Below are 136767 nucleotides of genomic sequence, written 5' to 3' on the forward strand. Positions count from 1 at the left end.
TTTTCTAAAATGTCTTCAGGGCACCTGGGTGGCTCAGTTGGTTAAGCATCTAATTCTTGATTTCAGCTCAGGTGGTGATCTTGGGGTTGTGGGATTGAACCCAAGCTCAGTGTAGAGTCTGCTTGTCTCTCTCTCTCTGCTCCTTCCTCTGCTTCCTCTCTCTCTTAAATTAAAATAAATAAATAAATAAATAAATAAATAAATAAATAAATAAATATCTTTAAAAAAATGTTCTTTTTTGGGGTATCTGGATGGCTCAGTGGTTAAGCATCTCCTTTTGGCTCAGGTAGTGATCCTGGGGTCCTGGGGTTGAGTCCAGCATGAGGCTCCCCATAGGGAGCCTGCTTCTCCCTCTGCCTATGTCTCTGCCTCTCTCAAGAATAAATAAATTAAATCTTTAAAAAAATGTCCTTTTCATGTTTATACACATATGTTAGTTACATTTAATACTAAATTCTAATTTCAGTTTGTATATTAGCATTATCACATCAGCTGGGGTTCAGATGACCCTGAAGGTGAAAATAAGCAATATAATTTTTATGACGCTCCATGATTCTGAGCAGATTATGTAATAGTTTCATTTTCTTTTTTCTTTTTATTTACTTGAGAGAGAGAGATAGGAAGAGAGAGAAAGAGAGCACAGAGGGAGAGGGAGAAGCAGACTCTCCACTGAGCAGAGAATCTGATGTAGGGCTCGATCCCAGGACCCTGGGATCCGAACCTCAGCTGAAGGCAGACACCTAACTGACTGAGCTACCCAGGCACCCCTGTGTAACAGGTCTTGACTTGAGTTCTTGCTGAACTGAGGAAGGTGGCAGGGTCACCTGTGATTTGTTGTCTTCCTGAGATTTAGAGAGAAAAATAAAACATTCTAGTTGGATGACAAAATTGAAGAAGTGAAGTTAAGACACACATAAGGGTAGGAGAGAGTCACTAACTTTTTCAGTGAGTGTTGAATTCAGAAGGCAATGAAGAAGCAAACCTGGACAATTTGGTAAGATGCTTTTTTTTTTTTTTGGCCCTGTGTACTGACATATACTGTGAAGCTCTTGAGGAGAGTGATGCTGCTATTGCTGGTGCTGGTGTTTGGAGATGACATTATTGTTGTTTGTTGAGTAAGGGCTTATTTAGCACCAGATATATGCTGAATGCATAGCATACATTATCTCATCTAACAAGGCTACTGTAGGTCTTGGTGTTGCAGGATTTCAGGGTTCCTGTCTCACAGAGTTGAAGAATGAGTTTCGTGGACACAAAAGGGTGAAGTGAAGTGAAAGTTTATTAAATGAAGGTGAGAGTAGAAAGGAAAAGAGAAAGCTCTCTAGAGCAAGAGGGGTGCCGAATGGGTTGCCACTGAGAGCTTTTAGTGGAAGTCTTATTGCAAACTGACTGGGAAGTTTGTGGCCTTGAGATTCTTGTGCCATCTTGGTTTGAGCAAGGACTATTTATAGCACCCTTAATGGCTCACTTCTCTGAGGACTGATCATTTTCTGTGATTACAATGTAGTTGGCTCCCCGCCCCCGGCCCAAAAAAAAAAAAAAAAAAAGAAATTCCGTAACATCCAGGGCCAGGTGATCTGGTTTGTTCCTTTACCTCTGGTTTTGTCTGCCTCAGCATTCTCCACATTTGGGATTTCTGTGAGCCTGGTCATGTAGCCCCCTGGAAGAGCCTACTCTGAGGAGTCAGGGGACTCCTGTCCTTCTCTGCCTAGACCTTAACACTCTCCATATTCACTGACAATGAGCTGTGTCTGAGGGAGGTGTTATTGTCCTCATTTTACACATGACAAAGCTGGGACTCAGAGAGATTAAGTAACTTTAAGGTCACACTCCTAAAAGCAGCTAGTAAATGGCCTGAATTCATTAGGTCAATCATTTCTCAGGTACTCAGTGAGCATGTTGTATTAGCCATTGTTCTAAGTTGCAAGCATCAGAAACCAACTCTGGCAGATTAGTGCAGAAGAGGAATTTATTAAAGGGATCCTGGATTGACTGCTCACAAAAGTGCAGGGAGAGCTGGAGTACCAAGTGTGGAAGCTTCACAGCAGGAACAATGGTCAGAATATGGCTGCCTCTGCTGACACTGTCTTTGCTAGGCCTTAGACACTTCAGCTTGTGGTGCTCATCCACTGGGGCTTGACACTGGAAGCTACTTGCAAGCCCTGCTTCCCCCCTTATCCTTTTTTTTTTTTTTTTTTTTAGATTTATTTATTTACTTGAGAGAGAGAGAAGAGAGAGAGAGAGAATGTCAGTGGGGCAGAGGGAGAGAGAATCCTGAAGCACTCTCTGCTGAGAGAGAGCCAGTCAAGGGGCTTAATCCCAGGACCCTGAGATCATGACCTCAGCTGAAACCAAGAGATGGCTGCCCAACTGGCCAAACCACCCAGGCACCCCCGCCTGCTCTTTCATCTTACTGCAGCCACCACTGTCCCCAGAGGTGCTCCATGGTCTCTGCTTCTTGGTATGAGAACCTCTGGAAGATGCCTCTGATGAGTGGAGTGTGAGTACATGGGTCTGGTCCAGAGCTGCTGGAGAGGGGAGCAACATACTTCCTGTACTTGCATCTTCTCTCTTAGGAGGTGGGCTCTATTCCCAAGACTCATATGATGAGGAACTCCCCAGATGTGGTAAAGACATTCAAACACTGGAGAGCCAAAGGAACAAAAAATAGTCATATGAAAATCTACTATATGAAATGGCAGTGCTAGACATGGTAGAGAATTAAAAAGATAAATTGGCCCAGAATCTACCTTCAGAGACCTTATGGACTCATAATTCTCTTCTTTTTTTAATGTTCATATTTATTTGGCATCATAGTTTGCAAAGCTCTTTCACTTTCATTGTTTCATTAGATCCTTCTGACAGCCATGGAAGGCAGGCAGAACTGATGTTATCTCTCTTTTATACTTAAAGAAGCTAAGAAGTTAGGTAATGAGCCAGTCCTCTGACTCCAGACTCAGTGCTGAATGAGTCAACCAACAATTGATTCCAAGGCATGTGGTTTCCCTGACATTTTAAAAAAAGCTTCTATTTACTTATTTGAGAAACAGAGAGAGCACAAGTGGGGGGGGGTGTCAGAGGGAGAGGGAGAAACAGACTCCCTGCTGAGCAGGGAGCTTGACTTGGAGGGCTGGATCCAGGACCCCAGAATCATGACCTGAGCAGAAGGCTGACTCCTACCCCATTGAGCCACCTAGATGCCCTTCCTCCGACATTTTAACACTCCTGAAATCAGGAGGCATCTTATGATCAACGGTATATCATAGTTTAATTGATAGCTTTTTATTCCTAGTGGTATGTAAAATAAGGGAACATCTTCAATTGATAAAGTGTAGATTCATTAGAACATAGTCACTAGATAGGGGTAAGAAGTAATAAGAGACATAAAGGTGAGCTGAGAGATCAGGGAAGACTTTGTGGAGGAATAGATTATATAGCCCACCATCCCTTGGTCCCTTATCTACAACTCTGAATTCCAAAAGGCTTTTTTTTTTTGCCTACAAGTTTGGCACCAAAAGTCATTTGTCAGCAAAATCTGAACTGAACAGATGTGAAGTAATTTATAGCTATAAGGAATACATAAATATAATATGTAATTATAGCCAAATTATACTTTTAGTTATTCTACTTACCATGAAGATCAATATGTGTAGCTGCATAAATATTAATGTTTGATAATGGAGTATTATTCCAGGCCCTCAAAGGGAAGGGGAGGAGGTGGTATTACCTAATATTGGGTCCATGTACTGCACTGTCTTTTTAAAATCTATAAAATTCTGAATTTTGGAAACCATTTAGACCAAAGGGTTATGGATAAAGGACTCTGGATTGTATCTGAACTGGGGTTTGATTAGGTGGATACAATTTAGATATTTGGAGATGCAGAGGGGATTTTTAGGAAGAGTAAGAGCATCATCCCACACCAGCTTGGGTCTCGGTCTAAGTCATTATCCAACCATTAAATTTGCTTTAAGAGCAGAGAGTGACCTGCATTTTTGATCAGTACTTTCCTTTAAGTTGCGATTCATACACAGTTGGAGGGTTGGACTTTCTGGGTTTGGTTTTCTCCCTCAGAGTATTAATTCCCTCCTTTTCCCAAAAATCACCTGACTTCTGAGAAAACTCTAACACACCCTTTGGCTGGAAAAGAACATTAGGCAATCAATGGAATTCCCCACTCCTTTCTCCCCTCCGGAACCCCGGATGGAGGGACCTTGAGCATGAAAGAAGTATGCAGTTCTTGTTTCAAAAGCAGAGGGAGCTCCAAGATCAAGGCTGAGTTATCCTTTCCCTTTTCATGGTCTCCCAGCCCCCTCTTTGTTTAGATCAGGGAATTTCAGACATGCACACTGGGATAGAAAATCATAAGAACAGAACCAGGACAGGGAGGCCGGCGGAGGTTCCTGCAGAGGGAGCGTCCTGGCCCCGTGCTGCTCTCCCTGGGAGCCGGCAGGGTTGCCCAGCATGCCCACTGGCACGAGAGAGGGGACTGACCCACTTGTTTCCATCAGCTTCTGAAGGTAAAAACCTTAAACATTGAGGAGCAGAGCTTTGATGGAAGAAAAAAGAAAGGCAGAAAACTTCACATGGGAAGGTTTTGGGCAAAGATGGAGGGCTGGAAGGAGCAAAATAATAGAAGGCAGAATGTAGGCAACCTCTTTCTCTTACATTGCCTCCCCCTTCCCTCACTGTCATCATTTTCAGGGTTAGAAACATTTTTGGCAAGACTCTTTGAAGAACTGTGGAAAGATATCTCATCTTTTTAGTAAAGAAAAAAACCTCAAACCCTAGAAAATTAACCTAGGAAATTGAGGGAATACCTTTCCTTTCCTTTTGTGTCTCTTGTCATTCAGCTGCCCTTTGTCTCATTCCCCACTCCACCCTGTCTCAGACCACTTCTCCCAAGGTCACTGCCTTCTAGTAAAAGAAGCTCATCCCTCCATCGGTGGTCATTGGGAGCATCAACAGAAATACATGCAGTAAGAAGCATAGTAAGAGAGCGGGTGTGAAGTGATAAAGGGGATCTTCAGGGATCCCTGGGTGGCGCAGTGGTTTGGCGCCTGCCTTTGGCCCAGGGTGCGATCCTGGAGACCGGGGATCGAATCCCACATCGGGCTCCTGGTGCATGGAGCCTGCTTCTCCCTCTGCCTGAGTCTCTGCCTCTCTCTCTCTCTGTGTGACTATCATAAATTAAAAAAAAAAAAAAAAAGATAAAGGGGATCTTTGTCTAAAAAGGAGGGAGAAATGTCCTAGATGGAGAGTCATGATGGGGAAAGACTCCTGAAAACCTGAGTGGAAATGGGGATATTGTTTTGTGAGGGCAGGAGAGAGACTGATAGATACAAAAGGTGCACAGGTCACGGGTGGGGGTGAGGAAGGAGGAGGAAGAAATTGGGAGAAAGCACTCATTTTTTTTTGGAGAAAAACTGGGAGAAGACCCAGAGAAGCAATGGGAGAAGGAGAAGATCTAGTTTTAGTCTAGAAAATGAATTGAAGTAGAACCAGGGAGGGTGTGAGAGGACAGGCATCATGTGGTGATCAGTGTATGGTTTTGTTTAACCTGTGTGTTATTGTTATGAATGTGACATTGAACCCCAGGTGACCCCCACCACCAAAGCAGGTACCTGTGTTTGTTTGACAAATACAGCCATCCCTGCCACCCCTTTGCTCCAAAGTCCAAAGGTGCAGAGGGCCAGGAACTAGAGGCCTGCTGTTGACCAGGGATGAACAAATTGCCAGAGATGTGGTAAGTGATCATGAGTCTACAGAAATATACATGGACTCTATTCCCTTTATCTTCTCAAGAGAACAGCTCAGATCTGAAGCCCAGGGTTCGGTTTGACCTGGGCCTTTTTGCTTTTTATTTCAACTTAAGATTCTTCTGCATGAGCTGTTGCCCTCCTCCCTTCTACTTGTTTCCCTCCCTTTCCCCTCCCTTCTACCCATGACAAATGTTAGGGCACTGCACTAGTCTGCCAGTACCTGGGTCATCCACCTCTCCATGTCTTTTTTTTCAGGTGCATTGTCCTGTTTTCCCTTTTGGCATCAGTTTATGCTGAGCCTACTATGTATGGAGAGATCCTGTCCCCTAACTACCCTCAGGCATACCCCAACGAGATAGAGAAATCTTGGAATATAGAAGTTCCTGAAGGGTATGGGATCCATCTCTACTTCACTCACCTGGACATAGAGCTGTCAGAGAACTGTGCATATGACTCAGTGCAGGTATATTTTAAAAGATAGGGCTGGGAGGGGTGGTGTCTTATTCTCTCTCTCCCCTTCTCTGACCTCCATTCCAAAATACCACTCTTTCTTAGCTTTCTTTTGACTCTTCTCTTAGATAATGTCAGGAGACTTTGAAGAAGGGAAACTCTGTGGACAGAAGACCAGCAAGAATCCCAACTCCCCAATTGTGGAAGAGTTCCAAATCCCACACAATAGACTCCAGGTGATCTTTAAGTCAGACTTCTCCAATGAAGAACGTTTCACTGGGTTTGCTGCATACTATGTCGCTGTAGGTAAGGCTCACCCTTCTCCATGTACGTTATTGATCCAGCTAAAAGATTAGAAGCAGGACAAACACTGAGAGATTCCATGAATAAGGATTCTGTTTATAATTATAACTCTTATGAAGTGTTGACCAGACTTGGATCTGTCCATGGATTGCCTTTGTGAAATTCAAACATATGATTATATCTCAGTGGAGATGATGATAATGGTAAAAATAAGCAATAAATAGTAATTTATTGAGAACCACTATAAATTTGGCACTGTATTAGTAACTTTACCTATATTTACTTAATCTTCATTACAATTCTTCAAAGTAGGTATAGTGATCTCCACTTAAAGATTACTTAAGGAAAGTGAGCACTAGGGAAATTAAGCAACTTGCCAAGAATCACATCGGGAATGCATGATATTCAAACCCACCTAATGGCAAACAAACCTTCAAATTCTGTGTGCTTCTATACCTAACTCTAGATTAAAGTGAAATTAGAGCATCTCATAAAGCCAAAACTATTGTTTAGATTTGGCAGAAATGCCCAAATCCTCTAAAGTGGCAAGTGTACTTATTACTCTTCCCCTCAGAAGATATTTCATCCTGTATATCTTATAGAGTGTTGTCTCTGGAGCTGAAATGCTCTGTTAGAAAGGCCAAGGGTCTCTCTGTAAGGGAGCATTGAGAGCTCCTTTTAGCTGTGCAATAGCGGGCACAAGTCTAGAATCATATTGTAGGAGAGTGATATATAGAATAATACCATCCTGAAATGTGATTCATTCATGTTAGCAACAGGCCTTTCCTACTTTTTCTTACCCTCGTAGTTTTGGGTTTAAACTCATTCTTCCTTCTGGATCTTTGTTCCTGACCCCAATCTTTCTCTACTTTTTCTAGATATAAATGAGTGCACAGACTTTGCAGATGTCCCCTGTAGTCACTTCTGTAACAACTTCATTGGTGGTTACTTCTGCTCCTGCCCCCCCGAATACTTCCTCCATGAAGATATGAAGAATTGTGGAGGTGAGCTTGCCATCAAGTGGGGTGCATGTTCCTTGGGATTTTGAATGGCTTGAAGCTTCAATTAGAACTTTGTTGACCCTTCCACTTTTGACTAGCCTCAGCCTTGCTTTGGCATGTATCCTTAGTTATTACCTATAAGCCCTCTGAAGCTCCACAAGAGTGGAGGAAGACAAGCCTACAGGGTCAAGTAAATAATTGGAGAGGTGAGATAGATGCTTGTGAAGAGTCTGTCTGGGACTGTTCATAACCATAAGGGGCTCTGTCATAAGCAATGTGATGGAAACCCAATAAGCATTGGGTATCTCTACCGATTTGTATTGGGTGTGTAATTGTGGCATGGGGACTCTAGCCAGGGATGGTCAATTCATGAGAAGAGTCATAGAATGAGGCAGGAACTCCTTTACTTGACCCTGTATTTGATTTCTTTTCTCTTTTTCTCTCTTAGTCAATTGCAGTGGGGATGTATTCACTACGCTGACTGGGGAGATTACAAGTCCCAATTATCCCAATCCATACCCAGAGAACTCAAGGTGCGACTATCAGATCCAGTTGGAAGATGGATACCAAGTGGTGGTGACTGTGCGGAGAGAAGATTTTGATGTGGAATCAGCTGATTCAAATGGCCACTGCCCTGACAGTTTAGTTGTGCGTGATGAATGATTAGTTTTCCTTCCAACTGACACAGAGAGCTTTCTCCTCAAAGACAAATTATCTTTCTTTCTGTCCTCTCTTTTCTTCCCTTCTTATTTTATGTATCTTTTATTACCTGCTTTACTTTTATTCCCTCCATTTTACCCCTTTATTTTAGTTCTTTCTCTCTTCTGATTTTATCATTTCATTTCTTTTTAGTTTGTTGCAGGAGACAAGCAATTTGGTCCTTACTGTGGTAAGGGATTCCCTGGGCCACTAAATATTGAAACCAAGAGTAGCGCTCTTAATATCATCTTCCAAACTGACCAAACAGGGCAAAAAAAGGGCTGGAAACTTCGTTACCGTGGAGATCGTGAGTAACCTAGAAGTTGCTATTTATTGCTACCGAAGTCCCGGGACAATGTAAAATCCAAACAGGTAGATTGTTATATGTATAGTTATCCTGAGATACTTCACTTCTTCAGCAATATCTAAACCTGTCAGTGGTTGACAGTATGACTGAACTTCTAGGAATCCTCCAACTGGGCTTGCAGGCACAGACAATTTGGGGTGGTTAGTTAGCATGTACAACTTCGGGGTGGTTAGTTAGTATATACTAACATGACTGGGAGGCTGGAACTAGCTCAATGACTCTTTCTGGAGTATGTAATGTCATATTATTTTAACATCTCCATTGGAATGTTAGGCGTCAGGATTAAGGACTACTGAATGATTTCAGAAAGTGTGAAGATGATGTAAATTGAACAGAGATTCTCCAACTATTTGGTAATTTTGTTTTCTGTCCTTTCTAAGCAATCCCTTGTTCCAAAGAAGTCACTGCCAATTCTGTTTGGGAGCCTGAGAAAGCAATATATGTATTCAAAGATGTAGTAAAGATAACCTGTCTGGAAGGGTTTGAAGTTGTGCAGGTAAGGTACTGTTACGATCTCCTCCCTAATCCCTACATCAGGGTGAGCATACTGGAATTGTCGAATGGTGTACTGAATGTCCTTGTTTGAGCAAGATATAACACCTTTTCCATAGATAGAACACCTCAGGATCTTTTGTCCTTCTTTGTGAGTCATGGAATTTCTTGGCCAGATTGACATTCTTATCCTGCCTTTAGTCTTCTTGGGGAAGAGGACCTGATATGCTAGGGCAAAGTTGTCTTTAGCCTCAACTCCTGGGTGCTTTGGGTCATTCTACTAACATACCCCCAAGCTTCTTGTGGTCAGGACTCCTTGTTGAACCAAGGCCAGAGATAAATTTCATTTTTGATTTTCATTTCCCATATCTCTCCTTACAAATTAATGGTGATGTGTATTATTCTCCAGGGAAGTGTTGGCTCATCATCTTTCTATTCTACTTGTCAAAGTAATGGAAAGTGGAGTAATTCCAAACTGAAATGTCAACGTATGTATTTCTTTAAAATGAGACTCTTTTTTTATTTCAATGGGAGTTAAAAGATCAGTTCATCAAAATTCAAATTCATGCTTTCTTCTTAGGCTTGTGAGAGAGTGGGTTGGATATTTTGAAGGGAAGCCATACATGAGGTGCTAGCCCAGATCTGGTCCCAGACAGGCCAGACAAACAGGTTTCTTTCAAAGAAAGGGGCTGTGTGATTGGTAGAGTTAGTAGGACCATAGAGTCCATTCCTGACTTCTGCAGGGGCCTCCACCAACCACTGAGAAGCAAGTTCCTCCATGTAGCTTTTGGGGGGCTATCTGCATTGGGAGGACTCAGTGGTCTGGGAAGATTCATCTCAGGTTTGGGATGTGCTTATGGATGTGGGGTGGGAAAGAGTGAGGAATATGGCTGGAAGGATGAAACTGGCCCAATGACTCTAGAAGAAGTGGATATCCTGACCATCACTCTCTTGCCTTCTTCTTGTAGCTGTGGACTGTGGCTCTCCTGAACCCATTCAGAATGGTAAAGCTGAAGATCCAGAACATACTTTATTTGGTTCTGTCATTCATTACACTTGTGAGGAGCCATATTACTACTTGGAAGATGAAGAAAGCGGTAGGTTTCTTTGACTAGAGAAAAAAGGAGAAAGAGTAAGAGTGCTAGAGAGTGAATCGAACCATCTTTCTGGGTTGGAAGAGAGTTTGGAGGCAAATGAAGGAGATGGGATGGACTTTGTTTATCCTCTTGGCTTAATCTAAAGATAAAAATTTCCTATAGGGATATAGGATCATCCTTGGGAATTATAGAGGTCGCTGAGTTTAGCTTCACAGCTATGGCAAGAATTCCCCCTACAATATCCATTTTCATGTGATTATCCAGCTTTTGACCAGTTATTTAGTGTAGAACCTCAGGAGTAATGCTTCCATTGTTAAGTTACCATACTATATGACTGGCTTTCTCGATGGAAAGGCCTTGGTAGTACTAGGCAAAGGACTGTATAAGGCATGATATGTACCACTTCATTGCTTTTAATTTATTATTTTTTAAAAGATTAATTAAATTGTATTTTAAAAAAGATTTTATTAATTTATTTTATTTTAAAAAAGATTTCATTCATTCATTCATTCATTCATTCGAGAAACAGAGGGAGAGGCAGAGACATAAGCAGAGGGATAGGCAGGCTCTCTGCAGGAGCCCCATGAGGGATTCGATTCTGCACCTTGGGATCACACCGTGAGTCGAAGGCAGATGCTCAACCTCAAACCTCTGTGCTGAGCACAGATCCCAATGTAGGGCTTGATCCTATGACCCAAGCTGAAATCAAAAGTCAGATGCTCAATCGACTGAGCCATCCAGGCACTCCTAATTTATTTATTTTAGACAGAGAGAGAGAGAGAGAGCGTGAGTAGGAGGGGCAAAGGGGGAGGGAGAGAGAATGTCAAACTGAGTCCAAAGCCCATTGCAGGGCTCAATTTCATGACCCTGAGGTGACCTGTGCTGAAACCAAGAGTTGGACACTTAACTGATTGTGACACCCAGGGGTGCCCCACTTTTAATTTAACTTAATTTAATTAATTTTCCCACTTGAAGTCTTTTTCTAATCTTTGCCATAACCCTCTTCGTCTTTGGAGAATATTCCTTCCCCTTGGGAGGATAGAGGCTAGAGGGATTGTGGATAGGGGGATCTCAAGATTCTTTTCTAGTTGATTTGATTTGACCCACTTCCTCAAATCCCAGAGGAGCTGAGGCTCTGAATGAAAGGGGAAATGGAAGAGCGGAGGTGTGGTGGTGAGTGTGTCCTATGTCCCTTGTGCTATTCCAGGAGAGTATCACTGCGCTGGCAACGGGAGCTGGGTGAACAAATTGCTGGGCACGGAGCTGCCAAAATGTGTTCCAGGTAATCAGGGCTCAGTCTTGGGGAGACACCATATATACAGGAGCTGGCATGTGGGGCCACTCTCTGAAAGTAGGTGCAGTCCTTTTGGGAAAGGACTTAACTATCTGGGCGTAGCAGAGTCTATCTCAGTGAGATGGAAACACTGGGCTGTGAGCCTGCAAGGGTTTGGGGGGGAATTCCTTCACTGCAGTGAGTTAGGCCAACTGACAGGAAATATAAGATCAGCCAGTGACAGTTGGTATCAGATTCAGGGCCAGTTAGATTGGTAATGTAGCTGTAGTAAGGGGATGTAGAAGTGATAAAAAACAGGACCTGAAAATTGAGAGTGAGGAATCCACACACTGACACAAGACCAGTTGAATAGCTCAGTTATTATGTAAAAGTCTATATGGCAATAAGATATACAGCAATACAAGAAAGGAGGAGTTGCAGACAGATCAGAATTTGATAGAGGCAGGCTTTCAACATAATAATAATAATGATCCTGGTAGTAACAACAGTGTTATTGAGAGCTAAGGACTGAGCTAATTGCATTTATTATCTCATTCCAGTCACTGCAGCAACCCTTTGAGGTATTATCAGTCCCATTTCACAGATAAGTGACCTGAGTACAAGGTCACAGAATTAGTAAGAGGCAGGAGTAGACTTTGAACTCAGGTCTTTCTGAGTCCAAGCCTTTTATGCTCACCTCAGAGTCTATTCAGGCTGACTACTGAGAGATTTAGGTAAGCCAGCTTCATCTGGAATAAAATTTAATATTAGTTGTATTCAGTAATGGCAAAGTGATCAAACCTGGAATCAGTGGGGAATGAGATGAAAGATTAAAGAAGAGAACCCTCCCTTTGTTCTACTTCCATGGATTGCTAGGAGGGACTCAGCTGCAATTAGGACTTCAGTAAAGAAGGTGATAAACACTCAATCTGGGCATCAGGAGAGGTGAAATGCTTTCCTCCTCCACCATCTGTATGAGGAAAGAGTTTCCCAGCACTGGTTCCAGTTGGACTCCTGTCCCCATGGGCTGAACCTAGGATGAAGTGCACCTCTACAGGGGCTGTTCATATTGTGAGGCACTAGCTCATTTGGACTCAGCAAGTCATACACTGCTTCAGTTTAACCAGTTTCTCCCATAAGCCTGCCTGTGGCTTTGGAAAAGTGAGATGTTTGGTGATTGCATTCAGGATGAGTCAGGTACTGAGATGGTTGACCAAATATAGGGTTGGCTATACTATCCTAGAGAATTCTGAAGCCTGGCAAGTTTTTGAGTGGTTGGAGGATTTGCAGGAGGCTAACAATTTCTTTCTCTCCACCTTGTTCTTGTTCCTTCCCAGTCTGTGGTGTTCCCAGTAAGCCCTTTATGGGAAAGCAGAGGATATTTGGAGGATCCCTTGCAGAGATTCAAAATTTCCCCTGGCAAGTCTTCTTTTCGAACCCACGGGCTGGTGGGGCTCTCATCGATGAGTACTGGGTGCTGACAGCTGCCCATGTTGTGGAGAGAAACCGCGAACCAGTAATGTATGTTGGGTCCACCTCAGTGGTTACTTCAGAACTGACAAAAGCCCAGATGCTCACTGCTGAGCGTGTGATTATTCATCCGGATTGGGAATTCCTGGATGACCCAGAAACACGGAAGAATTTCAACAATGACATTGCACTTGTGCAGCTGAAAGAGCCAGTGAAAATGGGACCCAATGTCTCCCCTATCTGCCTGCCAGGTACCTCCTCAGAATATGACCCCCCAATGGGAGCCCTGGGACTGATCTCAGGCTGGGGCCGAACAAAGGCAAGAGATCATGTGATCATGCTCAGAGGGGCAAGCTTACCCATTGTTCCCTTAGAAAAGTGCCGGGAGGTGAAAGGAAAAAATGTCAAAGTGGATATAAATACCTATGTTTTCACTAATAATATGATCTGTGCTGGAGGAGAGAAGGGTGTTGATAGCTGTGAAGGGGACAGTGGTGGAGCCTTTGCTCTACGGGTTCCCAATGAAGAGACCCTCAAATTCTATGTAGCTGGTCTGGTGTCCTGGGGCCCCCAGTGTGGAACCTATGGAATCTATACACGAGTGAAGAATTACATTGACTGGATAAGACAGACAATGCAGGAACATAGTACCCCCAGTATGGACTAATCCATACACCAGACCACCAGTCTCTCTCCAAGGGCTATGACCAATCCGTTGCTTTCCTCTCAATATTCACATTATTTCACCATGACTGAGAGAATACTTGGGAGTGTGATTTAAATAGAACTTGATCATTGGGATACTTAGCTGGAAGTAGCATTTGATCATGACATCGTATTGGTCATTTGGTGTGATCTGAATCTGTGGGGTCCTCTCTCCTAAATACCAACTATGGATCACAACATGAGAAGGGTTGTCCTAGGGAGTTCTCTTTCCTGATGATTGCCTGGTGTTTCAGTTCTGACTCTGAAATTTATTGTTGGGCATACCTTTGATTTTTTGTTTCCCCTTTATCTGTTCGAAGTTTCATTTGCTTTATCATACTCAGTGTCTACTATCCACTGTAATAAATCATGTTTATAACCCAATTCTGGCTGACTTGTCTTATTCCACATTAAGACCTGAGTCCCAGAGAAAGGTGATGAAAGGCTGTTGTGTCATGGAGATTCAGGCATTTATTTATTTATTTATTAAAAATTTTTTTTTTATTGGAGTTCAATTTGCCAACATATAGCATAACACCCAGTGCTCATCCCAACAAGTGCCCCCCTCAGTGCCCATCACCCAGTCACCCCAACCCCCCGCCCACCTCCCCTTCCACTACCCCTTGTTCATTTCCCAGAGTTAGGTGACTCTCATGTTTAGTCACCCTCACTGATTCAGGCATTTAGCAGCTCGTATTGAATAGTCGTGAAAACAGGGAATTCAGATTTACTCCTCTTTTCTAATTGAGATTTACTGAATATTGTTCATCAGCATGAATATTATCAACACAAGGTATCATATTCTGCTTTTGAAACTTATGAAACAAACCTGAACCTCATTCAGATGTCCACATACACTAGTTAGAATTGGCTGTTAAAGATCTTTAAGTATAAAAAAAAAAAAAAAGATCTTTAAGTATAAAATTTTGAGGTATAAATTGTTTCAATGTCTCCTAAAAATTAATTTTCTTTTAATACTTATCTGTATAATATATGGGTTTTTTTGTATAATACAATATTACAACTTCATAAAAAGAAGAAAAAAGAAATTGATCATTCTCTCATGTGCTTTCCTGGTAGTTTTGATCAGTTGGTTAGCCAGGCAACAATGTCTTCTCTGCAGGATGTTACAGCTGAAGATTCTGGTGAAGGTGGACCCAAAGTCTCTCCTTTCTAATTTTTTTTCTGAGGGAATGGAAATTAAAAAAAAAAAAAAACCAACTTCTTCCTTACCACAAAATTATTAGTAATGAAGAGTGATCACACAACTGAGACTAAGTATTTTTAAAAATGTGGACAAGAGGCCTATTTAGGGGGCAGTTGCCCTAACAGGGTGTCTTATGAAAGCCATGGAGTAAGAGGAAGTTAGGAGTTCAGGAAGACTCTGGTCTGTTGGATGGGACATGAGGCTTTCATGAGAGCAGTTTTTTTTTTTGCCAGAAGCTAAAAGGTCTGTATTTGGGGCCCATCAGGAAAGGACTTTGATTTTTTTGTTGGTCTACCAACAGGGCTAAATTCAACAGCTGGCCTTAGACTAGAGGTTAGCCCTGTTGGTGAAGGAGAAGTAAACAGAACAGAACTTTAATGCAAAAATCTGAAGAATCCAAGGAGAATTTTAATAAGGAAACTTGGAAGGATTGTGTCAAGTAAACCAAGCAGCATAAAGCCATTTGCATTATTCTTTACCTGTGTACCTCATAACTACCTTTGTTTACCTGCCTGTTATGCAATGGGATTAACACTATAACCTGGACTACAATGTTTTGGATGGGAGAAGGGTGATTCCTCTAGAGAAATTGGAATTGGAAAAAAAGAATTGTAAAAATATTAAGAAACTTCCTGTGATGTAGAAATTGTCCTTTAAAAAAAAAAGTAATTGAGATAATACTAAAAAATAACCTGGAATCTGACAAGTAACAGTTAAAGGAAATCCATCTATGCCAGGATCTTTAGTCTTTGGGTTGTTCCTTTGCAGATGACCTGGGGTATTAGGACAAAATTCCCTCACTGTTACTGCCTTATGCAGTAGGATGGTTATGGTTAACTTGACTACGGGATCATTTCCCTGTGTAAATGGCAAAGAGGGGTTCCAAATGAATCATCATCAGAGACTTCGGAGCCAGTAAGGACTCATCAGCAAGGCCTAGAAGAGCTAGAGAATCATTCATTGTGACTTAGAGGGTATCAATCATATTGCCTCATGTGTGACTTAGGAACGATGTGTGTCTGCTTCACCTAAAATTCAGGAAAAGACAACTGTTAAAAGTGGGTGAATTATCACGTTTCTTTGGTCAGAAGAAAATGGACTGGTGGATCAGTTTCTCATGTCAGGGGGAAAAGATGGCTCCCAGAGGCCAAGAGGACTTAATGGAAGGAACTTAGTCGAAATTGGACTGGCACAGAAGGTGTTGGCAGGATTTCAGTACTCTTTATTTTATTTATTTATTTATTTATTATTTATTTATTTATTTATTTATTTATGATAGTCACAGAGAGAGAGAGAGAGAGGCAGAGACATAGGCAGAGGGAGAAGCAGGCTCCATGCACTGGGAGCCCGATGTGGGATTCGATCCCGGGTCTCCAGGATCGCGCCCTGGGCCAAAGGCAGGCGCTAAACCGCTGCGCCACCCAGGGATCCCTCAGTACTCTTTAAAGTTGCTTTTAGTTGATCCCTATAATCAGCAACATGTTCTGTAGAAATGTGACTATACTTTTCACATTCCTGTTCTTTTTTTTAACTAAAAGTACAAGAAATCTCTTTTTTCAGCTTTATTGAGGTATGACTGACAAAATTGTAAAATATTTAAGTGTGCAATGTGATGATTTCATATACATATATATTGTGAGAAGATCCCTCCATCCCATTAAATTAATTAATCACTTCACATATTTATCCTTAAAATATTTTTTTTTGGGTGAGAACACTTTAAGTTATATTCCCTTAGCAGGTTTTAATTATACAATGTAGTGTTATTAACTATAGTCACCATGTTATACATTAAATCCTCACACTTTATTCATCTTATTACTATAAAAGCTTTTATCTTTTTACCAACCTCTCTCCATTTCCCCTACACCTCAACCCCTGACAACCACTTTTCCACTCTCTGTTTCTATGAGTTTGACTTAAATTTTTTTTTAAAAGATTCCACATATAAGCAATACCATGCAGCATTTGCCTTTCTCTGTCTGGCTTATTTCACTTAGCATAATGCCCTCCAAATTTGTCCATGTTGTCACAAATGACAAGATTTCCTTTTTTAACAACTAAATGCTATTCCATTGTATGTAATATACACTATGTTTTCTTGATCCATTCATCTCTTGACAGACACTTAGGTTGTTTCCATACCTTGGCTATTGTGAATAATCTTGCAAAGAACATTGGGGTACAGATACCTCTTTGAGATGATGATTTAGTTTCTTTTGAATACATACTCCGAGGGGGTACTGCTGGATCATATGTATTTTTATTTTTTATTACTTAAAAAACCTCCATACTGTTTTCCATAGCAGCTGTACCAGTTTACATTCCCCAAAACAGTGTAGAAGTGTTCCCTCTTCTCCATATCTTTGTCAGCATTTGCTATCTTTTGTCTTTTTTTTTTCATAAACATCCTAACAGATGTGAGATGATATTTAATTGTGGTTTTGGTTTGCATCTCTCTGATGATTAGTGATGTTGGTCATTTGTATGTCTTCTTTGGAAAAATGTCTAGACAAGTCCTTTGCCCATTTTAAAATTAGGTTATTTCCCTTTTTGCTTTCAAGTTATATGAATTCCCTGTATATTTTGGATACTAATCCTTTATTGGATATATGGTTTGCAAATATTTTCTTCCATTCTGTAGTTTGCCTTTTCATTTTTTTGACGCTTTCTTTTGCTGAGCAGAAGATTTTTTTTTTTTTTGAGCAGAAGATTTTTAGTTTAAGGTAATTCCACTTACTTATATTTCCTTTTGTTGCCTTTGCCTTTGGTGTCAAATAAAAAAAGTCATTGTCAATACCAAGTGTCAAGGAGCTTAACCTCCTATATTTCTTCTAGGTGGTGGTTTATAGTTTTAGGTCTTATGTTCAAGTCTTTAGGAATAAAGTCCTTTTTTTTCAGTTGATTTTTGTGTGTGATGTAAGATAATGGTCTAGTTTTATTGTTTTGCATATGGCAATCCAGTTGTCCCAACATCATCTATTGAAGAAACTATCCTTCCCCCATTGTTGACTCTTTTTAAAGAGCTTAATTGGCTATATGTGTGGGTTTATTTCTGGGTTCTCTATTTTGTGCTATTTATCTATGTGTCTGTGTTTATGCCAATACCATACTGTTTTAATTACTATAGCTTTGTTATATAGTTTGAAACCAGAAAGTGTGGTGTGATGAATAATCACACGTTCAGTTGATCAACTTGGTTTTCCTTTCCAAGATTGCTTTGGATATTCAGGATTTTTTGTGGTTTCATACAACTTTAAGATTTTTTTATTCTGTGAAAAATGTCATTGGAATTTGACAGAGATTGCATTGAATCTATAGATGGCTTTGGGGGTAGGGACATTTTAACAATATTAATTCTTCTAGTCTATGAGCATGCAATACCTTTCTATTTATTTGTATCTTTTTCATTTTCTTCCATCAGTGTTTTATAGTTTTCAGTGTATAGATCTTTCACCTTCTTGGTTAGACTTATTCCTAAGTATTTTATTCTTTTTGGTGCTATTGTAAATAACGTTGTTTTCCTAATGTCTAATAGTTTGTTGTTAGTGCATAGAAACACAACTGATTTTTGTATATTGATTTTATATCCTGCAACTTTACTGAATTTATTTACTGAATTTGTTTATTCTAACAGTTTTATTTCGGTGAGATTTTTAAGGTTTTTAATATAATTTCATGTCATCTGCCAATAGAGACAGTTTTACTTCTTTCTTTCCAATATGAATTCCTTTTATTTCTTTTTCTTGCCTGATTGCTCTGGCTAGGACTTCTAGTACTATGTTGAATAAAAGTTGTGAGAGTGGGCATCTTTGTTTTGTTCCTGATTTCAGAGGAAAAGCATTCAGATTTTCACTGTTTAGTATGTTAGCTGTGAACTTGTCATATATGGCCTTTGTATTTTGAGGTACATTCTCTCTATACCCAGTTTGAGAGTTTTTATCATGAAATGATGTTGAATTTTGTCAATGCTTTTCTGCATCTAATGAGATGATTATATGGTTTTTATCCTTCATTTTGTTAACACAGTGTATTACACTGATTTTGGATGTTGATCTATCCTTGCATCCCTAGAATAAATGCCCCTTGATCGTGGTATAATCTTTTTAATGTACTGTTGAATTTGGTTTGTTGATATTTGTTGAAGATTTTTGGATCTCTATTCATCAGGGATGTTGGTCTGAACTTTTCTTTCTTTTTTTTGATTATTTATTTATTTATTTATTTATTTATTGAACTTTTCTTATACTGTCTTGTCTGGCTTTGGTATCAGGGTAATGCTGATTTCATAAAATGCATTTGGAACTGTTCCTTCCCATTCTATTTTGGGAAAAGTTTGAGAAGGATTGGTGTTAATTTTCTTTAAATGTTTGGTAGAATTTATCAGTGAAAACTTCTGGTCCTGGGACTTTTGTTTGTTGGAAGGTTTTTGATTACCAATTCAATCTCTTTACTAGTAATTGATATATTCACATTTTCTATTTCTTCATGATTCAGTCTTGGTAGGTTGTTTGTGTGTGGGAATTTATCCATTTTTTCTTAGGTTGTCCAGTTTGTTGCCATATATTGTTCACAGTAGTCTGTTATGATCCTTTGTATTTGTATGATATTAGTTGTAATGTCTCCTCTTTCATTAAAAATTGTATTCATTTGAGTCTTCTCTCTTTTTTCTTGGTAAATTTAGCTAAAAGTTTGTTTTGCTTATCTTTTCAAAAAACCAGCTTAGTTTCTTGGAAATCTAGCCAAAGGTTTGTCTGTTTTGTTTATCTTTTCAAAAAACCAGCTCCTAATTTCATTTTCTTTCTTTCTTTCTTTCTTTCTTTCTTTCTTTCTTTCTTTCTTTCTTTCTTTCTTTCTTTCTTTCTTTCTTTCTTCTTTCTTTCTTTCTTTCTTTCTTTCTTTCTTTCTTTCTTTCTTTCTTTCTTTCTTTCAAGATTCTATTCATTTGAGAGAGAGAGAGAGAGAGAGAGAGAATGCACAAGCCGAGAGGAAAGACAGAGAGAGGTATAAGCAGGTTCCCTGCTGAGCAGGGAGCGTGATGCAGGGCTGATCTTAGGATTCTGAGATCATGACCTGAGCTGAAAGCAGATGCTTAACCAACTGAGTCACCCAGGCATCCCCTAGTTTCATTTTCTATTGTCTTTTTAAAAAGTCTGTATTTCATTTATTTCTGCTATGATTTTTTTTTGTTTTCTCCCTTCAACTAACTTCAGGATTAGTTTGCTTTTTTCCTGGTTCCTTGAGGTATGAAGTTAGGTTGTTTATTAGGGACTTTCTTGTTTCTTAATGTAGGCATTTATCACTATGAACTCTGCTTCTTAGAACTGCTTTTGTTGCATCCCATAATTTCGCATGGCATATTTCCATTTTCATTTGTCTCAAAATATTTTTTGCTTTCTCTTTTTTGATTTTTTCTTTAACTCATTGGTTATTCAGAAGCATGTTGTTTAATCTCCACATATTTGTGAATTTTCCAGTTTTATTCTTGTTACTGATTAGTAGTTTCATATCATTGTGGTCAGGAAAGATGCTTGATATGATTTCAATCTTCTTAAATTTATTAAGACTTCCTTTGTGACTTAACATGTAATCTATGTTCCACATGTGCTTGAGAAGAGTGTGTATTCTGCTTCTGTTGTATGAATTGTTCTGTAAATGTCTTTTGAATCCATCTGATCTAATGTTTCCTTATTGATTTTCTGTAGGGATGATCTGTTCCTGAAAATGGGTAGAGAAACTTTATGTTGGTCAAACTCATAGACTCTGCCATTATGTTTTAATGATGGTTTTAAAAATCATTTTCTTTTGACATATAGATTCATAGGAAGTTGCAAATATAGTACAGAGAGGTCCTATGTACCCTCCATCAGTTACATAGGATGTAACCATTAGAGGAAATATCAAAACTGGGAAACTTATATTGGCATAGTGTGTGCGTAGTTTTGTGTGAGATTGTAAAATTATAAAATTATCACTTGTGGAGATTCATAATCACCACTGCAATCCAGATATAGAACTGTTTCATCACCATAAAGAATTCCTTTAGGCTACCCCTTTCTTTTTAATTTTCTTTTTAAATTAAAAAAAGGCAATTTTAAATATCCGACCTTTCTCAGTTGTGCTAAGGAACTGAGGGAATAGGATTTCAGATGTGCCCACCCTTCCCCCAGAGAAAGAGGCAAGTAGATAAATGATGGGGGACAATGAAATTGTGGTTACAAGATCCCCAGCAGGGGAATTTCTTTTGGAATTAGTGAGAGCCCCCTAACGGGTCTCTGTTTCCTGGGGTGCAGGTTCTGTTTTTAAAATCTCTTGTTTTACTACAAGGGAATAGAAAGGACATAGAATTTCAACAATTGCTGATAAGGCACTAGTTCTAATTTTAGTCACTTTATGCTGTCCTCTAAATACACTGTTTGTGATCTGTCTCTCTTTATGTTTAGTGTGGAAGCAAATTATTTTTTTTCTCACTGCTTGGGACTGTGAAATATTTTTTGGCTTAATATGCTCAGATTTTCCCTGGGTATCCATTTATTCATAGGTAAAATGAAATGTTTCTTGATCTCTCTTAGATGAAAAGCAAGAAGAATCTAAGGTTTCCAACAGAAAAGACAGAGAGAGGGAAAGAGAGAGAGAGAGAAAGAGAGAGAGAGAGAGAGAGAGAGAGAGAAGATGTTTAGAATAAAAATTTATAGAAGCCAGGAAAAAAAGGAAGAAGTCCATGAGTACATGGTTGAGAGAAAACCCAGGACAAAAGACACAGAATCCTTTGATCATTAGAGGCCTATGTCCCAAAGTACTTCCAAAGGAGAGACTCTGGTCTTCTCATGGAACCAAGCAGAGGTGATGAGTGTGGAGGAAAAGCTGAACCCTAGAGGCTGGCCAGAGATATCCTGAGAGAGATTTCAGAAAACAATAATCATTTAGGTTGGGCCTAGGCAAACTCTACTTCTACTATTAAAGTGTGAGATTGGGGGTCTCTCCCTGTGACACAATTTGAAAAGTTGTGAACTTAAAAAATGAAAAACATTTTTTCTCCAGTAATTTATGAAGCTGTGTTAGTTTGTCTTTGGCTATCCCTAACCTCCTTTCCTGGTCCTTGGCTGTTGGATCCTCTTTGGTCATCCTGTACTTTCCTCATGACCATCTTTTATCCTTTAAGCACAAATAGTATAAGTCACCTCATCAGGTTGACCTATTTCTAAAGGTTTAAAGGACTTTTGCTTCTTGTTAATGACATTTCAATCATCAGCCAGAAATGGGAGAGAGTTCTTGAGGTGAGGGGCTTAAAATTTTCCTGCAACTCTGGAAATCATACCACTTCCTTGTAATAGTAGTAGTTTTTATTGCATTACATCAGACTGAGTGAAAGGTGTGTTGAGAGAGTAGAGGGGTTAAAAGTATGGTTCTAAGACCACAACCACAAATAAAGACCTTGCCCTCTGGTTATGGAAGTTAAAGCAGTGAGTAGTGCTGTTAACTTAGGACCGTTAACTTAAGGACTTTAACGTAAGGACCAGAAGGACATTTCCCCAGTATAGCTTACTATAATAATGCATGGCACTACATTAAGCCTGCTTTATGTATTTGCTCATTTAACTCTTCAATATTTGTATGAGATACTATTGAATGAAATTGATGTGAGATACTGTTACAAACAAACTGAGGCTCGGACAGGTCAAGCAGCTTGCTGGGTTACCGTGGTAGAAAGAGACAGGCCCCTTGACACAAGTGAATATCCTGAACTTACCATACCCTCTTGCAGCTTACTCAGTTGGTGACTGTCTTTTTCTCCCCCAACCTCTGTTCTATAGGGCCTGGCAGTGTGTGATTCTTTGAGCCTCATTACCGTATACAGACCATTCTGGTCTTTTCCCAGACAATTAATGTTGAAGCTCATGGCATCAAACTATATCATCTACATCTATTCATTGTTGTAGTCCTTTCCTGGAATCTGGGTCATTCCTGTCATTTTTCAATGATCTTGGTTCCTGACTCACTGTCTTTCTAACACATTCCTGCCGTTTTTGGCAATTTCAAAATATAGGTAAATGATCCTTCTAAAGCTTTGGCTTTATGGTTCCACAAATCTTCTCCAATACTTTTATCTTCCAATTTATCACAGCCACACACTCCCATGGTCATGCCTAGATAGGACTTTTCATTACCAGTAACTGCAACCTCTCCTAATTATCCCAACTTTGCACCTCCCATTCTTTTGCCACCACTTCCTATTTTTCCAGTTCAGTTCCTAGAGGTCTATATTTCCTATGTCCTCCAATACCGGAAACCTCAGTATATCAATCCTACTGCATATTTACTGTCCATTATTCTCTCTGTGCTTGGTCTCCTCTTTATCCAGCTTAAATTCAATGCAATAGCTCTCTTGTGTACAACTTGGACTCTTATGCCCTCCCATGGTTTAAATATATTCACTTGGCAAAATGAAAGCCACCTTCTCTAGACCTGTATTGGTGCAGCTGATAGTGGCTGGGGGAAAATATATGACCTAATTCACACAACTGTCTCACAAAGGTGAGAACAACCATTTCTTTTTTTTTTAATTAATTAATTAATTAATTATTTTTTAAATTAATTTATTTATTCATGAGAGACACAGACTGAGAGAGAGAGGCAGAGACACAGGCCGAGGGAGAAGCAGGCTCCTCGCAGGGAGCACAATGCGGGACTCCATCCAGGATCCCGGATTCATGACCTGAGCCAAAGGCAGGTGCCCAACCGCTGAGCCACCCAGGCATCCCGAGAACAACCATTTCATTTTAATTTGTGACCATGCATCTCAAGTGGACCCTTAATACTCCCAGGCAATCAAAATTCCCTAATCCATTCTCTCTCCCATTCTCCTTGATGATTATTTCATTCTTTCTTCTCTCTCCTCGAACCCCCATATCCTTCATCCACACTCTGAGCCAATAACCTTATTTTCTACTCCACCAGAACAAACGAAGAATTAGAGAATACCTAATCCAGCATCTTATACTCTGCTTGCTATCTGTTAGCATAGATAACACATCCATGCTTCCAATTGGATTCTATCTCTCCCCCACTTCCGCTGACCATCATCATTTCCCCTATTATATAATTCCCATCAGCATATAGACATGTTGTTACTTCTCTAATTAAAGACAAACAAACAAACCTTTCTCTTGACTCCAGTTTTCCCAATAGCTTGTCCTGTTTCTTTGTTCCCTTTTGCAGCAAATTCCTTAAAATAACAGATTATACTTTTTGTCTCCAGTTCTTCTTCCACTCTCCAACTCCAGTCTGGCTTTTGCTCCCATCATTCCACTAAACTGCTTTTCTGGCAGTTTAGTTCTCTCCCGGGACTTTGACATTGGTCTATCCCAGGATCAATCCTCAGTCTTCATCTTGACCTATATGTGACATTTGCTAAGTCAATCAACTGGTCACTCCTTTGCCTTGATACATTTGCTTTCCTTGGGTTCAGTGGTCACTGTCTTAGTCAGCTCAGGCTACTATCATGAAATATTAGAGACCAATGGCTTAAACAATATCTCACAGTTCTGGAAGCTGCTAAGTCCAGGATCAAGATGCTGACAGAGTCCATTTTGGGGAGGTCCCTCCTCCTGGCTTGAAGATAGCTGCCACACTGTGTGCCCATATGGCCTTTTCTTGGTGCTTATGTGTGGAGAGAGATCTTCTTTTTCTTATGCCACCCTCATGTCCTCATCTAAACCTAATTACTTCCTATTGACCCCAGCTCTGAATACCATCATGGTGGGAGTTGGAGTAAGGGCTTCAACATATGAATTTTGAGATTCACATTTATTCCTTAACAGGAATAATTTCTGAGTCTCTTTGGCTGATTTTTTCCTGTTCCCACAGACTTTTATAATGGCATGCCTCAGGGTATAGGCATTGCTTCTTCTCTCTATTGGTCTTCACTCCCTTGTTGGCTTCATTCAACTTTGTTGCTTTAAACACCCATCTGTATACCTATCAATGACTGCAAATTTTGCATCTTTAGCTTAGACCTGTTTCCTTAACTCCAAATTTATACATCAAACAGTGTATTCAGTATCTCTTGTTGGATGTCTAGAAGACATTTATTTAATTTTCTGAACATAAGGATGAAGTTATAGCAATTGTTTTAATGTCCCAGCCTGGTAATTACTACATCTGTCAGTTTTTATTTGGTTTTGATGGACTTTTCTTCTCATTATGGATCATATTTTCCTGTTTCTTTGATTGGTTGCCAGACTTTGTGAATTTTATCTTGTTGGGTGCTGGATATTTTTTTAACTCTATAAATATTCTGGAGCTTTGTTCTGGGACTTAGTTAAGTTACTTGGAAATAATTTGATCCTTTTTTTTTAAAAAAAGATTTTATTTGTTTATTCGTGAGAGAGAGAGAGAGAGAGAGAGAGAGAGAGAGAGAGAGGCAGAGACACAGGCAGAGGGAGAAGCAGGCTCCATGCAGGGAACCTGATGTGGGATGCAATCCCGGGACTCCAAGATCATGCCCTAGGCCAAAGGCAGGTGCCAAACCGCTGAGCCACCCAGGGATCCCCCATTTGATCCTTTTGGATCTTGCTTTTAACATTTGTTAGATAGGACCGGAACAGCATTTAATCTAGGGTTAGTTGTTCCCTATCACTAAGGCAAGACCCTTCTGAATACCCTACCTAATGCCCCATGAATTCAGTCTGGATGGCAAGATCAGGTGCTATTCCCAGCACCTGATTGCCTGGTACTGTTTCATCTAATCATGTCATACAGCTTTTTTTCTCTATCATTGAATAATTTTCTCACATATGGGTGAGAAAATTGTAGAGATATTCTACAGATCTCTGGAGTTGTCTCTTTATGGCTTTCTCCTCTCTGATCTTTAGTTCTGTGAACATTAGTAAGACATTAGTCTTACTCTCCCCACGCATTCGGCTCAACTCAGGGAGTCAACTAAACACTACCTGGGGTTCTTCTTCCAGTATCTCAGCTTGGAAACTTGAGGCAGTAAGCTGGGGCAATCATAGAGCCATCATTGTCCTTTGTTACTTGAAATTTAATGTCTTGAGAACTATTGCTTCATATATTTGATGTTTTTGTTGTTGTTGCTGTTGTTTGTTTCAGGAGGGTGGCTAAATCTAGTCCCTGTTACTCCATCTTGGCCCTAATCTAATAGGCATCTGAGATTCAACATGTGCAAAAGGCATGTCCTCATGTTTTTCATCAGACCTGCTCCTCTTATAATCTTCTGCATCTAGTTGACTTCTCTTTTTTTCTCACTCAGCTCTAATATTTACTCCATCAGAAAATCTACTGGCTACTCTTGCAAATTTTATCCGTAATATGACTACTTTATATCACTTCTATTGTTACCGCTTGGTCTGAGCTACCATCACGTCTGCCTGGATTACCATAATTGCTTCCTAATTGGTCCTCTTTATGCCCTTTCCCACCTGCAATCTGACCTCAATACAGCAGCCAGAGGGAGACCAGCTAGTTGAAAATGTAAGTTTACATTTCTTTGCATTGGCTGCTCTGCAACACTCTAGTAGATCAAGCATGTTCTTGTCTCAGGACCTTTTCACTGGCTGTTTCCTTTTCCTGGAATGCCTTTTCCTAGATTTCTGAATATCTAACTTCCTTCAATCTTTGCCAAACATCCACCTTCTCAATGATGTTACTCTTTTGAAAGTTTTTTAAATTTAAAGAATGTTTTAATAGAGCCCCGTCTCCATTTTTGGGCTCAAAATTTGAAAGATCAAAACCATACACAGTGATAACTTTTCTTCTTACTATTGCCCTCCCCTAGAAACTACCATTGTTTCTTATATATCTTTCCAGCAATATTTTGTACGTATAGAAGCAACTCACTCCTCTTTTTTATACAAATAGTGATATTTTATACACACTGTCCTGCTTTTTACATTTTTCATTTAGAAATTGAATGACTACATTATATTTCATTATTTGGATATTCCATAATATACTGAAACTTTGGTACCAGACCTTTCAGAATTCAGGATTCTAATACTTTGCTGTCATAAACAATGCTTCGATTACTAACCTTGTACATATGTAATTATCTCATATGTGAGAGTATCTGTGAGAAAAATTCCTAGAAATGGAATCTCTAGGTCAAAGGCATGTGCATTTGTGGTTTTGATTGCACGTTGCCACATTGCTCCTTATAGAGTGTGTACCAGTTCACATTCCAACAAGTAATGCATGCGTGATGCTTTCTTTACATCTTCACCAACATAATATATTATCATTGCCAATCTTACAGCTAAAAAGATGGTGTCTTAATTTAAGTATTTTCCTTTCATTGAGTTAGCTTACGCCCCAAAGCTTAACCTTAATTTGTATTTTCTTTTTTGATCTCTATTCATAGGACATTGGTTTCAACCTTATGTATTTTACTCCTGAGTATTTAAAGGATAAGCCACATAAGACTTTGGAGGAGGGACATGGGAACCGGGAGGATCAGAGCAGTCACTGGGCTCTGTTGGGATCACATTTGATGATTACAATAAGGACAAAGGACTGAGATTCTTAAATTTACAGGAACCTTAGAAATAATATAGTTCGATATTTTCATTTTGGTTTCAGTTTTTGTTCTCACCACTTCTGGCTCCTCTACCCACTCCTCTTCCATCTCCATTGGAATCCTGGAATTCTGAAAAATACTAATTACTGCATCAGCACGTGCTCCACATTACCTATAACTTGTGGATGCTTTTGTGTAGACTATAAAAGAAAACATTTTCCTGTTATTTCTGTCTATGCAAGTCCTGAAGTCTGTAACACAGACATCTAAAGTGCTCCTAAAACCTAAAAGTGTTTTAATAGTTTGGCACCAAAAGTTATTTAGTGGCAAAACTTGACCTGATGGGTAGCTGTTTAGAGTCTTTATCTATCTCATATACTGTGAATATTCAAATGCTTTTTGGAGGGATTATTCCTCTGTTTTATTGCCCTAGAGTGCTGCCCTAGACCTGCTGGGGACATTACATAATAGACAGTATGTTATGTTTCTTAAATCTGTAAGATCTTGAATATTGAAAAGCACTTGGCCCTGAGGATGTCAGATAAGGGATTGTGGACTCGGATTTGGGCTTAAGAATTCTCATTACTGGGGCACCTGGTTAAGCGTCTGCCTTTGGCTCAGGTCATGATCCTGGGGTCCTGGGATCGAGTCCCACATCCAGCTCCCTGCGGGGAGTCTGCTTCTTCCTCTGTCTATATCTCTGCCTTTCTCTGTCTCTCATGAATAAATAAATAAAATCTTTAAAAAAGAAAAATAAATTCTCATTACTTACTTAGGAAGGCTTTAACTCTGCACTGGTCTTTTTATTTATTTATTTATTTATTTATTTATTTATTTATTTATTATTTTAAAAATATTTTATTTGTTTAGAGAGAGAGTGTGAACAAAGGGAGGGGCAGAAGGAGAGGGAGGGAGAGAATCTCAAGTGGACTCCATGCTGAGTGCAGAGCCCTATGTGGGGCTTGATCACAAGGCCCTGAGATCACAATGACCTGAGCCTAAATCAAGAGTCAGACAGTCAACCAACCAACTGAGCCACCCAGGTGCCTCTGCATTGACCTTTTAAAGTTCAGACCTGTGTATGTCAGTTCATGTAAAGTTGTTCAAACAAGTCCAGATGAGTCAGTTATGCAATAACATTATGATAATATTCTATTATAAATACTTACTATGCTATTATAAATACTTACAATGCTTTGAGGTCCTTCTCTAACCCTTAAATGTGTCTTAGGTAATACAAGTTGTTTGAAAATATTGTTAATCTTTCAACTTGGAAACAAAAGTTTCATACCACTCCTCTTTTATGAAATATTTAGAGGGGCACCTGACTGGCTCAGTCAGGGGAGCTTGTGACTCTTGATCTCAGAGTTGTGAGTTCGAACCCCACATTGGGTATAGAAATTATTTAAATATGAAATCTTTGGGCAGCCTGGGTGGCTCAGCGGTTTAGCGCTGCCTTCAGCCCGGGGTGTGATCCTGGAGACCTGGGCTCTAGTCCCACGTCGGGCTCCCTGCATAGAGCCTGCTTCTCCCTCTGCCTGCATCTCCGCCTCTCTCTGTTTCTCTCTCTCTCTCATGAATAAATAAATAAAATCTTTTAAAAAATTAAATCTTTAAAAAAAGAGAGAAAAATATTTAGAGATTGGAAAATAAGCTTTAAAAAAACCCTTATATTTGCAACTACATATGTGGGAAAATCAGGATTTTCTTCATCATACAATCAAAACAAAATTAGAAATAAAATGTTATATAAAACCCTAACTGTAAATGTGTGCATAAACTTTTTTGTTCTTATTGCTTTCCTAAGAATTTTTTTTTTTTTAAGTAGGCTCCATACCCAACATGGAGCCCAACACAGGGCTTGAACTCACAGCCCTGAAGTGAAGACCTGAGCTGAGATCAAGAAGCAGGTGCTTAACTGACTGAGCCACCCAGGTGCCCCTGCTTTCCTATGTATTTTAAATATGATGTTACTAAATATTTTTATTTTTATATTGATAACTACTTTTAACTCATTTTGCACACTGGAATTTCTCATAAAATTTTATTTGGAAAGAGTTTCAATTATCCAATGGTATAAAAATGGAAGAGGACAATGATAAGTAGAGAATGTGGAGTATATCTTCTATAATCCTTGAAGGGAAGAAAGGTGACCTTTGTGTTGTTTTAGGCAAAGAATGGGAATGAGGTTATAGAAAAGAGCATTTATTTCACACGGTGTCTTTCTGCATCAGTGATTTTAATAAGGATTCTTAGTGGTTATCAGATAATTTTTTTTAATGCACTGCTCTCTGGATTCTGATCTAGCGAATTCTGGGTTCAGCCCTCCCCCTCCATCTCCTTCTTGATCCAGTCCACATAGTTGAGTAATTTGGTGTAGAAGCCATAGCCCCTGCTGCACCCGATGCCCCAGGATACGATGCCTGTGGCCACCCAGCGATCACTGTTCTCATCCTTCACTGCAAAGACCCCTCCGCTATCCCCCTGACAGGCATCCTGCTTTAGAGATGGGTCCCCAGCACAGAACATGTTTTGAGAAAACACATCCTTCCTTTTATTTTTCCTGAGCCAGCTCTCACATGCCTCTCGTTTAGCTACGGGCAGACGGATAAATTTGAGGTCATAAGAAAGCCTCTCCTCCATTATCCCAAAGCCACTGACATAGCCCATGAGGCCCCTATCATAGAAGGTCTCGTTGTCAGGGAGGCAGATGGGGAGGAGGTTGGGTCCCAGGGTGACACTATTTTCTAGCTCCAAGAGGGCAATGTCCCCCTCAAAATTGTGGGACTCATCCTGGCGGTAGTCCGGGTGAATGCTGACCCTGCGGACAGGATGGTTTGCTAGTTTTGTGATCTCTTCCACGCTTACGTGGCCCAGGAACACATCCACAGTGGCATTGCTTTGTGCATCATGATCCTTGGGGTAGAGGGTGTGGGCAGCTGTGAGGATCCAGCGGTCTCCCAGCAGGGCTCCACCCCCTCGCCCATAGATGTTGGTGAAGGCTTGCCAGGGGAAGTTGCCCAGCTTGGCCTTTTGCCCTCCAATGATACGCTGCTTCTGTTCCACAGGGTTGACGGGTTTCCCACACACTGGAAAGGAGAGACAGAAGGCGAGGACAAGTCAGGCCTGGCCTGCCCTCTTCCTTTCTGTGGTCAGTCAGTTCCCCCTACAGCCCTTCTTTTGGCTCTGGGCTCTTTCCTTTTTCTCCTCCCATTCCCACACCACTGTCTTTGGCCTTTTGTCAGCCTCTTCTCCTGGTTCTTATTTATTTCTTCCTGGGAATTTTCTTGCTTTTTAAAAATCCCTGATTCCCTGTCTCCTCAGTGAAAAAGCAGGACTGTCAAGACTGAATTTGATTCTCTGGGTTCCTCTCTGCTTTTTTCCTGGGATATCACCTTTCCTCTTTCCCATATTCCTTTTATCTATTTTTGACCTGAATCTGGATTGTCTCTCCATTTACTTTGTCTCCATCCTCTGTGCATGCTTTTTCTGAGGCCCTGGAGGGCTGCAAAAGGCATTGGGGTGGTCCTCAAGGCCACTTACCTGGCAAGCACCGAGGAATCTTCTCTCCTTCCCATTCATTCTTCCAAATGCCCTGGGCGGTGCAGGTATAGGCCCCTGTGGGAAGAGGGGGCTATGATCAGGCTAGGAGGTGGTGGACAGGGAAACTAGGTCTAAGAGGCTAATGAACATTGAATGTGCAGGACAGGCACAGGAGAGATTCGGAACTAACACCAACAAGGATCAAAGGGAAAGGTTCAAATACATAATGATGGAATATTAAAAGCGTTGAGGGGCTCCCAACATATGTTTTTGTTTTAATATTCAGTGAAAAAATCAGAACACTTAACTCCATGTTTGATGTGATCCCTATTTGTGAAAATAGACATAAAAACTGGAAGAAACATATGAAAATCTTATCAGTGATTGCATCTTGGTAGTGGGATAGTAGATTATAATGGTAGCTACATTTTCTGATTGTTGACAGTATGCCACGCTTGTTGCTAAGCATTTTATCTACATTATCTAATTTAAGCACCACAGTGACACTTTCAGGGATTCATTATTATTCTCATTTTTTGGATGAGGAAACTGAGCTTAAATAATTTGCACAAGGTCACATAACTTCTAAGTTCCAAAACCAAGATGCAAACTGAAGATTGTCTGACTTCAAAGCCAAGCTCTTAAATAATACCATATAATCTATATGTAAGATTTTTTCTTTTTTCTTTTGGATGTTTTAGCCCTACAAAGCATGTGATTTCTTTCATTTTAAAGAAAAGTTTTGAAGATGATTTTCAGAGTCATTTAGTAAAACCTAAATGTAAAAAATCACAACATAGTAGCAAGGGAGTGGGTATGTGGGAAGAATTTTGGGGGAAGTCCCACGGGTACAGCTGTAGTGTGATTGTGGTGGTGGTGGTGGTGATGATGGTGGTGATGGTAGAGGTGTTTGGAGGTGGTGGTGATGATGGTGATGATGGTGGTGGTGGTGGTAGAGGTGGGGGTGATGGGAAGGGTGGTGGTAATGATGGTAGTGATGGTGGTAGTGGAGTTTGGGGTCGTAATGATAGTGGTGGTAGAGGTAGAGGCGAGGATGGTGGTGGAGTGGGGTTGTCATGTTGGTGGTGGTGAAGGTGGGGGGTAGTAATGATGATGGTGGTGTTGGTGGTTGTAGAGATGGGGATGATGAAAATTCTTGTGGGGGTGGCAGTAGTAATGGTCATGGTGATGGTAAGAGAGAGTAGACTGTTTATAGGATTTAAGACTTTCTTTGTATCAGTTCAGGTGCCTCCTTCAACACTCCTAGATGTCTCTTGGCACTATACTTTAGGCCCCTAAAGCCAGTGCCCTGGGAAGATACCTCAATCTACATCTCCTAAGGATTATGTTGGAAAACTCTCAGAAGATGTCCTGAAAAGATGGAAGGAAGGAGGCTGCCATTTGCATGGGTTCCTACCTCGCTGGATCTCACTGATGCCACCTCTGGTATGCATCTTGTAATAAGGCTCCTGGCAGTAGTACTGGATACGGGCCTGGTAGGTGTTCACCCCCTTTGTGGTAGTGTAATTGAAGGCCCCATTTGTCAGGCTTCGTGGTGGCCCGCAGTCCTTGACTTGGAGAGAACACAGGGCCATATGAGAACTGAGAGGGATGGTACTGGAACTTCAGTGGGAAGAACCTGAGTTTTCTGCCCACAAAACAGGCTGAGAACCTTGAAAATTCGGTCAGTGGGGGGCACTTGTGATGGATGGGCTTCAAAGGAGAAGTAAGGGGGAGGTTTTTTGCTTAGTCTAGGCCCCCTCTTCCTTTCACAGCCTAGGTCCCCATGGCTAGGGGCTGGGAGCTCCCCAGGGGCAGACACCTGCTGAGTTGTGACTTACTCCTGCACCTGGGCATGGCACGATGCCAAGTGCCATCATCTTGACATACAGCTGTGAAGGAGAGCAGCACCTGGTTTCCCTGTATGAGAAGAGGTAGACAGAGGTAGAGGTGCCATTAGCATGAGGAGGCACTGAGGTTGCCTTCCTGCCTTTCCCACACTGGAGCAGCAGGGAATGCAAGGATATCTCTCAGGCTCTCGGACCTCAGCATCCCCTTGGATGTGACTCCTTTGTTTTTCTCAGACCAGAGGTGCAGATGGGAGCACTGAGTCACACAGCAGAAAGTCAGGCAAGGGCTAATTGTCAGACCTGATAATCCTCTCTCTAGACTCTTGCCTATTTCCACTGCAGTCCCTTTGAACCCCACTATTTTATTTTATTTTATTATTTTATTTATTTTATTTATTTTATTTTATTTTATTTTATTTTATTTTATTTTATTTTATAAGTAAGCTCCACACCCAACGGGGGGCTTGAATTCACGACCCTGAGATCTGGAGTCACATGCTCTACTGAATGAGCCAGCCAGGTGCCCTTGAACCTCACAATTTTAAATTTAAAAAAAAAAAAAAAAAAAAAAAAAGCAACCCTGGTTGTATGTTTCCTGCATTGGAACAGAAGACTGTGCTCTGAAGGAGAACCATAGTTTTCTCCCTCTAGAGTGCCTATTGATCTAGGCCTGCATCACCTCATCTCTCCCAGACCACACTGTTCTGAAGGGCAAGGGCCCAACCACTTTCCAGGGTGTTTGAGGTGCCAATGTGTGCTAAGTGCTATTGTAGTTGAGTAGTTAGTGGGGACAAAGCAAGAAAATGGCATCCTCTGTGGCAAAAAGTAACTGGACAATATGAATGAGCCTCATTAAGGCCAAAAACCATCCCAGAGAGTCAGCCCTGGAAACAATTGCATAAGCACCTGTATGAGAACTAGGATGTTTGGTGATGCAAATAATGAGAGAAGCTGTATGACTTACTTTAAATTCTATGATGTAAGTGACAAATGCCAAGGTAAGGGTTGTGGTAGCGTATGAAAGCAAGGGTTATAACATAAGCAAAGAGTATGTGAGTGTCCAATGTTCTGGGCCCAGGACATCCAGTCCTCATGGTATAGCTAGAAACATCCAGGAGTAAAGAGCAACTCATCTTGGCTAGCTCAGCTTGATGCAACATGTCAGTGCTGTGCATGAAGGCTGTGGTGAATATGTGTGTTTCTTTTTATTGACCTCCTGCTCCTAGGACACTGCCTCACACTCAGTTAATGCTTAAAACATTTGTTGAATGAATGAACTACTACTTAAGGACATGCCAAAGGTCTTCTCTCAGATTCTAATTAGGTCTTCCAAGTGGATCTATTGAACAAAGATAGGATGTCCATTCCTGTGTCCCTCCCCAGGGGTCACTCCAATTGTATGTTTTTTAGAATAGCATTTTAGTTTACCAGCTTTTGTGAGATTAACCAATAATACCATGTTCATTCCTGAGCCTGCAAAGCTGAGGGCAGTGTGGTGGGTCCAGGGTGAGCACCACTGTGAATGAAAAAACCCTGGGGCAAGCGGTAGGAAATTTGGTTCTAGTCCCTGCTGCACAAAATCACTGTGATGTTGAGTGAGTCACTCCTTGTACTCCACCCTACTTTTTCAGTTCCTAAATCCTACAGTTGTTATGCTAGGCCAGTAGTTCATGAGCTTGGCTGCACATTGGAATCACTTGGGTAGCTTTAATTCATCCTAGCTACACTCTGGACCAATGGGATCAATCTCTTGCAGGAGACCCAGACATCAGTGCTTTTAAAACTTGAAGTGTTTTCAACGCCTGGTCAAGTTTGAGAGCAGGTAAATCAAGTAATCTTCCAAATCAAAGGTGTGAATCCAGCCAGCCCTGGGCCTAAATCTGATATGGACCTATGCACCTGGATGGCTGGGCCACCTTTCTTCTTTGGGTTCTTACCTCCACAAGCTGGTAGCCTTGTTGGCAGGTGGCAATGAAGTAGTCACGGAACTGGTATTGGGGCTGTACATCCTGGATGATGGTGAACTTGTCTAAGGTCTTGGGCTGGGGGCACTTGATGACTGTTGGGGAGACCAGAGGACATGTTTATTTCAGAGCCACTGTCCTTTCTACACATCTGATTGTGCCCTGATGCTGACCAGTGAGAGAGGCCCCCCAGGCAACCTTACCTTCAGTGACATAATGCAGCTTCCAGCCTCGGCTGTCACCCGACTCATCTGTGAAGAACAGCAGATCCACGGCATTGCTGCTAGTGTCAAAGTCAGTGGGTCTTTTCTTCCCACAGAACTCGCCGATGTTCCTCCCATTGGCATAGATCTGGTGGGCAAGAGGAAAGGGCCATGTCTCCAATTCAGACATTTTCCCACTGGACCAGGATGGTGGTGGTGGTGGGAACTCTGCTTTTTGCATATGTTTTCAGCCGGAGGAGAAAAGGGATCCCCAGGACCTACTTGTAGTTGTGTGGGAACTTGCCTAGCTCCTGTGTGATGCTGGTTATTCCTGTCCCAGCTGGCCAGAGGATCTAGTGGGAAGTGGGGAAGAGGGGAGGGGAGGGAGAGGAAGGAGGTCTCTAAGGGAGGAGCTTGGCTATACCTGTAGCTGGTCATAGGGGCAGTGTACTTGCTGGTGGTCATCGATTTCGAAAGGCTCCAGGAACTTGAGGTGGAGGGTGAGGCCACGCTCCACCCGGATGCTGTAGTTGCAGCGCAGGTCAGGAGGGTAGGGTTGGGGGTACTCCAGGCTGGAGACGTAGCCCGATGGCTCTGTGAACAGCTCATTGCTGCACTCAGCTATGAGAGCAGAGCCAGCCGGGGGTCACCAGGGACTCTCTGGCTGGCCCCACAAGCCATCGCTCAGTGCCTCCCACCCACAGTGCCCCGACCTCACCCTGGCAGGAATGCCCATCCTTCTGAAGTTCATAGCCTGGACGGCAGGTACAGAAGTAGCTGCCCACGTAGTTATGACACAGGTGCTGGCATTGGGGCTGGAGATTCTCCTCAAGTGAGTTGAGCTGGGAAGCACATTCATCGAGGTCTGGAAGACATTCCGGAAGGAAGAGTTAAATCCTTGTCTGCCAGGGACTTCTGTAATGGCTCTTCTGTCAGAGAGGTCAGTCACCAGAGGTCTAGAGATAAAATCATCTCCTGGCCACCTGAAACTCCAGGCCTCCCCCTGCCCTCTTTTTTTTTTTTTTGAGTGGGGGGTTGGGGACAGCAGAGGGGGAGGGAGAGAGTGAATCTTATGTAGGCTTCCCGTCCAGTGCAGAGCCTGACACAGGGCTCGATGTCACAACCCTGAGATCATGACCTGAGCTGAAACCAAGAGTCAGACACTTAACTGACTGGGCCCCCCGGGCACCCCAACTTCAGGCCTCTCTCATGCTTTCTGGGAACTGCTCAATGGTGACAGAATCCAGGTTGGCAGGCTTCTCCTGGTAAAAGCTCTCTTCAGAGGGAAAAGAAGGAAGGATAGGCTTCCTGTTTCAATGGATTCGAGATTCCCCTTCTCTGGTCCCCATTGAACACCCTCAGGCCAGGCAACAAGGCACCTGGGGGCCACTCACCCACAGCCTGGTAGTAGGCCAGGAAGCCCTTGTGGAACATAATGGTGCCATTCTCCTCGTTGGAGAAGTCTGTGTGGAAGGTCAGCTGCATCTTGTTCCCTTGAGACACGAATTCCCTTGCTTCTGGGGGGTTGCCCAGTGGAGAACCCAGCTGCCCACAGAACCTCCCCAGAGTTTTTTTGTCAGCAGAGATCTGGTGGAGAAAGGACAAGGGGTGGGAAGAAGAGCTGTTGAGGAGACACGTCCCATGCGGAAGGTCAGCAAAGGCCTCCTCTTGTCCCAGAAAGCGAGCGGTGCCCCACTGCTGGACCAGCTTCCGCCTGCTTTCTCCCCGTGGGGCTCTGGCTATTGTAAACTACCCCCAGTGATTGTTTTGTTGTTGTTGTTCCCCTGGTGACTTTCATCTTTTCAGCGGAGTCTTCAGTGGCTAACTCCTTGCACGTTACCCTGTGCCCGGTACATCGCCCTTTCCCTTGTTCTGTGTCGCCCAGCATGTGTCAGACCGTTCTTCATTTCCGCCACCTCCCATGCTCATCTTCCCCTGGAATCCTGGTTGTCTCTACCCAGCCATTAGCATCCCTTCATTCCTGGAGCCCGGAGTGGTCTGCTTTATTTTCTATCCAGCTACTTCACCTCACCTTATGCAAACCATTCACGTCCAGCCATGCCTTCTGATACACTCAGCTGAGGGTGAGCCTCTCCAGCCCCTGCCTGGGCCAACTTCACCTAGCTTCCCTTATCTCTTTCTTCACAGGTTCCTTAACCCCTAGAAATGGAAGACATTCTGCCCCCACTCCATCCCTCGCTATCCCTGCCACCAAGACCCCTCCCCGCAGCCCTGCAAACTTCTCTAGTCCTCTGGCCTGGGAAACTATCATTTTCATGCTATTCTCTCATAACCTCCAGAAGGTCTCCTGGGAGTGGTATTCACTGCTTGTGTGTAGGCTTTACTTGAATCCTGAATCAGGAACCTCATTTTTATTCATATAGAAAGTTGAGACTGGGAAAGTACACTTGCTCATTACAGAGGCGAGGAGACTGAGCCCACTGACCTTGCTGAGGGTTATGATTGGGCTACCACCATCCACATTTCTGTTCCCCACGTTCCTGTTTAGGAAGGCAGCCATGTGATATTCTACATGGAAACAGGGAAACTGAGGCACAGCTGTTTCCAAAGACTCTCAGCAAGTCAGCAGATAAGGATGGTTTTTCTGACTCCTTAAGACAGAATTTCCTGGAAGTGGGGCCTGTGATTCCTTCCTCTGTGTTTCTCCCTTCCGTGCTCACTGAGGGCCTCTAAACCCAGTGGATATCCCATCCATGGTGTCACCTGACTCTCAGGACTCCACTGGGCCATCAGCTCTTGCAGGGCTGGGGCTGTGTCCATGGTGGGGGTGGGGGTGGGGATGCTATCCAAGGTGGTTAGAGTACAAGTCCTCAGTTTCCAGAGATACCCAGGCCTCCCTCTGCCCTCCCAACCGGATCCCCTACCTTGACATAGTCATACAAACAGCCTTCGGAAGGCTCCAGGTCAAACTGCCAGAAGACAAGCTTCACCCTGAATCCTGTGGGCACTGTAATCACAGTGGTTTTGTCAAGGTTGTTGGGGTAAGGCTTGGGGTACAGAGGAGAAGTCACTTCCCCAAAGAGCTTCTGTGAAAGGGGGATGGAGCCCCCCATATTGCAGAACAGGATCGGCACCAGGAGATAAAAGAGCCACCTGCCGAAAAGAAAGTGGGTGTCTAGTGCTGGAGGGGGGTAGCACCCCTACATTTGGGCAGCGACTGGGGGAGGGATTGGGATGGTCATACCGCTCAGCATTTTCCTCTCTGGCCATTTTACACCTTACAGAGATTTTCTAGGTGGGGGTGGGTGAAGGGGAGAGGCTGGTCTTTGCAGCCGCTGCATTGGGTGTTCCTCCCCTCAGGGCAATGTCCAGTCTAGAGGTTATCATACTCCCTCTGCCTGTCTCCCCATCCTCCCCTGCCCTCTCCCACCACTCTCCTCCTCTTCCCGGAATAGGGCTGGCTTGGGACCAGTTAATTGAAGCTGAGGGTTACCAGTCATGGCTCTTTGATAGGGCTCCCAAAGGCTCAGCAGAGACCTCTGGAAGAAACAGCCTATGGAATACGGATGGAGTCATGCACAGAGCATTCTCCTCCTGGGCACAGTGGATCCTCTCCTCTTGCTGCTCCCCTGCTAGGAGCTGCGTGGGAGAAGGGAACATGGCCATCATCTCATGGGTCTAAGATCTCCTTTTGTCCTCAGGAGGAGGGATGGGGGGGATGTATTGACATGTGCACGCTTGTGTGTAAGGGAATAGGTAAGGTGTATGGAGAGGGAGGGGTGTTCCTATCTTCCTGAATGAATTTGGGAAGGGTTGCCTTCCATGCCCAGGATTCTCTCCTCTGGCTTCTCCCTCCCTCCTGGGTCCCCATCAGCCTTACTCACATTTCTCAAGGCCTGTCTTTGGATCCTGGACTCTGCTGACAGTGTCTTCATCCACTCCGTATTGAGGGAGAGAGCGGTCATGCAGGGGAGGGAAGGCGGAGGGAATGACTGTGGAGGGGAAGGAGGGGACCATTCCCGGAGGAATGTTGTAGGGAATGAACTATTTGCATAAACAAAACCGAAAAAAAAAAAAAAAAAAAAAAACCCAGTTTCCAGTTTAATATAGTTTTGGTTTTGAAATCCCTGATGGTGGTGCCACCTGCTGGCCGGCCAGGGGAAAGGCTCAGGAGATGGGCCTGAGTTTTTAGCCAGGAGAAAGCCCTCGGTGGGAAGGCCAGACCTCTCGGTTTCTAAATCTGATCTGAAGTCTACCTTTCTTCGGGGACTGCTCCTATGACAAAGGCAACGGAAATTGAAGTTGGGGGTTGGGAGCTCTTTCTCTGCATTGCCCTGTTCCATTAATCCGGTTCTTCCTGTCCTTAGTCACCCAGGACTGGCGAGGCTTTTAAGGTCCAGGACGAGGTAACAAGAACAACAGTGAGGCAGAGAAGGCATTGCGGGAGCAGATGGAAGAGAATGGAGTTTGGTTGCATTGGGGCCCCAACCTACATCCCCCATGAATGACTTAAATATGGAACACTGATTGCTATGCCTGGGTGACCCTACAGCAGCACTAGAGTCTGTTTTAAAGCCTTTCCTCCCAACTTCAATGAAGTTAAGCCTGCCAGTGAATTTGGCTGTTCTAGAGGCAAGGCAAGGGAAGCTGAGTGAGGGTAGAGACATCCTCTTCCCCTCGGCATCTGGTTTGAGCCCCTGAGCGTCAGTCTGTCTAGGGCTAAGCAGACAGTGTGGCTGTGGACCATTGGTGACTCAGTCTTTCTTTGAGAAAGCCAGGCTCCTGGGAGGGAGGGGGTGGGCCTCTAGTTTCTCCTGTGCTCCAGATCCTAGTCTCCTAATTTAAAAGTTTGCTCTCTGTGGAAGCCTTATTTCTCAACTCTCCATGGCTCAAATGCCCTATGGCCCTGGATTCCAGAGGGAGGCTCAGACTGGCCCTTGTAGCCTATCCTGCTTGTTTCTCCAATTGGATTAATCCCTCCTTTCCTCCACCCACCTGCCCACTCATCCATCCGTGTATGGATTACCTATTACATGCCAGGCACTTTTCCAAGCAGTGGATTGCAAGGACTCACAAAAAGATGGTGCAGTTCACCATTAGGCAGTGACTAAGTCATCACTGCATGTAGTTCGAGAGCAGGTATAGGAAGATGGGAGGTCAGCCAAGGTGTGGAGGGTTCCCCCAGCAGGCCTACAGTGTCAGAGCTGAGGAAAGAACCTGATAGCAGGGCTGATCCATGACATAATCCCTGACATGACCCATGACCTTGTCAGGTCAAGAAGGACAAAAGATAGATGAGAGGTTAAGGACCTGATCGGGAGACAAGAAAGATGGGGGGTATTGTCCAGCAAGTTGCACATTAGCATTCGGACAGTACTGTGTGTGTGTGTGTGTGTGTGTGTGTGTGTGTTGCGTTCATAGCGGAGGCAGAATGGCAGAGATCACAGATAAGGAGCAGGTGGTCCAAGAAGGTAAGTCTTAGCTGACGTTTCTCATCCATCCATCCCAGGCATTCTGAGTTCTGTGCTGGCATCATAATCTCAAGTGACAAACCTGGGCCTGCCTCATCAGTTTGGTCCCAGCCCTGTCTCCCCCCTGCCCCGTCACTCAAGGGAACCCTTACTTGCACATTTACTGTATACCCTTGACTTATACCAAGGATAGAAAGAAGAAATGGCTGTATGTGGATTGTCTCTGCACTGGTTTATTTATTTATTTTGAATGGATAAATAAATTGTGGTTTATTCATACAATGGAATAATATACAACATAAAGAATTTCACAAATCTTCACATTTTCAGATACATTAATAAACAAAAGTAGCAAATCACAAAAATATGTAATATGTGATGTCAATTTTATAAACTTCAACATAAGCAAAATTATTCAATATGATAAAAGTCAGAATAGTGTGTATATGTAGGCAGATACTGACTCTGAAGGGCCCTGAGGAAACTTTCTGGAGTGCTGGGGATTTCCATAACTTGATCTAGGTAGTGGTTTTATGGATGTATATATATGAGAAAAAAATAAAACTTTCCTATTAAAAGATTAGTATACCATACACAATAAATGTATGCTATACCTGAATTAAAAAGTATAAAACCAAACTTGATGTCAGTCAATGCATATTTGTTGGGAATTTGACAATGTGCTAAAAAAGTTATTCATGATAAAGAATAGAATTTATGTTCTAGCCAAGAATTTTTATAAAATTGCAGGATAAAATTGGAAGAAAAACATTATAAATGCCTCAAAATTACCTAAAGCAATTCGAATTTCTTTTTTTTAATTTTTTTAAATTGGAGTTCAATTTGCCAACATATAGCATAACACCCAGTCTGCATTGGTTTAAAAACCAGTATTGAAGACAGTGTCTATTTTATTCTTCCTTCCTCTTAGGTTTGGATTCTGGAAGAATTAAGTTTCTCTCTTAAAGTAGTGGTAGGTTTCCTTTTGTGGCTCTATCTATATTTAGATATCTAGCTCTATATAAATCTACAGGTATATACCTAAATATATATGCCTAGATATATACCTAGAAAGAAAAAAACCATCATTTTTTCTTTTATTTTTAAAAGATTTTATTTATTTGTTTGAGAGAGAGGGACAGCTTGAGAGAAGAAGAGAGAGCATGAGTAGGCGGAGGGGGAGAGAAAATAGGAGAAGCAGAATCCTTGCCTAGCAGGGAGCTTGATGCCGGGTTCTGTGTCAGGACCCTGAGATCATGACCTGAGCCAAAGGCAGATGCTTAACTGACTGAGCCGCCAGGGGCCCAGAAACATCATGTTTTCAATAATAAAAATAAGTAAAAAATACATGGTCATTAAATTAAATTTAGCAAATGCAGAAGAGTAGGGGAAAACAAACGGCCAAAATTATACCACCTAAGACAACTTCTGATTAATATTTTAGAGTGTTTTTATTTTAATTTTTAAATTTTTATTATTTTTAAAGATTTTATTTACTTATTCATGAGAGACACACAGAGAGAGGGAGAGAGAGAACCAGGATCCATGCACAGAGCCCAATGTGAGACTCGATCCTGACCCTGGGCCCAAGGCAGACACTTAACTGCTGAGCCACCTAGGCATCCTTAGAGGTTTTTTTGTTTGTTTTTTTTTTAAGATTTTATTTATTTATTCATTAGAAACAGAGAAAGAGAGAGACAGAGAGAGACAGACAGACAGACACACACACACACACACACACACACAGGCAGAGGGAGAAGCAGGCTCCATGCAGGGAGCCCCATGTGGGACTCGATCCCGATCCCCGGTCTTCAGGATTACACCCTGGGCTGAAGGCGGAGCTAAACCGCTGAGCCACCCAGGCTGCCCCCTAGAGTTTTTAATAGCCTTTTATACTATAAGTTTAAAATGGTTTATTTTTAAAGATTTTATTTATTCATGAGAGACACACAGAGAGAGGCAGAGACGCAGGCAGAGGGAGAAGCAGGCTCCCCACGGGAAGCCCCATGCAGGGCTCCATCCTGGACCCTGAGATCATGTCCTGAGCCAAAGGCAGACGCTCAACCACTGAGCCACCCAGGTGTCCCTAAAAATGGTTTAAAAAATTGAAGTAACCATATGTATGAACAATTTTGAATCCTGCTGTTTTTCAAAGACCAGTTTAACCTTTATTATTTATTTAAGACTTATTTATTTCAGATTTAGAGAGTGTGTACACGAGTGGGAGGGGCGGAGGAAGAGAGAGAGAGAGAATCTCAAGCATATTCCTTGCTGAGCCCCAGGTAGGGCTCCAGCTCATAACTCTGAGATCACTACCAAGAGTTGGGCACTTAACCAACTGTACCACCTAGGCGCCCCAAAGATCAATTTAACCTTTAGCCATATAGCTAACTTGACCTTCAATGCTAGCAAATTTGCTATCTTCTATTTTATGGTATTAATTTTCTATTTCCATTGAACAATCATATTCTACTTGTATCTTTCACTGTAAATCATCTCAAGTCCTTACTAAAAGTGAAAGAGTTGGTCTTCTCAGGGGGCGCCCACACCCAGGTGTCCAGCAGCACTGGGGGGGTGTCTGCCCAAGCATCCAGCCCAGTGTGGGCTCATCTTGGTGTCTGCAGGAGATGGGGCCAGCAGGAAAGTGTGAGCCTGGTGTTGTCATCTTCACTGAAGCAGGAATTCCCAGGGGAACCTGTAAGGATGTGGGGATTGGGATGGGGAAGCAGAGTAGGTGTTGAGGACAATCAGGAGGTATCCTGGTGTACTGGAAGGCATATGGCCTTTGCAGTCCTCTACTGGCTGCGGGTTTGGGGCAAGTCACATCATCTCCCTGGGCTTCAGTTTCCCTGTTTGTGAAATGTGGCCAATAACACCTCCATTGCAAACTTGGTTTGAGGAGTCAACGAAATAACCCGTGAAGCGCCTATTATGCAGAACAGCTAAACCAAAACGGGCCACTTACTATAATTGCAGCTAGGAGATATGGTGGGTGGTGAAGCCAATAGTTTGAATGTGTGAAGGCCAACTAAAGGGGCTTTGGAACGTTTCCGAAAGAAAAGCAATTAAGACCACATCCCCCATACTCCACTTGAACAGGGGGACGTGAAGGTGACTGTCTCCCGGGAGAGTACAGAAGAAGCAGTGTCAGCAGAACGTGAAATTTAAAGCGAAACTGGCTGAGATGTCCAAGGCTTCCCTGGGCAGAGCACAAACTAGCAGAAAGGTAGAGGAGGAGGAGGAGGAGGAGGAGGAGGAGGAGGAAGGGGCATTAGGAAGGAGGAGGAGGAGGAGGAGCAGCAGCAGGAGGAAGGGGCATTAGGAAGGAGGAGGACTTTCTCTCGCACAGGGGACAGGGCAGCAGTCACTTGAATAGCGATTCTCTGCCCCCATCCCCAACCCTGAGCCCAGTCCTGCTCCTAACCCTCTCTTGGGGGACCTCCACAGCTGAGTGTCACCGCTCAAGGGTCCCCAGGGTCAGTCCTTCCCATCCATCACTCCCTTGATCCAGTCCAGGTAGTTGAGCACTTTGGTGTAGAAGCCATAGCCCTTGCCACACCCGATGCCCCAGGAGACGATGCCCGTGGCCACCCAGTGATGGGCACGCTCATCCCATACCACATAGACGCCGCCACTGTCCCCCTGGCAGACGCTCTGCTGCCTCATCTTATCCCCAGCGCAGAACATGTTGGCAGAAAACACCTCGGATCTCTGCTTGTCTTGGAGCCAGGCCTGGCAGGCGGCTCGCGGGGCGACGGGCAGCCTCGAGTACTTGAGCTCAGTGGTTAACCAGCCCAGGTCCACGCCGAAGCCGCTGACGTAGCCCCACACGCCGCTGCGGTAGAGGGCCTCGCGCTCGGGCAGGCAGACGGGGAGCAGGCTGGGCCCGAGCGGCACGCGGCGCTGGAGCTCCAGGAGCGCCAGGTCCCCGTCGAAGTTGCAGGACTCGTGCTGGCGGTAGTCCGGGTGCACCACCACTCGGCGCACCGGGTGGCTCCCCCGCCGCAGCATCTCGTCGATGCTCGTGTGGCCCAGGAACACATGCACGCTGCGGTTCTTCCCGAGGAGGACGCCGTCCTTGGGATGGATGGTGTGGGCGGCAGTGAGGATCCACCTGTCTCCCAGCAGGGCCCCGCCCCCTCGGCCGTAGATGCTGGTGAACGCTTGCCAGGGGAAGTTCCCCAACTTGGCTCTGGAGGAACCGGCGGCCTCCTGGCTCTGGGCGATGGGGGCCACGGGCCGGCCACAGACTGGGAGAGAGGAGAGAGGTACAGGTGACGACAGCAGCTGCAGCAAGACGCATTTGTTAAAGACCTGCTTCTGTGAAGTGCTCCGTCTCCCGCCTCCTCAAACATTTTCTTTTTCAAAAAGAATCACTCTTATTTATTTGACCTTCATACTGGGATTTAGAAAAAATTTAATTCCAGCGTCATTAACACACAGCGTTCTTGTATTAGTTTCAGGTGTGCAATATATAGTGATCCGACACATTACTCCGTGCCCATCGCGGTAAGTGTACCCTTGATCCCCTTCATCTATTTCCCCCGCCCCTCAGACATTTGAAAGCCAGTTCTTTAGACTGTGGGCAGGGCCATCCTGAGCAAAATTATGCAGCAAGCAGTTTGTCCTTAGTGCCTGCTGCCTCTGTTTTTTTGTGTCGTTCCTTCATGATTGACATCTTCCACCATCACCTGCCCTCCAACCCACTCCCAAAACACTGCACCAGCCTGGCCTGACAGCTTTCTGAGGGTCAGGAGCAGGATCTGAGGTTTATTCAGATTGGGTTAGAAGGGCAATGCTTTGACTCAAAAAAAAAAAAAAATACAAAAGGATTTCAGAAACAGTGAACTTGAACCCTGTATACTGCTGGTGGGAATGTAAAAGGATGCAGCCCCATTGGAAAATAGCCTGGCAAGTCCTCACAAAGTTAAACACACAGGTGTGAAGTGACCTAACAATTCCCCTCCTAGGGATATGCCCAAGAGAATAGAAAATGTTCACACAGACACTCACTCGTACATGAATGCTCATAGTGGCAGTATGCAGAAGGCAAAAAGTGGAAACAACCCACATGTCCTTTAACTGATGAACGGATGAACAAAAGGTGGGATATCCATGGAAAGGAATGGAATCCTGACACTTGCTACAGCATGGATGAACCTTGAAAAAATGAAAGAAGCCAGACACAAAAGGCCGCATGCACACTGTATCATTCCCTTTATAGAAAATGTTAAGAACGGGCAAATCATAGAGTCAGAGAATAGACTTATGGTTGCCATGGGTGGGGGAGGGGAGAGTCGGAGGAGGTACTGGGTTTCTTTTTGGGATGATGGGAATGTTCTGGAATTAGTGGTAATGGTGGCACAACATTGTGAATGTACTAAAAATTACTGTATGGTACACGTTAAAATGGTTAAGATGGTGAACTTTATGTTACATAAGTTTTATCTTAATAAGTCTTAAAAACATGGTGGACTTTCTGGCACTGTGGCATGGAGGTAGAGAGATATTTTGGGGATAGAGAGCCTGTCTGTATATCTTTATTTATTTTTTTAAAGAATGAAATTAAAAAAATTTTATTTATTTATGATAGTCACACACACACAGAGAGAGAGAGAGAGAGAGGCAGAGACGCAGGCAGAGGGAGAAGCAGGCTCCATGCACCAGGAGCCCGACGTGGGATTCGATCCCGGGTCTCCAGGATCGCGCCCTGGGCCAAAGGCAGGCGCCAAACCGCTGCACCACCCAGAGATCCCCTGTCTGTATATCCTTAAAGTGGACCATCCCAAGAGAGGGATTTTTCTTATTTCCACTCTTCTGACCCTCTTCTCCCTTAGGGTCTCCTCTGATGGACTTCCTCTATGCATTTACTTTCTCAGCTAATCTTTTGATCCTGAATAAGGAACAAGATTCTTGCCTCCCCTTTTCTGGGCCTCCTTGGCTCCCCTCTTCTGCACCTTCTGCCTTTCTCTCTCCCTCTCTACTCTAAGGCTTTCCTTTACCTCCCTGTGTCCCACTCCCATGGGCCCCATGCACAGCTGAGTTTTCTTTGGTAAGTGGCCACAGGGTTGGCCCTGGGAGATCACTACTCACCAGGGACACAGTGAGGAAGCTCCTTCCTATCCTGTGTCTCCTTCCAGGGATTCTGGCGTGTGCAGTTGAGTGTCCCTGAGGAATGAAACGAGAGGAGAGAGAAAAACAGATTCAGAATTGGGAGGTGGGCATGGTGGGGTGTCCAGAGCACCTCAGGGCTCTTGGTGGGAGTGAGGAGAATAGGAGCCGGTTCCCCAGCAGGTGGGGACTCACCTGCTGGCACTGCCTGATAATAGGGCTCCCGGCAGCAGTGGTTCTGGATCTTGAGGGGGTCTGGATCTCCACGTGTGCTAATGGCCTTAGAGGCCCCACTAGCCTGGCTGATGGGCCGACGACTATGGTTCACATCTGTAGGAAACCAGTGGTCAGGAGGACCTAGAACAGGCAATCCAGGGGCTGATTCTGGTCCATGGCCATGTTTAGTTTCACTTGCACAGTCTTTTATTTAGAATATTTGAACTTTTTTCACTGATCAGGTTGTCAACGATAAAAAATGATTTAAAGAATTGAAAATAACTGTGATAAATTGGGTATGAGGAAAAAGGCATTTTCATACATGGCTAGTCAGTATGTATTAGCAAAACCTCTTTGGAGGGAAGTTTAGCAATGTCAAAATTTAAATTGCAAATGCTATTTCACCCAACATTTCATTTCTAAGAATTTACCCTTATACTAAAGATATATAGGCACAGCAGTACTGTTTGTGGCAGCAACATATCAGCGGGGGACTGGTTAAGTGCATTATGTACATCACTCAAAGGAATACTATATGCTTATTAAAAAGAATTAGGCAATGCTAATTACATATATATGGGTTGATCCTTGAGACATATTATTGAGAGAAATGCTAAATTTAAGATATTATATTATGCACCCCCCACCTCTGCAACAATATATATATTTGAATGACATAGAATGTCTTTGGAAGGATACCAAGAAGTGGACAACAGAGTTGTTTCTGAACAGGGTAACCAGGGACTAGGGGCCAGAGATCAGAGGAGGACTTACTTCTTAAACACAATTACCATTTTATATTATTTTTATGTACCATGTCTTTTTAAAAAATTATCATGTGCATACATATCTCTAAAAAATCTGAGTTACCACTTGAAAATCTAGCATTTCACTCAAAAATCTGGACTTTTGGCTTCTCTGGAAAGAGGAAATGATCTACAAGCATTCGGCCTATAAATCTGCATGGAAACACCTGCTGGAACTGTGAGGTGGCAGTCCTTTTAATTGGGCTGCTCACCAGCAGGGGCACAGCTGGGTCACTCAAGCTTCCACTTGTCACTTTAGGAGATTAGGGGCCATGGCCATGGGCACAGGCTGCACCCCCAGGATGGACACTCACCCATAGGTGTAGACACCTCTACAGCTTGGTAGAGGGCCAGGAAGCCCTTGTGGAGGCCAGTGGTTCTGTCCCGAGAGGAGGCCGGGGCCCGGAAAGTCAGCCGCAATCGGTTTCCTGGGGAAACAAACTCCCTCTGACCAGGGGGGCTGCCCAGCGAGGAGCCCTGTTGCCCACAGAACCGACTTGGATCCATCCCACTGGCTGTGATCTGAAAGGGGAGGTGGGCAGGCAGATGTGAGGTGAATCTACATCACAGGGTCACATCCTGGGTGTGTGGACTCTAGAAGGCCTGCACACCTCTGGGGCTCAGAAGCTGTCCCTTAGGGAGCTTTCAAGTAGCTTCTTGTTCCATGACTGACTGCCAGCTTTCTTTCATCCATGACCAGATACCTAAAATATTTCTTTAGCCTACCATAATTATCTCTAAAGCCCACTGTAGTTCCCAGGAAGCTCCTTGGGAATCCCAGGGTTCCTCCAGTGTCCACTGTATTATAAATTCTAAGAAGGCAGGAACCACATCTACTTTGCTCACCATTGACTCCCTGATGCTCCAAATGGTACATATAGCACCACAGCCTTAAAGCAACAAATATGTGGATGTAAGTCCTTCCCACCCTGCCTCCTCCACCGCCATCACCTTCCTCTTGTCCGAATAAATTCCTATGGCCAATATCTGTGAAGCAATAAGACTCTCTGCGAAGACTGAGCCCCCCAGGTTCCTAATCTTTCCTGCTCTCTTCTTTCGGAATGTTCCTCCCCTTACCCCATAAACTATAAATGAACCCCCCTTCCCAAGGTGTGAAATCTACAGACACAAAAGGTACAGAGTATGCACTCCAGCTATTGTTGCTTTAGTATGTTCTTTAAGCAGGTTATCTCTGCTTCTGTTCCTTCTGACTGCCTCACCCCTGCTCAAATCCCTTCCTGTGCATTCCCCAACCCAAGGAAGGGCACCTTTGAAGGAGTTCCCATGGCCTGCTTCATGCCTAATCTCTGTTCTGGGCACACAGTTCATTGGTCAGCTCACTGGATTTCTGACCTTCATATTGACCCAGATACGTTGGGTTCTTGCTAGCACTTTGTTCTCTCATTCTCCTCAAATCCCAAATTCCTTTAGGGCTCCCTCCAGCCCATCTCTCCATGATCACAGTAACTGAATGAAAGTTGACACAAAGAAAAGTTTTCAATCACCTGAAATGTCTTGCTTGGGCATGTCCCAGTACTTTTCCTTCCTCAGGGTGTCAACACTTTAATGTCCTTATTTAACAGACCTGCCTCTTGGGGACCCTAGGAGACTGTCCTTTATTAATATACTTGGTTGTTAAATGATCCAGTTTTCTTTTTACCTTTCCTCATGGGTTGTTGGCTAGCTAAAATGACTTAGGAGTCTAACTAGCAAAGTAGAATGAATACCCGACTGAGAGTCTTCAGACCTGTGTTAAATTCCCAACTTTACCTCACCTCCCTGTATGACATGGGAGCTTTCTTAACCATCCCAACTCTTGGTTTCCTCCTATAAAATAGTCTGTGAGGCGTCTTCTAGCCAGGACAACATCATGCCCTATGACACTCTCATGTCTGCGTGAAGAGCGGTGGTGAGGATGACAGTAAACACCCACTCAGGCCAAATTCACTCAGTTGGGTGTTCTACAGAAGCTTGGATTTCATTCATTCTTTCATTTGTTCCTTCAACAGTTATTGATTATGTGCTGTGTGTGAGACACTGGGCTAGGTGCTGGGGATACAGAGAGGAAGGACACACAGTTCTGCTACTCAGGAGCCCATGGGCTGGCTGAGCATACCCTACAAATTAAAAACTGACCTAGACTACAGGGCATTAAATTCTGCACTTGCAGTGTCTGTGTGATTTGGTCTGGAAGCAGAGAGGAGGGAAGAATCCTCTTCCTGAGCTTGAACTCCCTCAATGATAGGGAAGTCGGGCCAAGATTGAAATTGCCCATGACTGACAATAGCAGAGCTCATGGTAGGCGCTCAAGAGACATGGGCTAATTAAATAAAGGACAGTCACAATTTCCAGTAAAATCTGAAGCAGTAAACACATGCATTTATCTCCTTTCCCACCTTAAATCCCACCAACATGACAGCAAAGCGATAAAATGGTGTACATGATCAAGGGCAAGAAAGTGAGACGACGTGACAGCAGATGAGGGATATCAACGTTTTGGAATATGGGATGGAGATGGACAAATGGAAATGAGTCTGCAAAGGTGGGAGCCAAATAAAACAAGCAGGTTCTCACAATAGGACCCAGACAAATTTCAGAAATTGGAGTAACCAGGAACACCCAAGGATGAGGATGAAGGAAGGGCTGACCTACTTGGGGAGACCTCAGAAATCTAGGTCCCTTTGCCCACCCTGTGCGTTCAGACAATTCCCTCTGGCTCACCCTGGCAGAAGATCTGAGCATTAGCCAGACACCCTGGACTAGGGGCCCCTCCTGCCCCTGCACACTCAACAGAGGAGATGAAGACCAGTACCAAAAACAGAGGGATTAGGTGAAAGTCTACATATCAAACAGTGAGATTCCCTCCTCTGCTTGTTTACCAGAATGTTGGCAACCCTGAGCAGAAAACCAGAGGATTCTTTTTTTAAATAAATTTTTAAAGATTTTATTTATTTATTTATTCATGAGAGAGAGAGAGAGAGAGAGAGAGAGGCAGAGACACAGGCAGAGGGAGAAGCAGGCTCCATGCAGGGAACCTGATGTGGGACTCGATCCCCGGTCTCCAGGATCAGGCCCTGGGCTGAAGGCAGGTGCTAAACCGCTGAACCATCCAGGAATTCCAAAAACCAGAGGATTCTAATCTGAGATTGGCTGTCCCTAAAGAAAATACTTCCACAAGCTAATATTTGGGAGGTCCCCAACAGCACAAATAGGTCAGCTTGTTGACATTTCTATTTTCAAACCCGTCACTTCACAGATTTTAGTTATCCACATGGAGCATCCAGTGCCATTTAAATATTTCACTCTTAAATGTGAATGAACTACCAAAGATTCTCAGACATTGTAGGAAAGTTTCTAATATGATAAGCAGAGATCAAAACAAATGAACAATAATGGGGTAGAGATAATAGAAGGAATAGAAGGAAACATTTAAAAACAATCCGTGTAGAGGGAAAGGAGTAGATATTGCCTCTATGAAACAAGAACAATCTTCTATAAAAAGATACGTTTAGAAGATAAAATCGAGCTTTTAGACATGAAAAAATGTTAGCAGAAAAAAAATTAACAAAAAGTTAATATTTAAGGGGCACCTGGGTGGCTCAGTCAGTTAAGTGTCTGCCTTTGGCTCAGGTCATTATCCCAGGGTTCTGGGATGGAGGCTCGCATCAGGCTCCCTGCTCAGCAAGGTGTCTGGTTTTCCCTCTCCCTTTGCTGCTCCTTCTGCTTGTGCTCACCCTCTCTCAAATAAATAGATAAAATCTTTTTTAAAAGTTGGTATTTAAAATGAGGAAATCTCTCAGAAGGTGGAACAAAAAGATGGAAAACAGAACAGAATGGATGAACAAAACTGGAGAATCAGTCCAGAGTTTACAACATCTAAATTGTAGGAGATCCAGAAAGAGAAAATAAAGAAATCAGACATCTGGAACTTATTTAAAAAATAATACAAGAGCGGCGTGTGGGAAAATGAGTGAAATAGGTGATAGGGATTAAGGCATGCACTTGTCATGATAAGCCCCGGGTGATGTGTGGAAGTGTTGAATCACTGTATCCTACACCTGAAACTAATATTACACTGTATGTTAGCTAACTGAAATTTAAATAAAAACTTAAAAAAATGAGGAGAAGAAAAGTACAACATAAGGAATATAATCAATAATATAATAACATTATATGCTGACAGATGGTGACTACACTCATCAGAGTAAGCGCTGAGCAATGTATAGAACTATATTTTCTTTTTTTTTTTTTTTAAATTTTTTTTTAATTTTTTTATTTACTTATGATAGTCACACAGAGAGACACAGGCAGAGGGAGAAGCAGGCTCCATGCACCGGGAGCCCGACGTGGGACTCGATCCGGGTCTCCAGGATCGCGCCCTGGGCCAAAGGCAGGCGCCAAACCGCTGCGCCACCCAGGGATCCCTAGAACTATATTTTCAATGTTGCACAATTGAAACTAAGATAACATTGTCAACTACACATCAGTAAAATAAAAGTAAAAATAAAAATAAACATAGTCCCAGAAGGCTAAAAAAAAAAAAAAATACAAGAGCTTTCCTGGAATTGAAGGACTAGATTTAAAACTCTTGGTTGGGGTGCCTGGGTGGCTCAGTAGGTTAAGGATCCTACTCTTGGTCTCGCCTCAGGTCATGGTCCTGTCGTTGTGAGATCATCAAGCCCCACATCAGGCTCTGTGTCAGTGTGGAGTCCGCTTCAGATTCTCTCTCCCTCTCACTCCCTCTCTCTCTTTAGTAAATTAATAAAATCTTAAAAAAAAGAGTCTTGGGGCACCTGGGTAGCTCGGTGGTTGAGCGTCTGCCTTCAGCTCAGGTCGTGATCCTGGGATCCTGGGATCCTGGGATCGAGTCCCACATGGGGTTCCCTGCAGAGAACCTGCTTCTCTCTCTGCCTGTGTCTCTGCCTCTCTCTGTGTGTCTCTCAGGAATAAATAAATAAAATCTTTTTTAAAATTAAAAAAATTTAAAGAGTCTTTAGATTAAAAAACCCTGTTCAATGAATACAAAAGACTTGCATCAAGGCACATCAGAATGAAAATTTAGAATACTGCCAGTAAAGATGGAAAATGTTCCAAAAGTTCTAGAGAGAAAAAACTAAGGTTGGGAAATCATACTTGTACCAGATTTAACATTAGAGCATGCAGACTGTATCATCAAAATTCTGAGAGAAATTGTTTGTAACCCAGATCAACTATTCATCAACTGTGAGAGTAGAACTAAGATATTTGTGGATATGTAAGATCCTTTGTCATTTATTCTCTCATACCTTTTCTGAAGGAGAATGTGCGCCTCCAAAATGAGGAAATAAACAAGAAAAGAAAATGATATGGGGTTCAGTTCCAGCACAGGTTAGGTAAAGGAAATGCCCAGAAGGAGAGAGAAGGGACTCCCAAACGCGCAAGGCTCTAGAGAGCAAGGAACTCAGATGGAGGACATAAAGCATCAAGGGATCTCCAGGTGGGATGTCACCAATGCAGAGGATGAAGAGATTGAGATATGAAGTTGATTATGTCCAGAGGCTAAGAGTTTGGGGGAGCTTAGATAACTGATAGAACTAAGCAAACTACAAATCAAAACAAAAACAGAAAACCCAAAAAAACTCCATGTGATTACTGACTCCTGGGAGAAAGCCAGAGAGGCAAGGACATATAATTACTGTACACCATGTGCTCAGAGGGAATATTTTAAAGTCATGATAATGTCAATAACTAGAAATGCTAATAATGGTAGATTGGGAAGATGGGGTGGGGAAATGTGTTGCAGGTCTAGGAGAGGTAAAGCGAGTCCTCTTCTATAGTTGGAAATTAAGTGATCATATGAAAAAACAATAACATAATAAGCGTGCTCTTTATGCCTGTGAAAGTCAATGCCAGATGGAGCAGCTACGTGAACTGCCTCTGCCCCTGGGAGAGGCACTGATTCTGGGAAGAAGGCTGGAGACTGCTGTTTGCATTATAAGCCTTGTATCCTCATTTTTTACAAGAACTTTGTGCAGGAATGATTTTGATACAAATGAAATTTAACCCAAAAGGTAATGTAAAGCGATGTTTTTAAAGTGTCCATATCCTGGGATGCCTGGGTGGCTCCGTGGTTGAGCATCCTTTGGCTCAGGTCATGATCCTGAGGTCCTGGGATCTAGTCCCACATGGGGCTCCCCACGGGGAGCCTGCTTCTCCCACTGCCTGTGTCTCTGCCTCTCTCCCTTGTCTCTCATGAATAAATAAATAAAATTCTTTTAAAAAAATAAAATAAAGTGTCCTTATCCGGCCACTTGAACAGTCACCTCATCTTTCGTTATTATTTAGAACCAGCTTCCTGATCTGATAGAGCCTGTACTCCACAAATAGTTGGTGGATCTTTACTGACTGAAGTTTGAGTCCCTGCTCTTTGACTCCAGGATTTTGCAGTATTTGTATGTGTTCCTTTGTACGACTTCCAAAGGCAGGGCCTGCCCCGCCGCCCTCTCTTGCTCTGTGGGCCCCAGATGGTTAGCAGGGGCAGGGCCTCTGGTGGAAGGCTGCGCCCTTGGGCAGACCCTGGCCTCCCTGGGTCTGACTTGGGCTCTTCATTCATCCTTTGCCATTCAAGGCACAGCCATGTCCCCCTGCCTCTGGGCTCCGGGCCAGAGGCTTCCTCCCCAGAGTTCCCTTCAGGACCCCCACCGCAGCTCACTGTGACTGAGTCCTGCTCACAGTCTTGGGATGGCTCCAGGTCGAAGTCCTGGAAGACAAGCCTCACAGCAAAGCCGTCCGGAGCCTCGATGTCAGTGGAGCTCTCTTGGCCTTTGCGATATGGCTCTGGATACCCGGGGGATGTCAGCTGCTGGGGCAGCTGCTGGGCCAAGAGCACGGAGCCCTGCGTGGGGCAAGCCTGGAAGACTCCCCAGAGGAGTAGCCACCACCTGTGAGTGAGTGAGAGCAAGATGTGGTCACACAGCTATGGCCTGAGGCCTGTGGAAATATGAAGAGCAGGGGCAGGGGAAACTAAGAGATTGAGAGGGCCAGCAAAGGCATTGGCAGCTGTGGCATGAGCCCCGGAGGCCTGGGCACCTGCTGGCTCCTCCTGCGGTGCCCCTCCTCACCCCGATTCCTTCAGCCTTCTAGCCAGCGTGAGCTCCGACTGCGAGTTTTCCACCTCTGCTCGCGTCCCTGGACAGTCTCAATCAAAGTAGCAGGCTGCTTTCTGCTTAGGCAAGTCCCAATCCCACCCTGGGACCTGGGGGAGCAAAGGTGGTAGGAGGGGGGACATTTGAATGCGTTGAATACTTCCTGGCTCGCAGGTCATGGAGCCTGACCAACTCCAGGGAAGGCTTCTGGAGGCTACAGGCAACTCTCCAATTCCCGGGGCAGTAACTGGCTCTGTGTGTGTGTGTGTGTGTGTGTGTGTGTGTGCACGTCCCTGGGCCCCCCTTCCCCTCTCCCCGCCAGCCTCTCCTCCAGGCCTTTCTGTGTGCGCACTCACATCTTGCCCGGGCAGCCTGTGGACTGGGGGCTTCTCCAGAGGTCATTTCCCAGCTGTGAAACCAGGCATCTGGAACTGGACATCTGGGACCAGGACGCCAGGGAACAGGAGGTGGGGCTGGGGAAGGCCCTGTGTGGGAGGAGGGAGAAGTTACTGGAAATGAGTTAAGTAATTCTCCAGTTCCTTTTTTTCTAATTCTCTGGGTCGAGTGCCATCTGCTGTCTGATTCAGGCATAGTTCACCCACCACAATGTAGAGGAAAAACACCCGCCCAAGCCACATTGCCCTCAAAAGATAGCGGGGGGCCAGGAAGGCACCCACTCTTAACTCTTTTATACTGTTTAAAACTAATTTTTACCTTGTACACGTATCACACGGTAGGGTGGCTTTTTTGTGTTAAGGATGTCATCTTTATTTTTATTTTTTAAATATTTTATTTATTTATTCATGAGAGACACAGAGAGAGAGGCAGAGACATAGGCAGAGGGAGAAGCAGGGTCCCATCAGGGAGCCTGATGTACTTGGGACTCGATCCCTGAACTCCAGGATCACGCGCTGAGCAGAAAGCAGAGCTTAACCGCTGAGCCATCCAGGTGTCCCTTATTTTATTTTATTTTTTTAAAGATTTACTTATTTATTCATTCATGAGAGACACAGAGAGAGGCAGAGACACAGGTAGAGGGAGAAGCAGGCTCCCTGCAGGGAGCCTGATGCGAGACTTGATCCCAGGACTCCGGATCATGACCTGAGCCACCCAGACATCCCAAGGCTGTCATCTTCAATGGGCCATACCTCTCCCTCCCTGACCTTTCTGCTCACTCATGTTATTAGACTGTCCTTGTAGAAATTGAAGTTTGTGACTCACAAACTTGAGCTGCTCCTTGCTCCTCTCTCATCAAACGTGGGTGGGGCCCTTGGGTAGTTCCCTGAATCCTGCCTATAGCCCCTGGAAGCTGCTTGTCCGGCAGGGTCAGGCTGAGGCAGCGGTGGGGGCAGGCCCAGACTCAAACTTCTTGGCCTAGATACCAGAGACCATAGCAGGGGGCAGAGGCTGCCCTCCCTGCACCCCCAAGAGAGACACTTGACCACGGCTTGGTAAAGGGCCAAAAGCCCTTCTGGAGGCCGGTGGTGCTGTCCTCAAAGGAGGTAGGTATGTGGAAAGTCAGCACCCTGAGGACACAAACTCCCCCTGACCAGGGAGGGCTGCCCAGCGGGGAGCCCTGTGGCCCATAGAAGACTCAGAGCAGTCTCTGATGGCTGTGATCTGAGAGGGGAGGGGATGAGGGGAAGCTGGTAGATGTGGGGTGAATATGCAGCATTGATTAGTGCAAGGTCACATCCTGTTGTGGACTCCAGCTCCTTCTAGAAGTTTTGCACATCTCTGGGGCTCAGAGTTCTAACACGTGATGGCTTTGTCGAACGGTTCTACCTACGCTTTCTCTCCGCATTCTGCTAAACACAGAGGCTGCCATAGGCTGAGAATGGCTCCTTACCCTCTCCACTGCTCTTGGTCCTCTCTTCTTTCAAGAAGCTCTTTGGGGTGCTCCCAAACAGTGCTCTAGGCCAGCTAGCACGCTCCATCAAGGCAGGGACTGTGGCTAACTTGGCTCACCATCACTGATGGCTAACATGGTGCCTAGCATATGTACATAACCACGAAACACATGGGTAGAAAATCTCTTAGTTGGCTTCCTCTCTGTCCCTCCCATACTAATCCTCAAATCCTCCTCCTTCCAGCCCCACTATCACTTTGCTCAGTGATACTGAGTACTTTTCTGCTACTGCTTTTTGGGACCTGACCTTTCCCGCTTTCCCTTCTTCTGCAGGATACCTCCCCTACCCCACACAGGTGGCAACACACACAGGGTTGTCACACAGCTATCTAATAACAAGAGTGAGAAAAATCTAAAGGTACAAAACATACTGAAACCAGTTTACTTCTGTAATATTGTGTAATCCTGTAATGGCAATAAGCAGCTCCTTCCAGGCTCTCTGTGGGTCATCCCAAATGACCAGATTCCTCCTCAAGAGGCAGCCCTCTGGATTCTACACTGTCCTAGAGAATCCTTCCTCCATCCTTAGTCCAAGGGAGAGCTCAGTAGGCACTCCCTCTCACCCCCATTCCAGAAGTAATCTCTATTCTGGGCCCATGCACACTGCTCAGGTTCTTGTCATACGTTCTCTTCCTCATTACTTCTTCCCTTATTGCTACCCCTCCCCCTTCTTCAGGTCCTTGTGCACTTGCTTGCATCCTCCTCCCTGGTCCAGACTTGAGCTCCAACAGCTTCCTCTCCTCTAAGCCTCATGTCACCCTGTCTTCCTGCAGAGTCTCTAGCTTGAGAAGGCAGCTTCCCCCTGAACCTGAGACTTTTTTTTTTTTTTTTTAATCTCTCAAGTGATAGGGATGCAGTGGAGATGGTGACTCCAAATATCATGGTCAGGGCATTTGTCTTCCTTCGGTTACCCCCAGGGTAGGGCTGTTATGGGCCACACATTCCAAATCCCCTCAAGTTAATCAAACCCAGGGTTGTGCTACTTCCCTTTTCTCTTTCTGCCTCTTCCCACAAGGCTAATTCATAGTTTTCCTGGTAGATCACAGGGCGAGGATTCCTCCTGTCATTTGAAATTATCATAGACTCTTAAACTCTTTGAAAAAAACAAATAGAGTCATGAGATTTTACCTTTATGCTTGAAAGGACAAGATAGTCCCAAAGGTATTCTTCTGTTGTAACAAACAAACAACAATCTCATAAATCTTTATGCCTTTTTGAAATTGAGGAAGTTAATTTAAATAATTGTTTTCAGGGGGTGCCTGGATGGCTCAGTCAGTGAAGTGTCTGACTCTTGGTTTCAGCTCAGGTCATGATCTTAGGGTCATGAGATTGAGGCCTGCCTCTGACTCTGAACAGGGCATGGATCCTGCTTAGGATTCTTTTACTCCTTCTCCCTTTGCCCCTCCCCCTACTTTTGCACATTCTCTCTCTCTCTCTCTCTCTCTCTCCTCTCTCTTTAAAACAAACAAACAAATAAATAAAATATTGTTTTCAGACTAATAAGTTATTGATGGCCAGCCAGAGTTGCAGACTTTTAAGGTTTACAGATTGCATTGTATTGGTCATACAGCATTCTCCTCTGATGTTTGCATGTCTTAAAAAATTCCTTTGTGCAAATTACACTTCCAAAGATGATATAAATATAACATGGAACAGGATTACATATTTTCACACCAGTGGGACTGAATGTTCTTGATTTACCACTTTATCAGAATCAACTCTATGAAGCAGAATCGTGTCTAATTTTCTGCAACTCTAGGATAAGAGGGAATATGTTCTTATCCTGCTGAGGTTTATTTTGTGAGCATTTGTGGGGCTTGCTTTTTAAAACCAAGCACCAGAATTTCATTTTAGGGTATTTGGAGGGAAAAAAGCCTGAGAAGCTTAAAAGGTACAAAAGAGAAAGTCAACAAATGGAATATGAAGCCCATTCTGATTTTCACCTACAATTGAGAGACAGTTCCATCTACTCCAGGGCAGGTGAGAGGGTTTGCCCCAAGAAGGCAATGGGGCTGTGGCCGGGGAGGGCTCTGGGAGCAGGAAGTGGCAGAAAGTCACTGGAAATATAGTAATTCTCAGTATGGCCTTTAAAAAAAATCTCTAGAGTAGACAGCACTTGCCATCAGGCTTAGGGATAGCTAAAATATTGGAGAGAGTTTTTTTTACTCCAGTTGAGGTTGGATGTCTCTGAGATCAAGAAGACCTCTTACCCACTAACACCCAGACTTAACTTGAAGGAGAAGCTGAAGGAAAGTTCAGTGGAGGCTTGCCAGCTGTTCATGTTTTAAAACTGCTCTATTTCTAAGACTCTATTTCTATTTCTTTATGCTCCTGTTTCTCTATTAATCACTCCCCAGACTCTATCTGTACCCTTTCTTTCCAGACCAGGTGTTCTGGGAAGTGGAGCAATGGCCATAGGGAGGCCCCAGGACACTACCTCATAGCAGAGAGAGGAAGACTCTTCTGGTGAAGGCAAGTAGAATCCACTTCCATGGACTCCTCCTCAGTTCCTGGCCTGCACTGTTCCACCTTGCCTTGAATTGGAAATCTTGAGATACAGCTGCTGTCTGAGGTCCTGCCTTCTTATTGGATGTTAGAGCATGTAAAGTGGCTGACTGGTCTTCATGGGGCCCAAGGGAGGGAAGCATGAAGACCCTTAGAAGTCTAGGTTGGGCCACTTAGTGCCAATTGCAGCAGAGGGAGGAGCAAATGGAGCCCCAGAAGAGGAAGCCTTCCACTGCCCCCTGTAGGTAAAAACTTAGGACCTGCAGGAACTGCCCAAGAATGAGAGGGACCAGGACAGGAGCCCCCAGGCATCTGCTTTGGGAAGAAGACCAGTACTGAACCAGCCATTGGATCATAAGATTTAGGGGCTGGGTATTGTGTTCTTTGTCTCCGATGTTCTTTGTCATATTGTTTTGATCATGCTTCACTATAGCCACTCCTTCATCATACATCCATCTAACCACTATCAGCCCTAACAATACTGGCCACTTTGGCATTTATTTTCACCCACCCCAATTCACTTTCTTCAAAGACATTCTCAGAGGCAGGAGTGCTTCTATTTCCCCATCATAGTCATCATGCCCCTTCTTTGAGTCTGATAGACCTAGTAGGATTGTTAGTGCTGTACCCATGAGGCTATTAACTCTCTCTGTAGCTTTGGTAGACTAACTATATCCGATCTTCCAGAACACTCTTTAGGGTCACCTATTGGGAGAGTATATGTCTCAGTTTGGTTGGAACAGTCTCAGTTCACACTGGTTGTCCTGGTGTAATTATTACTAGTGGCCTCCTTCTCTTTTAAAAGAGTCTTGATTTGGACAATAGGCTATCTTGTCATCCTTGTGCAAGGTGCTTTGCAACTACTTCAATATGGTGATTCTGCTGCATGAGACCTCTCTCTCTCCCCAGCCCCACTCATTGTCACTTGTCACTGTAGTTGCTCCCCAGTCTGAGCCCTGGTTACCTGGAGCACTTTCTGGCAGCTCTGTGCCCACAGTATCAGCTAGCATGCTTTCACGAGCAACATGACATTGGCATCACATGTGTGATGCATGCTCACCAAAATATCTCTGCTCCCTTCCTCTCCACCAAAATCTGAGCCTCCGCTCTACTTTAATACTTAAAAAAATGTCATCTTAATGTACTCAGGTCTAAACGGTGGGAGGGGATGGGTTTATCCTAAAGTTCTGAGGTCTGTCTACTAGCCCCTAAGAATTCATCATAAGAATGAGGCTGGTTCCTCCAAAGAACCCTCCTGCTTCTACCCTGCCAAGGAGACTGGAAAAGAGGCAGGATGGAGTCCTCAAAGCGGGGGAAAAACATTGTGCAAGAGATTTTCAGTGTGTTTGGAGTGAGGAAAACCAATAGAGTGAAGTAGTGTTGTGCTTCACCTTGCCTCTTGACAGCAGTATAGACTGCCCTGTCAAAAACAATTCATCATCAGAGAGTGGGGATTGAAGCTGATACCTTCCCCCCACAGATCACTCAATGAAATAATTCATTTGGAAGTTGGATTATTATAAAGGGAATTCCACATATGGGTGGGAAACTATCTGTTCCAATTCCTCTTTCTCCCAAGCCTAAGCAGAACCAAGAGATTCACATGTAGACACATTCATTAATTCAACCAATATTTCTTGAATGTTACTATGTGCCAGGTGTTCTAGATATGTGGAATGTTTGGAAATTCTTACATTCCATTTGGTCCTACATTATAGACACACACACACACACACACACACACACACACACACACACACTCACCCCTTGCATAGAAGAATCTGTTGTTTCTTCCATTTTGCATCCTGTAATGTGGTTCCTCACAAATGTAGCAAGTTATAGACTCAAACAGGGTATGTTCTGGGACTTTGGTTTTTCCAGGCTGAAAAGGTTCAGGACAGCTATGGTTCACGGTTTTGAGGGGATGGCAGGAGAGTGATGGCCAAAACAGACACAATTTCCCAGATGCAGTCCTGGTATCAGGTCTACTAGTCTTCCATATCCCAACACCTACCACACCTAGGAATAATCTCCCTTATCCTTATTTTGAGGAGTAGGCCTCTCTGGTCAGGATTTCTTCCCTCTCCGGGGAGTCCTGAAACTTGATCTCTTATATAGTAACTCTTAGGGTCACATGGAACATCTGGGAGCCAGAGACACATCCACAGGGGTGAACAGTCCCAGTCCATGACCCATCTCCTGAGAAGAAACCTGATAAGGCTCCAATCAGAGCTGGGAGTCCATCCCTAACTTCCCTTCAGAGCATCATTCTCTACTTTCATTAACAGTCTGTGATGGGCAGGATTGTACTCTGCTCCTAGGCATTGACTCCATTCTCAGAGGGGCACTTACTGGGGTCCCAAGGTTAGCTCATCTGAGATTTTCTTAGAGATGTTCTGGAGGACAGGAGGAGAAAGACCTTAAAAGAAAACTCCAGAGCACATTGGGTGACCAACTGTTCTGACTTGCCTGGGACTGAGGGCTTGCCTGGGATGTTGGCTTTTCAGTTTTAAAACTGGGCAAGTTCTGGGTGAACCAGGATAATCTCCCCTAGTGGAGAGTTCAAGTGATGAATGGAGGCTGGGTGGAAAGGCGCAGGGAGGTGAGAGTCGGAAGAGTCAGTGACCATACTGCAGCTGGTGTCTTAAGCTGTCTGGAACCTGGATGTGGTCCCTGTTTTGAAGAATCTAATACTTTGAATTTGAAGGCCTGCCTTTGTCTCACATAGGTGGTGGGGTTGCAAAGAGTGTTGGGGTCAGGGGACAAAGTCTCCAGGGAGTTGGGATTAGAAAAGGAGCCTGATTGCTGCAGGCTCATGTGGGGCTGAGGCTGGGTAGCTGTGCCTCCATCCTGCATTCAGGACCTCCTCTCCTGCCCTGGGGCCTCCCCTCTGGCTGGCAGAGAGATACAAGTGACTGTTGAGAGATACAAGTAGCATGAAGAAAAGCAGAAGTGGCTACCCAAGCAATTATGGCATCAACACAGACAGAGGGACTCTTCAGGGCTGGCACTGCATGGGATGATACCCTTGTCTACATTTGGGAGTGGGGACATAGGAAGAATGCCAGGAGTTGATGACTTGGACTCTGGAGCCTTGTGGAGAGGAGCATGACTGAGGGAGAGCTAGCACTCTTTTCTTAATATTATCATTATGAGACATTTTTACTTTCCTTGATCTCTTTGGGGGCACAGGTGCTGAAATCGGCTGTGGGGCTAACCACCTCCACACACATCACATTGTGTGATGTCTGGCTTATAACCAGGTTGTCAGCTATTTGAGTGTCTCATGGATTTCTACCCTTGTTCCCCTAAATGATGACTGCATGGATCTGACTCCAGGCAGTCGAGCTAAGAATGAAAAAATTCAACTTAAATGTGAACTACTGGAGATATGTTTGTTAGATTACTCCTTTCTCCCCTTGGATGCCGCCGAGTAAGCATAGTTAAAGTCTCCCCTCCCACTGCCATCATGTCGAAGTCAGAGTCTTCCAAAGAGCCTGAGCAGTTGTGGAATCTCTTCATCAGAGGTTTGAGCTTTGAAACAACCGATGAAAGTCTGAGGAGCCATTTTGAGCAATGGGGAACGCTCACGGATTGTGTGGTCATGAAAGATCCAAACACCAAGTGCTCCAGAAGCTTTGGGTTTGTCACATATGCCACCATGGAGGAGGTGGATTCAGCCATGAATGCAAGGCCACGCAAGGTGGATGGAAGAGTTGTGCAACCACAGGGGGCTGTCCCAAGAGAAGATTCTCAAAGCCCTGGCGCCCACTTAACTGTGAAAAAGATTTTTGTTGGTGGCATGAAAGAAGACACTGAAGAACATCATCTAGGAGATTATTTTGAACAGTATGGGAACATTGAAGTGATTGAGATCAAGACTGACTGAGGCAGTGGCAAGAAAAGAGGTTTCACTTCTGTAATAGTTGATGACCGTAACTCTGTGGACAAGATTGTCATTCAAAAATCTTATACTGTGAATGGCCATGACTGTGAAGCAGGGAAAGCCCTATCTATGCAAGAGATGGCTAGTGCTTCATCCAGCCAAAGAGGTCGAAGTGGTTCTGGAAATTTTGGTGGTGATTGTGAAGGTGGCTTTGGTGGAAATGACAACTTTGGTCAGGGGGGGAACTTCAGTGGGTAAGGTGGTTTGGGTGGCAGTCAGGGTGGTGGTGGATATGGTGGCAGTGGGGATGGCTAGAATGGAGTTGGTAATGATGGAGGCAATTTTGGAGAAGGCAGAAGCTATAATGATTTTTGCAATGACAACAATCAATCTTCAAATTTTGGACCCATGAAAGGGTTGTTGGAGGCAGAAGCTCTGGCCCCTATGGTGGTGGAGGCCAGTACTTCGCCAAACCACGAAACCAAGGTGGCTAAGGCAATCCCAACAGCAGCAGCTATGGCAGTGGCAGAAGGTTTACATTACTGCCAGGAAACAAAGCTTAGCAGGAAACGAGAACCAGAGAAGTGACAGGGAAGCTACAGGTTACAACAGATCTGTGAACTCAGCCAAGCACTTGTGGGAGGGCCTAGCTGCTACAAAGAAGACATGTTTTAGACAATACTTATGTGTATGGGCAAAAATCTCGAGGACCGGATTTGTGACTAGTTGTATAACAGGTTATTTTAGTTTCTGTTCTGTGGAAAGTGTAAAACATTCCAACAAAGGGTTTTAATGTAGATTTTTTGCTTTTTTGCACCCATGCTGTTGATTGCTAAATGTAATAATCTGATCATGACGCTGAATAAATGTGTCTTTAAAAGAAAAGTGAACTGCTCTCTTAAGATAGTGTGCAGTTTGAGGGAAGCCAAGCTAACTGCCTCCTTGAAAAAAAAAATCAATGCTCTCTGGAGGAACATCACAGAATCCACAGTCTTTTTAATGTATCCTCATCATGTCCAGGGTACAGTCTAAAATTGTTTCAGATATGGAGAAGCAGGAAAATACAAACACACCTAAGAGAAAAGAAAACAGAGATGTCCTCCACGATGACCCAGATGTTGGAATCTGTACACAAGGATTTTGGCACACAAATATACAAAGAAGAATATGCTCATGTTAAAGAAAAAAGATAGGAAACATAAGCAGAAAAATAGAAACTTAAAAAAAGAACCAAATATAAATTTTAGAATTCAAAGATTCAATCCTACATGAAATTAAAAAAAAAAAAATCACTGGAGGGGCTCAACAGAAGCATGGAACTAGCAGAAAGGTCAATGACCTTGCAGACACATAAACAGAAATGATGCAGTCTAAAGATCAGAAGAAAAAATTTTAAAAATGAGCAGAAACTCAGGGATCTGTGGGACAATTTTAAAACAATAACAACAACAAAAAACCCCCAAACCCTCTAATATATGTGTTCTTGAATCCCAGAGGGAGAGGAGAGAGAGTATGAGGCTGAAAAAATATTCAAAGAAATATGCTGGAAATTTCCCAACCTTTATGAAAAACAAACATTTTTAGATTCAAGAAGCTTAGTAAACTCGAAGCAGAACAGAAAATTAAAAAAAAAAAAAAAAAAAAAAAACCAAAAAAAAAAAAAAACAACCAAAAAAACAAAACAAAACAAAAAAAAACCCCAACAGCAATGAAAGTGCATCCAGGCAGATCATAGTCAAACTACAAGTCAAAGGTAAAGAGAATATCTTGAAAGCACCCAGGCAAAAAGGACCCACTGCATACAAAAACATTTTTGATGTCACTATTTTCTCACCAAAACCAATGTAGACTGGAAGACAGTGAAACAACATCTTAAATTCTGGAAGAAACAAAATCGTCAATTCAGAATTGCTTTTCCAGTGAAAATATTCTTCCAGAATGAAGATACAATAAAAGTATTCTCAGATAAAAGAAAACTCAGAGGGGACGCCTGGGTGGCTCAGTGGTTGAGCATCTGCCTTCCGCTCAGAGTGTGATCCCGGAGTCGCGGGATCGAGTCCCACATCAGGCTCCTTGTGGGGAGCTGGCTTCTCCCCCTGCCTGTGTCTGCTTCTCTCTGTGTCTCTCATGAATAAATAAAGAAAATCTTTTAAAAGGGAAAAAAGGAGAATTTGCCATCAGCAGACCTGCAGGATGAGAAATGCTAATGAAGTGTCAGGGGCTGGAAAGGAAGGAATCCAGGTGGAAGATTGAGCTGCCGAGTGCTGGAAAGACAAATGGTAAGTTTGTAGCTAAATAGAAAACCTGTTTTTTCCTTTTAAATAAAAAAGGCAAACTTGTTCAAAGCAAATACTGTAACATTGTATCATGGGGTTTATAACATATGCATATGTAACATACATGAAAACCACAGCATAGTGGCTAGGGGTGGACTCCGATAGTTCTGGGGTTCTTCATGCAATACTAACTCTAAGGAGATGGAAAGCTGAGGACGTGGAGCAGCAGTTCTCTGTGGGGCCGTGACTGTCTACCTGTAATCTGGCAAGCCCCGTGCGCGTTCCTGAGATCCTTTTGGGGGAGGGGCAGGTTGTGAGGTCAAAATTATTTTCACGATGATACTAAAATATTATTTGCTTTTCTTTGTTTCTTTCGTGAAAGTACCAGGTAGGGGCGCCTGGGTGGATCAGTTGGTTAAGTGTCTGCCTTCTGCTCAGGTCAGGATCCCACAGTCCTGGGATGGGGCCGTGCATGGGGCACCCTGCTCAACAGGAAGTCTGCTTTCCCCTCTCCCTCTCCCTCTGCCCCTCCCCCTGCTCATGCTTGTCCTTTCTCTTTCTCTCTCTGAAATAAATAAATAAAATCTTAAAAAAAAAAAAGTACCATGGATGCTGTAGCAGAGATGTGGCAACGTCATCCCCTGACATGTGTTTGTGTATCCTTGTGCTTTAAAAAGTTCACCATTTTACTTTCTAATACAGTGACTATGAATAGATATAACCTACATAAACAGAAGCTCTTTCCGGTTCTCAATTTGTAAGGGGATAAAGTTTGAGAAGAGCTGCCTTAAAGCAGTCACTAGAAATAATACACAATAATTATAATACGCTGAATACAATATGATATAACACAATACAATACTTTTTTAAAGAGAAAGGCAAAGAGGTATAGCTACAAGGCCAATGTATCGATTAAATTAAAATGGAATTCTGAACTGGCTTAATTTGAGGGACTCGTCTCTAACAGGGTGACCTATCAGAAATCGTCCCGGTTGGTCTGGGACTGAGCTGTTTCCTGGGACACAAGACTTTCAAAATGAAAACTGGTTCAGCCCCATGCAAACTGGGACAATTGGTTATTTCTAGCCCTTCAATCAGCTCCTTTGTCCCCCTTTCCCTTGGCCAAATGTTAGCCCCTAAAGAGCAAAAGCCACATCTGTACTATGTGTAGGCCCCTGACAGGTAAGAGGACTGGATGAAGGAGGGAAAGAAGGCAAGCTATGAAATTATAAGTATACCATGTTCACAAAAATAGAAAACATCAATGAGAACAATCTAAAAGTACTGTGGCCATCTTAGAGTAGAGAGATGTGGATGATTTAAAAAATGTTTCTCTAGGGGCACCTGGGTGGCTCAGTGGTTGAGCAGCTGCCTTTGGCTCAGGTCTGTTCCCAGAGTCCTGGGATCAAGTCTGGCATCAGGCTCTCTGCAGGGAGCCTGCTTCTCTCTCTGCATATGTCTCTGTCTCTCATGAATACATAAATAAAATCTTTTTAAAAATGTTTCTCTGTTTAGTGGAATTTCTGTAATGTTATTAAATCACTTTAAAAATTATTTTAAAAAATGTGTTTTGAGTGATAATGGTGACCAGGTGGCTCTTTCTAAGCCCCATAGATTAGAGGGGGAGGCCATGGATCCTGAAGATGATGCTTGACCCTGACTCTGGGGGCATGTTTAATCCATGTGATAAATGAAGAAGAACTTTCTGTCCTTCGATACAAGCTCAGGCCAGGCACAGATCCTTTCAACTTTGCAGGGGCTTCTGTCTAAAGACAAGTTGATATCCTGCTGTCTCAACACCCTGCCTCCCCCACATCTCCCATTCTCACTTAGACCTTCTGTACCTGCTTCTGGGTCCACTGAATTCTGTTTCTAACAGAGGAGAGGCAAAGGGCAGAAGCAGAGAGGAGATGGTCTCCAAAGTTGTGAATGGGCTGGAGAGAAAGCAGAGGGAGTACATGGTGTGAGTGCAAGAGAACACTTTCGGTTTGGATTTTTAGTTTTAGTTTTAAATTTTGAAATTCCTGTTGATGCTGCCACCTGCTGTCATGCATTGGGAAGGGCCTACGAGAAATAGTGCTGGCTTTCCAGACCAGGGCAGTTTTCCTGTAGCCTTCATTAGACCCCAGCATTTGGAGAGGAGTTTGCTGTCTCTTGGAATCCGAACAGCCATGAGAGATCCTGGGCTGAAATGGGAAGGGAGAGCAGTTTTCCTGACTTTGGATACCTTGCCCTGGGCTGGGATGCAGTGGGGCTTTTATGCCCCGCATCAGGTAAGGAGAGAGTTACAGGAAAGAAGTAGAGTGCAGAGTGGGCTGAGGAGGCCTGAGGCAGCTGGGCTGAGATTCTCGACTTCCATCCCTAATGGACACTAGCACCGTGGACAGAGATTTAGGAGACAAGAGTGCCTGTAGCAAGAGTTGGGTCTGTCCTGCAAGCTCCGCTCTCCACAAGTCATCTCAGGTATGCACTTTAGGGCTTTGGTGTCCATAGGTTAAGGATATTTGGGCAGAGTCTAAATCAACCACAAAGGAGTGTCAGTCACTAGTGTTGACCATCTGCTCTACCTTGCCTACTCTGTCAGCAATCTGTCTGCAGCATCAAGTGATCATGCTCCTCCCCAGCTTAAAACCTTTCAGTGAATGCACCCTCTAATCCACAAGATGAAGCCCAAACTACTTGACTAACATGGCACATTCTTTATTCATAACTGGGCTCTGCTTGCCTTATGCCATGCAGTTCCTTCCTCTCATATGAGCTCCAGCCTTACTGGTGATCTTACTATTTCTAAACATTCCCTTGCGTTTGCACATGTGACCCCTTGGCCAATCCTGTTTTTCAAGCACCAGAGAACAGCACAGTGGCTAAAGGATCAGGGTCCTAAGTCACATTCACCAGGTTCAAATCCAGGCACTGTCTCTTAGAAGCTTTGTGACCATGGCCAGCTTATGCAGTTTCTTTGTGACTCTAAAGGTCCTCACCTATAGAAGAAAGATGAAGACAATGGGGTGTCTTCACCCCATAGGGGAGTTGTGAGGGTTAAATGAGCTAATAATAAAAACTTTTTTGGAGAGTGCCTGACATTTGGTAAATACTCAATAAACCTCTTACTTAGGCAGAATAGTAGCAAAATAGTTGGGTCAGTGGTTTTCAACTAGGATCAATTCTGCTCCCCAGGGGATACTTGAAAATATCTAGAAATGTTTGGTTTTCACAGCTGTGGGGATACTACAGGCATCTAGTGGGTAGAGGCCAAAGAGGCTGCTAAGCATTCTACAATGCATGAGACAGCACTTCCCACGGCAAACAACTATGTAGCCCAAAATGTCAATAATGCCAAGGTTGAGAAACTCTGAGTTAGGTGGTCAGGCTCCTCTAAAACCAATCTGGGTTCAAATCCTGGCTTTGTCTTTGATATGTGACCTTTGGCAAATTACTAAAGAACTCTGTTTTTCTTAGTTTTTGTGATGGTTGATTTTACGTGTCAACTTGACCAGATCAAGGGATGCCCAGATAGCTAGTTAAGTATTATTTCTTGGTGTGTACATGAGAGTGTTTCCAAAAGAGATTAGCATTTCAGTTGGTAGACTGAGTAAAGAAGATGGGCCTCCCACTATGGGTGAGCATCATCCAATCCATTAAGGGCCTGAATAGAACAAAAAGCAGAGGAAGGAAGGATTAGAACACTGATCTTCTGCCCTTGGACTGAGATTTACACCATTAGCTCCCCTAGTTCTCAGGCTTTCGGATTTGGACTACAATCACACCTTTGACATTCCGGGTTTCTAGCTTGCAGCCAGCAGTTCATGAGACTCCTCAGTCTCTATAATTGCTTAGGCCAATACATTATAATAAATCTATGGAGATTCTTGATAAAATAGTATCCTTACCTGGATAACATTATGTCATAGGATTCTTGAGAGGAGTACATGAGTTGAGAAGTAAATGTCTGGCATCAAGCCATGGATGCCATCCATTATTATTACTTCTCTCCTCGTGTGTCTTCTCCTCTGGGAAGCCATCCTGGAGTCAGGGTTAGATAGGTTTCCTGTGCTTATCACATATTAGCACTTATCTTGATGTATGATAACCACCTGTCCACTTGGCTATCTTTCTTACAAGACTGTGAGCTCCTTGAGGGAGGGTCTGTTCTATTGGTTTCAATATCCCCAGGACTGAGCACAATGCCTGGTCCATACTCAGGATGAGCATGGAATGAGGTGGAGAGGAAGAGGATGGACCAGATATTGGAGTTTTCAAGAAATGTGGCCAGGGAGGAAGAGAGCACATGATAGATAGGTCTAGGAGCTGAGGTTGGCAGTGGAGGCAGATGGTCCAAGAGAAGGTGCCTAAGCCTTTTTCCTGTTTTCCTGACCCAGAGGGTGAGGGAGTGAAGTTTACCCTGAGCATAGTCTTGTCCCATTTACTGTTCTGTATTGAGAGTTCTGGCCACTGTCACGTGACCCTGCTTCTTACTGTTGGGTAGAGAAAGCAGGCATATGAATGCAGGGTGTCCTTGAATGCTCATCTGGGCCCCTGGTTACAACCCTCTATGGTCTTCATTAAGTAATAAGGTGTTGGACACTGCAAGTAGATCTGGGCCTGGTAAGTGTTCTGTTTCTCTTGGGTGACAGCAGACATTATTGTATGCCAGGTTCAGGGGCTGCCCATAGCCAAGATTGCTGGGGAGAGCATAGCAGAATAGAGAGCTATTAAAACACCTTCCCCCGGGTGCCTAAGTGGCTCAGTCAGTTACACGTCTGTCTTCGGCTCAGGTCATGATCTCAGGGTCCTGGGATCAGGCCCACCTCAGGCTTCCTGCACAGCAGGGAGCCTGCTTCTCCCTCTGCCATTCCTCCTGCTTGTGCTCTCTAGTTCTCTCTTTCTCTGTCAGATAGATAGATAGATAGATAGATAGATAGATAGATAGATAGTACACCTTCCCTGGTGTCCCCTCTTTCCAGCCATCAGATTTGGCTACACCTGGTGGCCTCTGTACATAGTCTTCTCCTATCTCTGTTTCTCCATTTCACCCTCCCTCTTTTCAACAAAGAACTCTTTGGCTCTGGTATCACCATGCTGGCCTTGGAGGGCTGGGGAGGACTTCAAAGATTCCTTACTCTGTGAGGCATAGTTGGCCACCTAGGTGTAGTTCTCCCCTGTCTTGTATGTCTGAACACCATCTCCCCCACATTGCCACTGATCTTCAGGACTCTGATGCTCTGTCATCACAGAATTTGTCAATTAGCTTCCTACCAGCAAAGATTTGATATTATCTAAGATATTCTCCTTGCCTTTGGTTATACACTCTCTCTAATGACATGAGGCTTCTATTGAGTCATATTCTGCTGCATTTGTCCTAGTAAAGCCACAAGGTAAGCTTACACATATGTAAAAGTCGGGGGTATTATCTGAAGATGCTGGATATTCTTTTTAACAATTACCTAGGGAAAAGCTGAGTTCTCAAAAAGTACTCTGGCAGGTAGACCTAAGAGAGGAAGGAAAGGGGGCACCTATCTACCTCTGATTTCACTTTCTTTAGGCTTCTAGAGGGTTAGACACTGAGATGTGGGTTCCTGGTCCTGGGTACTCAGATTGTGTCTGGGCTTAGGGCTAGGATGGAAGGGTCTGTGACACTGAGTGTAGAGCCATACCTTTTTGTGGCTGGACAGGTTTTTACTGCCCTAAGTCACTTGCCCACATAGTTTTGCCAGCCTGGCAAATATTGAGGCCATGGTGCTAGGAGGTGGGCCATTTGTGATGAAATCCAAAGCTGAGAATATGTGTTAGGTGCCTGTTGCTGTGTAATAAATCACTCATACATTTAGCAGTTTAAAACAGTTTCTGAAGGTCAGAAATCCAGAAGTAGCTTAGATGAGTGATGTTGGGTTCAATCAAGTTATTGGCCACGGCTGCACTCATCTGAAGGCTTGGCTGGGGCTGGAGGATGGCTTCCTCACATGATCACAGGCAGTTCACTCCCTCTTCCTTGATACAGTGTAGGAGAAGAATACACGAGTATGGGAATGCCAGGAAGCAGAGATCATTGAAGGCCATCTTGGAAGATGGTTGGGTATCATCGAAATAGACATGTTATTTTAGTAAAATAAATGCAGGTCAGTTAGTAGGATGCTATTTTTTTTAGGTATGATTGTATTTCAGATGCATTAACCTGAAACCAGAGTACCTTTGGGGGCTCTGACCCTCTTTCTTACTTTAAGATTTGAAGGGCTCCTTCACTCATTCCCACCAAGTAGCAGGAACATACAGATCAAAGTATGGCCTACAGAAGACCAAACACAAAAGAGGTAAGGCTTTGGGAGGCCAGCAAAGAGTTAAAAAGGACCAAGAAGCTGTTGAGAAGGAGAAAGGAAGAGAAGCAGGGAGAAGCCCTAAATAGAATGTGTTTTCCAACCTAAGGGAGGGTAACTGTAGTATGAGTCTTAAGAATCTAGGACAATGGTCCCACACCAGCAGATTATCTAAAGGGATAAGTTCAGAGGCTGGAGATTCCAGTTCCAAATCTCCCATGCCCCATGGGCTATGTGCGGACTTTCAAGCCTGAAATAAAAGTCCTTTAGTAAAGAACTCTTTAAACATACTGTGTATGTGCTTTGCTTGTTAATAGCGAGGCAGTTCTGCTATATCCCGCATCATCCCTTCCATCCACAATGAGTTTATGGATGGGGCTGCATTTACACCTCAGATAATTGACTCATATATTACTCTCTGTTCTATTTTGCTTTTGTTTTCCCGAAGACTTTAATAAACTCTTATTTCAAATGGTTCACCTTTGTCCCATCTGTGCTAGTCACTAAGATATGAGTGGTGGGGAAGCAAAACAGGGTGGTGAGTGGTAGCAGAGACTAGGGGAGCCACTTTGAAGAGAGACAGAATGCTTTGTGATCTAGCTGTTCCTTTCCATGTTGGGGTTCTTTCTCCATTGGGGACCTTACAGGATAGACTTCAGTTACACTAAGGATGACAATTTGCTGACTGCTAGGTCAAGGAATGGGAGCAAATCTTTTCTAAAAACAGTGCAGAAAGAGAGAGGAATCCAAGGGGAGGGTGTGGGTGTGGAAGGCAAGATAGTAGATCAGTCGTAGAACATTGAGGCTGAACAGAACCAGTTCTGTGGCACAGAGAAATGAAACAATTTGCCCGCAATCACCCAGCGAGGCAGCAATAAATGACTCCTCAAGCAGAGCTTTTAGCTCTGCCTTGCCTGTCTGCTTAGGTCAATGAATACCCACCACTATTGTTCTGTGCATGGAGGAAAGAGAAGAGTAGGTGCTGGCTCTCAGCAGTCTTAGAGAACAGTGGATGAAAAGACCACATGGATAATCCACACAGCTCTCCCCACACACTGTACGTGGAAGAGACATGTTATGAGACAGGCTTAGGAGGAATATGCACATTAGCGCGGAAGGAAGACTGCAGTTGATGCTTAAATAGACCCTCCTCCTCCTGGCTCATCTGTGAGGGCAGGCAGTAGGGCTGGAGAAACCCTACTGAGTCCAGAATGGAGAGGTCGCTGGGGCTTCATGAATGTACAAGGAGGACACAGGATATTACGCAGGGGACTCTGCCAAAGGGAAAAGGGCAGACAAAGGAAAAGAGAGTTGAGATGCGGGCAGGGGTGGCCTGCAGAGGAGTTGAAGAGAAGAGGAGTTGTAGAGGTGAGAACAAGCATATTTCTTTCTATTTCCCCTTTTGGGGTTGATAGATGTTCCCAACTTTCCCCTCTCACTTTAAGATATTCTCCACGGAGGTCTTTGGAGAAGAAGGGTTTATTTAGGGTTCGGATTTCTCTTCTAATCCCAAATCTGATTGAGGCCTATATCTGACCTGGGGCAGGTGGGTGGAGGCCTCTCAGGCAAGGAGGAAGCATGAGAAAAAGCCCCAGGACAGGCATAAAGGTGCTGGTTGGTTTTGGCATCCATACGCAAGAAGAGTGAGGACCAGAAAGATCAAGGGAAAGTGGCTGCACCTGCAGCTGGTGACCTGAGCCCCTGTCATGGGTCCAGCCTCTTAAATGGTGTAGCTTTGATGTGTACTGTGGGGGAGGGATCCCTGAGGAGCTCAGAGGTACTGCTGGAGCCTAATGGCTCCGTGTGCGCTCTCACTGCAGTGGCAGTGGCGCTGGGGCCGGGCAGCTACCCCACCATCAGTTCCCTCTCCCCTGCAGGGAAGCCTTCTCTTGGTTGGTGAGAAGGCAGGCATGGCTATTGCTTCTGGAAGCTTAGTGGGCAGGAAGAGAAATAGCCATCCAGATTCTGGGATAGTACACTTGTCCTCATGGGAATGAGGGGCCACAGGATAGACGAAGAATTACTGATGATAGAGCCATGGAGCAGGCAGGTGTTTTATTTGCCTGAATAGCCAAGGTGAAAGCTATACTATATCTAAATCTCCAGGGATCCCTGGGTGGTGCAGCGGTTTAGCGCCTGCCTTTGGCCTAGGGCGTGATCCTGGAGACCTGGGATCGAATCCCACGTCGGGCTCCCGGTGCATGGAGCCTGCTTCTCCCTCTGCCTATGTCTCTGCCTCTCTCTCTCTCTCTCTCTGTGTGACTATCATAAATTAAAAATAAATAAATAAATAAATAAATAAATCTCCAGTGTCACTTAACACTCTGGTATAAATATAATATAAGCCACCGTGTGACATTGGCACAGAAGCATTGGCAGTGACGCCTTATTTTTTACTGTACAGTACAAGGCTTTGCTTCCAGTTAAGGGAATTTCAATCATCAAGGGAAGAGGCAAGAGATAACAAAACTAATAAGAGCTAATATTCGTCAGTTCTTACTCTATTGCATGTATTATGCTGAGTGATTTTACATGGAATCATAAAAAAATTCCTTGGAGGAAGGAAATACTCTTGGTATTGTTTCATATGACCAGTAAAGATGTCTTATTTACTGAGGTGATTTATTTAGTTGTTGGATATGCTCACACATGTTGTAAGATATGGCAGTTTGACACCAGAGCCTACTCCCCTGACCACTGTGTAATACTCCTTCTCAATTTTGGGTGTGAGTTTAAGTTGATCTAGAGCTTCTGAGGCAAGTGATTTATCCATGAACCCAATGGCCTATGCTGGTGACCCTCTGCTTGGGCACTGGCTATGGGGGGCAGAAAAGAGGTTCCTAGGGCTACTCTTCTCACTAGGGGTCAGAACAAAAGTGAAGGCAGAAGGAAGTGAGATGTGAGACTGGGTGGGTAGAGGAGGGCAGGAGGTTTACCCCCGCTAGGTGGTGGGCCAGGAAGTCTTTGAGAGAACAGTGGTCTTCTTGTTCTTGATGGAAGGCTAGCTGCATGACAGTGGGTATACAGTGTGGAGCATAGGTGCCCACAGAGCTGGCCCAGAGCCTTCCTGTTGGCTGAGATCTAGGGGCAGAGGGGGAGGGCCTGATGGGTGCTGATTCTGGCCCCTGGTCAGGCAAGGTCACTGCTTGCACCCTTGGCTTCAGAGATTTGGTTTCCTTCCTTCCTTCCCTCCTTCCTTCCCTCCTTCCTTCCTTCCTTCCTTCCTTCCTTCCTTCCTTCCTTCCTTCCTTCCTTCCTTCCCTCCCTCCCTCCTTCCTTCCTTCCCTCCTTCCTTCCTTCCTTCCTTCCTTTTCCTTCCTTCCTTCCTTCCTTCTTTCCTTCCTTCCTTCCCTCCTTCTTTTAAAATATTTTATTTATTTGAGAGAGAGTGTGAGCGAGTGGGAGAGAGAAGGAGCAGGGGGAGGGGCAGAGGGAAAAGTGGGCTCCTGCTGATCAGGGAGCCCAATGCGATGTCAGACTTGATCCCAGGACTCCAAAATCATGGCTTGAGTTGAAGGCAGATGCTTAACTGACTGAGCCACCCAGGCACCCATTTTCCTTCTTTCCTTCCTTCTCTTCTTCTTCTCCTCCTCCTTCTCTTCTCTTCTTTCTTTCTTTCTTTCTTTCTTTCTTTCTTTCTTTCTTTCTTTCTTTCTTCTTTCTTTCTTTCTTTCTTCTTTCTTTTTCTTTCTTTCTTTCTTTCTTTCTTTTCTTTCTATTTCTTTCTTTTCTTTCTTTCTTTCTTTTTTCTTTCTTTTCTTTCTTTCTTTCTTTCCTTTTCTTTCTTTTCTTTCTTCTTTCCCTTGATGCAAACCCAGGTCAGCCCATCAGAGTCCTTCCCAGAGTTCCCTGATTTGGCCATCAAGTCCTCTCACCCAATATCCTTTAACCCTCTGTTATACCTACAAGGTCTCCCTATCCTCACCTGTCCATAATCATGGATATAGCCCTGGGATGGCTCCAGGTCATCCTGATAGCATGTGTGCTGCTGTGATTGAGGGGGTTATAGCCCAGAGAAGTCAGGGGAGACTCCCAGAGAGCTAGTGGAGATACTGGAGATGGTTCCCAGGCTTGTAGGAGCAGTAAGCTCCAGAAGAGGAAGTCTGTGGCAGGGAAAGGCAGGCCATAGTCAGGGCTAGCTTCCTGCTCTTATCTTCATCTTTAGCTATATTGGGAACTTCTGATCTATTACTGACTTGGGTATGTAAGCCTGGACCCGATGTAGTTCTTGCCTTGTTGGGTTGGGGAAAGGGATCGATATGACCAGAATTCTGCTCTCTCTTGGGATCTCAGGATTTGCAATGGCTTCTAAGGGTCCTCTGCTGCCGTAAGGGGTGCAACCATGTTGTAGGATGAAACTCCTGACTGGCATGACCTTTGTGCTTTAGACTTGAGGAATTTCCTGCTTTTGCCTAAGATTTCTTTTCCACATACAGGTCTGAGCATGTGGGGTGGGGTTCACGAGGGAGATAGAGGCTGAAGAGAGAGGGGAAGTGGGGAGGGGTACTTTAGACTTTGCTGCTCCTGCCCACTCTCTGATCCCCTACCAGATGGTGGAGCCTGAGGCCTTGGGCTGCATATGGTTCTCTGTGTCAGAGGGCACACACTTGCTCTTGGTGTATCCACTGCTCCGCTGCTCGTCACTTTCTTCTGAAAAGAAGGATCTGTATTGATGTAGGGAATCAAGACTAAAAGATCATCTGAAGTTCAGGTCAGAAGGTTGTTTGTGACCATATGGTGCTATCTGGGCCTGAGGAAGAGGGAGCAGGGCATGGGGCTGGCTTAGAAGGGTGCAATTATTCCCTCTCTTATGGAAATAAACATTTTGGATTCCCGATCATCAACCTGGGGGCTAGGACTCTGGTAAACAAAGTTACATTTGGTCCTCAGACCGGCAGCTTTGTGTGCTCCAGGACAGGCTGGGGGTGGGGACTTCCTTGAGGGCTATTTCCCTCCCTTCTTTCATAGGTTGGTACCCCTGGTAACCTTCTCTTCTATCTGAGGACAGATGAAGCAGCCTGATTTGAATGAGAGGTTGGGGTTTTATCAGGGTTAGTATACAGGTTGGGAATTGGTGGTGGTGGTATGGTGTGTGCGTGCTGCACGCGTGTGTGTTGGGAAATGGAATATTCTAGACACTGGTGGTGGAGGGAGGATTAACTTTGGGCGTTTCTTTGACTCTCACTGCAGCGATCAGCGCCCCCTGCTGCCCACAGGGGAAACAGCAGCGCCAGCTTCCCAGTCTCAGCAGGTCCCTGCTCCCACCCCGCCCCTCCTTGGCGATGTTTCTGAAGCTGATCCGTCCTCTGATGGCTTGTGCTTCTTTGGGGGATCTCCAGCCTTCTGTTGGACTCTGGCTCCTGAAGAGGTAAGATCAAGTGGAGGATGTGGACTTGCAGTGTGGATGACTGGATGCTCATGTCACAGGAGTGCTGGAGGGTTTAGCTTGGACCTGACAGTCACCATGGAGGCCTCCAAGCTCTGCGGTCAGGCCCTCTGGCAAGCAAGACTGCAGCAAGGGGCGCTGGACCAACATGAAGGGCACAGAGGACAGTCCTGTGGGGAGAGGCTTGGACATACCCTATGATCTCATAGGGGCCAGGACATTGCATTGCCCTGGTCATTTGGGCAATGGGTGACTATACATGGAGCATTTTCCTTTGGCTTCACTGTACCTTGGAAAGGGACAAGACAGGCTCCATCAGTCCCTAGAGCTTCTGCTGGATGGCTTTGCCCAGAGAAGGGCTCTCTACTCCCCACTCTACTGGGGACATCTGCAGAGAAACTGGCAGGGTTCCACTCTGAGTTTTTTTCTTTTTCTTTCCCAAATTATTTCAGGGTGTCTAGTAAGATTAGCATTTCAAAACTAGTGACTGTCTTGAATGTGTAGGGGTTTAGCCATTGCAGGAAGAGGGGGCAGGGGTGATCATCCAGTGAGCACAGGCAAGGGACTTTCCAACAAGCCCTGCCTCCCACACAGTCAGACTTTTTCTCCATCCCACACTGAGCCCTCCTCGCCCAGACTCTTGCTCCAAAGGACTTTTATTCTGAAAGGACAAGGCCCCTGGAGGTGGGGAGGTGTCCAGAGGCTGGAGCTGGCCCTGATCCTGAACTGGCCCCACCCTTTGGGCTCTTTTCCAGGGTATTCTGGAGCCCTAAGGGAGGGGCCTTGCTGTTCTCACTCCTCCCTCTTATCCTCTGTCCCAACCTTTCTGGCCTTCAAGCAGAGGATCCCTATAGCCAGGCATATCTGTCTTCTTCCTACTGTTGCCTTCATACCCCCATGTCCCTCATCTTTCTAGCCCTGGACCTTGTATTTTTCTTTGTCTGTTTGCCTTGTTTGTTTCCCCTTTCAATCTTTTCTAGCCTTCTTGCTGCCTATCCTTTCCAAAGGAGGCATGGAGGCCAGGTCACTATTCCAAAGCTTCGTAGCTTCCCCCAGCACTAGACAAAGGTCTTACCCTGTCCCATCCCACTTACCCATAATGTAGCATGGAAATATAAGACGTCATTCAGACATTGGTACATGTGGTCTGTTGAACTCTGTGTGGATGAGGCCTGCCTTGAGCTGGTTCTGTTGAGCACATGTGGCTTTCTTGAGAATAAGGACAGGAAACAGACAAAATCTACCAGGGGTTCCTATTTAAATTCTTGAACCCCAGTCGGTTTTCCAAAAGTTCCACCAAGACAGAATTCTCACTTGGCCCCAAATGCTCTAAGATCAGTTCTTTCTTAGATGGAAAATAAAAGACCAAATGAATTAAGGAGTCGAGATCCATTGTTCTCAAGGGGTCTTTCCCCTTTACCTGTTTCTTTCATCTAGGAGGCCAGACCAGGAATTGGATACGAAGCAGCTATTAGACAGTGGAGTATGAGAAAAAAAGGACTTTGGCCTGGGAACTAAAGTTATCGATTAGCATGGGGAGAGGTGAGGAGGGACCGGGAGGAAGAGTAAGTGGCTGGAGAAAGGGACTGTTGACCTGAGACAATCTGGGCTGGAAGGAGTACAAGCAAGAGGAGTCTGGGGACTGGTGCAGTCTGGAGGGGCCATCAGCTCCTCTCTGGCTATTTGACTTTCCTGAAGACTTGCTCGCACACGGCATCCCTTGCAGTCAGTTCCTGGAGACAGAGTAGGAATAATGAGGAGAGAGAAAGAAGGTTCTTGCCAGTCACAGTTCCTTTCTTGAGGTCCTTGAGCTCCGTTTTATCCTTCAGGATACAACAACTAGAGCATTTGATGTATGGAGAATTGTTTCATTATCCTACAACTTCAACTTTTTACCCCAGAGGGAGGAAGGGAGCTGGGTCACAGAATGTGAAATGGCTAAGCCTCTATCTCTCCAGTCATGATTTATGGACATTCATCTGACTGGTAGCTAAGGCCCATATGCTCCCCTCTATTTCTTTCTCTCTCTACTCTTCCCAGAACTTTTGTTTTCCTTTCTTGGTTGCCTTCCTTGGAGGTAGGCAGGAGTGGAGTAGGAGGCTGATTTGATTTGGGCAAGGGGATGAGTCCTAGCTGGAAGCCCCTCTCCCAACCTTCACCAAGCTTACCAGATACAATTTCTCTCCCTCCAGCCAGTGTCTCCAGCCTCGGTTAGGGACCTCCCCTTTCTGCACACATACCAGCTGCTCCTCCTCCCAGGTTACTATGGTCTATAGGGAAAGCAGGAATAAGGGAAGATTTGGGGGCAGAACACCCAAATGTATCCAACTCACTCTGGCTGAGCTGTCCCACTTCACACCACAGCTGATACTATCCTTCATTCTGAGTGAGAGGACTGCTCTGATTCTATAGGACTCCCCTCCTCAACTCCCAAAGGCCACTGAGGGAAGGCTCATAGTTTGTCTACAGTGACTACTAGGGCAGACCAAGGATGGAACAGGATAACCAGGGGTAAAATTTGAGGGTGGGTGGATGATGAAGAACACAAACTTTGTCCTTTGGATACTTCCAGTTGGACTGGAGGGTCATTTGGGAAAGAAGAGGACTGGTTGGAAGTCCTATCAGGAAATATCTCCTCTTTCTGAGTTTTAAGGACAGCTGAAGTGTCCCTGAGACAACCTCCTGAGTCCCCTGGGCATTGCAATCAACATTTATTAAACCCTTCCATAAAATAGGCCGTGCTAACCAAGGAGTTCAGCATCATGATCAGATAGAGCAGGAAACGGGTATCTATGATGCCAGGCAAGTGTTGGGAATGAGAATAGGGAGATCTCAGTCTTTAAGAAAGTGAGGAGCTAGTTAGATTGGAGATACTGGGAAATTTCTTGCAAGGAATGGAGCAGCATAAAGGTAAGAAAGAAGGCCAGGGGTGCCTGGGTGGCTCAGTCAATTGGGTGTTTGACTCTTGATTTCAACTAGGGTAGTGGTCTCAGGGTAGTGGAATTGAGCCCTCCATTGGGCTCTCCACTCAGTGGGAAGTCTGCTTGAGGATTCTTTTCTCTCCTTCTCCATTGGTGCCTCCCTCCTGGGGGGGGGGGGGGGCGGAATAGATAGATATTTGAAAAAGAAAAAAAAAAAAAAAAAAAAGAAAGAAGGCCAAACAGTTGTAAGGGGCTCTAAACTAGAGCATTTGTGGGAAAGACCATTGTATGCTACGGATCTCATCTAGAATATAATGGATTGTTACTGAAAGGGTTTCATTCATGGTCACTTTTACATTTTAGATAAATCTTTGTGGCTACAGTATGCAGAGTGGGTTAGAGAAGGATTAAGATTGGGGGCTGGTTTCGGGCACGAGGTCAGAAATGAGGACTTGAATGAAGGTGGCACTAGTGAGAAAGGCTAAGAAGAATCAGAGATGTTCAGTGGAAATATAATGGGCCACAAACACAAGCCACATTAGAAAAGGAAAAAGAAACAAGTGGAATTAATTTTAATATTATATCTTATTTAACCTAGAATATTCAAAATAGTATAATTTCAGCATGTGATTAAAATAAAAATTACTGAGATGTTTTACATTCTTTGGTATTTTCTCAAAAGCCATGTATTTTATACTTATACCTCAGTTTGGAATTGTTACATTTCATGTGTTCAAAGGCCAGTAGCAACTATATTGGACAGTGAAGAAACGTTACAAAGATTTCTTGACCAATTAGATGTGGTGCACGTGTATGTATGTGTGTGTGTGTGTTGGGGCGCAGGGGTAAGGAGACAGAAGATATTGCTGTGACTCCCAGGTGTCTGGTCTGGCTGGCTATTGTCATTAATGAAGACAGTAAATATAAGAGCAGGAATAGGTTTGGGTAGGAAGGTAATGAATTTGGCTTTGAACTTCAGGCATACAGATGGAAACATTGTGCATGCAGATGAAAACTTTACCCGGGAGCTCAGGAGGCAGCTCTGGCTGGAGAATCTATGTCCAGGACAGTGTATGGATGGTAGCAGAAAGCATGCGTATAGATAATTTAGACTTTGTCTGTGTACAGACAAGAGAGAGAAAGTCAAGGACAAAATAGTAGGGGGAATCCCAGTTAAAGGGATTAATAGGGGAACTAGAGTCTGCAATGGAGAACAAAAGAAAAGCGTAAGAAGCAGAAAGAAATAGAGGAGAGTGGACTCATAGAGGCTAAGGGAAAAGAGACTGCAGTGATCAACACGGTCACAGTCTAGAGGGTGAACAAATATTTCTCCTTTGGACTGAGGGTGACCTGTCCTTTGTGTTCTTTTGGCTGGCGATAAGAGGGGGCAGGAAAGAGCGGGTTGGGGGAGCACCTGGGAATTGTTACCCAGGGGACTCTGCAGCCTGCTGTAGTGATCACTTTTCTCTAGTTGGGAAAGGTCACTTCGTTTCACCCCAGATTGTTAGGAGGCATCTACATGCTCCCCCATGTGCTGTCCCCCAAGCCTGAGGAAAAGTACCTGGCATTTTCGTCCATCCACGATCCTTAGATCTTCCTCAAACTCAACTCCCACCTCGAATTCCAGAATGTAGTTGCGGAAAGTGCTGAGGGTCTTCACTATCATATGGTTGCCCTGATGGTCAATCTCCTTGTCTGGCTTGAGCAGCAGCACTATCTTCCGCAGAGCCATGTTGATGTCTGTGGGGGCTATCTCTTAGCGGGGCTCCTACAAGCCAGCCAGGGGCATCCCCATCTACAGCGGCACCTTAGGGCTGTGGGCTACCCCTTAGCTGGGTCTGAGACCATAGATTGACTCTCTCCCACCAATGCCCTGGCTAGAAATGGATCCCAAGTCAGGGGTCACCACTTGAGCATTTCCACAGCATCCAACCCCAGTACTCCCTCTACTCAATGGGACAGAGAGACAGGGAGGGAAAGGGAAAAAGGGGAGTGAAAGGGGTCTGGGAGGGTGAGGCCATTACTTAGGGCTTGCAGGTAGTCCTCCATGTTCTTCTGTGAGACAAAGCAGTAGTAGCCGGTGAGGTTGGGAGGCATTGTCTGGGCTGGCCAAGATGGAGCTTGAGATTTCAGGAGAATATAGCAGGCAGGGTACGCAGGGAGTGGGTGTTGTCTGGCAGGTGAGGCTGAGAGACTCCAGGCTGGCCTACACACACACACACACACACACACACACACACACACACACAGACTGTGTAGAGGTCTATGCTTACCAGGGTTTTTAAAGGGCTGGGCCCTGTTGCAATAAGAGTTCCTACCAGACTTCCTCCCTCCTCGCATAATGAGTTTGGGGCTGGTGCCTGCAGCCTGAGAGAGGGGTAGGAACTTGGCAGCTTGGTGCCTGACCTCACCCTTTCTTGAGGAAGGAACCTGGATCAGGATCTGGAGTTGTCAATCATCTAAGACTTGAGCCTTTCTGAAGGTGAGTTTTGGCTTCCAGCCCATTTCCAGCAGGCTTGGGAAATGTCCCAGAGTTCTGAGGGGGGGCAGTCTCACCCGGGAGAGGTCTAGTCTTGCTGTGTTGGGGGGGGGGGGGGCTTCCAGCCTCATGCAGGGATGGGTTCTAACAATATCCTGAGATTCTGGGACTGAGTCAGGGATCCAGGAAGGTATGAGGGGTGTGTGGGGAAAGATGGGGACCAGTCAGCTGGCCAGGAGCCACAGTGAAGAAAATGCTCTAGTGCTGCCTCCCACAACTCTCTCAGACAGCTTCTCGGAATTGGGGCCCCTGACTCTGGCATTCCAAACTGTTTGTCCTGTGGCGCCATTAGGAAGGAAAAGAGAAATTGCTCTTCCCAAGCACAGAGGGGATGGTCAGTGCAATGAGCTGTTGTCAAAATGTGTTGCGTTCAAAGTCCTGAGCAGAAAGTGAGGGAGGAGTTTGGTTAGTTATTCTGGAAAATTTTGGCTTGGAACCTAGGGGTTTCCCTCTGCCTCTGAAGTCACTGATGGTTTATCACCTCCAATTCCCAGTCTTTGGACAGCTCACACTTACCATGTATGTTACCATGGTGGGGGCTGCCTAAATTATTGTGTACCTCACCTCCACCCTCCACCCCCTTTTCTCTCTCTTTCTCTTGCTCTTTCAAACCTACCAACTTCCCTGGCTTCAGAATCAACTGGGTTGGTTCATCATGGGGTAAGGTGAGAAATTCGGAAGGGGGAGGCACGGAGCTTAGGTGGTGGACAAAAGCCCAACTAGTAGTGTATCTTCTCGACAGGTGTGTGTGTGTGTGTGTGTGTGTGTGTGTGTGTGTGTGTGTATGCGTGCCCCAGCGCGCGCGCGCACAAATCTTTCACTCTTTCTCCAGTCCCAGAACGCTTTCCACCTCCCTGCTGACCATCCATGGTTTCCTCAGACACCCGGGGCTGAGAACTGAAAAGCTAGGTAGGATCTCTTGGTTTCAGGCTGTGGGTTTTGCTTCAAGGCTCCCAGGAGGCACGCAGCAGGGACTTGCTGATGGAATGGGCTGTGGAAAGAGGTTAATGCAGAGTTGGGGGGGGGGGCGGTGACGTGATACTCTCCTCTTCGCCTCCCTCAGGTCTCCGTTGACGTCTTCCTTTCCCACCCCCAGGCTTCTGGCTTCTCGATTCTCCCAATGTCCCTCTTATTTCCCACCCCCTCTACGGCTTTCCAGCTTCCTCCCCAGCCCCCGCAGTTCCCTTGCTCCCCCAAATTGCAGTCTAGGGAAAAAGCCCTAACACAGTCTCCCGCCCCTGCTACTCGGTCCCATTGGTTCCCTCCCCCCCTGCAGCACCTGGCCCCCCCAGCCACCCGATTGGCCAGCGGCCCCATCAGTCCGCGCCTGGCCGTGCTGACGTCATCCTGCAGTAGCGGGGATGGGGTGGGAATGAGGGAGAGAGTGAGGACGCCCGGCTCCAGAGCGAACGAGAAGCCTCTGCAAGTCCCTCACCTCAGCCGCCCAGGTTGGGGTCTGCGTAGGTCTGCTCTATGGACTAGTGTGGGCGGCAGGCCCTTCTCTGTCCCTGCCTTGCGGCCCGCTATCTTCCGTCCCCTCCTTGGAGAGCCCCCCGCATCCCTCCCCCAAGGGTGGAATCAGCCGGCTGGAGGCTCCTGGGGGAGAGCGATCGCCTGGCCCTGCCCTGCCCTCCCCTGCCCACACCACACCGCACCATGATCCTCCTGCTGTTACCCCTCTTGCTGGCCTCCCTGTTCCCCTCCAGCTCCTCTAACAAAGGTAAGTGAGATGGAGATAGGGGGGCCCTGAGAGAGGGGTATCCAGCAGCCCGTGTAAGGGTAGGGGTGGGCAGGGGTCGTGGAAGCTTTCTGGCAAATGACAGGTGTGGGTTCTTCTGACCATCCCCCTTCCTATACGTTTTCTGAGATCTGCCCCCTTCTCTCCTTCACATCCCCTTCCCCACATGGTCCTCTCTGGTCCGTTTCTGCCCATGTGCTTCTCTGGCTCCCATTTGGTCCTCATTTTCCTCCAGGGGTCTCTGTGTCTCAGGCCTCCAGTTTCTGCCTGCGGGAGATATCTCAGGTCTCAGAAGGACTTGCCCCTGAAGGGTGATACACATCTCTGGATAGTTCTCTGCGCTCACTGGGGTGTGCCCGCACTGAGAGTGTGTGGCAGATCCATCTGGTTCATCCCCATCCCATCCTGGGGAGAAACAGTTCCTTGCAGCTCAGCAATTCGGAGCACGTATGTTTTGGCGTGTTCCTCTGCATCTGTACCCTCCATACAGCTGGGCTGAGGGTTATCAGAGCTGCCCTCTCTGGCAGACAGCAGAGAAATTCAGCTGGGTGAGGCCAACGGAGGGACCCGGGTGGAGGGGGGGGAGGGATAGTGGGGAGGGGGAGGACAGGGCTCAGGTAGGTGGAGAAAGGCAGGTAAGGGCAGAAGTGGGTGTGTGTGTGTGTGGGGGGATGCTAAATGAGTGGTGAGAGGGAAAGCTGAGAAGGAGTAGGGAGATGAGGCATGGGAGGGGGACAAGAAGGAGATGGGAGAGGGTAAAGGTGGAGGCAAAAAAGAGAGGATGGATGGGAGATTTAAGAACAGGTGAGGAGAGGGGGAAGAGAAAGCCAAGGAAGGAAGGACAGGGAGCCAGGAGTGAGTGAAGGAAATGAGCACAAAGAGTCTGTGGACAAGAGGAGAGGAACTGGGAGACTTGGGGGTGAGCTGTAGAGAGGGTGTCCAGCACCGGCCTGCTGCACCGCAGCCCCTTCATCTGCAGGCTGTAGTTCCTCACCTCAATCTCTGACCTCAGCCCAGCTTCTTAGCCTCCCACCACTTCCTGTGTTACTTTCTGAGCACCATCTTGTGGCTTTCTCCTCTGCCATTAGAGAAGGGGGTTCTGGTGATCATCTTCGAGAAAGGGGCAGGCATTCTGGTACCAGAAGGCTTTTTTTGTAGTGTGATTGGAGGGAAGACTGGAAATGAGGAGTTTTTGTTCATCATCACACACTGGGCAGGTTTCCTTTTGGTGACTCAGTTTCCCATTGATGAAACGTCTTCCTCCACCCATGTTCCACTGATAGGCCATCATGAATGGGCCCTGGGAGCCCAGTGGTTGGCATGATGGGCTTAGACAGAGCAAGCAGTGCAGTTGGGATGGGGGATGATGTAGAGGGGAAGGGAACACACTGTGCTGTCCCCAGAGCCCCTCACCAGCTAGTGGGAGATCAGTCCTGGGAGGAGACACAATTGAGTGAGCTGAGTTTGGCAGGAGATAGGGAAATCTAGAGGCTGAGTGAGTCCCGCATCCTTCCTGGTTGGCTGCTGGTTGAAGGGAAGAGGGGTGGGATAGGCAAGAAGTAGGACTAAGTCATGAGTCTGTGTAAAAAGTGGGGTTCAGGGAGTGTGGGGCTTGGTGGCCTTGTGGGGGACACAGAGATGTACTGGCTATGAGAGCTCTCTTGGGTATAGGGATGAGGAGCAGGGAGGGGATTTGTCATGTTTCTAGGCCAGTTCAATAATCCCTTAGGATGTCGGCTGTGCTGGGTCTAGTCATTTGGCATTGGTTCCTCTGCTCCATCCCTGCCCCTCCCTGTCCCCCTCCTTCTGTCCTATATTTTCTTTTCTCTTTGGTTGAATGGACTTAGGTTGGGGCTTGCCTGGGAGAAATGCAGAGTGGAGGGATCAGGACTGAGATGGGGTAATGGTGGCAGTGGAGAGGATAAACACTCAGGATCTCAGGAAACATCTAGATCTTCTTGTTCTCATCTCAACTCTGCTCTTAATCTATCCCTTCCCTTTCCCAGGGCCTTCTAAATGGCCTACCACTGCTTTCTGAATCTCCAGTCTCCACTTTCTAGCACTTGAAATTCCCAAAGAAAATTCCTCACCCTCTGACCACAGGTTTCCCCGTGGAGATAGTGGTTGCCCCTCTACCCCCAGAGTAGGCTGTTGCCATGGAAACTGCCTATCCTATGGTAGGAGAAGCCTGTAACCTTTCTCAGATCCTCTGACTCCTTTAATGCTGATTTCTTGTCCTCAGCCCTTCCTCCTGCAGGTGCTTCTGTAGCGGGTGGAAAGGGTGATAATGCTGGAATATAAGTGTGTCTGGGATGTACGGGAGTGGAGGGCCAGCTCACAGGTGCTTCCTCTCTTCTCCCTGGGCGGGGGTGACAGCCAACAAGCACAAGCCATGGATCGAGGCGGAATACCAAGGCATCGTCATGGAGAATGACAACACGGTCCTGCTGAACCCACCACTCTTTGCCTTGGACAAGGATGCCCCCTTGCGCTATGCAGGTGATTGGGGCTGGGGGATGGCAAGGTGGGTAGGACAGAGAAAAAGTGGTTGGGAAGGCAGAGGGCAAGGGAGGAGCGAGGAAGTCCTGGGAGGGAGAGCAGTGGAAGTGGGGAAGAGGCTTCTGCAAACTGGTAGAGGTAGATTTAATTATGGTGGCTGAGCAGAAGGAGCCAGAGAGAAAGATGTGGGCAGGCAGGGGTTAACCACATCAAGATTTTGTCACATCTCAGACCCAGTAGCTCTGAGAGGTTGCAGCTCTGGGAAGCTGGTGTTAGAGCTGTATGTCTGATAATTAACACTTTCCCACATTCAAGGAGGGGGTTTGGGAGGAGAGATGAAGCAGAACCCAAGGCGGGGAGGCTGAGGCTGGGAAGAAGATGCTGGAAGTGGCCAAGGAGAAGGAGCCTCATTCCTCCTTCCCCCTTGGACCAGGTGAGATCTGTGGCTTCCGGCTCCATGGGTCTGGGGTACCTTTTGAGGCCGTGATTCTGGACAAAGCAACTGGAGAAGGGCTGATCCGGGCCAAGGAGCCAGTGGACTGTGAAGCCCAGAAGGAGCACACCTTCACCATCCAGGCCTATGACTGTGGCGAGGGCCCCGACGGGGCCAACACCAAGAAGTCCCACAAGTGAGGAAGCCCTTGCCTCTTGCTCCCTGCTGCTGGGTCCTCCTCCTCCCTCCTCCCAAGTCCCTCATCTTCCTCTGTCCATGCTGGCATTGGATATCCACCCCTCCCCCTCTGTTCATCGTGTCCTCCAGGAGCCTTCATTCAAGGTGATAGAAACATGTAGTCAAATTTATGGGCTCTAACCCTGGTTCTGCCTCTTATGACCTTGGGCAACTTATTTAGCCTTTCTTTTCTTTCTTTCTTTTTTTTTAAGATTTATTTATTTACTTATTCATGATAGACATAGAGAAAGAGAGAGAGAGGCAGAGACACAGGAGGAAGGAGAAGCAGGCTCCATGCCGGAAGCCTGATGTGGGACTCGATCCCAGGACTCCAGGATCACGTCCTGGGCCAAAGGCAGGTGCTAAACCGCTGAGCCACACAAGGATCCCCTTATTTAGCCTTTCTGGGTTCACTTTTACTTCTCTGCAAAATGGAGAAAATGATGATCCCTATTTTTCTAGGTTGCTGTGAAAAAGGGTAAAGGAGATGGTTTGTGTAAAAAGCATGCACCACAGTGCCTGATACATGGGAAAGGTTCAGTACATGGGAGTTATGATGAGGAGGAGGGTAACAAGGAGGAGGATGACGAGCATCTCAGCACGCATCTGGATTCCTTCCACCTGCCCCACCAGTCCGCAGCATGCACGTACTCACACACATGATACACACATGCACAGCGTGAGGTGAGGGTCAGCTAGATGAAGAAAGCTGGGGCCTGAGAATCCTATGACTGTGTCCAGCTAACTTCTCTTCTGAGAACCAAGAAAGATTGGCATTCAGGGTTCCTGGGCCACTAAGAAGGACCAGTGATAAACGATTCCTTGTGACTTAGTTTCCCATTTGGAGATAGGACCCTGCCTCTGGAAATACATACATACATACATTTATTGAAATGTGCCTACATCTTGGTGAGGGGCAAGGCTCAGCATGAAGGGCATAGTCCCAGGGCTGCTTACCCCATGGGGCCTGAGTAGAGGGGAGCCACACCTGACATGCACATTGCACACACATGCACAGAAGGCAGCACTCTTCTTGCACTCACGTCAGATGACTTATGGCTTTTATATAAATATCACTTTCCTTCTCCTGGTTGGTTTTAAAGATTTTATTTTCTTTTAATTTTTTAAAAAAGACTTGTTTATTTATTTGAGGGGGGGAGGTGGTAGAGAGAGGCAGAGAGAAACTCAAGCAGACTCTGAGCTGAGTGGGGAGTCCAATGTGGGGCTTGATCTCATGACCCTAAGATCAGGACCTGAGCCAAACCCAAGAGTTGGATGCTCAAATGACTGTGGAGCCCAGAGTGCCCCATAAGGATTTTCATTTTTAAGTAATTTCTATACCCAATGTGGGGCTTGAGCTCATAACCATGAGACCAAGATCTGGCTGTCCACTGACTGAGCTAGCCAGGCTCTCCATTCTCTGGTTGGTTTTAATTTGGCTTTTATTCTGTGTCTTCCTTGATTATGCCATTGGATCTGACTATCATGGGGGAACAGCCAGCTGGATACAAAATTCTGTTGTGTCCCTCATCTTGGCACCCAGCCTATAGCATTTGGTACAGGAGTACTCCAAGTCAGCAGTTGGTATCCCCTGGGGTTGTTCCTTACCCCTTGTATCAGTATCCCCTTCCCTGTGGGACCTGGTCTCCTGGGGGCGGGTGGAATAAGCATGCCCATGGCCCTTAGCTCAGGACACACTGGCTCCTGTTTGCCCTGGCTCCCTGTCCGCATTCCTAGTTGTGCTTCTCTTTATGTTTTGAGGCTGGCTGATTCTTCCTTGTCCCTCCTCCTGCTCTGGTACATGCAGGGCGACTGTGCATGTGCGGGTCAACGATGTAAATGAGTTTGCCCCTGTGTTTGTGGAGCGGCTATATCGCGCTGCCGTAACTGAGGGGAAGCTGTACGACCGCATCCTGAGGGTGGAAGCCATTGATGGTGACTGTTCCCCCCAGTACAGCCAGATCTGCTACTATGAGATCCTTACACCCAACACTCCCTTCCTCATAGACAATGACGGTGAGTCTATCTCCCTGCCCACTCCAGCTGCCCATCCCTTGTATACCCATATCCCTCAGAGGATCCCGGGCTGAGCTCTCCACTTGTGCCTCTCAGATCATCATTCCATAACCTCCTTCCCAATGTAGAGCCTTTTCCCCCAGATACATCCTTCCCAACTCCCCTGCTACCTAATTCATCTGCTGCCCAATTGACTCATGAGTCCTCATCTTGCCTCCCTAGGCTTTCTCTAGTGCTCCTTACCCTCTTTGTTTTCCACCACACCCATCATAGGAAATATTGAAAACACGGAGAAGCTGCAGTACAGTGGTGAGAGGCTCTATAAGTTCACAGTGACAGCTTATGACTGTGGGAAGAAGCGGGCAGCAGATGATGCTGAGGTGGAGATCCAGGTGAAGCCTACCTGTAAACCCAGCTGGCAAGGTGAGGAGCTCTGCTCTGTGACCCATTTTGTGAATTGTCTTTCACCTTGATCTCTCCATAGGGCTAGGTTAGGAGCCAGGGTAGAGATATTTGGGGGCAGACTTGCAGCTGTCTACCCTGGCTGTCTACCCAAGAGTGTCAGTGGACATGACAAGAGCAGAATGGATAAGAGGGGTTGTCTTCCTCTCTTCTCTCTCCACTACCCTCTCCCTTTCTCCCATGCAGGCTGGAACAAAAGGATTGAATATGCACCAGGTGCAGGGAGCTTGGCTTTGTTCCCTGGTATCCGCCTGGAGACCTGTGATGAACCTCTCTGGAATATTCAGGCCACTATAGAGCTGCAGACCAGCCATGTGGCCAAGGGCTGCGACCGTGACAACTACTCAGAGCGGGCCCTGAGGAAACTCTGTGGTGGGTGTGCCCTCCCCTTCCAAAGACCTCTGCCTGACCCTCCTCTGCTTCTTTCCTAAGACTCTGCTTTACATCTTCTCTTGCTCACCTACAAGGTGTATATATCCATAGAGGTTGTAGCATGTGGTTAACTCTTGTGGCCCCCAAAGCAAATCAATATATCATTTGGAAAGATGCATAATGCTAGCACATGACAGTCACCAGGTACATTGTGGAACAATGGCAGAGAGAGATGAAGGGTTGGAGAATGAGTTAGTTGGAGAGCCATTCCTTGAAGAGAGGTCCACCCTCTTGTGTCTTTGAAAGGCCAGAAAAGGCCATGAGACTAGCTGTGGGAAATCTCTCTCCTTCAGTCACTCTTGCTCTGGCTGCTTTCCTTTTCCCCAACTGCTGCCTCTCAGCTTTGACACTTGTGCCTTTTGGGGCTCCCACAGGTGCTGCCACTGGGGAGGTAGATTTGCTGCCCATGCCTGGCCCCAATGCCAACTGGACAGCGGGACTCTCGGTGCACTACAGCCAGGACAGCAGCCTCATCTACTGGTTCAATGGTACCCAAGCTGTGCAGGTGCCCCTGGGTGGCACAGCTGGGCTGGGCTCTGGACCCCAGGACAGTCTCAGTGACCATTTTACTCTGTCCTTTTGGATGAAGCATGGTGTAACTCCCAACAAAGGCAAGAAGGAAGAAGAAACCATCATGTGTAACACTGTCCAGAATGGTGAGCCTTCCCCAGGGGACTGGTCTGAGAGTGAGGAAATTGGCCTCTTATCCTGCCTCTGTTACCGCCCAGTTTGTGGCTGTGGACAGGTCACTTCCTCTCTCATCATTTGTAAGATGGCAGTGCTAGGTTTGATGCTCTCTGAAATTATGTGGTTTATTGCCTACATGACAGGTTGAGACCCTACTGCTCTCAGAGTGCAGCGCGACCACTCGCTGCCCTTCTCACCTGCAATTGCCCAATCCCCCTGCATCCTGCCATGTGACAGGCTGCCCCCCAGTCTACTCCCATTGAACCGTGTCTACTGCAATGGAAAAGCCTGGATGGTGGTGTGCCCTATTTTTTCTCTCTGATCCCATCCTGTCCTTCTCTTAGAAGGGCTAGTTGACTCAATTTCCTAGTCCCCCTCTTTCCTCAACTGCAGTAGCATGTCCTTCTTGGCTCAGTCTGTCCTGACCTTTCATTTCTGCCATTTCTCCAACCTCACTTCTCTTGACTTGAAAAGGGTTGTCACTCATGGAGTTTGCATTAACCAAAGGACCAGTAGAAATGTCAATGAGAACAGGCTGGCCAGTGTTCCACTTGGCTAGTCAGAATGCTCAAGAAGCTCTCATGATCACTTGGACTGGACTCTGTGTGTCAGAGGAAGAGAAAGAGAGTAGACTCTAGGGAATACAGGAGGGAGAGCACCTGAGAGAGAAATGAGAGTCCCAAGTCCTCTCTCTTTGGTGAACCTGTTCTTGCCTCAGGCCCTATGTTTGACCTCTATCTCCATCCTCTTCCCTCAGAGGATGGCTTCTCTCACTATTCACTGACCGTCCATGGCTGTAGAATTGCCTTCCTCTACTGGCCTCTACTTGAAAGTGCCCGCCCAGTCAAGTTCCTCTGGAAGCTGGAGCAGGTAAGGCCAGTGCCAGGCTCCTGGGAGAGCTGGAAGGAAGGGACTGGTATTTTCTGGGTTGCTCTGTGCCCCTTGATGCTCCACTTTCAGTGCCTGACCTTTACCCCCAGGTTCTCTTGTTCTCCTTTTCAAGGCTGGTCTCCAACAGAAAGCACTCCAGGATTAAAAAGAAATTGGGAACACATTACTACTAACATCATACCTAACCAGCCATCTTTCACTCCTTGTTTTATTTCACCTTTTTCTTACTTAGAACTTTAACAGTACATATCCCTGACTCTCAAGCAGTTAGCATGTTTTAAGCCAGAAAGTAAGTAATTCTGAGGTATGCAGATTGGGTTTGGGTCTGGCCAGGGGAACTCACCAGCCATGAAATCTTCCTTGGTATGTTTAAATCTCAGTTTCTTGGCCTATTAAATGGGAATAATAGAAATTGTGTATATCAGGGTCATTGCGGGATTAAATGATGTGATAGACCTTATAAATCAGAAGGAATGTTGACTCTTAATACTAATCTCTGTGATTATGAAGGATAAATAAAATCAGACCGAAAAAAAAAAAGGAGTAAAATCCTCTCTTGAGCTGATAGATGCAGCCTGTGCTTTGTGCTTTATTCCTTTTCTAAGCTGACCACAAGGACTGGTGGGGACTAATTTGAGTTCTCATCTCCTTTTATTTTTCTTACAAACCCCAGTAGAGTGTGGAGTAAGCAGACAGCTGAAAAAAGGCAGGAAGTGGAAGAAAGAGAAAGGGAAAGGAAGAGTCTAGAAAATCCACAAATTGGATAATTGAGGACTGTCTACAAAAGCTTTCAATTTCTGTGGCACTTTTTAAAAGACACAGTCCGCCATTTGCTGCTTCTTGATCTTTCCCCTTTGTTGCTAACATTAGCAACATTACTCTGCTTTCCTTTTATTTCCCCTTATTTATTCAATAAATATTTGTTAAATATCAAGTAAGGCTCTCCCGTTCTTAGTTCTTAGTTCTGAGGATACAATGGAATATAAGATGGTACAAAGTCTTTGGCTTCTTTGAGCTTACATTTTAGTTGGAGAGGTAGATTTTTTAAAAGTAAGGCGTCATCTACAAATGGTAAATTGTAATAAATTCTCTGAAAGAACAAGCAGAAGATTGAAATAAAGAATGGGAGAAGGCAAAGAGAGGGGAATTCACCTGAGATCAGATGTTCAGAGAAGGCCTGATTGAGGTGAAATTTAAGTTTTGTTCTAAAGGATAAGAAATAGGTGAGAAGAAAGTGTTTTAGGCAGAGGGAAGAGCTGATGCAAATGCCCTGAGGCAGGAAAGTGCTCAGCAAGCATGAGAAGGCCAGTGGGATTAGCATACAGTGAACAAGGGGGAAAGACTGGGCATGAGGTTGGAGAGATGGGTAGTGATCCGGTTATACAGTGGACTTTGTCAGCTGACATTTGTTTAGATATTGTCCTATGAAGGCAGCCTTTTGAAGGGTTTAAAGCAGGGAAGTGATCTGATCAGATTTACATTTTAAGACATTACTTTTGGCAACTATGGGAGGAATGTATTGAAGAGACATAAAAACATAAGGACCCAGACAAGGCTGTTGCCACAGTAAAGATTGAGGACTTGACTGATACATGACAATGTAGAGAACTGCACAGAAACCCACAGCTTTTAGCTCTGTTTGGACCTAGGATCGACAATACTACTGATGGATTGGATGTGGAAGGTGAGGGAAAGGGAAGGATCAAAGGTATCCTGTAGGTCATCCATTTGAACAACTAGATGACAGTGGAGTGTTTATGCTGACCCAGGGAAAAGTGAGGAGATTGAGAAGGAATGTGGACTTCCACCTTACACACGTTAAATTTGAGATACTTGTGAGACCTCCAAGTGGAGAGACCAGCATTCAAAGGAGAGCTGTGGGGTGGAGATGTAGATTTTGGAGTTACAGGCATGAATGCGGCATCTGAACCAACAGGAACAGATTAGGTAACTCCTAGGAAGAGTGTGTAGAAAGAAAAGGGAAAAGGGTCTAGATTGAATCTTAAGATATTCCAGCACTTAGAAGCTGATAAGGCAGAGAACTTTCTACCTCTGATTCCTTTGACTATCCTCCAACCCCATCTTGACTGACCCTAGGAGAAACTCCGTGGGGAGCCTCTTTGTTTTACTGTTGGGTTACACACTTCTCTAGACCTTCCAGTGCCATACATACATACATACATTTTGGGGGGAAACTTATTCACAAAATAGTGTGTTAGTCCTCCTAGGAATGTTTATAGTTTTTAGAGATTTCCCTGAAGAATGGAACTTTAGGTACTTACCTGGTTGGTGCCTGATAGATTTGGGGCAGGGATGTTATTTTTTGAGTTGGGTAGGCAGCAATTCACTAGTAAGTCCTGCTGATACACCTGGGAATATGAGGGACTGTATCCTGTCTCCCAGGAGAAGGGGCAGTACCTTATGTGGGTTCTTGCCCTTGTACTGCCTCCCAGGTCTGTGATGATGAGTGGCACCACTATGCTTTGAACCTGGAGTTCCCCACAGTCACGCTTTATGCTGATGGCATCTCATTTGACCCTGCTCTCATTCATGACAATGGTCTCATCCACCCACCCCGAAGGGAACCTGCTCTCATGATTGGAGCCTGCTGGACTGGTAAGTCCCCTTGAGCTTCTCAGTGAAGACGCTGAAGGTTGGAGCCCATAGTGTCTTAAGATTGGTAAAGGAGTAAGAGCAGCTTGACTTCATGCATCACCCTGCAGTTGGGCGGGGTGACTCAGAAAGCTCTCCAGTGGAGGAGACCATGGTCCTCCCCTTAGCCCCTCACCCATCTGCAACTCTATTCAACTAGCTATCACCTCAGAGTGAGAATCTCTCTTTCTGTAACTTTGGCCAGTGCCCACATTGTTCCATCAAAGGGATGATTTTCATAGTACATTTCCCTGCTGGAGGTTGGTAGTACTTCAGAGAGTCATCAGTCTTCCTTAAGCTATTTTTTTCCTTCTGGGAGCCTGCACACACACACACACACACACACACACACACACACAGAGAGAGAGAGAGAGAGAGAGAGAGAGAGAGAGAGACTTCTAATGTTGGTCTCTAACAGAGGCCAGAGAGATTGAGATGTGACATTGGTGGACAGGTTATTCCTACACAGGAGGGGACAGAGCAGAGAAGACCTCTTCTTCCTCCCTGCCAATCTGTCCCCACAACCCTAAACTCATTGCCACTTTTTTTCTTCCAGAGGAGAAGAACAAAGAGAAGGAAAAGGGAGGAGACAACAATACAGACACTACACAAGGTACTCTGTGCATAAGAACTGGAGACCAGAGAGCTCTCACCCTAACTCTCTGTGCTGTGCTCCCGATTCCATTCCAACCCCAAATCCCAGCCAGCCTGGTAGTTACTGCTGCCCACACCACCAGGAGGCAGAGCCTCCAAGAACTACTGCTGCAAGGCAGGGCTCCCTTGGAGAGGTAAGGCCAGATGGAGCTTGGTGGAATCCTGGGTGTCCCTTCCTGCCCACAGAAGGGAATGGAGGAATTCTCTTAATGGCTTTCCAAGACCACGATCCACTGGATGGTGGGAAGCAGGAGGTGGTCCCATGTAAGGAGATCTGGGCATCTGTGAAGCTCCACACCTCCCCCTGGGTCCCCATGCATGCCCTGTGACCATGACTTCTCGCCTTCCCCTCCTATTCCTCCACCTGCTCCTCTTTCCGCCCTTTGGTCCCACTCTCATCTTTCCCTTTCTCCCTCTCTTGGGGGCCTTTCTCATTTCCGTTGCTTCTGTTTTTCACTTTTGTCCTCTCCTTGGATTTACTCCCTCTTCAGGCTTCCTTTCTGCTTTCTTCAGTCTCCCTTAGCTTCACTTCCTGATCTCTTCTTTCCTTTTTCATGTCCATATTTCTCTTACTCACGCTCTTCTTCCAGGCTTCTGCCTTTTCCCTCTGCCCCTTTCCTGTTCCAGACGCCTCTCCCCTCACCCACTCTCACCTCCTGTCTGCCCCTGTGTTCCTCCCCTAGGAGACCCCTTGCCGATCCACCACTACTTCCACGGCTACCTGGCTGGTTTCAGCGTGCGGTCAGGCCGCCTGGAGAGCCGCGAGGTCATCGAGTGCCTCTATGCATGTCGGGAGGGGCTGGACTATAGGGATTTCGAGAGCCTGGGCAAAGGCATGAAGGTATAGCCCCTTCCTCTAGCCCTGTCCTTCCGAGCATGCCCCCTGCCCCCGATCCCTGCCCACCTTTCTACCTCTGCTCCCTTCCTGTCCTGCCTCCTGGTCCTGCTCTCAGCTGTCTGTGTCTGGGGCCCAGGTCCACGTGAATCCCTCGCAGTCCCTGCTCACCCTGGAGGGGGATGATGTGGAGACCTTCAACCATGCCCTGCAGCATGTGGCTTACATGAACACTCTGCGCTTTGCCACGCCTGGCGTCAGGCCCCTGCGCCTCACCACTGCCGTCAAGTGAGTGTTGGGTGGGGTGGGCAAATCACAGAGGAGACTCAGGCAGTGTCAGAACTCTTGAGCCTTAGAGGTCATCCAGGGCTATGCACACCTCCCTCCCTCTATGGATGAGGAGATTGGGCCCCCAGAGACAACTGACCTGCTCAGCTGACATAACAATGTTTCTAGAAGAGCCTGGACTCAACTCAGGTTTATTTTATTTTATTTTTTAAAGATTTTATTTATTTATTCATAGACACAGAGAGAGAGAGAGAGGCAGAGACATAGGCAGAGGGAGAAGCAGGCTCCACGCAGGGAGCCCGATGTGGGACTTGATCCCGGGTCTCCAGGATCACACCCCAGGCTGCAGGCGGCGCCAAACCGCTGCGCCACCGGGGCTGCCCTCAACTCAGGTTTTTTTTTTTTTTTTTTTTTAAAGATTTTATTTATTTATTCATGTGTGTGTGAGAGAGAGAGAGAGAGAGAGGGGCTGAGACACAGGCAGAGGGAGAAGCAGGCTCCATGCAGTGAGCCCGATGTGGGATTCGATCCTGGGTCTCCAGGATCACGCCCTGGGCTGAAGGCAGGCGCTTAACCGCTGAACCACCCAGGGATCCCTCAACTCAGGTTTAAACAATGAATTTGTTACTCTTTCTGCCAACCACCCCAGCCTCTTTCTGCCAACCACCCCAGCTCCCAGGGCTTTGGGGTTTTAATTTTCTTTATGCCTCTATGCTGATATGTAAAGTGGGACAGACAGGGTACTGGACTGGGAGCTGGGAGATCTGACATTAATTCTGACTCAATGCTAATTGCCTGGATGATCTTGAGCAAATAGCTCTAGTTTCACCTATTTTAGTCTTGATTCATCAAGCTCTTGCAAGTTCAAATAGGATGATCTAAATCTGGGTGTTGGTAACCTCTGGCCCAAGGGCCAAATCTGGCCTGCTGTCTGTTTTTGTAAATAAAGTTTTATTAGAACACAGCCATTCCCATTCATTTGCTTATTATTTATCTCACTATGATGGCAGAGCTGAGTAGTTGGGACAGATCTGTATGGCCCAAAAAGCCAAAAATATTTATCATCTGGCCCTTCACAGAAAGTTTGCTGATCTATGAATTCTAAGTAAATAATTTTAATTCTTTAAAGGAAAAATTGTACATTGTTTCAAAGTTTAAGTATGTTAGGTGTTTAAAAATACAGATTAATTGAGAGGTAATGAAACCATAATAGTTATGGACATAGTCTATTACTGACTAGCTTTTCATATTGAGCAAATGCTATAAAGCAGGGATAACAGTAGACTCTAACTCACAGAACTGTCATGAGAGCTAAATGATACAACCCAGATCAACTGCCTAGCAGAGTGCCTATTCCACCAAAGTTGGCTGTTATATGCAGGCATTTTCACCCCCAAAATGTTTGTGGGGCAGTTTTTAGGAGATACTGCCATCTAGTGGGCGGATTAACACAATGTAGGAGTCAGGATTCCTGAACAAGCATTCCCTTCTTCCCTACTCTGCCTCAGTTTCTCCATAAGCAATATGAAGATAAATATCTCTGGCTTGTCCCTCTCCTAGGAAGGGTGGGTTTAGAGAGGAGAGGACTCCGAGCCCTACAGAGTGACTGAGCATGATCATTAGGTCTTACAGTCAGAGCTCTGGAAGGCAGGGGCAGCAGCTTTTGGGAATCATGCTTCTGGCCTGTGCTGTGGTCACGGTGTGGAGCTGAAGGCCACAGGTAGCTGGGGTCACGTGGGCACAGACCAGAGCTGTGTGCCTCCCCACCATGTTCTAGTGGGAGCTCTAGATGTTTGTTTGTTTTTAAAATTTATTTATTCATGAGAGACAGAGAGAGGCAGAGACATAGGCAGAGGGAGAAGCAGGCTCCCTGCAGGAAGCCCGATGTGGGACTTGATCCCAGGACCCCAGGATCACGACCTGAGGCAAAGGCAGACGCTCAACTGCTGAGCTACCTATGTGTCCCTAACTCTATGGGCAGTCATGTTTAAAGGCAGTTAAAAGGCAGTTATGTAGAATTTAACCCACCTGAGACCAAGAAATTGCCTCATCCCCTGCACTAGGCTCAGGAGCCTTATAAGAAGGGAAAATGCTGTTTTTTAATTTATGGTGGAGCTCTGCTGGGTGTGGGGGTGTCCCACAGTAGGAGGAGTTGACATCCTCTTTGTTGAGGGACTCACCTGAATTCCTCCTACCTCTTTCATGCTTAGGGGAGAGGCTTATACAAGGGGTGGGAACTGACTTGTGGTCAGGGCTAACCTAATATTTCCTTGAGGTCATTGGAGAAAATAGAGAGAGGTGTGCAAGAGGGAGGGACAGGTACCTAACAGTACCTCGCTTCCTCTGATACGTATCCTTGCCCTAGTCCACATGGCTTCCCCAGTTTCCAGCATTCAGTTCATGGGGCTCTGTCCATTTAGAGCCAGATGTATGCAAGTATTTGGTCAATGCAGATTTTCCCTAAGGTTCTTTCCTCCTCTTTCTTGGAAAGCCCATCTAGTCTGTGGCATTAACCCTTGAACAAATGGCTACCACATCTTTTTGTTTAACTTTGTCCTTTTCCCAAAGCCCTTGAATTTCTACCTCCTTGATATAACTTCTATCTAGTTCTGCCGGACAGGCTGAAGGTGAAATAATGACCTTTGATACCCAAACTAGCCCCTCCCCCATGAATTCTCTATTTCTGTGATGGTGTCTCTGACCTTGCAATCACTCAGGCTTAAAACCTCTGAGTCATCTTGGGTTTCTTTTTTTTTTTTTCTTTTTTCATCTTGGGTTTCTCCCTGTCTATCCTCCATACCCCATCAGTTGCCAGTTTACCCTGATCCTGCTTGTGCCAGGTATTGGGAATCTGTCTCCATTTTCCCCATTTCTGCTGTTATGACTCCAAGTCCCAGCTCTGATTATCTCTTACCTAGCCTATTGCTATAACCTCCTAACGAGTTGACCCATCTCTGGTATTCTGACTTCAGTTCACCCTCCACTGGAGGCTAGGTTAGTGGTTATGTCAGAATTTTCATCCTCATATTCCCTGATGTAGAGGATATCAATGGCCTCCTCTTGGCTAGTGTTCAACAATTGTACTCAAGGTCCTCAACCATCTGACCTCAGCTTTCCTGCCTCATGTTCCTCTATTCCCCTTGGTATGCTCCTCACCATCCACTCTAGGGTCTGCCTTCTGCCTCCAGGGAGTCCCTCCAAGGCAGCTCAGTTGCTACTTCTTTTGACTATTCCTTGCTAAATGCCCCATACCCATCCTAGCCAGAAATAACCTCTGCCTCTCTAAACTCTCATGGGTTTTTGTTTGTTCCACTTACATGATGATGACCATGTTTGACATTGTTTTCTAGTTGTGTGTCATATCTAAGCTCTTGGCCAGACCATTAGTGCCTTTGGGTCAGGGCTGGCCTCCTATGGCTCTTTGGGTCGCCTTTGGATTGCTCACTGCAATGGGGGGGTCTCTTGGAGCCTGTGCTTTTAGGTCAGCTGAAGTTATTTTCCAAGAAGCTTTGATCTGGGCCTCTTGGAATGACCATGTGGATTCTTAGGCCCCACTCCTTGTGGTGCAGGAACTCAGCAGGTTGTGGACATTGGTAACCTCAGAGGCTCTGAGTTCATCGTATTTGCTGAGGTTACCTATTTCCCTTTTGGCTCCCATGGTCAAGCTGGCCATACTCAGTAACACTCTCAGCACAAGTGTATGGACCATAGGCCTTGTTTTTGAGTTATCCAACTCCCTTGTGAAGGCTGCTTGTTCAAGGGATACTTCTTTATAAATAAGTCTGACAAACCCGGGCCCCAAATAGTGGTTGTGGTTCAGTGGAAAGAATGACCTAAGAATAAGAAGAATGGGTTTAAGACTTGACTCTGACACTTATTTCTTGGGTGACCAAGATGCTTGGTCATCTTTGGCTTCTAATCCCGAGTCCACAGCATTCAAATAAAGTTGGATGAAATGATATGTGCAAATGCTTCAGAAACCAGCAAATGTGATGAGAAAGTAAGGTGTCATTCCTATTGATTGGTAAAAGAGGGGGCTGGAGGTGGTCCTGGGAACACCTTTCAGAGCAGCTGTGCTGTGGGTTGATTGGCCTGGCTGAGCGCTTTAGGGAGCCTCTTCTGGTGCCAAGGTCAGAGAGGCTTTGTGGGACCATGGATGCAGGTCATAGTAGCTCACCTGCCAAGGTAGGGTTCTCCGATATTGGAGGGAATGAATACAAGACACACCACAAAGGAGGAAATCCTTGGATAGGATCCCCTACTGTATCCCTCCCCTCCACTTTTGTTGTTGAATATTTTTTGGCATGTATCTGCCAGGTATTTTACTGAACCCACTTCTTAATTTAAATCTCCTGAATAAAGAACTGTGTATGCTTAAACATTTTTGTAGATTCAGTTTGCAGAATGAAGTTTTGATAGATGTCCCATAATCTTGGATTAGGGCACTAATGATGTGCTCACCTTTGCAGGTCAGAGTTGCTTGATCTGTCCCCGGCCCTTTCCCACAGTGGCATCCTCCCAGGAAAGGCTATCTCCCCTCCAGCTTTACTACGGAGGGAGAGTGGTGCTGCTGCAGAGATACTCTCTCTTTCTTCCCTTCCCCCTCCCCAACATGGGGCACTTTCCTGTAGAGCTGCAGGTCTAGAGGGATGGAACAGAGTATGGATTGGAAGGGAGGAGATATTGGGATCACAAGCTGCCTCTCTCCCCTCTTGTCATATAGGTGCTTCAGTGAAGAATCCTGTGTCTCCATCCCCGAAGTGGAGGGCTACGTGGTGGTTCTTCAGCCTGATGCCCCCCAGATCCTCCTGAGTGGCACTGCTCATTTTGCCCGCCCAGCTGTGGACTTTGAAGGACCTGAGGGGATCCCTTTGTTCCCTGATCTTCAAATCACTTGTTCCATTTCTCACCAGGTGGAAGCCAAAAAGGATGAGAGTTGGCAGGGCACAGGTAAGGATGACTCCAGGGAGTGATGTCATCCTGAGAAGCAAGAAGCAGCCCATGTCTGGAACCAGAGGGTGGGGGTGGAAAAATCAGGCTAGAAATGCAAGTGACTTCATCCTGCATTTGCTTGCTTAGAACCATTTACATTAGAACATGGAGCCAAAAGGAGACCTGTGAGTGTGAAGAAAGTATTGGGTAATGACATTTTTTAAAATGATGCTGACTGCTCTCAGGGAATGAGTCTGGAGGGGAAGAATGGCCGTGAGGTGGGCCCTTTGGCTGTGACCCAGATCTGACTGTCTCTCATCCAGTGACAGATACACGCATGTCAGATGAGATTGTGCACAACCTGGATGGCTGTGAGATTTCTCTGGTGGGTGACGACCTAGACCCTGAGCGGGAAAGCTTGCTCCTGGACATGGCATCCTTGCAGCAGCGAGGGCTGGAGCTCACCAACACGTCTGCCTACCTCACCATTGCCGGTCAGTGGGGACTGAGAGCCTGTCTTCTTTTTCTGTGAGTGCCCCTTCCCATAATCAAGTCTCTGGGAATTCCAGAGTGTCCTCCTTCCAGGCCAAGTGCCATCTTGCTCCTTCCCAGCTTGGAAGCTCCTTTGGCTTCCAGATTGCCCCTAGAGGAGGTGTGCTGGGGTTTAGGCTCCCGAGTGGTTCTTTTTTTTTTTTTTTTAAGATTTTATTTATTTATTCATGAAACACACACACACACACACACACACAGAGGCATAGACATAGGCAGACGGAGAAGCAGGCTCCATGCAGGGAGCTGGTTTTGGGACTCAATCCCGGGTCTCCAGGATTACGTCCTGGGCTGAAGGCAGGCGCTAAACCGCTGAGCCACCCAGGCGTCCCCTGAGTGGTTCTTTCTCCTTGCTTTTCTCTACACCCTGGCTCCTCTCTGTTCCTGGTTCCACTCCTCCTGTGGCTCAGTCTTCTCTGATGGGCTTCCAATCCTCTAGGTATTTGGTCCTAGCTGTCCTCTCATGTCTTCCACCTCTCTGATGTCCCGTACACACCAGAGATTTAATTCACATACTCATACCTTAATGAATAGTGGTAATGACTTGGTAGCTTCCAAAGGAAGCCTGCTGTTCTCTGAAGGCTCCTCCATAAAGGAGGATGGGAGAAGATGGTCATAACTAGTTCCCTCCTATTTCCTTTTTCTTCTAGAGCCTCGCCAAGGACTTCTGTATTTTTTACTCTCTCCATTTCCCTCCAGATTGTCTCCTCCCTCTGTCTTGCATGGTGTCCTTATTGCCTTCTCTTCAGCCCTACCCAGAAGCCACAGAGTTTTTAGAGAAGAGCAGAGCAGGAAATGGACCCCAGTCACTCTACCCCAGTCAGAGCCGTGCTGGGGGTGGAGGGGTACATCTCTTGGGGGAACTCTGATCATACCTCTGCTGAGGGGGTGGGACTGACCCATGCTGTGGCTATGTGTGCTATCAGCTGATGGGAGTCTGAGAGAGAGGGTTCTGCCTGGATTTTTTGCTGGCTCCTGCCCTGAGCTGCTTCCTCCTCCTGCAGGGGTGGAGAGCATCACTGTGTACGAAGAGATCCTGAGGCAGGCTCATTATCGGCTGCGACATGGAGCTGCCCTCTATGCCAGGAAATTCCGACTGTCCTGCTCAGAAATGAACGGTCGTTACTCCAGCAATGAATTCATCGTGGAGGTATTTAGGGAATCTCCTTTCCTCTACAGCTGTCCCGCTGTCGAGGAGCCCCGGTGGAGCAGACTGAGAGACGTAGTTGGTGGGAGTGGACATTGCACAGAGGAGCCTAGGACCTGGCAGTAGCAGAGGAGATGCCATGGGGCTGGGTTAGCAGATGGGCTCTAGTGAAGTGGAGGAGGACCTGCAGAGAAGCGGGTGTCCACTGAGCTCTTCCTCCCCAGGTCAACGTTCTGCACAGCATGAACCGGGTGGCCCACCCCAGCCACATGCTCAGCTCACAGCAGTTCCTGCACCGTGGGCATCAGCCTCCCCCTGAGATGGCTGGACACAGCCTGGCCAGCTCCCACCGAAACTCCAGTACGTAAGACCTCATGGGGCCAGGCAGGGTGGGGGTCAGGGTGGTGGTGGCGAGGAGCAGGCTGGGCACAGGCATCCTCTCCTCCACCCTGGGAAGGGAGGCAGCTAGTGGAGCTATGGTTCTGTTTCCTGTGCTACCTGACTTAACTGACCACTGTTCCAATCCCTGTAACCCCTGGACCATTAACTTTCTGTCATGAAGAATATGAGCCTGTGTCATTCATTGAGGGGGGGGGGACGCTCATGCCCGGAATCATAAAGTCAGTGGGGGGTTTAGGCCTCTTTGTTGTTCTGCTGCCCTCCCCCAGCAATATCAAATTAGCCTTGGACCTAGGGATCCTCTTTAGTGAAGCCATCAAGTATTTATGAAGCACTTGCTATGTACTAGTACAGTCCTAAAGTGCTGTTAGGGACATAAAAGAATTATATGATAGATTCAGTCTCTATCCTCAAGGAGAAAGTTGGTGTTATTACATGTTATTACATGTATTATGTGCTATCTATAAAGTCACAAGTCTTTCTAAAATAAAGCGTGCAGCAAGGCAAAGTATTAAATCCAGATGGACAGCTGCCCTTCTGACCAATTTTTTTCCCTGACCATGGACCTTTACCAGTGATGCAGGGTTTAGTTCCCAATTTATGAGCTGCTTAATTATAGACAAACTAGAAATTACTAGTATAAAGAAGAAAAACCAGTCATAATTCATCGCAGAGAGGAAGCCATTATTGGCGTTCCAGTTTTTTTCTATGCCTTTTTTTTTTAAATATATAGTTGGCATCAAACTATTTTGTAACCTGGTATTTACACCTAATATTTTAAGAGGAGTTTTTTCCCGTTATTAAAAACTGCAAAATGATCCTGATGATGCTGAAAATGATTTTTGGAAAACCTTTTAGAATTGCTTTTAAAGTCAATTTATGTGATACATTTATTTTTATTACTTTTTAAGCTACACCTTGCTTTTGACCCATTTCAGTATTACCCAGTTTTGTCAGCCACTTTTGTCTGAGTTGGCTTTGGATATCATTTGAAGTTTTTTTTTTTTAAGATTTTATTTATTTATTCATGAGAGACACATACAGAGAGAGAGAGAGGCAGAGACACAAGCAGAGGGAGAAGCAAGCTCCATGCAGGGAGCCTGACGTGGGACTCGATCCTGGGTCTCCAGGATCAGGCCCTGGGCTGAAGGCAGTGCTAAACCACTGAGCCCCCCGTGCTGCCCTCATTTGAAGTTTTTAAACATACAACCCACTCTCAGAGGGCCCAGATTTGTCACTTTTGAAAAAAGTCAAAGGGTGTATTATAGGCTCTGAAGGCAATTTCCTAAGGAATTCTGAAAAATACTTTCTTGGAAGAAGTCCATGGTCTCCAAACATGACCTTGAAAGTCACAGAGTTCATATCAATACATTTAATAAGAAAAATAGTGAACACATAGATGTGTGTACCAGGTACCTTGCTCATGGGCTTTTATACATATTAACTCATTTAGTAATTACGAACAACAAATGAAATAAGTACTAGAATTATCCCCTTTAAAGGTAAGGGAACGGAAGTCCAGAGAGGCTAAGCACTTTATCCAAGATCACACAGCTAGAAAGAGATAAGAGCCAGGATTCAGATCCAGGCAGCAGGATTTCAGAGCCATACCTTATCCACAGCTATGTTTGATGTTTGCTTGCTTGCTTCTTCTCTTGTCTTCTCTCCTCTCCTTTCTTCTTTTTTTCTTTCCCTCCTCCTCCCGTTCTCTCTTTCTTCTTTCTTTCTCTCATTATTTTATAGTTGCATCTAATTTGGGGGAGCTCCTGAGGGCTTCCTAGGGCTTTTTTGGCTGAGGTTAGCTCCCTGGTACTCCCAGGGAATCCATCTGGTTTCCTCCCCTTAAGTGGTGGCCATCACTAGAGAGTTCCCTTTCCCTGGAACTGGTACCCTTTTTCCTTGTTGTCTCTAGAAACAATTGCAGGAGTCTCTCAGTGTTTTACTCACTATGGCAAAACAGTTGGAGGTAGGGGTGGAGGAAGTAAGGATGTAGGGGTGAAGAGGGAGAGCATAATGCATAACCAAGTTGCAAAGCTTCATAGAAACGTCACACAATCTTTAGAGACCTGTGAGCAAGCTAAATCCATTTTTGTTAAAAAGGTCCCTTGGGCCAGCTCCCCCCTGCCCCCCTGGCAGCTCCCCATGACTCCCTAGCTCTTTCTCCAGTTCTTTCCTTGGGAATCATCCCACTCAACCTCATCTGGGTTGGATACTGGGTTCTACTACTTAGGTTAGGCTCAAAGTAGATCCGGATTGGCATTGCTGCTGGGCCTTGTGAGATTCTCAAGCCTTATTTTCTCTGATATGAGGTTCCTGGGGAGGGAATCACTGTTGTAACCACCCCAGAGCTTCGAGCCCTGAGCAGCCAGCTGCCCCACACTGGCTGGCCTGGCAGTCTTATTTTCTCACCCCTCATTCCCAGAAGCTGCCTGGGAGTGCTCCGGGGTGTGTGAAGGTTGCCTTTGCTTCACCTCCTCAGAGTGAAACCCAGCCTCCCCATCTACTGTTCTGAGCTGATGTCCACACCAACCTAACTTCTCTCTGTGATTTCAATTGAGAGAGGCAGCCTGCTTTTACTTTTTCTCTTATTTTGGCCTGAGTAGGATGCAGGGTTCATGGTTCACCAAAGGGATTGGTGATTGACAGCTCCTGAGCATACCAGAAGATCCACTTCATAAAACCTGTTCCCTATGCCTTCTCTATTTGCAGTGTTCCTTCCTTTCACCTCCCAACTGTCTAGGAACCCTCCCAACTGCAAGTGTAGTGTTACAGAGTTATGGCTTTGCAATTTCAATTTGCTCTAACCAGGGAGAAACTGAAGGAGGCCACATCCCCTCCAATGGGATAGGGAGTTCATTTCTCTGAAGCGCCTAAGGGTGCCAGAAAGGAGAGATCAGTGTGAATTGGGACAGTCAGGGAAGGTTTCATGGCCCAGGTAGAGTTTGAGCTTGGACCTTGAAGGGTAGACGAGATTTTAGATGAGCGTGAGAGAGAATGAGAATTTGAGCATGGGGCGTAGGCAGTGGCTTGGGGTGTTCATGGCTAGGGAGAAGAAGGTTGTCTCAGAAGGGTGTGGTGAGAGATGAAGGCAATATTTATCTAGTCATCCTGAATTTTGATACACATAAGAATCAGCTCGGGAGCTGTAAAAACACTTGGTTCCTAGGTTACTTTATGCCCCATACCAGTTAAATCAGAATGGAGGTAGGAGCCAGGCATCAGTGGTTTTTAAAGATCCCCAAGTGATTCTAACATGCAGCCAAGTTTGGGAATGGCTTCCCTACTTTGTTTCCTACAAGTATCTGAAGCTTTGCAAGAAGATCTACAATGAAATAGGGTAAGCATAGGGGTGCTTAGGTGGCTCAGTTGGTTAATCGTCTGCCTTTGGCTCAAGTCATGATCCCAGAGTCCTGGGATTGAGCCCCGCATCGGGCTCCCTGATCAGTGAGGAGTCTGCTTTTCCCTCTGTCCCTCCCTTGTTCATTCTCTCTTTCTCTGTCTCTCTCTCTCTCCCTCAAATAAACAAATAAAATCTTAAAAAAAAAGAAATAGGGTAAGCATAGAGGCACCTGGGTGGCTTAGTTGGTTAAGTGTCTGACTCTTGATCTCAGCTCAGGGCTCAGGCCTTGATTGCAGGGCCATAAGTTCAAGCCCCACACTGGGTGCTGGATATGGAGCCTAAGTTTAAATAAAAGGTGGGGGGAATAGGGAAAACATAGAAAATGAACTAGGGAGTGTGTGTGGTGGGGAGGGATAATAAGAATAAGATGCAGGCAGGGAATAAAGTCTATTCACAAAATACATACCCTGAGATACTTGTGGTTGCTATAGTGGGCCAGAATTTGGGCTCTGAGCTTCCTTGCAACTTAAGCAAGAGGAAACCTGAGTGGTTATGAAGTCATATGATAAGAGCCAGCCAGTATTTCAAGAGAAGTCCCACGACTGAGAGCAGAAAGAAATTTCTCCCAAGGCTCTTTAGAAAGGAGGCACCATGCAGGACTATCGCCAGGGCTTTCAACAGTGTCCTCACAACCAACTGAAACCAGAAGTTTCACAAGGGCTATTTGATAAAACACCCCTTCATGTTGGCTACTGCAGGTCATTCAAGGCCAGAATGAACTGCTTGGATCTAATGTAGCAAGAAAGGTTGATTGCCCTTTTCAAACTCTTGGTTTTTGTCAGTCACTAATTTAAAAACCCTGCCATCCTGCTAGCTTCTAGGCTCATTTTTAATTAACTATACTTGTTTGCCTGCAGATACATGGTTTGCATTTTGTCTGTCCTGAGGTCATTTCTTATTTCTGGCAATCAACTTGTCCTTTGCTTCACCGGGCTCGGGGCTCAGACGAACAAACGCATTTGATTAAGGCACAAACCAGAAACTTTAGCTTTTCATCATTGTGCTCCTAGAGCAAGTTTATCTGCAATGGCCTCCACTCTGAACAGGAAGAGCATCTCCATTCTAGAGCCTGAGCTTAACCACAGAGGTCATCTCTTGGCAGGGTTACTGCTCCTGGATCTTGCCCACTGACTTGGTGACCTGGGAAGGACCCTTCCCTTGCAGATGGTCAGAAAAAGCACCTCTGTCCCCTTCTCCTCTCCTCCTTCATCCCTAAGCAGTTGAGAAATGCTGAGCTAGCCAGGCCCATCTCTGCCCTAGAGCCAGTGCCCAGGTACCTGCCGGTCCTGTTTAGCAGAATCAGCTCTCATTGGCAAGTGGCCGCAAGTGAGCTATAGGTCAGGTCAGGATGGGGACCAACTTGGCAGAGGGCCATCAGGGTGGCCTCAGGGAGGTGTGAAGTTAGTGTGCCTGCTGAGGCAGGGCATTCTCCACACACTTGATTGGCCTTGGAGCTCATGGCAGTCTGCAGGTGCTGGTTGCTGGGGAGGAGGGGTATGCAACAGGCTGTGTGTGCTCCCATGCTGTATGCTTCTTTATATTCTGCTCTGTCTCTCAACATGTGAGTCTTCAAGGCTGTGAGTAAATTTGGGACCAGGAGGTGTATGTATGGGCTGTGTATATACCCTGCATACACATGATCATCCCTGAGTGACGGGACTGTCCAGATTCTGGGCTTCACGGAGCCTCTGTGGTTGGGTGAGGTTCTGTGCACAACAGTAAGCAGATGTGTGAACCCATGTTGGGTAGAGTGGCCCAGCTGCCTACGCGGGCCCTCAGCCTGGGGACACTTGTGTGGGGTCTCTACCTCCACTTGCTGTCTGTGGGGATGTGGGCTTTCCGGTCTTGGCTCCTCCTGCCTCCCCGGGTGCTGTATGTATGTGTGCGGGAGGCGGCCAGGGCCATGGTCACGGCTGCCTGTTCTGTGGCTCTCACAACCCACGTTTGGGCTGTTTACGTCTTCCTTCAGGGGCTTGCCTGGTGTGCCCAGCTGGCAGGGAGCTGGGTGACCCTGCACATATGGCTCTGCTGTGCCTTGCTGGAGACCCTCAGACGCATCCCTTTGCTCCAGCTGTGTGAGCAGGCTGCCTGGTGGCTGGTGCAGGCGGCTGTGTGGGCTGGCAGAGTCCTGACTCGGGTACGGGGTGTGGTAGCTCTTGTCCAGCTGTGTGCCCACACTTTCTTCCTGGGCGTATGCTTGTGTGCACACCTCTGCTTTGCCGCCATCAGCTCTGAGGTCCTTGTGAGAGTGCAGGCCCCTCTCTCTGTCTCACTGCCCTCCAGGGTCCGTGCTCCCCTGAGGCTCCGCGGCACAGTAAGGCTGCCGGGCCAGGGGTGCGACAGGGTCAAGGGGGAGGTGGGTCTACCTCAGAGGGAGATTTGGGAGGAGAAGAAGCCCCAGAGGTCCAGGAGCCCTGAGCCCATGGGGAGAAGGGCGGTGTCACAGAGCAGGAATGAGTGCAGTCCAGGTAGGTAAGTGAAGGGGCTGTGCCTTGCCCCTTGGATCTGTCCCCCAACCTTGGGTGTCAGCATCTCCTGGCTTCCAGGCCGGGCTTGGGGCCTGCCTCTCCTCTCATGATGCAGGAGGACATTCTCTCCTCTTTTACCATTAGGCCTGTGTGACTGCCTCTCTCCTTCCCCAGCTGGGCGCCAGGCACCTCTTCCCTAGGCTGAGTGGTCCCTGGGGAAGGCAGAGGCAGAATGACCCCGGTAGGCTCCAGTCCTGCCCTCTGTTGACTGAGAACAGCGCTACTCCTAATAGCCTTGGGCTGGGAGCTCTCCTCCCCTGCCCATGCCTCCCTTTGGACAGCTCCCTCCCTCTGTCTGTCTGTCCCTTTGGCCTTAGCAGCTCTTCTGCCCCCTTTCTTCCCTATCTCTTGCTCTTACAATAGGGCTCTATTTCTCCTCCGGCTTATACAGGGTATTCCCTCCTTCTGGGCCACGGAGGATCCTGTCTTCTCTTACTCCAGGACTTCCTCTTCCCCAGGGTGCCCCCCAGCCCCCACCCCCCTCTGTGTCACGTCCCTGTAGGTGTGCCTGGCCAAAATCTCCTCACTGCACACTCTCCCCGCAGTGGTCCCTAGCGCAGCGACTCTCATCATTGTGGTGTGCGTGGGTTTCCTGGTGCTCATGGTCATCTTGGGCCTCGTGCGCATCCACTCCCTTCACCGCCGCGTCTCAGGGGCCGGTGGGCCTCCAGAGGCCTCCAGTGACCCCAAGGACCCTGACCTCTTCTGGGATGACTCCGCGCTCACTATTATCGTGAATCCTATGGAGGTGAGTGGGCTTGGGAAGTGGGAAAGGGCAACATTCAGCTGGAGCATATGAATGGCCAGGCCTTGGGCAAAAAGCTCCAGTCTGAGCTGCCAGGCCTGGGAAGGAGAAAGGTGTGTGTGTGGGGGGGTGGTGGTGGAGGGGGAGTAAAAGGCCTGAGGAAGTGTGGCCCCCAAAGGCGAGGCTTTGGGGTGTGTGCAGACCACTGAGCCCTGTGCTTTCTGCTCCCTCCTCGTCCAGTCCTACCAGAATCGGCAGGCCTGTGTGGCGGGGGCTGCCGGAGGCCAGCAGGAAGATGAGGACAGCAGTGACTCAGAGGCAGCGGACTCCCCGAGCAGCAACGAGAGACGCATCATTGAGACCCCTCCGCACCGCTACTGATGCAACACCCCTCTCCGAACAGAGACTTCTGCCCTGGTGAGACAGAAGCACCCCCAGAAAAGAGACAAGGACACTCTGAGAGAAGAGACCAAGAGAAAGAGAGCTCTTCAGAATGAGTCATCCTTTAATCCCCAAATCCCAGTGGGTGCCCCCGCTGGGATCTGCCTCCCCCTGCCCCCAGCCCACCTCCCTCCTGTGCCTCTGGGCTCCTGTTCCCTAGAAGACTTTGGCTGCCTTCTCTGCACCCAGGGTGGCCCCTTAGTTTGGCCCGTGTCTCTGTCTCTCCCCCAGGGCCATGTGCTGGATGAGGGAGGTGGGGGTGTCACTGGCGGCCAGGGGTGGGATCGAAGGCGACCCTTCCCTACTCTCCTGTCCATGGAGGCCTTCCTTCCCTGGGGCTCCCTCAGCTGGGCCTTCATGGCTTCTCTTCTGTCCCCTCCTCTGTCTCTCTTTCCATTTCACTCCGGGGACCCCTGCTTCTTCACCTTGCCCACTCTCCTTCCTTTTCTGTCCTCTTTCCCCTCTTCTCCTTGCCTGAGGCCCTACAGCCCCTGCCCCTTCCTACACGACCTGGTTGTGGCTAGGTTGTGGGGATGGCAGGGGGAATGTGTGTGGGGGGGCCAGGTATTATATATAATGTATATTTTTTCATGTTGCTGTGAGCGCAACCCCTGTGTTCTGTGTGTAGCTCACAGCCTTGTGTGTGTGTGTGGCATCGTCATGTCCTGGGGTGGGGGTAGGGGGATGGGTGTGGTGAGGGAAGGGATGCACCCTAGGGTTTTCAAATAAAACAACAAGAAAAAGCTCTGTGAGCTGCATCCTCCCTGCCTGATCCTGTGTGGGTGCTGTGTAGGTGGCAGGCTCTCCAGTCTCAGGGTTGGTTTGGGTTTCTGAGCAGGGCTGAAGTGAGGGGACAGGGCCGTCAAAGAGCCCTCCTCGGGTAAATCTCCAGAATCCAGGCCACTGGGAATGAGATACTATTGTCCCCCCTGCCTTCTTCCTTTAGCACCACCTAGAAAGCATAGATGATTCAGGGAATGCCATGGATGCCTGGGCTTTGGGGGAAGACATTGCCAGCCCCTCCTCATCTCTTGGCTCTGTAGCTTCTAGCCCAGGAGTCCAGCGTGGAGAGGGCAGGTGACCCTACTATTTTTTTTTTTTTGACCCTACTATTTGTAACAAGAGACTGGGCTCTGGTTCATGTTCTCCAGGTAGTAAGGAACAGTAACAAGATGGGCTCGTTTCAGAAGAGGGAGCTGTATTGGGAGCATCCTTCTGGTGCCCTCCATGTCTTGGGAAATACCAGGGATCCACATCTTAATTCCTTTCTATCCAGTGAGGAGCTTGGAGCATCAGTGGTTCTTTGTGGTTCTCAGTAACACAGTTGGGATGGAGGTGGAGCTCATGGGCGTAGCCAAGGCTCCATCCAGGGCCCAGATGCCCTGGCCTTACCCATGGCTTTGTCTACCAGCTTCGTGCTGATGCCTCCACGTGTGTGTCTCCCACCCACACCCCTTTCCCCACCTCTGTTTACACATACATACCATTGTCCCCTTGAAGCCACCCTTTGCCCGAGTTCTGCTCTACTCCCTGCTACCTATCCCTTTCCCCTTTGGCTCAGTTTCCAAAGCTGAAGCCTGGGAGTTCGTCTCTATCTCTCCCCTTCCCTAACCCTATGTCCAAATGGTGACTGGATCCTATCATTCTTACCCCTTAAAATCTCCCAAAGATGTCTTTCTTTCTCTTCCCCCTACTAGCTGTTGCTGTCTCAATTCATACCTCAAGATACACCTGTTGTGTTATCTGTTGCGAGAGCCTCCTCTGTGCCTCCTCCCACCTGGTCTCCTTGCCCGATGTCTTGCTTCACTGCAGCCCAACTCTGGGTCTCAGCGACCTTTCTAAAGTGCAGCTCTGGTTATGCCACTCCCCTATTTAGAACCGTCCCTACTCTCTGTCACTGCCAGGACCGAGTCCTGTGACCTTGTGAGGTCCTCTAACACAGGGGGTCAGGCCCTATCTCCCCCTCTCTCTCTGTCCTCTCTGCCACCACCCCTGTGCACCTGGGCTCCAGTCGCACAAACCATTGGTGCTTCTCCAAGCCCACCTTGCTCTTTCTGTGCCTCTGTGTCTTTGCATGTGCTGTTCCCCCTGCCTAGCTCGCCCTTTCCCCTTTGTGTGCCTAGCAGTCCTCCACGTATCACTGAAGACTCAGTTCGATGCTGCCTCTTCCAGGAAGTCTGTGCTCTGGTGCTCCTTGTTCATGCCTCCACCACAGCATCTCCTCCCAGGCTGTGGCCTATGCCTGTCTCCACCACCCAGTCTGCTGATCCTCAGCCACTGGCATAGTGTCGGGCACGTGGTGGGAACTCCGTGAATAATGAGTGAGGTGACCTGTGTGGCTCTCAGACTGAGAGAAGACTTTATTAGCAGCAGGAGAGGGGCTCTGGTGGCCTCTGGCTGGGAAAGGGGGCAGTCAGTGCACAGAGGACCCAGCAGATGCCCCACAGTAGCCTGTCCTGTAGGAGGACCTTCCCAGATGCTAAGCTGACAGTTGCATGTCTGTGGCAATACCAAGTGGGAGGTGGCCCTACCTGTTCAACCAGGAGTTCTTCAGAGGCTCAGGTGATGGCTCTGTAGGTAGAGACTTCAAACATCCGAGAGCCTTTGCTCTCAAAGGGGTAAGAGAGAGTTTTTAGTGAGTTACCTCCATCTTCTCCTTTTTGCTTTTCCTTACTTTCCTCACCTGGCCCTGGTCTCAGGGGCTATAGCTGCCCACACAGTGGGTCCCATTATTCTTGTCTTGGCTCTTGGTGCCCCTCTAGTGTGGCTGAGACTCGGGGTTTTTATTCATCTCTGGTTCAAACTCTGGCTCTAGGGAGCAGGTGGAGGAGAGGACAACCTTGTTGTGAACTCTGTCCCCCCATTTGTTGTATATACATCTGCAGCAGGTAGAGCAAGTAGCAGCAGAGAGTCTTCCTCTTAACATCTGCCCAACCTCGGCCTGACTCGGTCTTCCTGGATCATCTGTCTCGGGGACCAGAGGTTTCTTCTGAAATGTTCGTTTCCTAGAGACTCTCTCCACAATCAGAACCACTGACCACCTGTTATGTTTTATAGGTGTAATCTTTCCTGTCCCTCCTCTTTATGCTCAGTGTCTGACACCCAAGATCTCAGCCCTGGGGGACCACTATCTCCCTCTATGATAGTTGGGCAGGTAGCTGTGTCATGCTGGGTAGAAGGTATAAGTAGGAGCCTGGAGGCCTAGAGAAGGCCTTGAACTCCTTGTGCCACCACATCCTCCACGCTGCTACTCTTGCTTGCTGGTCTGCCTTCCCTTTCTCAGTCTTTATCTCTGCCTCTTTGTCTCTCTCCTCTTCCACCTCCCACTTCACACACACACACACACACACACACACACACACACACACGAAATAAGAATCAGGAAGGGCCTGGATGGCTCAGTCGGTTAAGTGTCTGCCTTCAGCTCAGGTCATGATCCTGGAGTCCTGGGATTGAACTCCAGATCAGGCTCCCTACTCAGTGGGGAATCTGCTTCTCTCTGCCCCTCTCCCCTCTCTTTCCACCTCTCTGTCCATTTGTGCTCTCTCTCTAATAAATAAATAAAATCTTAAAAAAAAAAAAAGAAATAGGAACCAGGAATGAGGCAAGATGCCAACTACAATCATGCAGAGAAAGGGCACCAGGCAAGAGTCCAAATGGGTTTTTATTTTGTTGCTCAAGATCTTCTAGAAGGATGTTCTTTAATCCCCCTCACAGCAGCCGGCAAAGTTTCAGGATCCCAGGCGTTGCACAGGGTTTCCAACTTACCTATTCTCAAGTTAATTAGAAACAGCAAACATATCTCCGTTGGTCTAACTCAGATCTTTCCTTATGCACTAGAAAGCTGTTTCTCCCATAAGTCTCCTTTCTGCAGTGTAAATTGATTAGCTTCCTGAAAGATGCTTGATGAAAAGCTATGCCCTTGGGAAAAGCCATGCTGTCACCACCAGTTCAAGAATAGAGTGTGTCTTTCATTCTGTTACCAGATCAGAGACCTGAAAGCTCACCTGAGCCTTGTGGGCAGGTGGACACAGACACACTGGTGCTGTGTAAACACAGCACCCTGCCCACTTCAGGAGTCTCTGATTCCACTCTGCACTCTTTGGGCTGCTACACTAATCAGCAACAATTCAGAAACCTCCATTTCCCCACCCACCAGCCCCCTACCCCTGGGGCTTTATTGGGGCAGGCCAAGAATGGCGAATTTGCTCCCGGTCTTCTAGGAGCAATGGAAGATCTCATATTCCCTTCAGATTTTAATCTCCATGCTGGGGACTCCTGAAAGCACATCCCCCAAGCTCCCCCAGACTTATCACACCTCAGGGCTCCTCTGGACAGTGTGTTGATCTGATGAGTCCCTCAGACACTGGAGTGTTCCATGGCGATGTCTGCAAGCATGGACTAAGGACAAGTTTCTGTCCATTTTATGCTCTTCTATAGCACTGTGGGTCTTGCTTCCTGGGACTCCACCCTATGGGGATCCTCTCCTCACCCAGGTTCCTGCTGAGGGCTCATGGTGAGTTCCCTCCTGGGAGAGAGTCAGAGAAGGGGATAGATGAGGAGGATGATGGTTTAATCCCTGGTGGGTGGGTATGTCTGACAGACAGAGAGGAGGAGCTGGCATGCTTATTTTCACAGTGCTTGTGTCACTGCATCTCCTGCGGCACACGTTGTCACTCCCTTAAAATACATCCTACAGGAAAAGGACAGATGAGTGTTTAAATTTAGCAACAGTGGTAGGAGGAGGGGGAATAGAGGCTCTGGGATGTGGTGGAGCTGGTTCTGTCAGAAAAGGAGTAGGGGCGGTGCCTGGGTGGTTCAGTTGGTTAAGCATCTGCCTTCAGCTCAGGTCATGATCTCAGGGTCCTAAGATCAGCCCCACATCATGCTCCCTGCTGAGAGAGCATGGAGCTTCTCCCTCTCTCTCTCTTTGCCTCTCCCCTCCACTTGTATGTTTTCTCTCTCTCTCCCTGTTTCTCTCTCTCCCCCTTCAAATAAATAAATAAAATCTTAAAAAAAGAAAAAAGAAAAGGAAAGAAAGAAAGAAAGAAAGAAAGAAAGAAAGAAAGATAGATAAGGAGTAGGAACCCTATGGGCCCTGGTGAGGATTCTAATCCACAAGGGAATCTCTGTCCCAAATATCCAGTCTCAAAGATCTGACCCCCAAATTTGAAGTTCTCACTCTACAGCCCTTTCCTACCTCCCCCATCACATGTAGTCATTTCTCCTCAAGTGTGTGCAGGTTGAGATTATGCTGTCCTTTTTCCATTGGCTGCAGTGTGGCTGGCTCTGTGGAGGAATAGGTTAACTGGACAAAGCATTTGAAAAGACCTCTGATTTTCACTTAGGCCACTGGAGGGGAAGTGTCTTCCTTCACACCATGGCACTACAGAGAGGGTAGGGTCCAAAAGGCATGAAGCAGAGAAAAGAGGGTAATACAACTTCCACCTAACAACTGAGCAAGGCCCCAGGGTACTAGGCCCAAGGTGGATTTGGGGTGTTCACATTACCTTATCCCCTGAAAGTTCAGCCATCCCCTCACAGACCACTGGGCTAATGACCTTCTACCTCAGGACCCTCCTGTTGAACTGCCATCTTTTTGCTTGGAGGAAGTGGTGGGGAGAAGAAGTTGAGGTGGGCTTTGCTGTCAGGCTCCTGTGTTCAAATCCCAGCAACTTGGAGTCCAGTCTTTTTTTTTTTTTTTTTTTTAAGATTTATTGATTCATGAGAGACACAGAGAAAACAAGAAAGGGGCAGAGACATAGGCAGAAGGAGAAGCAGGCTCTTCGCAGGGAGCCTGATGTGAGACTCCATCCTGGACTGGGATCATGCCCTGAGCTGAAGGCAGATGCTCAACTGCTGAGCCACCCAGGCATCCCTGGAGTCCAGTCTTAGTCTTTAACTTCTCTAATCTTTGGTTCATCACCTAACAAGGGGGAATTGCTTACTCACAAGATTGAATGAGGCTTAAATGAGGTAACTTTTTCTGAAGGAACCAGAATCAGCATATTAAAGTAGCTATCATTATCATTAATTATCAGGAGATGGGCAAAACCATTCCTAGTCCCAGGGGCAATGGGGTCTTTAGAAGTACAAAGTCTTGGCATGGTTGAACTTCCTTTCATCCAAGGCCCAGGCTTGTGGGTTTGAACACATTGTTAGTTTGGAGTCTGGCACACCTGGGCTTTGTCTCACCTTGGCAACTTACAGAAGCTTATTGTGGTTCGTGGCCATAGGAGAGTGACTATTTTGATAATTGCCAGGCTATTTTAAATGGGTTATTTTTCAATAGGTGGGGGCTTAAGCAACAGGAGCTTCTAGGGTCTTAGTAGTCAAGAGCTCATAGACTTTTGAGTGTGGACTCCTGACCTTGAGCTAGATGGGCAAAGGTGACCTAGAACTGGAGTTAAAGTGAAAATAGAGATTAGTTCACCAAACAGATAGTCTTTTGATCTCACTTCAAAATGGGCAAAATTTTAACTAGGAAGTCTTTCCTGTAAGGTGTTGGTGGATGGATTAACTTTTTGTTCTGCTCTGTTTTTCAACCAGGTTTTTAGGTTGGGCCTCAAAGGAGTCAGGTTCCACTCCGGAGCATGGGTGTGTGAACTTTGTGCAGGCCTAGGTAGGCTGTGCCTGGTCAGCCTCTTACTGTCATTGGGAACTGTGTCATGCGACAAGGGAAAGGGGTGTGGAGAGGCCTGGAGTTACCTCCAATCATCTAAAGGTGGCTCTGGAATTATAACCTTTATACTCCTTCAGTTAATCATACAGTCTTTGGCCATGAATTTGAATCTTGCAGACCCAGACTACCTACCAAGGGTGGCAGTTTTTTCCAATAAAGAGATCAAAAGAAGTGAAGTCCCTTTATTATGTATAGGGGATATACCATTTTTAAAAATTTTAAATTCAATTTACTAGCATAGAGTATAACACCCAGTGTTAATCACATCATGACCATTTTCTTTCTTTCTTTCTTTCTTTCTTTCTTTCTTTCTTTCTTTCTTTCTTTCTTTCTTTCTTTTCTTTCTTTCTTTCTTTCTTTCTTTCTTTCTTTCTTTTTTTTTTTTTTAAGATTTTATGTATTTATTCATGAGAGCCACAGAGACATAGGCAGAGGGAAAAGCAGGCTCCCTGCAGGAAGCCCGATGTGGGACCTGATCCCAGGACCCTGGGATCATGCCCTGAGCTGAAGGCAGATGCTCAACCACTGAGCCACCCAGGTGCCCCATGACTATTTTCTTGTCAAGATAAGTAATTGAACTTACAGCAAGGCCAAAGGCTCAGGAAGGTGTTTAAAAAGGCCTGCGTCTGGAACTTTCTGACTCCAAGAATCATGTTTGCTCAAGAAGTTGAGAAGAACTGCTTGAGAACAACAACGATCATTCCTTGGCCTTTTGGCAAAGATCAAGTTAAAAACAACAGAACAACATAGCATTTGGTTTTACTCCTGGAACAGGAGAGGCAGAAAATTGAAAGAAAAATAGAAGGCTGATTAAGCTGGAGGAAGAGGTAGATTTCATTGGAATAAAGGTTTATGGTCTTTGAAGATAAGCTAGACACAAAGGAAAGGAGCATGGGGTCTCAGAGGTCAGCCAGGCAGATACAAATGGGCTAAGATTTATGTGGATCTGATGCCCCTTAACTAGAGGGTAAGCAGAGAGGCCAGTGACAGGGCTACATAAGGACTTGATAAGTGAAGGGAAATTTGCTGAGAGCTAGGTGGGGTATAGTAGCAGTTCATGTATCCAAGATGGGAGAAGTTAGCTTTGCCCCCAAGTGTTCATGTCCTGCTCTTCAATCTGATAACTGTTTTATGGCACAAATTTTTTGACCTCGTGATCTCAGCCTTTCTGAGATAGTCAAATTGACCTTCTGAGAAGGTATAAAATTGAGTATAGAAACAGTGAAGTATCATAGTATTTTGATGTTAAGTTTAAGGTAAGTTTAAAAATCTGTATGACTAAGTTAAGCTTTGCATTTTCACCTTGGAATGTCTGTTGATTTTAGAGTTATGACTTTTAGTTGAAAATTATAAGGTAGTGCTCAAGCTTATAAACAGTATTAGAACATTTAAGAGAAATCTAACATCTGAATAAGGTAAATTAAGAAATGAAATTTACAAGAGTCACTTATGTTATAAGAAAGATTTCACATGTAAGGATTTTAACCCTACCTTGTCAGGCAATTAAAGTGAATGAAGAAAAAATTTTAAAAAATCAAATATATTAAGCATATGAATGCAGCCTAAAACAGTTATGGAAATTTTAGTAAGTTTGTGGATGGGACTAATTATTAAGGAAATTTGAATCTGTTCAAGTTGAGTTAAACTCCAATCAAAGAACAAGTGGAAGTGATTAAAATGTACCATTTGGTACATTTATAAATAGAATTTCAGGATTTGTAAGTTGAATTTAAATATTTAAGCAAAACTAGATTTTATACTTACAATTTTAATAAGTTAAATATTAAAACCCTGGTAACCAGAAATAGTCTCTTCCACACGCACTAGACATTACAACTCTTCACGATGACGCAGTGTGTGTGTAGCTCCTAACAGTTGTTGGATCAGAAAGAATGATGGGGTCTAAAGAAATCTAAGATGGAGGAGACACGTCCTGGAGAAGAGCAGAGATATCACGAGAGAGCTGTCAGACAGGGCACAAGTGAAAGGTGGCTCTTCAAAGTTGCAGTAGAGCCCATGATGGAACAATTGAAAATCAGAAGATTGAAAGATTGAAGACTGGAATATTAAAACAGCTCCACCAAAGTGTTGATTGGAAAATCTTTTCAATGGAGTTTAATGTCATAATCACTGGCATAACCTGATACGGATGAGCAAAAGGGAATGTAACTCACATACTGTACTTGCCCTTTTAAAATACTCAAAGTTTTGAATACTGAGACACATCTAGCTTTAAGAGTTTAAGGTGAGGGACTATGGACCTGAGAAAATGTGGGCCTGGATTGTGTATGCATTGTCCTAGATTTTGGGATATCTTGCTTGGGATAATCAGTTTTGAATTAGAAACTCAGGCTAAAGGATGCCTGGGTGGCTCAGTGATTGAGTGTCTGCCTTTGGTTCAAGTCCCACATTGGGCTCCCTGCATGGAGCCTGCTTCTCCCTCTGCCTATTCCAACCCCCCCCCCCATCTCTCATGAATAAATAAATAAAATATTTTTAAAAACTCAGGCTAATGCCATCTGATGCCTCTGTCATTTTCAACACATGATTTCCAAGGTCACTTGGAAATGGTGCATGGATGGCTGCACCAAGCTGGAAAGAGTAAGAGTCAGATGGCGGCTTGTGGCGAGATTTTAGGCCAGACCTGGAAATAGTGCTGCTTATCATTCTGCTCAGGTTCTGTGAGCTCATGTTTAGTCATTGGCCACTAAAACAGCTGAGGAAGCTGGGAAATGTAGTTTGGCTGGGTGCTCATGATGACAGGGAATGAGGTTTTGTAATTAGCTTGGCAGTCTCTATGACAGTCCATCCTTCTGGTATTTTTGGCAGAATATCCACTTCATCCTTCTTCCCATATAGGGAATACACTCACCCCTTTCCCAAGGGACACACCCAAGTCCCAACCAGGCATTTCTGGGTGGTGTGTAGTATTCTCTATGTTACTCCTCATGGTCTGGTGACTTAGGAGCTAAAAGACAAGTTATCTGAACACTGCTATGACTGCACTGGTGTTCACCTTCCTTGTTCAGTCCTGCTTTCTTTGCTCTATCACACACGCTGATCCTAGAGGCACTCCCCAATAAACCTTATGCATGCAAATTTCCATATTCAAGTCAGCTTGCAAAGGAGGACAATCTGTGATAAAAGAGGTATGTGAAGTAGTCTCATAATATTTTTATTTATTTATTAGAGACACAGAAAGAGAGAGAGGCAGAGACACAGGCAGAGGGAGAAGCAGGCTCCATGCAGGGAGCCTGACGTGGGACTCGATCCCAGGTCTCCAGGATCAGGCCCTAGGCTGAAGGTGGGTGCTCAACTGCTGAGCCACCTGAGGGTCCCTTTCATAATATTTTTTAAAAATTTCCTGTTTTTATAATTATTTCTTCCTTGTTATTTCTTATTTTGTGTATTTATATTTCCCCTTCTGCCCCCTTGACTAGATTTGCTGGTAGTTTATTTATGTTCTTAACTTTTCAAGAAACCATATTTTTGATATATTTGTTTTGCTATTTACCAATTTAAAAAAATTAATAGACTTTACTTTTTAAAGGAGATTTTAGGTTTACAGAAAAAGTTTTAGGTTTCCAGAAAAATGAACAAGAAGTACAGAATTTACATATATCTTCTCATACACTCCCGCATTCCCCCTATTATTAACATCTTGCTTTAGTGTGGTTATGTTTGGTTCAGCTGATGAATCAAAACTGATATATTATTATCAACTAAAGCCCATAGTTTATGGGCAGCCCGGGTGGCTCAGCAGTTTAGTGCCGCCTTCAGCCCAGGATGTGATCCTGGAGACCCAGGATCAAGTCCCATGTTGGGCTCCCTGCATGGAGCCCACTTCTCCCTCTGCCTGTGTCTCTGCCTCTCTCTCTCTCTGTGTCTCTCATGAATAAATAAATAAAATCTTAAAAAAAATAAAGCCCATAGAGTTCACTCTTTGTGTTGTACATTTTATGGGTTTTGACAAATGCATGATGTCATGTAGTCACCATTATAGTATCATACAAAACAGTTTCACCCTGTGCTGCATCTATTCATCTCTCCCTCTTCCTTGTCCCTGCTGGAAATCACTGACCTTTTGATCTTTTTACCATCTCCATAGTTTTGTCTTTCCTAGAATGTTGCATAGTTGGAATCATAGAGATGTAGACTTTTCAGATTGACTTCTTTCATTTAAGCCTCCTTCATTTCTTTTTTATGGCTTGATAGCTTTTATTTATTTATTTATTTATTTATTTATTTATTTATTTATTTATTTATTTTAGAGAGAGAGAGAGAGAACACACTGGAGGGAGGGCCAGAGGCAATGGAGAGAGAGAATCCCAAGCAGGCTCCACGCTCAGCATAGAGCCCAATGCGGGACTCAATCTCATGACCCTGAGATCATGACCTGAGCTGAAATCAAGAGTCAGATGCTTAACTGACAGAGCCACCTACGTGTCCCTCATTTTTTTCTTTTTAAACTATTTTTCCTTTTTTTTTTTTTAAGATTTTATTTATTTATTCATGAGAAACACAGAGAGAGAGAGGCAGAGACACAGGCAAAGGAGAAGAAGGCCCCATTCAGGGAGCCCGACGTGGGACTCGATCCTGGGTCTCCAGGATCACGCCCTGGGCCGAAGGCAGGCACCAAACCGCTGAGCCACCCAGGAATCCCCTAAATTATTTTTCTTTTTAAATTTCATTTTTTCCATCACCGAACAATATTTCGTTGTATGACTGTATCATAGCTTATCCATTCACCTACTAAAAGAATCTTGTTTTTTTCCAAATTTTGGCAATTATGCATAAAGCCACTATAAACATTCATGTACAGGGTTTTGTGTGGACAAAAGTTTTTGGGTCATTTGGTTGAAATCCAAGGATTACTATTGCTGGATTGTATGGCAAAAGTATGAGTTTTATAAGGAACTTCCAAACTGAGTTCTTTCTAAATTTTGGCCACCATTTTTTTTTAAATCAAGTACATGTTTTGCGAAAATTTTCTCCTAGTCTGTGACTTTTCTTCTAATTTTCTTGAAGTAATACTTTTTAGAATCAATAAATATAGAAGAGGTCTCAGTGGAAGTCAGGTTGGGAAGATGGGTGGCATAGAATTCTCCTAAGGGCAGGAAATGTATGTGTGTGGTGGTGGAAGAGGGGTAGGTAAACTTAAATCCGGGAGGGGATTTAAAGGTAAAGTAAGTATCATGGTAAATACCTAGTACCAGTGTCAATAATAAGGAATTAAGGAATTAGCATAAGGATTTGAGCTCAATACCTACTTGCTGAATTAATTGACTGGCTTTTATACTGGACATTTGATACTACTCACTGCATAATAGTCACAGATTTTAGAGATGGAAATCTTTTAAGAGATGTAGTGAATCCTATCCTCCCTGGTTGTAAATGAGAAAATAAGGTGTCAGGCCAAAGTTAGTGTAATTCATAGATGGTAAATATAACTAACTAATGGGAGGCTGTGATTCAAATTCCAGGTTTCATGCCTTTACCTAGTGCTTATTTCACAAAACTAAGAAGATATAACATTGCTTCAACTATCAAACATATTTTAGAAAACTCAAGCAAATTGTATTTGCCCATATTATTGCTTACTGCTATTTCTTTTTTCATGATGTTGCAGGTTTTAAAATTTTGTTGTTTCCCTTCTGCTCAAAGAACTTCCTTTAGCCATTCATTTAGGGAAAGTCTGCTGGTGACACAGTCTCTTCATTTTCCCCCATTGAGAATGTCTTGATTTCCCCTTCATTCTCGAAGGATATTTTCATGGGGTAAGTTGCAGAATAATGTTCCCCAAAAGTTGTCCATGTCATAATCCCCAGAACCTGTGATTATTTTAGGCAAAATGAAAGTAAGGTTGTAGATGAATTAAGATTGCTAGTCAGCTGAATTTAAGATTATCTGAGTGAGACCAATATAATCACAAAGGTCCTCACAAGGACCTTTAGAAGAAGGAGGCAGAAGTGAGAGAACTAGAGAACTGGCAGGGTGACAGGAATTTGGCCCAACTTTGCTGGCTGAAGATGGAGGAAGGAGGCCATGAGCCAAAGAACGTGAGTAGCCTCTAGAATCTGGAAAGACAAGGAAACAGATTTTTCCCTAGAGCGTCCAGAAGGAATATAGTTCTACTGACACCTCAGTTTTAGCCTGATGAGACCAGTTTTGGACTTCTGACCTCAAAGATTAATAATAAATCTGTGTTGTTTTAAGCTACCAAATAAGCGATGATTTGTTATAGCGACAATAGAAAACTAGAGTTAATGTATCCTAATATCACAGTATTCTGGGTCAATAGTTCTTTTCTTTGAATATTTGAAACACATTGTGCTGCTTCTTTCTGGCCTTCTTGGTTTCTGATGAGAAATCTGCTATCATTTGTTGTTTTTTCCTCTATGGGTAGGTTTCATTTTTCTCTGGCTCCTCTCAAGCTTTTTCATTTGTTTTTAGTTTTCAAAAGTTTAATTTTGATGCATGTTAGTGTGTATTTCTCTGGGTTAATTCTGTGTGGGGTTTGCTCAGCTTCTTGAATCTGTAGGATTATATCTCCTGCCAAATTTGGGGAAATTTTGACTACTTTTTCTTTAAGTTCTTTTTCAGCCCTTCCCCTCTTTCTTCTTCTGGGACTTTGATTACACAATGTTAGATCTTTTGTTATAGTTCTACAGACCCCTGAGGCTCTGTTCTTTCTTTCCTTCTTTCTTCTTCTTCTTCTGGTCTACTTTTTCCTTTGTTGTTCAGATGGGGTAATTTCTACTGTCCTATCTTCCAGTTCACTGATAGCTTTTGCCCCACCCCACCATCCTATCCATTCTCATGTTGAGTTCATCCACTGAGCTTTTTATTTTAGTTATTGTATTTTTCAGTTTTAAAATTTCCATTTGGTTCTTTGTGATAGCTTTTATTTGTTTGCTGAGGCTCTCTCTACATTTCATTTGTTTCAAGTGTGGTTGTAATTGCTTGTGTATTTATCATGTCTGCTTAAAAGTAATTCCAATATTTCTATCTTGGTGTTAAGGCATTTATTGGTTGACATTTTTAAAAAAGATTTATTTACTTTAAAGAGAGAGCATAAGTGGGAAGGACAGAGGGAGAAGGAGGGAGACCCTTAAGCAGACTCCATGCTGAGCTTCACTCAGACTCCAGACTTAACCCCTTGACACTGTGATCATGACCTGAGCAAAAACCAAGAGTTGGATACTCAACTGACTGTACCACCCAGGCACCCTTAGTTGACATTTTTTTTAGTTGACATTTTCCATTCAGTTTGAGATCTTCTTGATTCTTGGTATAATGAGTGATTTTGTATTGGAACCAAGACATTTTTGCATTATGTTATGGAATCTGAATCTTATTGAAGACTTCTATTTTATCTGACTTTTTTTTTGGACACCACTCCTACAGAGAAAGAAAGTACAGTATATCATGACTGCCATGTGGAAGTAGAAGACCAGGTTTTCCATTTGGTCTCTACTGACCCATGAGAGGCTAAGGCCTCTCTTAAATGATGGACTGGGTAGGGGTATTAGTTCCCACTCCCCACGTGGTCTCCACTGATACTGCAGGGGGATGGGGGAGAGCCTCATTACTGGCCTGTGGGAATGTGCTCCTTATCTGGCCTTCTTTGACCACCCCATAGTAGGCATTGGGATATCTTGTTACAGCCTCATGAGGGTAGAGGTCTCAGCTTCCCCTCTTGGCCTTTGCTGGTTTGAGTGTGAATGGAGCCACAATTTTTTATTTAGTGTTTTGCTGGAGCAGAGTGGTTGTCTAGAAGATTCTTTCCAGGCTACCTCTTTCCTAGTCTTTTGGCCAGAAAGAGCAGGGCTTTTACAGGGCTTTTACTGGAGCTTGTGTGTGTGTGTGTGTGTGTGTGTGTGTGTGTTGGTATTTCTAGGTTGCTGACCTTTCTAGCAAAAAAGAAAACTGTAAAACTCACTACCATTTTGTTTCTTGGGTATTGAGGTCCGTACATAGTCTGCTTTCTTTTTTCCACCTTTTGGAATCTCCTTATGTTTATTTTGCATACAATGTACAGGGTTTTTAGTTGTCCTTGGTAGAAGAAATAGAGAAAAGTACATCTACTCAATTTCTCTGAGAGCAGAAGTCTTCCTGAAAATAAACATACCGCGTATCTATGTAAGCTATGGATATTTGGGGGACAATTCCTGAAGAAGGAGCAAAACTCATTTGGGGAAAGACTCTCAGGTCAAAAACCTCGACTTGTTTTTTCTTTCTTCTTTCCATTCTTTGAGGGAGAGAGGATCAAAAGGTCCCAATTGGGTTTTGGCAAGGGTGACATATTCTGAAACTTCTCTGGACTTCTAAAGAAAATCTGATAAAATTCTGCTATAAGCTGGGGTAAGAGGAAATATATACTATAGTCCTTGTTGCTATCTGGGGAATTCCCTGCTGTATGTTCAGGAAATGGAATTAGGTGCTTTGCACCTAAAGCTAGGTTGGTAGTACTGGATACACCTAGGTATATCTAGACCTCACTATTCTGAACACTTAAAGCAAATTAAGATTTTTGTTCAGGTATATTTAGATGCACCCAGCTTTGGGATTTGCTGTGCCTCACTACACATATAGCTTTCTTCCTCTGCTGAGTTATCTCTCAGTTATATCTCAGTTATCTCTTCCTCTGCCAGTTATGGTACTGAGGCTGAAAGAAGGATGGATAAATCATACCCAACAAGCCCTGCCAAACGTATAAGGATAAATACTGTAACTTGATTTGCAATTTCCAGAGCATGGACAGTTCCACAACTCTACATCTTATGTCATTAAAAAGCTAAAGGATCCAACTAAATGAGGTGGTTCCCCATTTCCAACTACTTCCCCAACAAAAAGAAATATAGACTTCAACCCTTCTACAATAATTTGTTTGCTCAGTGAAGTTGAGAAAAGAAATTACACCCGAGCCAACAAAAATTAGGCAAAATTGTAACCTGTGAGTCAGGTATCATAATAGTTGAAGGAAACGGCCTTAGGGACTACGATACAGCAGACATAACTCATCTCTAAAATTGGGCTGAGAATGTTCGCTTGTTATTCAGATAGCACTGTCTTGGGAATATGTAGCTTCTAAGTCTTGTGCCTTGGTCTCCAATCTATGACTTTTAAGGACCTTTACTGTGGTTCCAAATTTAGCCTAGGAATCTTGACCTACCTGAGCCAGTAAATTTACTTTCCAGAGGTATAAGTGACTTTATGAATTAAAATATTTGATGTTTAAGAGAATCCAATGTATTAGCCTTCAATTTGGGAAGTAAAATTTTAGACTTGAGAGTTTAAGAGGACTAAGGGAATTTGATAAGTATTTATAAGTTTGATTTATTACATGTACAGGGTTTAATAAATTTAGAAAGGTTTGGCCTGATGGGGTTGTTTGCCCTGTCAAGGCTTTCAAAATACTTAAAATACATGTATATTAAATGCCACATAGTTAAAAATATTTAAAGAAATTTAATTTTTATTTGTAAAGAGGAGAAGTCTAGCATAATGTTTAAGAGCATGGACTCTGGAACCAGATTATGTAGGTCAAGGGTCAGCAAACTATGGCCTGCTGCCTGTTTCTGTACAGTCTGCAAGCTAAGGATGATTTTGACATTTTTAAGTGGTTAAAGAAAAGGTCGAAAGAATTCTTTTAAGATGTGTGAAAATTATATAAAATTCATATCTCAGTGTCCATAAAAATATTAATGGAACATGACCATGCTTGTTCATTTGTGTATTATCTTTGGCAGCTTTCATGCCACAAGAACGTTGCTGAGTGGTTGTGACAGAGACTGTGTGACCTGAAAAGATAATATTTACTGTTTGGCTCTTTACAGATAAAGTTTGATGACCCTGGCATAGGTTCCAATCACAGCTTTGTTATTTATTAGAATGAGTTTGGGCCAGTCATTTAACCTCTCTGTGTCTCGGGTTTCTCTTCTGCAAAACGGGGAGAATTATAGCTGCTATAATGAAGTTATTGCGAGGATGAAATAAATTGATATTTGAAAAATTCTTAGAACAATGCCCGGAACACAGTAAATGTAGTCTATATCTAAAAATTGGAGGACTTTAACCTGTTAAACTTGAGTTAATCAAACATTAAAGAATAATTAGAATTAAACATTAAAATGTGAGGTGAAATTTTCGTTTTATTATTTTTATGAACAGAATAAGAATTTAAAGTTGAACCTAGTACTTTTAAGTCTAGAACTTCAATAAATTGAGTGTTAAACACCCAAATAGCTTTATTAGTTCTTCCTTAGCCCCTGAATCCCTCTTGGGCCAGGTTCTGTGCAGAATTCTATGGCCTGGGAGACAAAGCTCTCTGGGACTTATGAACACGGCTTCTCTAAGACTGAGAGGCAGTGTTGCATAATGGTTAGGTATTTGGAGTTACGTCCGGATTGAATTTTGACTTCCTAGCTGTGTGATTTTGGGTAAGACTCATCTGCAAAGTGGGGCTCGTAATACCTATTTCATAGGGGGTATTATGAAGATTAAAAGCACTAGAGCCCATAAAATATTTAGTGTAATGCCTGGGTTTTAGTAAGCATTAGATAAACATCAGTTATAATCATTATTATCATCTCCTAGGAGGCAGGCACTTCATGAGTTATTGATAATCAGTTACTAAACTCCTAGCAGAGCAGGTGGCTATGTGTGTGGTATGGTTTGAATGGTACTGGGAAGTCCTTTCTGGTTGCCTGGACTTTCTAAAATTCTACTATATCATATGCTTTCAGTTAGACATTGCCCTCTTCAGGGATCCTTTATGCTTTACAGAGAGCATCCCTTCCTCTCTGGCATGGTTTAGTTTATTAGGTACTAGGTACCAGGTATTTTCTTTACAGTGGCAGTCTGAGAACAGTCAACATGCAAGGGCTGGGATTTATGTTCTCCAGGGTACACGGGCAGTGGGGGGGCGGGGTTCTGAAAGATGGTGAAAAGGTAAGAAGAGGAGAAATTCTGCACAATTTTCAGGTCTGGCCTGTCATTCTGTTCTCCTGCGGTGTCAGAGCAGCTTCTTTACTTTCCCTGGGAGGAGTTTACAGAACCAAGCTCCTCTGATCCCCTGGGGCCTCCACCTTAGAAATGTGCCGGACAATAGGAAACAAGCCTGGCCCAGGGCGCCACCTGCTGTCTGTCTTCCCTCCTGCACCCTGGGCTGGGAGAGCGCTTCTGTCTTGGTACTAACCCATCCTTGCTCAATTACCAGCAGCCCTGAGCACCTTCTGCCCTTCTTGGTGGCACCAGGTCTCCCTTGGTCTGGGAGTCAGGTAAGGTATCAGGGTTTACGCCCTTGAAGTCTGACATCAGAGCCAATGGCTGTGGCAGATGGTGGGGCCTGAGGCTTATTCTGTGATTAAAAATCATTTCTTGCACCATGTCTGTGCTTTCCCAGTCTGGAGCAGTGGGAATATGACCACCATAATGACCCTGACCAGTGGGGAGAGAGGAAGGAGAGGAGACTAGTGATTCACTGTGCACCTTCCCTGTATGTTACCAGCTTGAGAGGACTCAGGATGCGTCGTCGTATCCTATTTTAGTCTCCGGAATTTGTCATCATCCAGCGCTATATTCCCCACCACGCAGAAGCGGCAGAGGGATTGGGGGCAGGCCTCTGTCTCCAAGGAGACTGTGACGATGTCCCGCTTGGGGCAGTTTGGAAGTGGACATCACTAGGAGGCTGAGGAAGGCCTTGGATTTGACCCCTGCAACACCTGTGTTAGGGCCTTCCTCTTACCTGCTTCAGGGCTTAGGAAGACTAGCCGCCAGCCCCTTTATAGGAGGGGAAACTGAGGCCCAGAAAGGGCAGGGAATCCCCTTGGGTCACAATGTGCCGCCGAGTAAGAGTCAGCTGAATCCAGGATCACGGTCCCGCGGATCTCCCCCCAAAGCTCAGGCAGCCCCTCCTAGCTCCATCCTTCTTTGAGCTTCCCAGCAAACCAGTCCCAGTGCGGGCGAGCCTTTGTAGCGCTCTCGGGGTCGCCGCTCCAAGACTTCGCCTTTAAGGCGCTCTTCCCCTTTAAGGTTCACGGCTCCAACCGTCACGCGGCGCCGCAGCCTTGAGGCCCCGCCCCTACAAACAGCTTCCCGCAGGGCAGCGTAGGCTGCGCGGCCGCCACGGCCCCTTTAAGCCCGAGCCCCGCCCCTGGCTCCCCGCCCCTCCCTCCCCTCCCCTCCCCCCTCAGCCCGCACCAGGTGCCCCGGCGGGTCGTGCGGCGCGGCGCGGCGCGCGACGGTGAGCGCCGGGTCCCGAGGGGGCGCGAGGACGCGTTCCGGGTCTTCCTCCGGCCCGGCCTGGTCCTCGCGGGGCCCGGGGGCGGAGCTGGAGCTGCGTCTGGGGCGGGGGAAATGGGTGGTCCGGAGCGCAGGAGGGGTGGGCCGCGACCCGCCGAATGGGGGAGGGGCTCAGGTGACTTGTGGTGGGGAAGGAATGGCTCCCCGCGGAGCTCGCCGGCGGCGGGCCTGGGGGCCGTGGGCTTGCGCGCTGGCGGCCTTACCACTCTTCTTCGCGCGCGCAGTGCCCCGGTACGGCCCGACTGTGGGATCCTGCTCCTCAGCCCCCTGGGGTCCAGGCCCCCGTGTGGGGGGCGGCTGCCGACCGGCCCGGCCGCCGGAGACCGCAGTCGTGGAGGCCGCCCGAGAGGCCCGGGCTGAAAGCCGAGGCCTTTGAGGGGGCGGCAGCAGGGCACCGGCCCCGTCTCGGATCCCTGGCTGAGGTGGGGGCCGTAGCAAAAGGCACAGCGGTGGAGGGTGGCGAGTGGCTCACAACCTGGGACCGACGTCTGCCCGCCTCCCCCGGCCTGATACGGGCTGAGTTGTGGGTTGGAGGAGGACCTGGCAGCGGGACCTCAGTTCCAAACCTTCTCTGCCCATCAGTGAGCTGGCGGTCACCATGGCAATGCGGGAGCTGGTGGAGGCCGAATGCGGGGGTGCCAACCCGCTGATGAAGCTGGCCGGGCATTTCACCCAGGACAAGGCCCTCCGGCAGGAGGGGTTGAGGCCTGGCCCTTGGCCCCCAGGAGCCCCGGCCTCTGAGGCGGTGAGTGTTCCCGAGGTGGAAAACTCAGGTCGTGGCTCCGGATGGAGGGGCCCCATGGACAGACAGTTTGGGATAACTGCCTTCTCTGCTGGGTCGCAAATAGGAGTAGCTATCACGACTAGTGAGTGTTCACTCAACACGGTGCTAAGCATTGTGCATCTTTATACAGATCAAGGCAGTCATTTTACAGGTGAAGAAGCGGGGGCTCAGGGAAGTTCTGTGACTTGCCCAAGGTCACTCTAGACGCTAGAGGCATTTTAACCTCTGCCGAGCGGGGTTGTGTGTGTGGACTTCATCACTGTACCCTATTGCCTCCCTTTCTTTTCTGTCTTAGGTCTCTAAGCCTTTGGGAGTAGCGTCTGAAGATGAGGTAAACGTGCCAGTCTGTTCAGTGCCCTTTTTCTTTTGCCCATCGTGTTTTTACTTTAAACCTGGCTCACCTATATTTCACCCTTTGGGCCTTCTTGACCAAGTGAGATTTGCCTTATTTCTTCTGCTTGTTTTTTTTTTTTTTTTTTTTTTTTTTTATGTATTATTTGAGTATTTCCAATTTGTAGTTTCTGGGTTTCTCTTTCCTTGTGTTTGACGTTATAGTCCCTCATTCACCGGGCCCTGTCTCTTGCTGAGTTCTTTTATCATCTTTCTTCTGGCAGTTGGTGGCCGAATTTCTCCAGGACCAGAATGCACCACTTGTATCCCGTGCCCCTCAGACCTTCAAGATGGATGACCTCCTGGCAGAGATGCAGGAGATTGAACAGTCAAACTTCCGCCAGGCACCCCAGAGAGGTGGGTCCAGAGTCTGGTGGGGGGGGATCACCATTTTCCATGCAAGTAAGACTGAGGGGGTTCCATATCTGGATGCTTCTGGCATTGAGGAACTGAGCTGCAGAAGGAGACAAAAGGGGCACAGTGTTTTCATGTGCACTCAGGATTCCTGAGGCATGATGCATAGAATGATATGCATTTCTTTTTTTTCTTTTTTCTTAGTTCTCTTTCTTTCTCTTAAGCTCCTGGTGTGGCTGACTTGGCCTTGTCTGAGAACTGGGCCCAGGAGTTTCTTGCTGCTGGAGATGCTGTGGATGTAACTCAGGATTATAATGAGACTGACTGGTCCCAAGAATTCATATCTGAAGTAACAGGTAAGGATGGTCATGGGTAAACCTAAAAGTGGTTCATAGTGGGGCAGAGTTCTGTTCTGTTCCCCCAGTTCATCTTAGGATATAGACTGACTTCAGCTTCTATGACTTTCCTGGACTCTTGATTCATTTCTCTAGGGCACTGAGCCTGATCTCCCTTAGGTGATAATAGGGAGTTATTGAAACTTACATGAAATGGGACTGAATTGGAACTCAGTAAGAGATTTTGGAGAGTATATGTATCTCTTTGTGTCTCTCTATGTAAAGAGAGAATAGGAGAGAGAACCCTTTGTTATCTGGAACTTTATTACTGTAGTTTGGTGGTGAAGACCCACAGATTGGATGGATGGCAGTATTGCCCAGGAAGAAATACTAAGCACAGCCCGTGGGATTCTGGCATTAAGTCATCTTAAACAGAGTTGAGGCCTTGGAAAGTGGAATTGTGTTCAAGGGCCTGACATATAAGGTTTTAGAGGGCAAAGACCATATCCTGATGACAGTAATAAATATAACAATAGCTAATATGTACTTATCATATTCTAGGCTTTGTATTAATTGGTTTCAATGTATTATCTGTTCGATCTTCATCAGAACTCTTGAGGTAGTTACTGTTTTTATTCCTAGCATATAAATAAGAAAAGAGGCTTTGAGATGAAGTGATTTGCCCAAGGTGATACAGTTTTGTAAGAGGTGGAGTTGGGACTTGACTCTGGCTTTGAATGATTCCAGACCCTGTGGGCTGAACCATGGTGCTCTTCTGCCAGGCCTGCACCCTAAGTTTTTCAGGGTCCCAGCCTAGTTCTCCATCTTTGAGAGTGTCCATGCTCGTTATATCCCTTGGGGTTGATTCTTCTGCCTCAAGCCTGTCTGATTAAAGGCATGGGGAAGGGCATTCTTTTTAGCTTTCCTCTTCCTCATTGTTTTCAAGGAGAAGCATTTGTTAGTTTTTTTTTCCAATTTAAGAAATTCAGAATGATAAGAGATACAAATGGAGAAAGTTACAAAGATTCTAGACTCTCAGGGCATTCCCATCTTCCTAGTTCTTAAACATCCCTGAGATCTTTTTTTTTTTTTTTTTCATTCCTGAGATCATTAATGACACCTAATTGTTTTCTCCCTCCATCGTTTTTATTTTCTAAAAATAGAGCTTTCTGTCTTTAGGAAAAAACCCCAAATCTAACAACAATCCATCTTTAATAAAAGCTGTTGGTCTCTTTAATCATGACTCCCTTTCCCACCCTTACATTGGAGTTTAAGGTAGAACAATAGGTATTCTTGGTTTCATTAATAGTACTTTGCCCTTTATAATCTCCAATTCGTTTGGTCTTCACAGTTACACACAGTTACACACAGTTACACTACACTTACCTTGTATATATTCCTCCTCCACTTTATAGATGAGGAAACAGAAAGGTTAAATACTTTGTTCAAAGTCATTCAGTAACAGAGATAACATTCAAACTCCTCTTTCTGAGTCTAGACTCCATACCTAGAGCTGTTACCCTATCATTGACAATCTTCTTCCGGGAATTGCCTCAAGTGAAAATCTGAGTTGTAACAAACCCCCTCATCAGACTTAAGCTTTTCATACAAACCTCATACTTAAGTTATCTGTTATCCTAGAGAGACTTCTCTTGTAATGTGTGGGTATCTGTCATTTTTGGTAACTCAGAAAAGAAAGTCATTGCTACTATAAACATTGCGATTGATGAGATTTTTGTTATAATTACTGGAATTGCTTGCAACCAGTGAAACCTTCCTTAACCTGTAAGTGAAAAACAACTTTAGGAAAATGTGTTGGACCTGACTTGTTAAGTCCTCTTTGGGAGATTTCTTCTGTTTTATACATTCTTTTGGGACTGTGCCTGCTTCTGCTTCATGGAGGCAGGGAGATGGAAAGCTGGAAAGGGAAGTTGAGCTATTTGAGGTCTGCCTTCATAAAAATGCCAGTTTCACTAGTATATTGCTTTGTAGGTAGTGGACATTCAGTATTTATTGAACAAATGAATTGATACCTGGGAAAAAGCTAAAGAAAATTAATTTTCTGGTAATTCATTTTTTGTTATCTTCATAACATTTGTGGCTGATATTATATTGCTGATATAAGTTACGTATTGCTTTATGGATAAGTAGACTTCAAGATGAAAGGAGGTTGTATTCTTTAAATCCTTATTATTTTCAAATCCCTATTGTTAAGGTTCAAGACTCAAGTTTATGACATTTTTTTTTTTAAAGATTTTATTTATTTATTCATGAGAGACAGAGAGGCAGAGACATAGGCAGAGGGAGAAGCGGGCTCCTCGCAGGGAGACTGTCATGGGTGGGACTCAGTCCAGACCCCAGGATCATGCCCTGAGTTGAAGGCAGACGCTCAACTGCTGAGCCAGCCAGGCATCCCAAGATTCAAGTTTAAAAGAAATCTTGATGTTCGTTTTTTTCTGGTTTTAATGTCTTATTTGGAAATCATAGTTTTACTGGAAGTTGCCAAAAAATGTAGAGGAAAGTTCTGGTATCTTTCACTCTGGTTTCCCCAGTGATAGTATTTTGCATAACTGTTAGTTGTGTACAGTATCAAAATCACGCAATTGCCATTGGTACAATCCACAGAGTTTATTAACTTGCACCAGTTTTACATGCCTTTGTGTGTGTTTGTTTTGGTTTTATGCAGTTTTATTGCGTGTATAAATTTGTGTAATTACCACCGCAGTCGATTTACAGAATTATTCCATTACCACATGAAGCTAATTTTTGAGTCTGCTGTATTTCGTGGTGCAATCCACCCCCAACCCTGCCCCTAAATCTTCTGGGCCAACTAATTCTCCATCTTGTGACTCATCTGTGGGGATGGGATACATCTTTAAGGGGTTTTGAATTTAGACAGTCTCAGCTAACATGGTGTGTGAGTTCCTGTGCTAATCATGAGAAATAAACCTGCGCTTTCACAGGGAAGGTGGTAGGCAGCAGTAGCAGGTGATGAGTGCGACAGATCCCCCCCCCCCCCCCCCCATGGCGGTGGAAGAGGCTGTGGAAGAAAAAGGAGTAACAGTCGCATTGTGATGTTTTCTGCTTTCATTATGGGTTTGCTGTGAGTGGTGATAATAATAGCTAACATATGTTACCTTGTGCTTTACATATGCATCATCTCACTTGGTCTTTACAACAATCCCTATGAGATAGTTATTATTATCTATTTTTAGATAAGGAAATGGAACCTTAAGGCTAAGTACCTTGCACAATGAATAAGTAATGGCTGGGATTTGAGTGCCTGGTAGGCTGATCTAGAACCTACATTATTTGCCTCTGAATTTAGCAAACTCAGAAACATTTATGGATAAGGGTGGGAAGTTCTGAGTTTTTGACTTTGGAGCTTGGGCTAGTTGTGCCTAGGTGGAAGAACACTCAATGAGAAACTAAGGTGAACATTCTGAATTGGATATTTGGTATCTAGGTTTTTGGTTCTAACTCTACTAATTTGCATGACCTGGCATAGTCCCTTCCCCTCTCTAGGCCTTAAATCCTTCAATCTCAGATATCCAGGTGGATCTGATTTTCTGTAAGAATTTCTCAAAAAATAATGTGAAGGCCAAATAGAATTCTTTTGGTCATTTCATTTTGACTCCTTTGTTGGAGCAGGTTCCCAATGCCCGAAGATTCTGAGTCTTATGGCTAATATGGTCAAATACCAAATTATGGCTATTTGAGGATGACTTTTCATGTCTCTGGGACTTTTTTTCTAACCTGCCTCATGTTTTTCTTAAAGCCCAAATGCTTTTTGTTTTTTCTATTGCTTCTTGTCCTTAAAAGGAGCACTTCACATAAACAGTATTCTCTATAATTTGAGGAGCACTTGTGGCCAGAATATGCTTCTGCAAAATCCTCTAGTTGAGAGTAAGGAGTGAGTGGAGAGTAAGGAGGAAGGGTGGCTAGTTTTCAACAGAATAGGACAAAGGGACCGGGAGGCATTGTAAAGTCTACTTAAGTATTAAGTATCTCCTTATTAGGTCTCGACTCTTGAGCCAACAGTCTAGTTGGGGCAAAGGAAAGAGAAATGTTGCCTGTAAGAACTAGTGAGGGAATCTGGATAAAAAAGTTGAGAGGCCTTGAAATTAAAAGATTGTATGATAAAAATCATCAACATATTTATTTATAATTAGGTGTATTTTGAGAGTCTGGATCCTTTTTTTTTTTTGGTTTTCAGGTTTTGACTTTACTTTTTCAGATGTTCAGATTATTTTGTTAAAATTGTTCACACAAAGTCTCAGTTAAATAGAATAGATAACTCTGTTACATATTTGATACTGTTACATGTTTAATACATATGTAATACTGAGGCCATGAATCTGCCTTCTCAGTGTTAAAAGTAATGACAGATCTTTAAACTGAGAACAAAGATAAGATGACCATTTCAGTGTTGATGTGGAAAGGTATGGATGCTGAGCAGAAGGAAAGCATACTGCAGGCTCTTGCCTTTTCTGTATTTACTCATTTTCTAGTGCCTCTTTGAATAATGTTGTAATGCTTTTGTTTTAGTTTAGTTTTTCTTCCTGGCCCCAGAATAATACAGGACAAAGTTCTGGGGGTTGAGAAAGAAGAGTTCAGTGCCCTCATTTGATCTATCACATTCGTATGTTTATTATAATGTTGCAGTGGCACTCCTTGTCACTAGAGCTTCTGAGACAATTCCTAGAATTACACTTAAAAACGTAGCTCTCGGGACTCCTGGGTGGCTCAGCGATGGCTCTGCCTTTGGCTCAGGTCATGATCCTGGGGTCTTGAGATCGAGTCCCACATTGGGCTCCCTCTAGGGAGCCTGCTTCTCCCTCTGTCTGTGTCTCTGCCTCTGTCTCCATGTGTCTGTCATGAAAATAAAAACAAACAAAAAAAACATAGCTCTCAAAATGAATCAGAAGTGACAAGTCAGACTAGTGGCTCTTCCTGGGGGAGGGGCAGTCTCAGGGAGCCTGTGAGAGAGCTATAAACCTTCTGTGCCTTAAAAAAAAAAAAAAAAAAAACCTTCTGTGCCTTGATCTGGGTGATGATCTGAGTGTATTCATGTGTAGGAGTTAATAAAGCAGCATACTTACATTTGGTACACTGTATGTACTTTCATCTTTGCATGTTACATCTCAATTAAAAAAAATGGAACAGGCATCCAATGGGAGGAGTGGACCAAAGTATTTTTAAATTCTAGCCCAGCATTCTGCTTCTCAGATTCTCTAGGTAGTTATATTAAGATGAAATATGAGGCTTGTTTTCTTGGGAGAGGCTGAAGTCTGTCGATGGAGAACGGACCAGAGGTTTGGTTAAGGAGCAGAGTCTCTTCTGTGCTCCCTTAGCTCCTTACAGTTGCCTGTAAGACCTTGGAGGAAGGTCGAGGCCCTAAGTGCCTGCAATTTCTTACTGAGAATACTCTGGCACTTCATGCAAAAGGTTGGTCTGTACTCCTTTCCTGAGTCTCCTCATTTGTTCTCTTATTTCTAACTCCGTAAACTTCCACCCCAGGCCCCTTGGGAGTGGCTTGCATATCGAGAATTCAGTAGTGTTTTGGTTTGATCAGGAGTCTCTGAGGGATTTAGTAGGATCTCATCTG

At 45.3% G+C, this 136767-nt stretch overlaps 6 protein-coding genes and 1 pseudogene across 21 annotated transcripts in view; 4 read left to right on the forward strand and 3 right to left on the reverse strand.

Moving 5' to 3' along the window:
- The first annotated feature begins 4348 nt into the window (after nt 1-4348).
- C1S (complement C1s) lies at nt 4349-14003 on the forward strand. 2 transcript variants are annotated; one of them, XM_038576657.1, is made up of 12 exons: nt 4349-4520; nt 5599-5746; nt 6018-6225; nt 6341-6518; nt 7394-7519; nt 7965-8164; nt 8369-8522; nt 8963-9078; nt 9484-9562; nt 10043-10171; nt 11379-11453; nt 12782-14003. In XM_038576657.1, exons 2-12 carry the CDS (start codon nt 5724-5726, stop codon nt 13579-13581), a joined length of 2088 nt encoding a protein of 695 aa, XP_038432585.1. In that variant the 5' UTR covers nt 4349-4520; nt 5599-5723; the 3' UTR covers nt 13582-14003. The 2 variants fall into 2 exon arrangements, with proteins under 2 accessions (XP_038432585.1, XP_038432586.1); XM_038576658.1 differs by having other exon boundaries at nt 5648-5746.
- A 15547-nt stretch (nt 14004-29550) lies between these two features.
- C1R (complement C1r) lies at nt 29551-38935 on the reverse strand. Its single transcript, XM_038576659.1, has 11 exons — nt 38767-38935; nt 37807-38035; nt 36316-36508; nt 35640-35786; nt 35346-35542; nt 34922-35069; nt 34692-34813; nt 32746-32824; nt 32322-32477; nt 30905-30979; nt 29551-30450 (listed from the first exon to the last, which is right to left on the reverse strand). Coding segments are annotated over exons 1-11 (2118 nt in total). The 5' UTR covers nt 38769-38935; the 3' UTR covers nt 29551-29680.
- A 3561-nt stretch (nt 38936-42496) lies between these two features.
- On the reverse strand, nt 42497-55114 carry C1RL (complement C1r subcomponent like). Of its 6 annotated transcripts, none has more exons than XM_038576661.1 (6): nt 54967-55114; nt 54178-54406; nt 47801-48008; nt 46660-46794; nt 46447-46521; nt 42497-44603 (listed from the first exon to the last, which is right to left on the reverse strand). In XM_038576661.1, exons 1-6 carry the CDS (start codon nt 55047-55049, stop codon nt 43831-43833), a joined length of 1503 nt encoding a protein of 500 aa, XP_038432589.1. In that variant the 5' UTR covers nt 55050-55114; the 3' UTR covers nt 42497-43830. The 6 variants fall into 6 exon arrangements, with proteins under 6 accessions (XP_038432589.1, XP_038432588.1, XP_038432591.1 ...); XM_038576660.1 differs by having other exon boundaries at nt 46660-46821; XM_038576663.1 differs by having other exon boundaries at nt 47801-47914; nt 54168-54406.
- Nucleotides 55115-61086: 5972 nt separating this feature from the next.
- Nucleotides 61087-63392, forward strand: LOC100686149 (annotated as a pseudogene).
- A 13363-nt stretch (nt 63393-76755) lies between these two features.
- CLSTN3 (calsyntenin 3) lies at nt 76756-111071 on the forward strand. 4 transcript variants are annotated; one of them, XM_038576666.1, is made up of 19 exons: nt 76765-76865; nt 83176-83252; nt 86458-86580; nt 87014-87209; nt 89058-89266; nt 89540-89689; nt 89915-90100; nt 90535-90816; nt 91605-91717; nt 94192-94354; nt 94947-95003; nt 95728-95885; nt 96019-96167; nt 100891-101117; nt 101423-101593; nt 102653-102798; nt 103020-103155; nt 109668-109870; nt 110108-111071. In XM_038576666.1, exons 1-19 carry the CDS (start codon nt 76780-76782, stop codon nt 110246-110248), a joined length of 2973 nt encoding a protein of 990 aa, XP_038432594.1. In that variant the 5' UTR covers nt 76765-76779; the 3' UTR covers nt 110249-111071. The 4 variants fall into 4 exon arrangements, with proteins under 4 accessions (XP_038432597.1, XP_038432594.1, XP_038432596.1 ...); XM_038576669.1 differs by lacking the exon at nt 83176-83252 and having other exon boundaries at nt 76756-76865; XM_038576668.1 differs by lacking the exons at nt 76765-76865; nt 83176-83252 and adding an exon at nt 82159-82286.
- Nucleotides 78272-82077, reverse strand: LOC119877640 (retinol-binding protein 5). The gene is made up of 4 exons (XM_038576670.1): nt 81829-82077; nt 81366-81544; nt 79052-79153; nt 78272-78616 (listed from the first exon to the last, which is right to left on the reverse strand). Exons 1-4 carry the CDS (start codon nt 81899-81901, stop codon nt 78563-78565), a joined length of 408 nt encoding a protein of 135 aa, XP_038432598.1. The 5' UTR covers nt 81902-82077; the 3' UTR covers nt 78272-78562.
- An 18098-nt stretch (nt 111072-129169) lies between the features above and the next one.
- PEX5 (peroxisomal biogenesis factor 5) overlaps nt 129170-136767 on the forward strand; it is a 17422-nt gene continuing 9824 nt past the window's right edge. For 3 of the 7 annotated variants that reach the window (XM_038576671.1, XM_038576675.1, XM_038576677.1), the window contains exons 1-5: nt 129506-129527; nt 129879-130041; nt 130376-130411; nt 130695-130827; nt 131049-131180. In XM_038576671.1, the coding sequence (XP_038432599.1) occupies nt 129895-130041; nt 130376-130411; nt 130695-130827; nt 131049-131180 (448 nt within the window). In that variant the 5' untranslated portion in view covers nt 129506-129527; nt 129879-129894. Of the gene's footprint in view, nt 129238-129504; nt 129528-129574; nt 129719-129878; nt 130042-130375; nt 130412-130694; nt 130828-131048; nt 131181-136767 lie in introns of those variants that run through there. The other 4 variants (XM_038576672.1, XM_038576676.1, XM_038576673.1 and 1 more) reach the window with 3 other exon arrangements.

This window comes from Canis lupus, chromosome 27 (assembly GCF_011100685.1).
Source record: "Canis lupus familiaris isolate Mischka breed German Shepherd chromosome 27, alternate assembly UU_Cfam_GSD_1.0, whole genome shotgun sequence".
Taxonomy (NCBI): domain Eukaryota; kingdom Metazoa; phylum Chordata; class Mammalia; order Carnivora; family Canidae; genus Canis; species Canis lupus.

Bases quoted from the DNA above. Each gene is read 5' to 3' on its own strand.
- CLSTN3 (XM_038576666.1), top strand. From the start codon at position 76,780: ATGTTTCTGAAGCTGATCCGTCCTCTGATGGCTTGTGCTTCTTTGGGG. The intron at 89,690-89,914 runs GTGAGGAGCTCT...TCTCCCATGCAG, and splicing joins CTGTAAACCCAGCTGGCAAG to GCTGGAACAAAAGGATTGAA. The intron at 101,594-102,652 runs GTCAGTGGGGAC...CTCCTCCTGCAG, and splicing joins TGCCTACCTCACCATTGCCG to GGGTGGAGAGCATCACTGTG.
- LOC119877640 (XM_038576670.1), bottom strand. From the start codon at position 81,901: ATGCCTCCCAACCTCACCGGCTACTACTGCTTTGTCTCACAGAAGAAC. The intron at 79,154-81,365 runs GTACTTTTCCTC...CTTTCCCTATAG, and splicing joins TGGATGGACGAAAATGCCAG to ACCATAGTAACCTGGGAGGA. The intron at 78,617-79,051 runs GTAAGCTTGGTG...CTCTGTCTCCAG, and splicing joins AGGGAGAGAAATTGTATCTG to GAACTGACTGCAAGGGATGC.
- C1R (XM_038576659.1), bottom strand. The intron at 36,509-37,806 runs GTAGGGGATCCG...TTTCTCCACCAG, and splicing joins GTTTGTATGACTATGTCAAG to ATCTCTGCTGACAAAAAAAC. The intron at 30,980-32,321 runs GTAGGAACCCAT...CTCTTCCCACAG, and splicing joins CATCAGTGAGATCCAGCGAG to GGGCCTATACCTGCACCGCC.
- C1RL (XM_038576660.1), bottom strand. From the start codon at position 55,049: ATGTCCAGTTCCAGATGCCTGGTTTCACAGCTGGGAAATGACCTCTGG. The intron at 48,009-54,177 runs GTGAGCTGCGGT...CTCCCCTTTCAG, and splicing joins GTGAGCAGGACTCAGTCACA to ATCACAGCCAGTGGGATGGA. The intron at 46,822-47,800 runs GTGAGTGTCCAT...TGCCTGTTCTAG, and splicing joins AGAGGTGTCTACACCTATGG to GTCCTCCTGACCACTGGTTT.
- C1S (XM_038576657.1), top strand. From the start codon at position 5,724: ATGAACAAATTGCCAGAGATGTG. The intron at 5,747-6,017 runs GTAAGTGATCAT...CTTTTTTTTCAG, and splicing joins AACAAATTGCCAGAGATGTG to GTGCATTGTCCTGTTTTCCC. The intron at 10,172-11,378 runs GTAGGTTTCTTT...GTGCTATTCCAG, and splicing joins CTTGGAAGATGAAGAAAGCG to GAGAGTATCACTGCGCTGGC.